This window comes from Sinohyriopsis cumingii, chromosome 9, assembly GCF_028554795.1.
Source record: "Sinohyriopsis cumingii isolate HCF-2022 chromosome 9, ASM2855479v2, whole genome shotgun sequence".
Taxonomy (NCBI): Eukaryota; Metazoa; Mollusca; class Bivalvia; order Unionida; family Unionidae; genus Sinohyriopsis; species Sinohyriopsis cumingii.
In genome coordinates, this window is record NC_142969.1 from 79,372,278 (window position 1) to 79,516,456 (window position 144,179).

The window sequence follows — 144,179 nt, forward strand, 5'->3', positions numbered from 1 at the left end:
TGAACACTTGTGATCTGAAGCAAAGTGTATAGCCTACGCTCTGAACACTTGTGATCTGCACCAAAGTGTATAGCCTAAGATTTGAACACTTGTGATCTGTATCAAAGTGTATTGCCTAAGTTTTGAACACTTGTGATCTGCATCAAAGTGTATAGCCTAAGTTTTGAACACTTGTGATCTGATTCAAAGTGCATAACATAAGTTTTGAACACTTTTGATCTGCATCAAAGTGTATAGCCTAAGTTTTGAACACTTGTGATCTGTATCAAAGTGTATAGCCTAAGTTTTGAACACTTTTGATCGCCATCAGTATGTATTGCCTAAGTTTTGAACACTTGTGATCGGCATCAAAGTGTATAGCCTAAGTTTTGAACACTTGTGATCTGCATGAAAGTGTATAGCCAAAGTTTTGAACACTGGTAATCTGCTTCAAAGTGTATAGCCTATGTTTTGAACACTTGTGATCTGCATCAAAGTGTATAGCCTAAGTTTTGAACACTTGTGATCGGCATCAAAGTGTATAGCGTAAGTTTTGAACACTTGTGATCTGCATCAAAGTGTATAGCCTTAGTTTTGAACACTTGTGATCTGCATCAAAGTTTGTAGCTTAAGTTTTGAATACTTGTGATCAGCTTCAAAGTGTTTAGCTTAATCTATAAGTGCAGGAGATCTGCTACACAATGTATAACCTAAGCTTTGAGCACAGCTGGTCTGTCACTCAGTGTATAGCGGAAGCTTTGAACATATTTGATCTGCTACACCGTGTATATCCTAAGTCTTGAAAACATGTGATCTTCTACGCAGTTTATGTCCTAAGCATAGAACACTGGCGATCTGCTACACTGGCAATAACCTAAGCTTTGAAACGTGTATATTGCTGCTTACATTGATCGAGCACATAAACGTCTGGTTATGTTCATGACAAGCGAATGGAGTATTTTCCAACAGATAAAAAGTCTTGGTATTCGGGAACGACCTGACACAATGCAATCAACCACCACCAACAAAAAACCGTCCAGGTGAAGAAGCATATTTAGGCCTTCCTAAACTAGCTAGTGGAAAGCGTCCCTCGAATAAGGCTGAGATGTGCTGCTCATGGCACGCCCTTGTGCACAATTGTTGTGAGAACTGTAGTACACTATTTTAATTGTCTTATCTTTGGTAGAGCATTTCATAAAAAGATCATATTTTGTAATTGTGTTTTTCACTCACCGAGAAATATAAACACCATTCAGGATGCTTACGATGCGTATAATCATTGAGAAACTGAACTAAACACAAGATAGCCATGACTGAATATTGAGCCTAAAATTAAAATATTGACATCAAAATAAACAAAAATATTTTAGCCAAAACGTATGACTCTGATCTAGTCTCCATGTCAGAGCGATAATCTAGCTTGCTACATAATGAATCGTCACAGCTTCATAATAATGAATTCCAAGTGTGATGAAAATGTAACAAGCAGTTTATGAAATATTAGCAAATTAAGAAACTAATCAAAACCTTAACTCAAATTTTCTGTGACCTTGGCTGAAGCAAACCAATGTTTTACACAAAAGGGTTGAGAGAGAATGTTATATAATAAATTGTCTTCAAGTCATGCCTAGTATAATGAGAAACTATAAATAGGTTTAGGAAATCAATGCAAATTTAAAGCTAATAAAAGCCTTAACTGTGGACAACACGATGCCGCTGTCGTAAAAGTGACGGTGATGTCACTCTTTCTACTAACATAGGCTCGAAAATAATAATAAAAAAAGAGAGAAAAACTGAAGAGAAAAGAAAGACGACGGTGACATACTTTAGTCGATATCTCTGATATTTCGCCTAGGTGGATCTACATACAAACTGCATTACTGCGGGACTGATAATAGGACAGGAAAAGACTTAAACGAAAAACTAAACGCAAGTCATTCTATTTTCTGAAATTCAAGCAGCCTCTCGTTATAATGATTGCATCTGTGAATATTTAAAATAGCATGAACATCGTGTAAGTAATCTAAGACATCTTTTAGGCAGGTGATTTGAATGTACTAGTCATTTTACCCGATCATGGGTCAGATAGACCACGGGTCGGCAACCTACAGCATGCGTGCCATAGGTGACACGTCAAGAGGTTTTGTGTGGCACGCTAAGGGCAGCCAAAAATCTCGATTTTAACAGTGTTACTCTCTTACTGGTGGCACGTGCTCGTTCATTTTTTAATTAATCTGGAAACATCTGGCACATTGTGTGAAATAGGTTGCCGACCCCTGAGATAGATAATCAAAACAGCCTTAGAAAATACATGTAACGTAACCAACATCGCATATAACTAAAAAAGTGCTAGAATAAAGGCAGGAATATAAATAAAACAATGTTTTGCACACACGTGTAATTGTTTGACATAAGAAACGGAAATTTTCACCATCGCTGCGTAAAAAATTCAACTGATAAAATAAAAAACTTTACGTACGATGTTGGACTTAAACGCACACGATTTGATTCAACGTGTACAACTGAAATTCTCAGCATGCAACATTGCAATTTCAACCATCGCTGTGTAATTCGACAGATAAAATTTGAAACTAGAATTAGGAAATGGAACTGTGTCATTCAATATATACAATTACAAATTTTGCCCATGGAAAAGAATTTTCTGCATCAACAATTTCATTCAACATATAAAATGGAAATTCTCGAAATAAAATACTGAATTTTAAGCTGCTAATTTCTCATTGGACCAACTTTTGTCTGCCTCGGCGCTTCGTAATTGCTTAATGGTATGTAAAGCTGTTTAGGGCGATTGCTTTGTTAATTATTTCGTATCATGTTCGCAAAATGTTTTATCTACTTACTTTCCTGTCAGGCAGCTGTTGATAATTTTGTTCAAGTATATATCGTTAATACTATTAATGATGCATATTTCCTGGATATAACTTTTGAAGTCATTATATAAATAAATAAATCTAAGTAGTTACTTGGTTCATTATAAGTTGTAATGTGCAACATGTTTTAAAAAGAATAACTCGCACAAACATATGTCTGAGTAGCACTGGATTGCTACTCTCAGTACGCGCAGTCAAAATGGACGGCGGATGGTCCACGACAACGACAAGTTCTTTTTTACACTCAGGTTCCAATACGCAATATCTTAGGCAAATATCAGTATCTAATTTGCATGCGTGTACATGGTTTGGTGCGCATCGTCCGTTTTTGTTGTTGTTTTTTTCCCCCGAAAATTTCGGTTTCAGAGGATGAATAGAATCAACAGTAGGTATGTGTTATGTTGTAGAAAAGGAATAAATTACATTATATTGAATATGGTTCAACGAAATGTATTGCTGCTGTTCGTCACTGTTCCATCTCAAGAGAGAAGCATGGCAGTTTGGGATAATTAGCAATAATGTACACGTCAGTGCTGCTAAAATATGCTACCTTTTCATTTCTTTTCTTCACAATACCAGTTATGTGAGTGTCCGTAGACTTAAGGTCAAGGTTATTGTAGCTAAATTATAAATCAGAGTTTGCATTTTGTTGACACATAAACACATTTGTAGTTCCGGAAGACATATTTCAATCAATTTTTGATGTGGTGTTATCCCTTTGCCAGCGGAAGAAGCCGATCGCTTACATTAACAGCATGAAGATAAAACACGGTAAAATTACGAGCAATTGACTGGTATTTTTATTTAATTTCTGCATAATGACTCACGTTTTGAAGGCTAATTTTCAACAAACGTTTGTTTAAAATAAAAAATCCAGTTAATTGTGGGTCAGAAAGTTGAACGTCGGGTTCATTTTAAACTGAAATAGCTTTTGCCTTTTCATTTAAATTTTGCATTATAATTGAAATTCTGGTGGACAGTCTTAAAACAAATTTTAGTTTTGGCGTTTAATTTGTCGAAGGTAGAAAAAAGATCTGATTGAGGATGAGTAGCGTGAAGGACAATGTCCATATAACTAAAAGTGGTTTTTGCAATTCTACTTCCTTTCTGCACGGCAATTTCGGCTCTAATGTATATATGTTAGGACAGGTGAGCTTTCATACCTAAGGACTAAATATGTTCGACTGGAAAGAAATTTACAAAACATAGACAAGAAAAACAAATAAAACAGAAAAAAACAGTTATGTTTGCGAAACTTTACATGGCTAATTCTACAGGAATTATACCTTTAACTCTGTTATGTGTCACTTTATTTCAGCTTGTTGCTGATACTGGAAAATATTTGTATTGAAATAAAAATTGATGAGCCATAAGGACATCTGTTATTTTATGTAAATTTATGTAAGCACAGATTACATCCCTGATATTTCATCGTTATCGTAATCGTAAGCTATTAAGCATATTTAGAGAATTATTTAAATGGAAATGTGTCGGCTGCAAAAGATAATTTTATTTGTGCATGGTTTTCTTTATCTAGTCTTCTTGGTTTAAACCGCTTGTTCTAAGGCGGCGTGTCCAATAAGATTCCTTTTCTTTCCTGGTTTGGGGACCCCAGTTGGGGTTGTAAGCAAATGCACTAAGTGTTATATCACTGAAAGTGTGGCCAGAAGAGAAGTGTTCATGACCGGCCGCAAGCTTCGTTTCCATTTCATGATTGTTTTTTTACATCACGTGGTATATCATTGATATAGCGTACATACTATACATACATTATATACTTATACAACATACATTAAAAATAGCATGGCTTCTAAAGTGTTGGTATAAAGCAAATTTGATATACCAACACCATTGGTTTATCAAATTGTGATCCGCCCATGGCGCAATAATGCGCATATATAAACATTCTTGTAAATGTGTGCTTCTTTTTCTAGATTATTGATGAATTTACATTTCCACTCATTAGTCAATAGTTACATGTGAAAATAACGATAAAAAGTATTAATAATCCCTGTTTTCTAAATGATTTAGTATGGTACACAATTTCATTGCAATCCCTTCTGCTTTCTGTCCTCCTTCCCCTATGATCAATAAGGGACAAAATATGCAGAAATATGGAGAGAGAAAAAGAATTCGGACTGGATGAAAATAGTCTGGATTTACACCAAGTAACCGACAAGAATATAGTTCATCGTAACGGTATGTGTATACTTTTCTCGGTTATTTATCTACAGTGCTATATAATTAATGAGATAATGTTTCAATAGCCTGTCGACACTATACGGTACGTTTTTGGTTATGGGACCCACATACTGTAATTTAATGTTGTTATTGTTTCTTAAACCTTTTGCAATTTTCTAAAATTAGTTATTATTAATTAACTAAGAAAATGTCCAAAGACAGCCCGCGCTCTGTCTCTTTGTCTCTCTGTATGTCTGTCTCTCTCTTGACCATTGTAACAAGATACGGGCAAAAATCCACTGGAAAACGAGAGTAGAGGTCTTTTGTTTGTGTCATACGACGATGTCTCTGGACCTACGAATGATGGTAACAGACGAGAGAGAGAGAGAGAGAGAGATTTTTATAGTCGGTAGTTAAAGCAAAATAATGACTTAGATAATGACTTAGATCAACTGAAAATATAGTAAAATAGTTTAATTACCTCTTTTTGGTTCGTCATATCGCTGTGGTACAATTTTAGTTACGAGACCCACATACTGTAATTTAATGAGTTGTTCTTATTGTTTCTTAAACCTTTTATAATTTTCTAAAATTGGTTATTATTAATTAACTACGAAAATGTCCAAAGACCGCCGCCCTTTCTCTGTCTCTGTCTCTCTCTTGACCACTGCAACAAGATACAGGCGAAAATCCACTGGAATACGAGCGTAGAGGTGTTTTGTTTGTGTCGTACGACGTTGTCTCTGAGCCTACGAATGATGGTAACAGACCAGAGAGAGAGAGAGAGAGAGAGAGAGAGAGAGAGAAACAGTTCTATAGTCGGTAGTAATGGTAATTAAAGCAAAATAATGACTTAGATCAACTGTAAATATAGTAAAATAGTTTAATTAACATCTTTTTGGTTCGCCTTATTGCTTAGTTTATATTCCACACTAATTTCCATGATCCGGTACATGAATGGCCGAGCGTTCAGTATTCAAGAAGCTAGCCATGTCATTGTAGTGTTCACCATTTTTTAATAATTAAAATCATCTTTCATGTTTAAATCATACGTGTGTCTTATATTGATTCAATCAATGTGAATATCCACAGAATCTCTAAAACAAAACAGTTGACTTATCGATATGCAAGGGTGATTTTGAATAGATAAAAAGGCACATAATTACATTTCGTTCTGGTCACAATCGGAAACGATGTGAGAAGTTCATTCACTCGGTCAATACAAGTAACATGTTGTCAATCTTAAGTCCGTTCAAAGGGCAAATATGTGATATAAATAAATTATATGTATAGTATGTACGTTTAATCAATGATAAACCACGTTATGTATACATTTTCATTACCACGTTATGTACACATTTTAATGAAAATATTTATTCATAACCTGGTATATATATATATATATATATATATATATATATATATATATATTGTAACCTCATGGGTCTGGAAAATTACTCAGGGATTTTAGCTTTCTTTTTCAGACCTTGAAGTTACAAGGGTTCGTCTGACTTTAGCAATAGAGATAAAACAACAATAAAGAAAGATTAAAAGTCCAGGACAGATTTATTCCAACATTCTCATCTGTAAAACAGAACTACACCCTTTTTACCAGTTTACAGATTCAACTTTTACTTTCAGAATTATACCAGTAGATACAACTGTAATGGATATATTTCGATTAGCTAAAACCAATCTAATTTACTAAAAACTAAGCTTGAGTGTTAAACATGTGGGCAATAAGGTTTTGAATTTCGTAATCTGAATTTGGGTTTCCAAATTCGTCTGCTTTTGGGAACTTGTAGTTTAAAGTCTAAGTTCCAAATTGTTCTTCAAAATTACATACATTAAATTTTCCTTCTGCAAGAATTACCTCTCTCATTTTTCTTGACTTAATCTTAGTTCTAGATCTTAACCAGCCCTTTTCTTCTATCCGTCTACTACCTTATCTTTCTACCCCTATCTGTCGCCGACTTGGGACAAGGACGCTGTTTATATACAAGTTTGGCACGTGTAAGCATTCTGGTAAACAAAGCATTGATTGGTGGGTATTGCAATCGATCGGCCAATCCAAATCGACCATGCTGACTGAACATGACCGCACGACAGTAATACACACAACTCGGTGTTTTAATCCTTCGAATTTAACCTAGTATTAGACAATATAATCAGTCATGACAAACCTGCCCGAATATATTATTCTCATCTTCGAATGTTGTGCAGGTAATTTAATTTTAAAATCTTGTATTGTTGTACAAAATACGCGAACGGGTAACGAGCATTGTTATGTACGAGGGGACATCTCAAAATGGCTACGCTCGACTACAAGAACGTGTTCTGGGTAAAATCAGCGGATTCGAAGGTACATGAAGTAGCGGCATAGCACTACCCCCACCTTCTAAGAATTGGTCCCCAATTCAGCGATCACAAGAAAGCAAGTTTTTGGAAATAGGGTGAGTTAAGGCCGAAATACACGTTACCCAAGTTCATTTTGTAAACAATTACAAGATTTCTTTCAGTATCAGTTAATTCTGGTTTTAAGTCTAATGATGTTTAATTTATATATTACATTACACAATATTTTACAGCTTAACATTAAACAAACAAAATACAATAGGTGAAAACACTGTTGAATATTCTGTGCCTTGTGCATGGCAATAATCTCTCTCTCTCTCTCTCTCTCTCTCTCTGACATATCCAAACATTGGTTTCAAATGCTATAAGTTAAAAGAACTTGGAATTTTAGCACAAGTTTCACTAGTTTGGATGACATGCACCTTTATCTTCAGTGTGCATTATAACAAATGGGAAATTAATGTTCATAAAAAAAAATACACAATTATATATTGCATATTGTCACTTACAGTATATTCTACACATGTAAAAAAAAATTTTTTTTTTTTTATGAAATACCTATACCAACAATAGTATGAAATGTATTTATATACATTTTTAGGGACACGTTTTATGCTTATACTGAAATCATTCAATATATGCTTTACATATATTATAGATACAATATTTCATGCTTACCTACATGAAAAATCTCAATAACACATCAATATAATCATTCTGTAATAATTACTGCCAATATTATATCTTAATAAATAACAGTTCTATGTAAAGTTACACTGATTCCAGAAGTTCATAGTTCTTCAATCACTTGTATCCACTTGAAGTTGCACAATCCATGAATCCATTGCTGTCCTTCCGATAAGTTTTGAATGTCACTTTTAGAGGAGAAATTCTTGATGAATGTCCACACTGCACAGTTCAGGAAGAACTTCAAGACAGGAGCCAGTTTTCATGTTTTCAACTGTTGTCATTCATCAGTTTCATAAACAATCTCCCGACTCGAGTATCTGATTCATTTTCATTACAATATCTGTTTTCATGTCATCATTTTCAAAGCAATGTTCTCTTTATGGGAAACATTATACCTCAATCATTAATTCATAAATCAGTTTCAATTAATCTTCTCCAAATCTTTTCTTTTGGAACAATTCAGATAATTTTTTTTTTTTTTTATGTATATAATTTTTATTTTTATTATTATTATTATAATAGTTTGGTAAACCAGTGAGGTAAGTTCACACCTTCATATAGCCTTAATTTGTCATGGTGGACCACTTTCGGTTTTTGTTTGGGCCCTCCTTTTATTCTATACAATACATCATTAATTTTATTCAGGATTTGATAAGGACCTTTCCAGGGTCTTGGTAATTTTTGGCTTAACCCGATTTTTCTGATTGGATTGTAATACCAAACAGCATCACCTTCTTTATACTTATTAAAATTTATCTTTGTGTCATAGTTTCTTTTCATACATTTGCTAGACAAATTCATTCTTTTTCTTGCAAACTCGTGTACTTTCTTAATTTTAGATTCAAGATTATTTGCATACTCTGTTTTGTATTTTTGTTCATTATCATTCTCATTTATTTCAGGTTTTCCGATTACCATGTCAATGGGAAGAACTATTTCTCTACCAAATGTCATCATGCTGGGAGTTATTCCAGTTGATTCATGAACTGCTGACTGTACGCCATCATGACCAAAGGTAAGATTTCATCCCAGTTATCTTGATGTGAGGACACAAATGCTGAAAGCATGTTATAAATGGTTCTGTTAGCTCTCTCTATCATGCCATCACTTTGGGGTCTGGCAATAGAAGTTCGTGTTTTCTCAATTCCTAATATTGTACAGATCTCTTTGAAAAGTTCTGACTCAAAATATGTTCCTTGATCTGTGTGAATAAGAAGAGGTATTCCAAATCTTGTGATAAAATTATCAATCAGTTCTTTTGCTGTAGTTTTAGCATCAACCTTTTCTACTGGGTATGCCTCTGTCCATTTGGTAAAATAGTCACCTATGACCATTATGTATTTATTTCCCTGTTTGGTCCTAGGAAGTGGACCTATAAAGTCAATAGCCACTCTTTCCATAGGAGCACGTACATTGTAGGTTTTCATGGGTGCTTTTGGTTTCCTAAGAGAAGATTTTCTACTGGCACACACATCACATTTCTTGCACCAATTTTCAACATCTTTATTCAGCCCATACCAAAAGAATCTCTGTCGCACTTTTTGTAGAGTCTTTGCAACTCCTAAATGTGCAGCTGTGATACTGTTATGTAACTGTGTAAGTATACATCCTTTTAAACATTCAGGAACAACAATTTGCATGGTGACTGTCATTCCATCATCACTTTCCCATTTCCTATACAAGATATCATTTTCTACTACAAAGGAATCAACCTGTTTCCAGTAGTATTTTATTTCAGGACAGTAATGTGAAATATCTGACCATTCATATTTCTTTTTGCTTGTCACCATCCCCTTCACCACTTTCAGAACTGTATCATCATTTTGTAAATGGGGTAATTTGGACATATCAAAGTTGTCCATATTATCTTTTGACTGATAAGTAATATTTCTCTCTGTACTTATACTACTGTCAGGAGATGGGAGTTTCTTCCTAACCTCTTTTGTAACATAACAGAGTTTATCACATATACACTTCAAGTGATTACAGTTTTCACTCAACACTCGTGGTTTTTCACCATGTGGAATCTCTGACAGATTTCTCACTAGGGTATTGTCATTATAAGAGTATCCAATGGCCACAGAACACACAGTTAGAATGAAGCAAATAATAGATATTGTTTCTACATAGACTATGCATAGTAAAAATATTGTGATTAGTGATATGAAAATATCACTTTTATATGACTCTTCATTTATCTCTTTGTTCTTTGAGTTTACCTGGTATGGAATAGACATGGAACCTATTTGACTTGGGAGCTTAGAAATACAAGCTACCAATTCTTTCTCTGATTCACTTTCAGCATAATTTTCAACTCTTTCACAATAGGTACAGTTCATTTTGACACATGGACGTCTTGATAATGCATCCGCATTGGAGTGCAATCTGCCAGCTCTGTGTATAATCTCAAAATCGTAGGTAACCAGAAAAGTCAACCACCTAGCTAATTGACCTTCTACCATTTTAAAATTTATCAGCCATTTCAGACTACCATGATCAGTCCTCACTGTGAACTTCTTTCCATAAAAATAGTGATGAAAATGTTTGACCGCATTTACCACTGCAAGAAGTTCTCGCCTTGTGACACAATATTTTCTTTCAGTTTTTGAGAATACGTTTACTAAAATAGCTAATTACTTTTTCTTTTCCATTTTGGATTTGGGAGAGTACTGCTCCTTGAGCCACATTTGAGGCATCACAATCTAAAATAAATATATCATTTTCAGTAGGGAATGCCAAGATAGGTGCATTTATCAGTGCATGTTTTATATCCTTGAAGGACTGCTCACATTTCTCAGTCCATACAAATTTTCTACCCTTTTCAGACAATTCATGAATAGGTTTGGCCAAAGTAGCAAACTGATACACATATGATCTGTAGTAACTTGCCAAAGAAATGAAGCTTCTAGCTTCTTTTACATTTTTAGGGGTTGGCCAGTCTCTTACTGCTGTGATTTTATCTGTACTTGTGCCCACACCAGCTTCACTTATAGTATGACCTAAAAATGTGACCTCTTTTTGAAACAAGTTACATTTCTTTGGATTCAGTTTCAAGTTAGCGTTTTTCAGTCTTTGAAAAACTACCTCCAAATTGGTGAAGTGTTCTTCGAAGGTTTTTGAATAGCAGATTATATCATCAAGGTACAAAATGACCATTTTCCACAAGAGACCTGAAAATGCCATCTGGACAAGACGAGTGAAAGTCGCAGGTGCATTGCAGAGTCCAAATGCTAATCTGCGCCATTGCCATTGTTCCCCTCCTGGTATGGAGAAGGCAGTTTTATGTCTATCTTTTTCATCAATTTCTACTTGCCAATAGCCTGATTTCATATCCAGACAAGACCACCATTTTGATCCTGCTAAAGCATCTAAACTATCATCTATTCTAGGCAATGGTTGAGAATCTTTGACAGTAACATCATTCAATCCTCGAAAATCACAACAGAACCTTACAGAACCATCAAATTTAGTCACCATTACAATGGGAGCATTCCAAGGGCTTTGTGGACATTTTTCTATAATTCCATCTTCCGCCATCTTTTTAATTTCGTTCTCTGCAACTTGTCTTTTAGCAAGTGGTATTCTGTAAGGATACTTTTTAACAGGTTTTTCATCTCTTGTATCAATTTGATGTTTTATCAAGGTTGAATGACCTACATCACTTGAGGATGCAGAAAAGATACTCTGATGTTTCATCAAAAATTGTTTTAACTGTTCCGTTTGTTCTTTATCCAGATTTTTAGAAGACCTTACAAACATATCAGCTAAATGGTCTGGTAATTGTTGAACACTACCCCCTTTTTGGTTTATTGCACCAGCAGGTGTACTGTGTACAACTTGAACTGGTTGTAATTCTGCAGTAACAGTATTTTTGTACAGTTCAACTGGTTTTTCTCCAAAATTTGCTATTCTGAGAGGAATGTATCCATTTTTAGGATGTACTAAAACTTTTGCTACTAGTAGACCAGTTTTCTCCACAAATTTTGAGAATGGTTCAGTTAAGCCCATGGCATCCTTATCATACAGATCAATTGGTCTGCCATTTACAATTACTTCAGATTCAGGTAATATCACATTTTCAGTTAAAACAATTCTACAGCACACAGTTTTCTTTTCATCTGATTTCATATAGCATGGTACTTTTTCTCCTTTTACATTTAAATAACCTTTACTAATAATAGGGTCACACTGGTGTTTCTTTAAAAAGTCAATACCAAGTATGCCATCTTGTTGTATGTCTGCTAACAATACTTCATGTGTGAAAGTAAGCAGCAGGGGGGGCGAATCCGACATTTTGTCCAAACGTCATTTGGCTTAATTAGTACTTTCTGCACTCAGCGGATCCGGTGTCGTCAGCGCCTGGTAAAAAAAAAACGACGTCGTCGTCGAGGGGATCGTCCGGACGTCATTTGGTTTAATTAACACCTTCTGCGCGCCGATCCCCAGCGTCGTCAGCGTCCGGTAAGCACATCGACGACCGCGTCGATGTCATCGCCCCCCCTGCTGCTATGATCTTACAAACAGAGTGATCACTAACTCCTCCTCTTGTAAATCAATTAGGTTATTTGACTGATCGGTAATTCTAAAATTAATTCTCGTTAAAAACCGATCATGGCATCGCATATAGACCGGATTAATCGGACTCTCAACGATTAAAAATCCCGGAGGGGCTGTTGGTGAAAATGAATAAAGGATATACCCCTGTTGAGCTTGATTTGATTGCTTGGTATCCACCTGGTAACTCCCTTCGATAACATCACACACCAGATTGATTGCTATCACCGATGCAATATTTACGTTATATGGAGCAATATGCCTACCACCATCTCCGTTATCGTATCTGAGGATAGTTGATGGGGGGGCGTCCGCGGGTGGATTCTTAGGCCATCCTAGTATGGTTCTTATTGAACTGTTATAAATATCAACCATATACCCCGGTGTGCTTATTTCAATCGTCGACGATAACGTCGGTTCATGAACCGTAATAGCGATTTTTGATTCCTTTCCTGTGATCGATTTTATCCTGCGTTGAAATTCCTTATTGATTTGTTCTATTTGGTATGACCCAGTTGGTATTGTAACCTCATTCCAGTCTGGGGTCCCATCGGGCTTATTTGTCCATGCAAAAACCAGCGAGTTATTAGGTTGTTGTCCGTTAAATGCGTCCGCTCGGATATTAGGCCAACTGTGATATACTCGCAATTTTGCCAGCGCTATTTCCTTCACTGGAACCGGCGACGGGAAGTTCACACTGAATTCTGGCTTCGTTGACGTTATCGATATCATATTTGTTTGTACCGGAGTGGTGTTCTCCGCGATCCGCTGAAGTAATTGAAACCCTTCGGGGTTCAGCGACATTATTATTATTCGTTGTTTTTAGTGTCTAATTTCAACAACCAGGTGGTTCCGGCTTCCAGTTGAAAATCCTCGATTTTTGACATCGCGGAGCTATACAACTGAACCATCGTGGAGAATTCAACATCGGATATAAACAAATTATCAATCGATAACGAGATCAACCCGGATAATTTCGAGTACGCGTCGGATACTATTTGATGTTTTACTGTATACTCGTCGAGTTTTTTCTGAAAACACGATGATATCTTCCTAGTGATTGCGTTGGCAACTCCAGCAATTGTTGTCATCGCGGAGATAGCGATTGGAACAGCGATCGGGGCTATCGTGGTTACCGTGGATAAAATAACACCGGTACCGGCTACTATACCCGACACCGAGTACACGACCGCGTCGATGGTGGTTATTTTTCTGCGGTATTTTTTTATTTTTGCGCGGTATTGTTCGGAAAGCGTTTTCAAATTCGCGGAGAATTCTTTTGCGGTATCGAATCGATATTGATGTGACGTCGGTGATACCTCTGATTCAATTACCCTGGTGGTCATTTTTATTTTAAAAGAGCTAGTGTTTTTAATTAATTAGATTCGCTACAAATTCCACATACCATGTGATGTTTGTCCTAAATAGACTGCTATCAACAGCCTTAATTATAAACCGTTCAATTGTATCCTTGTCAATGATTGTTGACACTGTATTGTTAAACCCAGATGAACTCGACGATGATATACTAAACTGCATCGCCGAAATCAATGTCAATCGATAAATGCCCTTAACAGTTGCGGTGATATTTACTGTATTCTGTGTAGGAGTCCAATCGAATGATCCATGCCGAATTGTGTATACTGTGTTGATGATGTTCTCATGAGGGATTTTTATTTTTTCGAATTGCTCTGCTACTCTCGGTAGTCCGTCTTTAATCGCTTCAACATCAGTTCTGATTGTTCCTATTTCCTGTGTATGCCCGTCTATACTTTTTTTGTTCGCTGCAACCCTAGTAACGAGTATATCTATTTCCTGTATATGCGCGTCCACATCTTTTTTGTTCGCTGCAACCTTAGTAATGACTGTATCTATTTCCTGTGTATGCGCGTCTATATTCCTTTTGTTCGCTGCAACCTTAGTAATGATCGTTCCCATTTCCCCTGTATGCGCGTCTATATTCCTTTTGTTCGCTGCAACATCAGTTTTGACTGTTTCTATTTCCCCTGTATGCGCGTCTATATTCCTTTTGTTCGCTGCAACATCAGTTTTGATTGTTTCTATTTCCCCTGTATGCGCGTCTATATTCCTTTTGTTCGCTGCAACATCAGTTTTGACTGTTTCTATTTCCCCTGTATGCGCGTCTATATTCCTTTTGTTCGCTGCAACATCAGTTTTGATTGTTTCTATTTCCCCTGTATGCGCGTCTATATTTCTTTTGTTCGCTGCAACATCAGTTTTGACTGTTTCTATTCTCCATCCATGCGCGTCTATATTATTCTTGTTCGCCACAATATCAGTTTTGATCGTTCCTATTCTCTGTTCATGCACGTCTATACTTTTTTTGTTCGCTACAATATCAGTTTTGATCGTTCCTATTTCCCCTCCATACGCGTCTATATTCCTCTTGTTCGCTACAATATCAGTTTTGATCGTTCCTATTTCCCCTCCATACGCGTCTATATTCCTCTTGTTCGCTGCAACATCAGTTTTGATCGTTCCTATTTCCCCTGTATGCGCGTCTATATTTCTTTTGTTCGCTGCAACATCAGTTTTGATCGTTCCTATTTCCCCTCCATACGCGTCTATATTCCTCTTGTTCGTTGCAACATCATCTTTGACTGTTTTTATTTCCTGTCCATTCGCGTCTATATTCCTCTTGTTCGCTGCAACATCATCTTTGACTGTTTTTATTTCCTGTCCATACGCAGTGATATCATTTATAGTTGTTGTAATCTCATCCAGCTTGGTATTTTTTTTACCAAAGAATTTATCAAAGTTGTTATCGATCCTGTTAACATTTTTTCGTAACGTGTAAAATTGGCCCGACAGCGTTGTAAACTCCGAAATAGTAGTTTTTATCCCCGCAAGATTCGGTTCGGTTACCGTCGGGGTCCCGAAAAAACTAGCGGTAGTGAGCTGTATATCGGTGATAGATTTTTTCACCTGCGCGTCAAGTTCGGTCACCGATTTATCCAACCTTGTAAAACCGTCTCGGATTAATGTTATCGTCGATAGATGTTCACCCGGTTTGAGTCGTCCGTCGCCGGTATACAACGCGATGGCGTCCTCGGCGGCATCACGCTGTCGTGTTAAAACGTCATCCAGCGACACATTACTGGATTTCAATTTACCCTGGCGGTCTTGAAATACAACTATTTCACCTGGGTCAACACTGGTTAAATTCAACGTATCAGCGATTTCATCCTCGATTAGTTTTTTTATGTCATCGGTGGCGGGCGTTTCCGTGGGCTTTTTCAGCGCCGAAACCGGTCGTCCCCAAATATCAATCATCGTTATTGTAAAAAAAACGGCGTTTCTAATTAACCCGCCGGGCCTCTACGACCCCACTAGTGTATTCGTTTACAACCACATGAGGTGGTTTTCGCGATGATGAAATCGCCGCGAGTACGTTCAATACCTCACGGCCGCATATCGGCGGGTCGCTTAACTGCTGTGTTGGCAGCGTGGAATAAAAAACCCGGGCTGAACACGTCCGGATATACCGCATGAACTCGTTCGGCGGGGCTAACCCGTATGAATCAAAATAGACGATCGCACGCGGATCAATCGCGTATGCAACCCAATGAGTTCCCGCTCCGGAGGACCCATCGAGGTTAATTATGCCGGTTTCAATATTCCTTGGTGCCGCCGGTAATTGATCCCTCATAAAAACACCCCTGAAGTTTTTTATCGCTAGCGCGTTTGCGGCGTCTATTAAATCAAAATTAGACATGGGAGTCATTGACTCCTGAGTCAATAAACGGTTCCCGGTAGTCTTAGACCCTTTCCCGAGTACCATGAATACGGAGTTCCCGGTAGTCTTAGACCCTTTCCGGCCACGGATCGTTTTTTTTTATAGCCTTTCCCGGTTGCCTTCTTCAGTGCCATCCCCGCCGCGGTACCAACGGCCCCTAACGCCGCCGCCTTAGCCACTGCTGGTGCGGCCGCGGCAATCAACGCTGGAATCGCAGCTAACAGCGGAAATATCCCACCGGTCTTTTCCATGTTTTTAATCGCTGCGGCCGAGAAATCTATCTGAACACCCTTTTTATTCTTCATCGCATTATTGAAATGTTTTATTTGACGCGTCGTCAACGATATCTTATGATTACCACCCGCCATCTGCGACGGCTTCAGCGTTATTGTGGTCCCGCATTGCTTAGCCGACTTTGATCGTAATTTCTTGACTTGACCATCAGTCAACTCTACACTGACGACACTATACGACATTTTATTGTAAACGTGTTTGTGCTTTCAATTACATGTTTTCCACTGGCGCATCAACAATTCTCATTCGTCCACCAACGCCTTCTAGCAGCATTGATTTATCGCTGAGAATGACAGCAACCGCTCTGTAATTAACACCACCCGGGGCTATACGAGCTCGGAAGTGTATATCAACGACGGATTGTCTCGTTAAATCAAGATGTTCCAACGAAAAATAATAAATCGGATACAGCTTTTTAAAATCAAGTTGTGATATTTGCAAACCAGTGTCGACGTTTTGATCACGACCCATATATGACAGCAATCGATGGTACACACGTGCGACATGGTTGTCGTCGTAATTAAGCTGTATATCCTCGGATGGTTCCTGTTGTCCGTTTATTCTCAGCGAAACATCCCTGACTCCTAATTGATCAAATATCATATGGCTGCGTTCTTGACTGCCCAATCGTTCCCTATTCTGTAGCGCTATGAATATATGACGCGGGGCTGAAACACCCTGTTTTGACGCCAAGTGCCATGTAAACGTATCGGTGACGTTATCCTCTTTAGCATCAGTTGTTACCGCTAGCCAACTCAACAACGATTTCCCTCCCTGTTCCATAAATGATAACAATCGTGCTTCCGTGGTAACTGATGGAGTCAGCACCGGCATCCACAATGCCATTTTAGTTAAAACGACTTTACCGGCAGCGACGCCAGCAGCATGCCATATTGCATTGTTATCATCGCCCCTTCGCGTTAGCGCGATTGTGTGCTTAGCCCCATAGATAACTTTTCTGACATTTCTGCAGAATCCAAATATGTGATGGAGTGGAATCGCGCATGAAAACTGTCGGCGTGGTTTTTTTAGCATCGACATTCGTGCTGCGAATCCCATATTGTAATTATCGTTAAGACATTTTATAACAGTGAAATCAACGTCCGGTTTTACTCTGCGGTCTGGATTGGCTGCTTCAGCCTGATCACCTGCGATATCTTTTTTCGTCAGCACGTTAACGTACTGAAAATGATCAGCGTTATTAGTGGTGTCCTTCGCAAACATCATAGATGGGCCCGCCGATCTCGTATAATCGTCCGAGTATCTCGCTAACCCAATTATCGTCGTTGCAACATCAACCTCGCGTTCTATTGATTCAATTTCTCGCCCGTCAATAAGATATCTGGCACTCTCAAATAACGCCATGATACCGTTGTTAACGAAGCCAACTCGAACATGATCGTCATCTGCGTATGGTGCATTATCGGCAGCATTTGTCACGAGTTCTCCCTCAATTTCGATAAACGCTTCACATGGCAGAAAGTATCTACTGGTATCTTGGACTTGAAGTTCAATTCGCGATCGTAGGTCAGGTTGCGCTGCATAATAAGAATAATATTGATAATCACGGACAGAATCATCCCTGCGCACTGGGGCATCCATATCAAACGCGGGATCAGCGGTTCGCGCAAACATTTTATTATTTATCATGTTGATGTTTTCAATTGCGATTTTTTCGTCGTAAATTCTTTGAATTCTGTTTAAGACCACTCCCCCGCTATTGCGTTTATGGGCGCGTTGGTGGACGACTGAGCCGCCAACGACTCTAGTTTTTCTTCCACGGCGTTATTTATTACTTTACTGACATTTGCAGGCATCACCGTCGTTGATGGCATCACCGGTGGTTTCTGTTTTTTTCTCCTCACCAACAACATTAGTTTGTTCCGCGCGGCTGAAAGCGCCTTTCCGGCAACGTCTCCAATAGCGCTGATTCCCTTATCACGAATAACATCAATAGCCTTCATTCCTAATTGTTTGGCTAACGGCGCTACTTTTGGAGCCATTCTTGTAAATAACCCCGCAATGGTGCTACCGAGACCATCTCCATAGTACGCGCGGTAAACAGGCAATCGCGCGTTTACCACGTAGACGAGTACTGGTTTATCGTGGTTGTAGTGTATAATCATCTTTATTATAAAAACACCGGTTTTTCAATTAGTGATTGTGATCATCACCCCCTCCCCACCGCCGTGTGGAAAACCGGAATAAATTCTATCAAAATTTCCTGGGGTTTTTGCCCTCGATAAAAATGCGGTTTTTTTCCGTTTTTTTCTTGATTTTTAGTCATTTTTGGTCATTTTTTGTTGCCTATAGTCGTTTTTTTTCGATTTTTCAGCAAAAACATCGATTTTCTCTAAATGATTTCCTGGGTTTTTGCCCTCAAAAAATGGCCAAAAACAGTCAAAAAATGGCCAAAAACGGTCAAAATTGACGCGGATTTACAGTATTATATAATTTTTTTAATCATCCACGAGTTCGTCTATGAGCGTTCGATACGCACTAACGTCCATGATACCGCCCGTAAATAACCGCTTGCAAATATCAGCGGCCTCATTGATTATTTCCGGAGAGTTATTTCCGGCTCGTTTTCCTCCGATTAGTACCTCTAGCCGTGATATATCACTGAGAACACTGTTAGGACAGGTAACGCCGTAGGATTCTTTACCAACAGAGTATCCTTTTCCTTTTTTTGGTATTCTACTTTTTACTTTATTGTGGAATGCGTCGTAATCGGGGCCATCACCACGTAGTAATGCATTCTTGTGTTTACTCGCTAAATACACTATTCTTGTCCAATCCCTTAACGACTTTATATTTTTCTCGTAGCCGCTATTGATATGCCTATCTCGTAAATTCTTAGCAAAATTGTTGGCGGCAAAATTAATTAATTCTTCATCGCTGAAGGCCCTGATTTGATCTATTGTGCCCTTCTTGAGTATATTACTGGGTATATTCCCCCCTCTCTCTTTTTCTTCCGGTGTTTCTTCCGATGTTTCTTCCGGTATTTCTTCTTCTGGTTCTCTTGCGGTAGCACCTAGTTCTTCCTCGTCGGCCATTGTAACATAGGGTTCTTGTGGGTCCATTATAGCGAGTGGTGGTGGCCTCCGTGTTGTAGCAGCCGCTAGTGTTTCTAAAGACCCTTTTGTTTGTTTTGTCTCTGCCGCTATCTTTTCAAGCGCATCGAGGACGGGTACAGTTGCCGCCGTAACATCTTTGGTCGCTTTAGTTACCGGGGCAAAGAGTTGTTCGCTTCCAACAGTAAAATCGGTTTGTAGTTGTTGCCGCGTTTGAAGTTGCTCTCGGACCCTGTCTCGTAACGGTATGAACTTTTTAAGCGCCGCTAGCCGCTCTCTGGCTAGCCGAGTAGTAAGTGATTCGCCTACCATTATTGCAATTGCGAAGCAATTTCTAATTTCCCGCCGGAGTTTTCGTCTATAATCCTTCTAATGTTTTTGATCTTGCTAGAAATCTCCCGGCGTCGTTCATAAACACGTCCGAGTTTTTTTCGTATTATTTCAACGGCAGTGAATAGTCCAATGAATGCATTTGCGTCATTGTGGTACAAGTTTTCATTGATCGTATGTTGTAATCGTTTTATAAAAAAGTACTCGCGGGCCAGGGTAAAACGCCCCCGTTTCGATTGCTCGTTAATAATTTCATAATCAGATAATATTTTTTCACTGTCGAGACCATCAGATAATTCAATTCCTTGATTTTTTAATTTTGAAATCTCGGCTAATATATTATTGATGTCTTCGATATTCATTATTCCTATAAAACATCTTGTTTTTAAATAATAAAAAAATGAAACCCCGCGTATCAATTCCGAAGGTGTTTAATAATACTGAATACTTTGTTTTCTTCCGGAATGGACAATTTATTGTCAGCGCCATGGGCGCCGGTGACTTCGTCACTCGCTGATATTTACATATGAAAATCGAATTTTGCGTCCGGTCTTTTTTGAGATTGCTGTTTGATATACTCGTTCTGCAACAAATCGCACTGCGGGCATACAAATATCAAAATATTTTCCTGCCGCATTCATGGAGTGAAATGTTTTTTCCTCGTGCGTTGTTGTATCAAACGATTTGACACTCTTTGCTTTTTTTGCGTGCTTCCCTGTTTTACCTTTTTTGGTGTTTTCACTCTGAGAGATGGCTTGCAGGTTTGTAAGAGAATTATCAGTCTTATTACTATTAATATGATCAATAACGAGACCGTCGTTGATCAGTCCGTTAAATGCTTCAAATACCACCCTGTGAACAAGATAAATTTTCCCCCCGGCACCAAATATCAAATACCCGTGATTATTTACGGTACCAACCGGCTTCTTCAGTCTACGATTTCTAACAATGCCGTCGCGAGACGCCTCGTAATTGACGAGCACAGGATGCGGCTGAAATTCTTGGTCCATTTGTATAATAATACTACTTGTCTAATTTATTATTTGGTTTAATTATGAATCTTTCAACGTAGTCTTGGGGGGTTTTGATGACGAAGTCGGCGGTGGGGTCAATGACGGCGTTTTTAATTCGCTTGTCATAATAGCGTTTTAGTTCCCTGTATCGCTTTCCGCCACAATTGATACACAACTGCGATTTTCCTCTTACACCGACGTGGCAAACCAAGCACGGGAGGGGGCCAAGAGAACCATTACGAACGCTTTGTAAATGGTACCCGCAGAATTCACCTCTACATGATTTATTGCACGGGGTTGTCGACCCAATCATCAACCATTTGCAGTGATTCATTATACTATATTCTTTCATTTAAATACTTGTTTTAATTATATGGATGAGTTCGAGAGATTAGCAGCAATTAAGCCCCGGAAAAATATTAAGTTCAATCTCGATAGAGTCCTCAAGGACGCACCAAAAGCATTAATAAACGATAGAACCCTGTTGAGTAAAATACGCGATTGTATCAATGAATTCAAGCGTGATGGCGCATCTCATAGTTGGTCAACATTTCGAATTGATGGCGTTGTTGATGCTACCATGAACGACAACCGCGCAGCAACGATAATATCACAACTTGACGGTAAAAAGTATTTCTTCAGAGTAAAATTCATTGTCCGGGTGGAATCAGGTGATTGGATCATACGTGATAAATTTGAACCAGTTCTCCACGACAAGAAAACAGTCATTGTTAGCCGCGACTCCAAGCCGGGGCTGTTAACCGGAATTGACAGACCATACTATGAACGAGCGTATCCTGAAACAGCAGTTGTTTATGGAATATATCCGTTAAATAAGAAACCTGATATCGGAAAACTGAAACCAATGAAACAGTCAACCGGGATAAATTGTGTAGCAGAACGAGTAATAGAGCATTTTACAAATGCGTGTCGAGGAAACAAATTGACTGATTTACGACGTAGCAAAATCAACCAGTGGGAACTAACCGTAAAAGAGCTTGGAGCAACCATCGGCGACATAGCGAGATTAGAAACGTCGTTGAGATTTCCAATAACCGTTACAACGATAACCGGTGAAGTATTATACGAATCAAAGTACAAATCAAATGGGGCCCCAATCAAAATTATTGATCATAACGAACACGCATGGACGCCCGCGATCACAATATTTCCACGGGATAGAACGGTAAAGTATATACCCGAAGAATTCTCCCGGGATGGTTTTCTCGCGGAGAGGAAACTATTTGATGCTATCGCTTATTTGTGTAAAAACGACCCTGTATCAGTGTGGTTACTTCGCAGCGCTGATACCTTTGATCAGTTTGTAAGACCAAACGGTGAATTATATCGCACTGAAGCATTTCACAACAGGATGAAAAAAACCGCCATAGAATTTGAAGAGCATGATGAACAACTGCTAACAAATTGTTTTACGATTCCATCGGTTGCGGCTCATGTTGCAGCGAGGAAAAATGCGTGGGGTCCAACACGCAAGGAATTTCTACCGGATGTACAATCCAGTTGTTTGGAATACTATCACGGTGGACTATGGAACACTGAATGCAACCGCGACGCTATGATTTCCGTTGATATGGTTGCCTGTTATCCAGCGAGTTTTCTCGGGTATGGATCCGCCGCTGAGTACTTTAGACGATTTGGACACCCCAGACATGAAATGACTCGTGTTGCTATTAATGTACCACTGCCTGATTTTGATTTAACCGGATTCGCTCGCGTAGTATCATTTGAGTTCGCGGCAGGACTTCATCGCTGTTGCTATATTTGGATCGGTAGACACATGGCTGAAAAGAAGTGGCTGCCAATAGCGCTGCTATGGTACATGATTGATTGTAGCATGCTTGTATCGTTGATTGTCAGTGACGCGATTATATCATACCGAGCGCAGACTGAAGTCTGGTTACCAGAACCGGAGCGTCTAGATAGCATAATTGACGAGTCCAGAAAACACATCGATGCCGACGAGGAATATATCGTCGAATGGTCCAGGAGGATATTCAACCAACGAAACCACGAGGCAAAAGATCTCGGTAGAAGAATAATCGGTAAGTTCACACAAGGTGGAAAAAACTGCGATTACAAACGATATTGCTCACGGCTGATTATAGATGACGCAGAATATGATTTCGTAATCAAGGACGCAGTGGCGAAAAATAGATACGTGAACTGCGAAACAGCTTTCTTGTCCAATGGAACAAGGTTGGGTACAGTTGTTACCTACAGCGATGGAGACAGCCCAGCATACCCGCATTTGAGGGCGTCTATGCTGGGTTACGCCGCTATCAATTTATTCTCGATGATAAATAGATTCCCCGACACCGCGGTTAGAGTAGCCGTTGATTCGTTTTATGTTGACGTAAAGTACAAGGAAAACGTAGCCGGGTTTACTAGTCCGGACGAGAGTTGGGGTACATGGAGAATTAAAAATGAAATACGACGCGATTATTCCCCGTCAGCAGATGTCACCGTTGAAAACAATTACCTACGCGGTGATAAATTGTCAGAATGGTCTAATGCACCACCGTGTTCTGATCCAATTTGTAGACACAAGACGGTTTATTTAAGCGGCTGTGGCGGGTCAGGAAAGACGACTCGGGCAATTGAATTATTTCGAACGCGGGCAAGTATAATCGTGCTTACACCGACCCATAGACTAGCGCGAGAGATAAAACAACGAAATGTTGACGCCGTTACTTATCACAGCTTTTTTCGATACAGCGGCGGCGAGTGGACTCCTGATCGAATGGGTGAAAAATTTATTCCTGGGGTTATCATTTGGGATGAGATATGTACTGTTTCGTTAGATGTTTTACAAATGTTTCTTGATTGGTTGTTGCTCGCGAATACAGCGGTGATCATGTGTGGCGACCATGGTCAACCACCACCATTTGTCGGCGAGGGTCCGCATGATTGGTTGAGCGGGTTTGTGGACTATTATGAAGAAACCGATACTGATTACCGAGCACTTGATGAACAACTGCGCGAGGTTAAGAAATTAATCAGATTACAGCCGGATAGAGTTCAATGTGAAATAGTCCGCGAGGTGATTCCGGAAACGCCGTTAAATGAATTCTGGGAAACATGGAGACCAAACGATTTGATTGTAGCGAGTAGAAAGATAGTCAGAGACACACTTCAGCGGAAGTTGTTTACGTTGCATAAGGAAAAGTTTCCAACGCGCCCAGTGCCGTTATGTTATAGACCCGCGGACACACGGCGGCAAAACATTGAAGTTGAGATTCCAGGCCGGACAGAAAAACAAATTCTCGTGCTGAATGATATTGTGCTCGTTGATATCAGCGTCGTCGAGGACGCGCTACGTGCTGATAAATCCCCGTGGACGCTAGGATACGCAACAACAATTCATTCCTCGCAGGGACTGACTATCACGGACACAATTGTTTGGATGGTTGATAATCGCATCGAATGGTCAAATCTAGTCTATCTTGCAGTGTCCAGAGTACGGAGGATAAATCAGCTTCGAAGAATTGTTGTTGACGAAGTCAGTGACTTTGTCACCGACGGAGTCACTGACGGAGTCGCCATCGATGCAAGCGTCATTGATAGAAAACTCTCGGGTTACCGCCAACAGGATAAAAAAAAACAGCGGCGTTTTGATATTGATGCCGAATTAATAATTGCGTTACGACAACAACAGAATAATCACTGCGCGAGTTGTAATTGTGTAATGCGCTGGCGCTATTCGGATAAAGACGCTCGCCAATTTACCGTGGACAGGATCGATAACAGTCTCGGTCATGTCAAAACCAATGTGAGGTTGACTTGTCTTGAGTGCAATAGACGCAACGGCGCTAGTTAAGACCACGCGGGGGTAATTGAGTATCGTCAGGTATCACTTGTAGTTGCTCGCGTGTAAACCCCCGCTGTGGGGCAGTTGAATCCAGTCTATAGATCGGTGGTCTATTAGTTGATCGTGTTATCGTTGATATGTTATGTGTGGTAACACTCCAGATAGGATCAGTAGCTCTTTTTTTACCGCCTTCAAGCTCTCCTGGTTCATATAGATATCTCACGGTAACATCGCCGAGAATCGGCTTGGAAACGCTATCTATTTTTGATCTTCCGGGTATATACTCGTATTTAATCGCGTCGCTGGGCTTCATGTTGATTGCTCGGGTAATCTCGTTATTTAACGCTGCAATTACGCCTGGCAACCTTTTGACCCATTCACGAGATCGTTTTTCTTGGATGAATTCCTTCGCGTATTGATATCCAAATAACCGTTCAGCAAGAGTCCGATTGAATCGTTCAACAATTGCCTGATCACGATGTAGCGCAGTATGACCTCGTCGTACCGCGACGCTATGATGTTTCAGCGTTGATAAAACAGCGCCGCGAAATTCACTACCAGGATCAACTTGTAATAGATTTGGCCAGCGCAGAGGACCTCTTTGATAAATTCTTTCAAACGCAGCGGCTACTTCAGTTGCTGACTTTGTTTTTAACGGCTCCGCTTGTTTGTATCGACTCGCAACATCAACTACGGTTAGCGCGTATTTGTAACCGTTGTCATGCGGCAAAAATAGTATATCAGCCTGATGAACTTCATTAGGTACGCTGACATCAAAGCGCGAGAAGTTGATTTGTTTAGGCGGTGGTAGATAAATTTGCCATATAGCCTGTTTGGATAACCAATTAGCCGCAGTGGCCTTTGTTACTTTTGCAGCGCTTGCAAGCTTACCAATTGCGGCCTTCCCCTTCCAGTATCCTCTCGGAGAATAATAGATGGATTCCATGTTGTTATTAATTACCAGCGCCCACCATTAATTTACCTTTCTTAGCCGATTTTACTAACCATGAGGCCAATTTTTCTTTGAAGGATTTATCAGGAATAGCATTTAACGCGTGAATTAATTTTACGTCCGCGATATGACGCTGTTGCAGATCGCTACTTTTGTAGTAAGCAACATCATGAGCATGACACGCCTTATCGATAGCGTTTATTGGATACTCACCGGGTTTGGGCTGATTTTGATCATCGAGTCTGATATCTAATCGTGTTCCGGGGCCACAGTAGTTATGTCCTGGAAGGTGCTTTTCTCCTGGATACTTTGCCCACGGGGTTCCGGGGAGTTTTGATAACTTGGCTGCAATATCACCTCCTCGCTTTTTTTTAAAACATCTCCGGGTTTAATAGAAATAAATCTAAATTTCTTTGTACCGCATTGTGCACACTTGCCAGTAAGCGCCGATGTGTTATTTCTTGTTGTAACGGTTGTCATATCATTTGTGCCAGTACGCACTCTACACTTTACACAATATAGATCCATAATTTATGTATAGAGACATGAATATAATTGACTTTTCAGCGACTAAAACAAGAGAACCAGTTAAGCATGTTGCAGCGTTACCAAACTCGATCTGGATGATTATCATCGGACCATCTGGATCCGGCAAGACGCAATTGTTACTTAATTTAATAATGAGATGGATGAAGTGGGATAAGTTGTATTTGGTTGCTCCTAGCGTAGATGATCAACGATGCTACGAGGTGTTGAAAGATTTCAACGAGAATGCATCAGCGATCGCTAAAAAAAAATGTCATCGAGTTTATTACAGATATCAATGATGCACCAGGTATCGATGATATTGATGGCGACGTTAACAATCTAGTCGTGTACGATGATGTTATGTTAGACAATCAAAAAAACCCAGCTAGGATATTTTCCAGAGGCAGGCATAAAAACACTGACGTGATATATGTCACTCAACGGTATACTCAGATTCCAAAAGTAATCAGAGACAACTGTAATATTCTTGCTGTATTCAACGGCGTTGATACACACACGCTACGAAATATTTGGCAGACATGGTGCGGCGGTGACATGGACTTTAATGTTTTTCGAAACTTTTTTAGTCATGCTCAGTCGACCCCACATGGATTTGTAACGATAAATTTACATGATCCTCGGACACGATATCGTATCGGACTTGACCAAATATTCGGTTAAATCATAGCAGCAGGGGGGGCGATGACATCGACGCGGTCGTCGATGTGCTTACCGGACGTTGACGACGCTGGGGATCGGCGCGCAGAAGGTGTTAATTAAACCAAATGACGTCCGGACGATCCCCTCGACGACGACGTCGTTTTTTTTTTACCAGGCGCTGACGACACCGGATCCGCTGAGTGCAGAAAGTACTAATTAAGCCAAATGACGTTTGGACAAAATGTCGGATTCGCCCCCCCTGCTGCTAAGTATGAGTCCCTAACATAATTTTTACCTCTGCTTTACCATCAAAAGGTTGGCTTTCTCCCGTTACAGTTAAAAGCATACTTTTGACTGGAGTCACCTCTGGTTGTGAGTTTTCTGACCAAGATTTTACTACTTTACTACTTAGAATCGTAACATTTGCTCCAGTGTCACACAACAAAGAAATGCAATTTCCATTTATTTTAACATTTACAAAATATCCTGTATCAGTCCCTAGATTGTTTAGTTTGATCAATTTGGACCTTTCTTCCTTTACAGTCGCGCTTCGGTCCCCAAGCTTGACCCATTTCTGTTTCCCTGACCTCTGGTCTGTCTGTCAGTATTATCCCATTTGTTTCTAAAACTATGGTTTGGCTTGTACTTTTGATTTTGATTTCTATCTCTTTGTTCAAGAATTTGTTTTCTGTTAGTACTGTGTGAAAAGTTTTGAAACCATTTTCCATTGTAATCTCTTTGGCCAACATTTCTTCTGACATTGTCATTCCTATCTACTTGTTTTTTGTTCCAGTTTTTGTATTCTTTTTTTCTGTTTCTGACTGCAATTTTTCTACTGTTTCAGACAAATGTTCTAGCCTTTGTACAATTTTATCTAGCTTGCCCTCATTAGGTACAGTTTCTATTTCAGACAGGGAGTTCACATTTTTCTGTCTCTGTTTATCAGCTAGTTTGTGAGCTTCCATTTTAACAGCTATTGTTTCAGCCTCGTTTAGTGTTTTAGGACCACATTCTCTTAGTCTTAATCTGGTTTCAGAGTCCAGCAAGGCATCAATAAAGTAGTCCAGGGCTAAAATTTCAATGATTTCACCAGTTGCATCAGGATATGCCTGTCTGGTCAGTTTCTTGATGTTTTGCGCTAATTCAGAAATTGACTCTCCCTTTTCTCGAACTCTAGATTTAAGTTGATTCCTGTATATTTCAGCTTTATTTAGAGTTCCAAATCTGGATTTTAATACTTTTACCAGATTGTAGTAATCTTTCCTTTGTTCTGGTTCAATTTCATTAAGCATAGAGCGAGCAGTACCAGTGAGACTGCTAGCTAAATACAATGACTTTGAATGATAATCCCAGTCATTAAGTTCTGCAATAATATTGAACTGAGTTAAGTATTCATCTATGTCAGTCTGACCGTCATATAGCTGAGGTTTAATCCTAGCCTGTTTATTGTTTCCCATTATCTCATGAGTAGGTGTGTGTTCTCTACTACTTTTGATTCCACTGTTTCTTTGTAGGCTGGGGTTTTCTATTTCTCTAGTTCTGGAATTTTCATTTCTATTTTCAATCAAATGTAACTTTTGATGTAGATGATGCAATTTTGACTCGAAATCTTCAAATGTAGATTTCATGTGGTCTGCTAGGGTGAGTACTGTATCTTTAACTTCTGTTGCTAAACTTGTCATTTGTTTTTCTAAATTACTCTCCAGTTTACCATAGGGACTTGAATCCCTTGATCTTATTTCATCACTGTTATCATCAATCTCAGTTGTCACACTTTCAATTTCATTTCCTGCTTCAGATTTCATATACATGTCTTCCAAACGTAATAAATGTGCATTTTGCTCCATTTCCAAATCTGATCAATCACTTTTAAAAAAAATAAATTGTTTATATAAATTTTATCTACTATTGCTGGAGTCAGATTTTTATTTCATTGTTTCTTTTCTTTTTCCAGAATGATCATCTCTACCAGATTTTCAAGAGAGAAGATAAAATTTTATTAATAAAATTTAAGAATTGTGTTAAGGTGTTATTCTCTTTTCTTTGATTAGATCATTATGATCCCACTTCTGACAACCAAATCTGTAACCTCATGGGTCTGGAAAATTACTCAGGGATTTTAGCTTTCTTTTTCAGACCTTGAAGTTACAAGGGTTCGTCTGACTTTAGCAATAGAGATAAAACAACAATAAAGAAAGATTAAAAGTCCAGGACAGATTTATTCCAACATTCTCATCTGTAAAACAGAACTACGCCCTTTTTACCAGTTTACAGATTCAACTTTTACTTTCAGAATTATACCAGTAGATACAACTGTAATGGATATATTTCGATTAGCTAAAAAACAATCTAATTTACTAAAAACTAAGCTTCAGTGTTAAACATGTGGGCAATAAGGTTTTGAATTTCGTAATCTGAATTTGGGTTTCCAAATTCGTCTGCTTTTGGGAACTTGTAGTTTAAAGTCTAAGTTCCAAATTGTTCTTCAAAATTACATACATTAAATTTTCCTTCTGCAAGAATTACCTCTCTCATTTTTCTTGACTTAATCTTAGTTCTAGATCTTAACCAGCCCTTTTCTTCTATCCGTCTACTACCTTATCTTTCTACCCGTATCTGTCACCGACTTGGGACAAGGACGCTGTTTATATACAAGTTTGGCACGTGTAAGCATTCTGGTAAACAAAGCATTGATTGGTGGGTATTGCAATCGATCGGCCAATCCAAATCGACCATGCTGACGGAACATGACCGCACGACTGTAATACACACAACTCGGTGTTTTAATCCTTCGAATTTAACCTAGTATTAGACAATATAATCAGTCATGACAAACCTGCCCGAATATATTATTCTCATCTTCGAATGTTGTGCAGTTAATTTAATTTTAAAATCTTGTATTGTTGTACAAAATACGCGAACGGGTAACAGCATTGTTATGTACGAGGGGACATCTCAAAATGGCTACGCTCGACTACAAGAACGTGTTCTGGGTAAAATCAGCGGATTCGAAGGTACATGAAGTAGCGGCATAGCAATATATATATATACGTGTGTGTGTCTCTGTATGTGTGTGTTTGAATCATGGTTGGCTTGAAATATTGGTTGATTTATTGAAGTTTTACGGCGCACCAGCACTGTTAGGCTATTTGGCGCTATATAAAAGGTTATACGTAACATTAACAACAGTTGATAAAAGGTTTCTTATCGACCAGCGATAATAAAATCAAGCAGTTAAAAGCAAAACGATGTGATAGTTAGGATAATATAGAAAGCTTCCCGATCAACGGGCAATGTAAATGGCGTGTATCAACGAAGATTTAGATGTAGTGACTGAAGTACTGATAGTGAATCGGATAAGATGATGCAGTTTAAAATACATTTGCTTTCGATATATTGTAGAGCAAAGTCTATTGCTCTGATTTCGGCTAAAAAATTCGATGAACCATATAGTAAGCAAACTTTTGTTGTATGTTTTCCACTAACGAAGGCTGCAGCAGCCTTTTCCTCATCCTTTGATCCAAAATTGTAAATTCTTGTATATGTAGTTATTAAATTCGGCAAGGAGTTCGTGATAAGAGTTATGGAAGACAGAACAGTTAGTCTCAGATTTTTTTCCATCGGGAAGCGTAAAATGTATGTTTGGTTGCTCGAGTAGCCATGAAGGTGTTTCGGACTGCATGTTTTCTGAATTTTAACAAGATCAATTTTTATAATGTCAAGGCTGGCTGATATTCAGATGCCAAAGGTATGCATGGCACTTGGATTTTTATGTGCAATGTTTTCTATTTGGATTGAAAACAGCCAAAAAAGCAGGGTTCAGAGGGTTTGATCTAAACTTGAGGGCATGCTGTTTGACAGGCATTTCTCTACGATGTAATAAAGGTGGCTCGTTCACTTCATCGAGAAGGCTTTCACATGAGTATGTCCTAACTGCTCACAGAGCGAATCCCTTGATGAATCTGGTCAAGCATCTTCAATTATGACCATACACAATGCAATCATAGTCAAATTTTAAACGAATAAACGTTCTATATAAAATGAGGAATATTTTTCTATCAGTACCCAAGTCAGTGTGCTCTACTACTTTAAGTAGATCTAGAGATTTTCAGAATTTAGCTTTCAAGTTCTTTATGTGTTGAATGAAGGTCAGTTTTCTGACAAAGATAATACCTAGAAACTTTGTTTCCTGAACAACTGGTATAGGTGTTCCGTCCAGCATGAGTTTGTCTCGTCACGGTGTCTTTTGAATCTTGTTTATATTTTATTGTACTTGTCTTTCAATTGTATGCATGTGCTCTGATCGATAACATATAAAGAAATCATCAACGTAACAATCCACACCGGGAGCCAAGCACCTGGCGATGCTATTAATCTTGATGTTGAAAAACGTTACAGATAAAATACTGCCCTAGCGCACACCCATCTATCGCTCGTGCAAATCTAACAGGGTAGAGCCCACTCGTACCATGAATTCCCTGTTTGAGAGAAAGTTTGATATAAAAAATGACAGACAACCTTTTTGACCCAGATCGTGCGGGTCATTCATCATCCATGTCGTGTCATATGCCTTTTCTAAATCAAAGAAAACCGCTACTAAATGTTCCTTTTTTAATAAAAGCGTCGCGAATAAATGTTATCAGTCTTACCAGGAGATTATTGGAACTACAGCCATATGGAAACCCACTTTGAAAAGGAGATATTAAATTGTTTGTTTCCAAGTACCATACAAGCCAAGAACTGATCATTCGTCCATTTGTTTTGTACACACAGCTTGTCAGTACAAGGAGCCGATAATTGGTAGGATCTGTACTATCTTTACCTGGTTTAGGAATTAGTAATACTGTTGCTTCTTTCCAAACGTTTGGTACATTACCAGAAATCCATAAATCATTGAAGATTTCCAGAAGAGCTGCTAGTGATGATTCTGGTAGGTGTTTCACAAACTGTTAATGCATTTCGTCAGGCCCAGCGGATGTATCATGGGTCTTGTTCAAAGCTTCTGGTAGTTTCAATCATAAAAACGGTTGACTGTAACGTTCTGAGTAATTAGATGTGAATTTCAACCGCGCCTCTTCTTTTTGACTTTTTAATCTTCGTAAGGTTTCTGAATAATTAGACGATGAGGACTTTTTAGAGAAACTATAAATATATTTGCTATATCATGCTTGGAGTTGACATTTTTATTGTTTAACTTGAAATGTCGGCAAGAATTGGTTCCTCGTTTCATTTATTTTGCGGATTATGTCAGATACCTTATTAATAGAGGAACAAAAGTTTGAAGAGGAAACGTATTTTTCCATGACACTCTGTTTTTTTTTTTTTTTCTTTCTATGCTGGTGCGGCGAGCTTTAGCCCGGATAATACGGTACTTATTTAAATTTTCGGGCGTCGGACGATTATTAAATTTTCCCAGTGCTTCTCGGCGTTGTCTAATGGCCTCTTTACATTCTTTACTTAACCAACATTGTTGGGTTGTTTTAGAGTTAGGTGAGGACTTGGAGATGTATTCTTCTGCAATCTCGATTAAAATAGAAGTAAACTGCTGAATAGGGTCATTAACGTTTAAAACTGTATCCTTATTAAGCCTAGTTTGACAAGGGTTTCAAACAAGGCACAGACGGCCTTTTTTAAATTCCATTGTGGAATTGCTTTATCATTTGTACAGTAAACATTCTTAAGGGAGACTGGAAAGCGATCAATACGGTGAAGGTCATTTGTGACCTTCCAATCATAGTTTAAAAGCAACGAAGGAGAAAAATTGTCAAATCGATGTACGTGTATGTACCCGTTCCTGGGTGTAAATACGTCGGAGATCTGGTGTTATATAGACACAAATCATGTCTAGAAATGAAGTCTTCTACTTTTAGGCCTCCGTCACGTGTGTTATCTGATCCCCATAAAATGTTATGGGCATTAAAATCCTCGAGTAGAACAAAGGAGCGGGCAGTTGCTGAACAAGATCGTCTAATTCGTTCGGTAGTAGTTTGGTGTTTTGTGATATATAAATGGAACAAAAGGTGATCACTTGATGTAGTGTGACGCTTACAACAATGACTTGTAAATTTGTGTCTAAAGGGATGACGCTATGAGAGGCCCTATTTGCTCACAACAACAGAAACTCCTCCTGAGGCCTTGTCAACATTTTTAGAGTAGGTGTTAAAAAGGGAGTAATTTTAAATGTGATGTCGTCTGTATCTTTCATGAATGTTTCTTTCAAGCATAATATTGCAAGATCATGTTCATTTAAAAGCAAAATAATATAATTGTAGTTGGTTTTAAGTCCTCGACAGTTCCATTGTATGATATTGTTCTTCATTGTGAATGTAAAGTAAGGTTAGAGTAATTAGGTTAGACCTTTCGCCAGGGGGCTACTTGAAAGAAATTTTACCAATATATAGATGAGAAATAATTACTAGGTCGCAATGCGAGTGTCTGCTACGCACGAGTGCATATAAGACCAACTCATTAGCAGTACTTTTTGATCATGTGTGCTTAGTCGGGATGGAATATGATCTGGTGCGTGCAGGCAAGGCCATGGGTGCAGTTTACCTGCGGACCTGGCTTCGGATCTCCGTAGAGTAAGAATTAAAAATTCTCTAACCAGTATGATATTATTATTTGTATTAAATATTAATTCTGCCTAGAGTTATCAATCATTCTCCTTTAGACTCTAGGTATAGTACTGTCTGTTTTGTTCGGTGTATATGTGTAATTCTCTCTCTTTCTCTCTCTCTCTCTCTCTGTTTTGGCTCATGGAACATCATCTCATTTAGCTGAGATTTGCTCAGCCAAAGCGTATAAACACGACATAATTCAATAAAATGTGTCCCAACTAATATTGATAAAGTCCATTTTCGTAGCCACGCGGCTTGTAGGGTTAACGTACATACAGGCGAACTGCCTGTTAAAAAATAGATCACTCAAGAAGTAGTGGAAATTACAAGTAACAATATCGATCTGTGTAAGTATTTCTTTTAACAATGCATACAAATTGTGAAGAAAATCTTACTATGAATAGAATTCTTTACCGATAAGATGTAGATGTAACTATTAATCTATCCGTTCTAATCTCTTCGAATCACTTCTAATCCGTTCTAATCCGTTATATCAGATGCGCATTAGAGGTTAATTTATGAAAATAAAATCATTTTGGCTTTTCCAATCTATATTCATTCGACTGTTTGTGCAAACTTATTTCGAAATAAGATTCAATTTGACACAGAGAGACTTTCTAATACATTATCTCTTCTTAGACGAGATGTGAAATCAACTTTTTTTTAAAGGATCCTAGGGTGATGCTAATGGTAAAACTAAATATATTCTTTTAAAAATGTTAAAAGTCAAATTAACGTAAACGATTCTATGGAATGTTAATACCAACAATTTAATGTATCTACTATAAATGTATATAATATAACAAACAAAATTTAACAAAATCATATAATTTGGTTTGAGCATAAGCAGCGGATTTCTTTTGCTAATCATTATTGAAAAACCTAGATTCTGTATCAACAACAACATCAATAGCTAGAACAACATCTGGTTTCCAAAGATCTTCGTCGTCTCTTGACCAAATAAAATTGAACATAGGTGAAATAATGCGTATTAATTGCCCCACGTATTAACATAGTTTCACAGTCTATAAACTGAGTATATTCTAATTAGAGTCTAATTTCAGTTTTTATGTTTCAACAGTATCGTGACTACGCAATATAATCATTCCTTTTAACAAGGTGCAATTAGGAAACACTGCTTTAACAACACTTGTGGTTAAAAATTACTTTTCGGAAATGTTTTGATTTGGTTCGCAATTCTTGTATACAGCATAATTTGAATGATTATTTTTTCTTTTTCACTCTATTGTACTTTTCCATCACATATCTGTATTACATCTGCTAATCAACAACAACAACAATAATAATAATAATAATGATAATAAAAAAAAATATTAATGATTATGATGATAACAATTGTCACAATAATACAAATACTTTCTCCTGTTTAATATTACTATTATTGTTATTATTATTATAATTATTATTATTAGTAGTAGTAGTAGTAGTAATAGTAGTAGTAGTAGTAGTAGTTTTTGTTATAGCATGCATTGTACTTGTCGTTGTCTTCATTTTCCCCACCAATTATTCATGAAGTATGATTTGAGAATGAGAGTAAATTCTTAGCAAATGGACTCCCGACTGAGACGGTAAATGCTAATGAACTCCTGAACGAGATCGTGAACTGCTGATGGACTAATGGCTGAGACCATACGTTGCTAATGGACTCCTGACTGAGACAGTAAACTGCAAACAGACTTGAATGAGACGGTAAACTGCTAATAGACTCCTGAAAGAGATGGTAAACAGCAAACGGACTTATGACTGAGACTGTAATCTACTAATGGGCTCATGACTGTGACGGTAAACTTCTAATATACTCAGAAGAGATGATACACTGCGGATGGACTCCTGAGTGAGACGGTAATCTATAAATAAACTCCTAAATAAGACGTTAAACTGCTAATGGACTCCTGAAAGAGATATTAAACTGCAAATGGACTACTGATTCAGGAAAGTGCTAATGAACTCATGAATGATACAAAAAACAAACATCGGACCCCTGAAAGAGATGTTAAACAGTTAATGGTCCTCTGAACGAGACTGTCAGCTGCTAATGGACTCCTGATTGATACGGTGCTAATGGGCTCATGACTGAGACAGTAAATTGCTAATGGACTCCTGATTCAGACGGTAAACTGCAAATGGACTCCTGACTGAGAAGTCAAACTATGAACAGGCTTGTGACTGAGACAGTTAAAAGCTCACATGCGACGGACATTTTAATAGTTGTATTTGTATCCTTTCGGCTTTGTAAAAAAAAAGCATACCTATTTTTAACAGACTAAATGAGAATATCACTTTGGGGATTCGCTAAAACATGTTTTTACTCTTATTGGTTTTCTTCTTCTTCTCTTACTGTATAGTGTTAGCACTGTATGGATCATGCCTTCTATTGTGCAATTACATTACTTACAATGTAATCCATAAGCTAAAAACACGCGATAAAAAAGAAACATAACTTTGAAAACGTTACACAAATGTACTAAAATACATATAAACCGCAAATATATTATTATATGTATTGTATGCATGTCAGATGTATTTCTAGTCTTGTGAGAACTTGCAACCGATTTCGCTTGCATTAATGAAAATAAGAATCATTATAAGCCAAAACTACACACAACGTTTGGTTTATAAATATATCATTACTTGTAATGTCTTTGACAATTACATTCAGCGACACACGAGCAGTGAAACCACTTTTTTGTTCAATTGAACATTTCCAAAATTGTGTTATCGTATGAGATTATACAAACGTGTTACTAACTAAAAACGGTTCTTAACTTAAAGAAAGCTGATGTATATGTGTGTTGTGTTCTTTTAAGTCCTTCAGTGCTGATGTATTCTATCTTCCAGGCCAAAGGACACTTGACTGAAGACATTGCCCTGTTCAAAGCGTACGGACTTCAAACATATTAATGATGGATATAGAATTAACGGTTCACGAAGAAAAAGGTCTTTCAACTGAATCAAACTTAAAGACTGAGGCAAAGGAAAAGGACCAACTAACTAAGAAACAAAGTACCACGTTTTGTTGGATAGATAAGAAATATTTTAGGATCGAGCCATCCCTTATCAAATTTAAATGTTTCTTTTTCTTCTTCCTTGGTGCCGTTGGAGCTATGTTTCCTTTCTTTTCTGTTTATTACCAACAACTTGGTTTCAGCCCCAAAGAAATTGGGATCATTTCCGGTGTGCGCCCTCTGGTAAGATTCTTTAGTGGACCCTTAGGGGGTTTCTTAGCTGACCGATTCAGAATAAGTAGGGTTATATTAATAGGTAGTACATTTGTATGGCTAGTTTCATACACGTCCGTGGGATTCGTTCCACCACCATCAAAGACAGACATAAACTGTCCCCTTGTGAACGAGTTGCTAGGCAACAACAGTGTGCGTGCTAATGATTCAGCTCAAATAACCACCCCTTCTCCACCACACTCAGGATCCTATCTTGCGCGTGTACTTCGGCTTCGCCCAGATGTGACGCCAGCTGAGAGTTTACAGCAGGACAGAGGCTGGATGTTTGACCAAGATGACGTGAACCGTGTATATATTACTATTCTTGTGCTGGTCCTTGTTGGGGAATTTCTGCAAGCACCATGTGAACCCCTTGCAGATTCAGCCATCGTTGGAGAATTAGGAGACGAAGGGATTGATAAGTACGGATACCAGCGTGCGTATGGATCATTGTCCCTGGGTTTATTGTAAGTAATAGAATTGACTAAAAATAAAGTATGTGTCTTAGGGCAATCACAAGAGCGTCTGCACCCACCCACCCCCAATAATAAAAAACCCCAAAGTTAACATATAAACATACTTATAGCATACATTAGCAATAATTTACTGTACTTATTTTGGGAGGTTAGAGGAGTTAAAATTACTTTACAAGGAAGCTTGTGTAGCAGACACTCATAAATTCGACAGAAAATCTTTCAAAAATTACGCAATGCGGTTTATTTTTATACAAGAGTGAGGTCTATTACCTTGCAGTTTTCTTAAGTGGTTTACCGATTCATTTAATGATATTTCACCTCAAATGGTAGGTTATTTACTTATATATTTACGTATTTATAAGCTACATATACATATTTCAAAAGTCACATGGAGCTATGGAAACAGACACCTTTCCAAAGGAAACTCTGCCTTATCAAATCTTTGTTCCATATAAATACTTTCTAATCCTTAGACGGAACACTCCATTCCATACCAATTATTGTCACAATTGATTAAACTTGTACAAAGTAGGTTACAAAAGAGAGAAATATGTCTTTGAGTGAGTCAGGAACTTAGTGGTGATAATGTCATTGCAAAATAATGATAATATATTTACAATAACTACTGGGAATGGACCGTAATAAAGTCCAAATATTAAGCTGCCACTGCAGACATTATAGTGATATGACTTAAATTGTTTTAAAGCTATGTTAAAAATCTAAAACACATACTGTAATATACAGGCAAATGTACGTTGATATGGACATGTTATTCGTAAAACTCGAACTGTACTGATTGTTATTGTCACCAGATATGGATATGCACTGACAAAGTTATCATTCAACTTAATGCATCCGCTGAACAGACTTCTGATGTTAATGATCAGCTGACTGTAAAATATCAATATGATTACCATAAAGGTTGTAAAACGTCTGTTTTAGGAGATTTTTGGATGGATTTTGGTACGTATAGGATATGGGAAGATATGGACCAGTATATAGACCCAGCAAAGTCTTTACAACTACTACGGTAACATACATTTGAGTGATGAAGCTGTATAATGTATATTTATCATTTAAGTAGACCAAAAAGGGTCTTAAAACTTGTGTAGTTATGTCACAAAATTTATGAGACTCAGTCAATTCAGTTTTTGATTTAAAATGATTAAAATTCGAATTATTTGTTTCCTTTTGTTTTGATTTTCTGTTGTCTACTATACATGAGTGCTATGATATTTCAGGTCATAAAGTCTGCAATCAGCAAGTAAGTTAATAAAAACAATGACCCTCAAGATATAATTTAAGTCTGTTGTTGTCATTTGTATTAAAATGAATTTATTTTCCACTATAAATCAGATGGCTGTGGGAAACAAACAATAAACAGACGTTATGTAAAGTCCTAGTTGTGAAAGGGGAGTTACTCTGATATTGCAGTAAGACCAGCAACAAAAAATATAATCTGATAATGGCATATACTTGTATTAATGTTGGAAATTTAATGTATCATTGTGTTGCACAAAGTGTAATCAATTTGAAAAATGGATGCTACTTCTATGGTACTCATTATGCCACCTGTGCCCTACAGCAAGAGAAACTTATAAGAAAGAATTAAAGAAATGCATTTGTAAATAACCACCCACAATGACTAGAGTTGCTCTGTGATTGTTGCTGAGAATGAACAATCAATATGAGGATGAAAGTAAATATCAACCTAAGACTGTTTGAACAACAACCGGTGTTCCAATGAAAAGTAATAAATTGTGTATAATGCAACTTTCAAGTCAACACCTGTTAAATGCAAAAGCCACCAAAAAAACGACATTAACATTCTTCACATTTTGATTCTTATTTGCTAACAAAGATTCGATTTCCTAGTCATTGACCATCACAGTAATCATATGATCTAACTCTTCTATAACATTATCAGACAACAAACTGGCTACACATTTTGTTAAAGTGATAGAAATTTTAAGAAGATATTGATTCTATCTGAAAACATAGGTTAAGGATATTATTTTGAAACAGTAGTATTCATGGGTTTATTTATCAAATAGTGTACGTGTCAGCAATCCTGACATTTTCCCAAAATAAACTGGTGATTTAGAACTAGTAACCTATGGTCATGTGGTACATATAAGTACATAATATGTGGTGCAATAGATAAAATAAATACCGAAAAGGTAAAAAATATCGAGATACCACAGAACCAGTATCGTCGGAAGCTAGGCCACAACATATTGGTTTTTCCACAGGGGCTCGTATCGTTACTTACAACTGACCTGTCATACATGTACTTATACGATATTTATGTTGTCGAAATATCTAAAATGGGGAGGCAAGGGTCAGAGGAAACTCGGACTAATGTACTATATAATAACTACAATATAGCACATGCATGACAGGTCCATTGTAAACAACGATACGAGCCCCTGTGGGTTTTTTAAAGATTTTTTTTTTTACCAGTCCTCGAAAATTAATAAGGGTAATAAACTTAGAAGTGTTTTAATCGGAAAGAAATGTAATTGCCAGTACCCAAATAAAATGTAAATTATTTCTTAGTAACGCTGTCAGTATACATACTAATACGAGTACTGCCGTGTAGACAAAATAATGCGATCTTATTACTAAAACACGAAAACTGATAACGGTCATAAATGGGTATGAGGCGTACTGTTTCGTTTAATTTCAGTTCTAATTTAAAAACGTGTCTATTAAAAAATATAAACGTACAAAGAATTCATAGATACGGTTATAATAATAATAATAATAATAATAATAAATCATAATAATAATAAAAATAAAACTACTAGCGAAATAACCTTGCAATTCAACCAATCCACAAAAATTGATAACGCCACCAATGGCGGTCTAATTTCAAATAGAACTTAAAAAATTGTAACAATAAACAAAATAAAATGTAATTACCAGCGCTGAAATGAAACGTACAATGCATTATTAGTAACGGTTCAAGTATATACACAACCGGTCTGATAACATAATACTAAATTTCCAGCAGCACAAGTCTCAACGTCAATGTTATTTTCTATAAACCACAATGTCCAATGAAAACCATCGTTTCAACAAAGTCATTTGCATATTTGCATAAATGAATATTTAATGACGGGTAGGATTTCTAAAGCATTGATTGGTGGGTATTGCAATCGATCGGCCAATCGAAATCGACCATGCTGACGGAACATGACCGCACGACAGTAATACACACAACTCGGTGTTTTAATCCTTCGAATTTAACCTAGTATTAGACAATATAATCAGTCATGACAAACCTGCCCGAATATATTATTCTCATCTTCGAATGTTGTGCAGGTAATTTAATTTTAAAATCTTGTATTGTTGTACAAAATACGCGAACGGGTAACGAGCATTGTTATGTACGAGGGGACATCTCAAAATGGCTACGCTCGACCACAAGAACGTGTTCTGGGTAAAATAGCGGATTCGAAGGTACATGAAGTAGCGGCATAGCACTACCCCCACCTTCTAAGAATTGGTCCCCAATTCAGCGATCACAAGAAAGCAAGTTTTTGGAAATAGAGTGAGTTAAGGCCGAAATACACGTTACCCAAGTTCATTTTGTAAACAATTACAAGATTTCTTTCAGTATCAGTTAATTCTGGTTTTAAGTCTAATGATGTTTAATTTATATATTACATTACACAATATTTTACAGCTTAACATTAAACAAACAAAATACAATAGGTGAAAACACTGTTGAATATTCTGTGCCTTGTGCATGTCAATAATCTCTCTCTCTCTCTCTCTCTCTCTCTCTGACATATCCAAACATTGGTTTCAAATGCTATAAGTTAAAAGAACTTGGAATTTTAGCACAAGTTTCACTAGTTTGGATGACATGCACCTTTATCTTCAGTGTGCATTATAACAAATGGGAAATTAATGTTCATAAAACAAAATACACAATTATATATTGCATATTGTCACTTACAGTATATTCTACACATGTAAAAAAATTTTTTTTTTTTTTTATGAAATACCTATACCAACAATAGTATGAAATGTATTTATATACATTTTTAGGGACACGTTTTATGCTTATACTGAAATCATTCAATATATGCTTTACATATATTATAGATACAATATTTCATGCTTACCTACATGAAAAATCTCAATAACACATCAATATAATCATTCTGTAATAATTACTGCCAATATTATATCTTAATAAATAACAATTCTATGTAAAGTTACACTGATTCCAGAAGTTCATAGTTCTTCAATCACTTGTATCCACTTGAAGTTACACAATCCATGAATCCATTGCTGTCCTTCCGATAAGTTTTGAATGTCACTTTTAGAGGAGAAATTCTTGATGAATGTCCACACTGCACAGTTCAGGAAGAACTTCAAGACAGGAACCAGTTTTCATGTTTTCAACTGTTGCCATTCATCAGTTTCTCCCGACTCAAGTATCTGATTCATTTTCATTACAATATCTGTTTTCATGTCATCATTTTCAAAGCAATGTTCTCTTTATGGGAAACATTATACCTCAATCATTAATTCATAAATCAGTTTCAATTAATCTTCTCCAAATCATTTTTTTTGAAACAATTCAGATAATTTTTTTTTTTTTTTTTTTTTTATATATATATAATTTTTTTTTTTTATTATTATTATTATAATAGTTTGGTAAACCAGTGAGGTAAGTTCACACCTTCATATAGCCTTAATTTGTCATGGTGGACCACTTTCGGTTTTTGTTTGGGCCCTCCTTTTATTCTATACAATACATCATTAATTTTATTCAGGATTTGATAAGGACCTTTCCAGGGTCTTGGTAATTTTTGGCTTAACCCGATTTTTCTGATTGGATTGTAATACCAAACAGCATCACCTTCTTTATACTTATTAAAATTTATCTTTGTGTCATAGTTTCTTTTCATACATTTGCTAGACAAATTCATTCTTTTTCTTGCAAACTCGTGTACTTTCTTAATTTTAGATTCAAGATTATTTGCATACTCTGTTTTGTATTTTTGTTCATTATCATTCTCATTTATTTCAGGTTTTCCGATTACCATGTCAATGGGAAGAACTATTTCTCTACCAAATGTCATCATGCTGGGAGTTATTCCAGTTGATTCATGAACTGCTGACTGTACGCCATCATGACCAAAGGTAAGATTTCATCCCAGTTATCTTGATGTGAGGACACAAATGCTGAAAGCATGTTATAAATGGTTCTGTTAGCTCTCTCTATCATGCCATCACTTTGGGGTCTGGCAATAGAAGTTCGTGTTTTCTCAATTCCTAATATTGTACAGATCTCTTTGAAAAGTTCTGACTCAAAATATGTTCCTTGATCTGTGTGAATAAGAAGAGGTATTCCAAATCTTGTGATAAAATTATCAATCAGTTCTTTTGCTGTAGTTTTAGCATCAGCCTTTTCTACTGGGTATGCCTCTGTCCATTTGGTAAAATAGTCACCTATGACCATTATGTATTTATTTCCCTGTTTGGTCCTAGGAAGTGGACCTATAAAGTCAATAGCCACTCTTTCCATAGGAGCACGTACATTGTAGGTTTTCATGGGTGCTTTTGGTTTCCTAAGAGAAGATTTTCTACTGGCACACACATCACATTTCTTGCACCAATTTTCAACATCTTTATTCAGCCCATACCAAAAGAATCTCTGTCGCACTTTTTGTAGAGTCTTTGCAACTCCTAAATGTGCAGCTGTGATACTGTTATGTAACTGTGTAAGTATACATCCTTTTAAACATTCAGGAACAACAATTTGCATGGTGACTGTCATTCCATCATCACTTTCCCATTTCCTATACAAGATATCATTTTCTACTACAAAGGAATCAACCTGTTTCCAGTAGTATTTTATTTCAGGACAGTAATGTGAAATATCTGACCATTCATATTTCTTTTTGCTTGTCACCATCCCCTTCACCACTTTCAGAACTGTATCATCATTTTGTAAATGGGGTAATTTGGACATATCAAAGTTGTCCATATTATCTTTTGACTGATAAGTAATATTTCTCTCTGTACTTATACTACTGTCAGGAGATGGGAGTTTCTTCCTAACCTCTTTTGTAACATAACAGAGTTTATCACATATACACTTCAAGTGATTACAGTTTTCACTCAACACTCGTGGTTTTTCACCATGTGGAATCTCTGACAGATTTCTCACTAGGGTATTGTCATTATAAGAGTATCCAATGACCACAGAACACACAGTTAGAATGAAGCAAATAATAGATATTGTTTCTACAGGGACTATGCATAGTAAAAATATTGTGATTAGTGATATGAAAATATCACTTTTATATGACTCTTTATTTATCTCTTTGTTCTTTGAGTTTACCTGGTATGGAATAGACATGGAACCTATTTGACTTGGGAGCTTAGAAATACAAGCTACCAATTCTTTCTCTGATTCACTTTCAGCATAATTTTCAACTCTTTCACAATAGGTACAGTTCATTTTGACACATGGACGTCTTGATAATGCATCCGCATTGGAGTGCAATCTGCCAGCTCTGTGTATAATCTCAAAATCGTAGGTAGCCAGAAAAGTCAACCACCTAGCTAATTGACCTTCTACCATTTTAAAATTTATCAGCCATTTCAGACTACCATGATCAGTCCTCACTGTGAACTTCTTTCCATAAAAATAGTGATGAAAATGTTTGACCGCATTTACCACTGCAAGAAGTTCTCGCCTTGTGACACAATATTTTCTTTCAGTTTTTGAGAAATATTTACTAAAATAGCTAATTACTTTTTCTTTTCCATTTTGGATTTGGGAGAGTACTGCTCCTTGAGCCACATTTGAGGCATCACAATCTAAAATAAATATATCATTTTCAGTAGGGAATGCCAAGATAGGTGCATTTATCAGTGCATATTTTATATCCTTGAAGGACTGCTCACATTTCTCAGTCCATACAAATTTTCTACCCTTTTCAGACAATTCATGAATAGGTTTGGCCAAAGTAGCAAACTGATACACATATGATCTGTAGTAACTTGCCAAAGAAATGAAGCTTCTAGCTTCTTTTACATTTTTAGGGGTTGGCCAGTCTCTTACTGCTGTGATTTTATCTGTACTTGTGCCCACACCAGCTTCACTTATAGTATGACCTAAAAATGTGACCTCTTTTTGAAACAAGTTACATTTCTTTGGATTCAGTTTCAAGTTAGCGTTTTTCAGTCTTTGAAAAACTACCTCCAAATTGGTGAAGCGTTCTTCGAAGGTTTTTGAATAGCAGATTATATCATCAAGGTACAAAATGACCATTTTCCACAAGAGACCTGAAAATGCCATCTGGACAAGACGAGTGAAAGTCGCAGGTGCATTGCAGAGTCCAAATGCTAATCTGCGCCATTGCCATTGTTCCCCTCCTGGTATGGAGAAGGCAGTTTTATGTCTATCTTTTTCATCAATTTCTACTTGCCAATAGCCTGATTTCATATCCAGACAAGACCACCATTTTGATCCTGCTAAAGCATCTAAACTATCATCTATTCTAGGCAATGGTTGAGAATCTTTGACAGTAACATCATTCAATCCTCGAAAATCACAACAGAACCTTACAGAACCATCAGATTTAGTCACCATTACAATGGGAGTATTCCAAGGGCTTTGTGGACATTTTTCTATAATTCCATCTTCCGCCATCTTTTTAATTTCGTTCTCTGCAACTTGTCTTTTAGCAAGTGGTATTCTGTAAGGATACTTTTTAACAGGTTTTTCATCTCTTGTATCAATTTGATGTTTTATCAAGGTTGAATGACCTACATCACTTGAGGATGCAGAAAAGATACTCTGATGTTTCATCAAAAATTGTTTTAACTGTTCCGTTTGTTCTTTATCCAGATTTTTAGAAGACCTTACAAACATATCAGCTAAATGGTCTGGTAATTGTTGAACACTACCCCCTTTTTGGTTTATTGCACCAGCAGGTGTACTGTGTACAACTTGAACTGGTTGTAATTCTGCAGTAACAGTATTTTTGTACAGTTCAACTGGTTTTTCTCCAAAATTTGCTATTCTGAGAGGAATGTATCCATTTTTAAGATGTACTAAAACTTTTGCTACTAGTAGACCAGTTTTCTCCACAAATTTTGAGAATGGTTCAGTTAAGCCCATGGCATCCTTATCATACAGGTCAATTGGTCTGCCATTTACAATTACTTCAGATTCAGGTAATATCACATTTTCAGTTAAAACAATTCTACAGCACACAGTTTTCTTTTCATCTGATTTCATATAGCATGGTACTTTTTCTCCTTTTACATTTAAATAACCTTTACTAATAATAAGGTCACACTGGTGTTTCTTTAAAAAGTCAATACCAAGTATGCCATCTTGTTGTATGTCTGCTAACAATACTTCATGTGTGAAAGTATGAGTCCCTAACATAATTTTTACCTCTGCTTTACCATCAAAAGGTTGGCTTTCTCCCGTTACAGTTAAAAGCATACTTTTGACTGGAGTCACCTCCGGTTGTGAGTTTTCTGACCAAGATTTTACTACTTTACTACTTAGAATCGTAACATTTGCTCCAGTGTCACACAACAAAGAAATGCAATTTCCATTTATTTTAACATTTACAAAATATCCTGTATCAGTCCCTAGATTGTTTAGTTTGATCAATTTGGACCTTTCTTCCTTTACAGTCGCGCTTCGGTCCCCAAGCTTGACCCATTTCTGTTTCCCTGACCTCTGGTCTGTCTGTCAGTATTATCCCATTTGTTTCTAAAACTATGGTTTGGCTTGTACTTTTGATTTTGATTTCTATCTCTTTGTTCAAGAATTTGTTTTCTGTTAGTACTGTGTGAAAAGTTTTGAAACCATTTTCCATTGTAATCTCTTTGGCCAACATTTCTTCTGACATTGTCATTCCTATCTACTTGTTTTTTGTTCCAGTTTTTGTATTCTTTTTTTCTGTTTCTGACTGCAATTTTTCTACTGTTTCAGACAAATGTTCTAGCCTTTGTACAATTTTATCTAGCTTGCCCTCATTAGGTACAGTTTCTATTTCAGACAGGGAGTTCACATTTTTCTGTCTCTGTTTATCAGCTAGTTTGTGAGCTTCCATTTTAACAGCTATTGTTTCAGCCTCGTTTAGTGTTTTAGGACCACATTCTCTTAGTCTTAATCTGGTTTCAGAGTCCAGCAAGGCATCAATAAAGTAGTCCAGGGCTAAAATTTCAATGATTTCACCAGTTGCATCAGGATATGCCTGTCTGGTCAGTTTCTTGATGTTTTGCGCTAATTCAGAAATTGACTCTCCCTTTTCTCGAACTCTAGATTTAAGTTGAGTCCTGTATATTTCAGCTTTATTTAGAGTTCCAAATCTGGATTTTAATACTTTTACCAGATTGTAGTAATCTTTCCTTTGTTCTGGTTCAATTTCATTAAGCATAGAGCGAGCAGTACCAGTGAGACTGCTAGCTAAATACAATGACTTTGAATGATAATCCCAGTCATTAAGTTCTGCAATAATATTGAACTGAGTTAAGTATTCATCTATGTCAGTCTGACCGTCATATAGCTGAGGTTTAATCCTAGCCTGTTTATTGTTTCCCATTATCTCATGAGTAGGTGTGTGTTCTCTACTACTTTTGATTTCACTGTTTCTTTGTAGGCTGGGGTTTTCTATTTCTCTAGTTCTGGAATTTTCATTTCTATTTTCAAATCTTCAAATGTAGATTTCATGTGGTCTGCTAGGGTGAGTACTGTATCTTTAACTTCTGTTGCTAAACTTGTCATTTGTTTTTCTAAATTACTCTCCAGTTTACCATAGGGACTTGAATCCCTTGATCTTATTTCATCATTGTTATCATCAATCTCAGTTGTCACACTTTCAATTTCATTTCCTGCTTCAGATTTCATATACATGTCTTCCAAACGTAATAAATGTGCATTTTGCTCCATTTCCGAATCTGATCAATCACTTTAACAAAAAAATAAATTGTTTATATAAATTTTATCTACTATTGCTGGAGTCAGATTTTTATTTCATTGTTTCTTTTCTTTTTCCAGAATGATCATCTCTACCAGATTTTCAAGAGAGAAGATAAAATTTTATTAATAAAATTTAAGAATTGTGTTAAGGTGTTATTCTCTTTTCTTTGATTAGATCATTATGATCCCACTTCTGACAACCAAATCTGTAACCTCATGGGTCTGGAAAATTACTCAGGGATTTTAGCTTTCTTTTTCAGACCTTGAAGTTACAAGGGTTCGTCTGACTTTAGCAATAGAGATAAAACAACAATAAAGAAAGATTAAAAGTCCAGGACAGATTTATTCCAACATTCTCATCTGTAAAACAGAACTACACCCTTTTTACCAGTTTACAGATTCAACTTTTACTTTCAGAATTATACCAGTAGATACAACTGTAATGGATATATTTCGATTAGCTAAAAACCAATCTAATTTACTAAAAACTAAGCTTGAGTGTTAAACATGTGGGCAATAAGGTTTTGAATTTCGTAATCTGAATTTGGGTTTCCAAATTCGTCTGCTTTTGGGAACTTGTAGTTTAAAGTCCAAGTTCCAAATTGTTCTTCAAAATTACATACATTAAATTTTCCTTCTGCAAGAATTACCTCTCTCATTTTTCTTGACTTAATCTTAGTTCTAGATCTTAACCAGCCCTTTTCTTCTATCCGTCTACTACCTTATCTTTCTACCCCTATCTGTCACCGACTTGGGACAAGGACGCTGTTTATATACAAGTTTGGCACGTGTAAGCATTCTGGTAAACAAAGCATTGATTGGTGGGTATTGCAATCGATCGGCCAATCCAAATCGACCATGCTGACGAAACATGACCGCACGACAGTAATACACACAACTCGGTGTTTTAATCCTTCGAATTTACCTAGTATTAGACAATATAATCAGTCATGACAAACCTGCCCGAATATATTATTCTCATCTTCGAATGTTGTGCAGGTAATTTAATTTTAAAATCTTGTATTGTTGTACAAAATACGCGAACGGGTAACGAGCATTGTTATGTACGAGGGGACATCTCAAAATGGGTACGCTCGACTACAAGAACGTGTTCTGGGTAAAATCAGCGGATTCGAAGGTACATGAAGTAGCGGCATAGCAATATATATATATATATACGATATATATATACGTGTGTGTGTCTCTGTATGTGTGTGTTTGAAAGCAGGAGGGAAGTTCTACAGACCAGACGGTTCCGCCAAAATAAAGCCTCCTACGAGAACTTTCTCCGTAGAAGCCTCAGATTTCAAAAATAAACCTTCCTACGAAAATTAATTTGCGTAAATTCGTCCCAGAGTGCAATTTTTGTGTGCAAATTCAATGATTCTGGACAAGGAAAAAACATAACTTTTCGGGGGGGGGGGGAAATTTATTCTGGTGTTTTTTTCGCACAAAGGATTTGGCTGCAAGTCTCATGAATAAATTTGATCGAGACCGATTCGATACCTACTACGCGGATCATGAAGATTAATTGTGATAAAACCATGCGGTGTTGCCTGAGCGCGGCTGAAGAAATTTTTAAATTTGTTTATGTCCATATCGCCGTTACACCAGGTCTGATGAATATTTCTCAGCGTGTGAGTATCGACGCCGTTGAATACCGATAAGATATTGCAATTGTCCCTAATTACCTTTGGAATCTGCGTATATCGCTGCGTCACGTAAATCACATCGGTGTTCTTGTGTCGGCCACGCGAGAATATCCTAGCCGGGTTGGTCTGCTTGTCCAGCATGACATCATCGAATACGACAAGATTATTAACATCGCCATCTAAATTTTCCACGGTTGGAGCTTCATTGATGTCTGTGATGAATTCGATCGTGCCCTCATCGGTATTGTCGCTAAATTCTTTTAGCACCTGATAACAACGCTGATCATCAACAGACGGCGCAACCAAATACAACTTATCCCATTTTAGCCATCGCATAATCAAATTTAGCAACAACTGTGTCTTTCCAGAACCGGACGGGCCAATAATTATCATTCTTATCGAATTTGGTAATACCGCGTTATGTTTTATTTGCTCGCGTCGCTTCGTGGCGGAAAAATCAATTACATTCATGTTACTAGAATACATGGATCTATATTGTGTTAAGTGTCGCACTCACACAGCTACGATAAATCCAACCGAAATCGTCACACGCAACAACAGAAATGCAATCGCAGGAGAATGCGAAGTTTGCAAGACACGCAAGTTTAAATTTGTAAAAAAAAAAATAGAACCGGAGGAGACATTGCCTCCTCCTTGTCAAATCTACCCGGAACTCCCTGGGCGAAATATCCCGGAGAAAAGCATCTACCAGGGTACAATTATTGCGGACCCGGAACGAGGCTCGATATAAGACTCGACGATAATAACCAACCAAAGCAAGGTGAAGATCCAGTAAACGCCATCGATAATGCGTGTTACTACCACGATCTTGCGTATCGCAGCGGAGATTTACAACAAAGGCATCTCGCTGATATCAGGCTAATTCACGCAATAGACGCGATTCCTGACAAAAGTTTCAAAGAAAAATTGGCAACTTGGTTGATAAAAGGCGCAATGAAAGGTAAATTAGTACTCGGTGCTGGTAAATAATAATGGAGCAGATATATTATTCTCCGCGAGGATTTTGGCGAGGAAAAATCAGCAATTGCCAAACTCGCTAAAGCCGCTAAAGTAAAACAATCCACCGCTGAATCGTGGTTATCGAAACAGGCAATTTGGCAAATATATCTTCCTCCGCCTAAGAAAATACCATATGCAAGTTTCACCGTCAGTGTCCCTAATGAAGTCCATCAGGCTGATCTTATGTTTCTTCCTTACGATACCGTCGACGGAGTCACATACAAATATGTTCTGACAGTCGTTGATATCGCTAGCAGGTATAAAGAAGCCGAGCCGTTATCGAATAAAACAGCAACGGAGATCGCTAAGGCGTTTAGCAAAATTTATTCACGATCCCCGTTGACATGGCCAAATCTTCTTCAGGTTGATCCAGGTCGAGAATTTCTTGGCGCGGTTACTTCACTGATGAAAAAGAATAATGTTAAAATCCGTCGCGGTATTGTAGGTGTTCATCACAATCAAGCTATCGTCGAAAGATTCAATAAAACGCTTGCAGAACGATTATTCGGATACCAGTACGCGCGTGAATTTATTCAAGATAATCGATCTCACGATTGGGTATCAAGATTGCCTCACGTGATTAACGCGCTGAATAACGAAACAACGAGAACAATAGCAATGAAACCCGCAATTGCAATTACAAAACCGAATATACCCCTAAATCGAGATTCTACTATTCCACCTGTGCTAGGTAGCGTCACGGTCAGGTATTTATATAAGGAAGGTGAGGCCGAAGGAGGAAGAAAAAGAGCAACCGATCCAAACTGGAGCGTTACAACACATAAAATATCAGCCGTAACAAGATCGTCAGGGAGACCAGCAATTTATTTCCTAGATTCACTAGCGCCACAACGCGGATTTACCAAGGAAGAATTACAAATAATACCGAAAGATACTCAACTACCGCCAGCGTCATTAATGTGATTTAGTCGAATTCTACCTAACTGAGATAATTTTCTTACTCTCGACACGGCCAGATACACTAAATTTGACCAGGAAATTCTATCATCGACGATCCAAACTTGGCCGTGCACTGTCAATCCCTGCGACGAATGTATCGTTGTTGCATATCCAAGTTTCCATGGCGATCTTTCTGCGTTTATCGCGTCATTGACAAGATTAATATCAACGAGGATAATATCATTCAAGACCAAGATCTTTTCCTCTCCGCAGGGTAAAGTAACACTGATATTTTGTTTCCTGGTATCAGCGGGCCTGTAACATAACGGCACCTGCAACGTTGGAAATTTCTCGCAATGCAGCTTGAATAACATTTCCTGGATAACATCACGAACAACTTTCCTACTAGCAACAATCAGATGATCGGGACGCCACAAATTTAGAAAAATATCCATCGGAGTTTCATCGATTATTCTTCTCATCACATCACATTGAATCTTATTCGGTTGTAATCGAATTATTTTTTTAAATTCGGTCAGTAAAATATCATCGGATCTATAATCGGCGTCAATTTCCTCGTAATAATCAACGAAGTTCCTGAGCCACTCATGAGGAGATTCACCATCAATAGGATCAGGCTGGCCATGATCTCCGCACATTATCACGGCGGTATTTTTCCCCTCTAGCCAGGTCAAGATCGATTTTAACGTGATTAAATTTACTGTGCAAATTTCATCAAATATTATGATCTTGTTGATGTATTTGTTTCCCATGCGAGCCGAATCCCACAATCCACCGCTGTATTTGAAATAGCTGTGATACGTGCAAGAATTAACGCCGCGTTGTTTTATTTCTCGCGCTAATCTGTGAGTCGGAGTCAGCACGATCATATCGGAATTTGCAAATAAATTTATCGCTCGCGTTGTTTTACCGCTACCACCAGGACCATTCATGTAGACGAATTTGTTACGCGAAATCGGGTCAAATGCAGATGCAGCCGTCGAAGATTCTTCACATTTATCTCGATGAAATTTATCGCAATCTTCGACATAGGCGTCTTCACAATAATCTAGAATATCCTCGTTTTTTATCCTCCAAGTTCCCCAAGAACCATCGGTGATTAAATTTTCTAGCCTACACTGGTATTGTTTATCGATATAAAACGAATCCGTTGCGACCCTTACCGCGATATCAGAAAATTTATTTATCATCGACAGTAAATTTATACTAACATAAGCGAGCATCGATGACCGCAAATGCGTATACTGCGCTGATTCTCCATCGAGGTAGCTGATTACCGTACCTAACTTTGTTCCATCAATGATAATATTCTCTCTGTTGCAGAATATTCCTCGCGACACTGTATCGGCGATAATAAAGTCCATCTCGGCATCATTGATAAACAACCTAGCGTGTCGATGCTTGTGATCAACGGATCCTCCTTGAGTAAATTTGCCAATTATTTTTCTTCCGATATCTTTCGCGTTGTCACAATCTGTCGGCAACCACACTTCAGTTTGTTTCCTATATGATATAATCGCCTCACTTACCGTCAACGATATTAACATCGACGAATCCAGCATATATCTCAACAACACCGTGGGAACCCATCTTCGCTGCGATAAATGCCGACCGAACCAAATATAACAAATTTTATGCAAATTTTCAGCAAACTCGAACGAAGTAACACAAGCGAATCCGGTCATGACAAAATCAGGCAACGGTCCGTTAATTGCTGCTCTCGTCATCTCGCTGGTAGGATGGCCAAATTTAGCAAAATAATCCGCACAATCGCCATATCCGAGGAAACTTCCAGGATAACACGCGCTCATATCAACGGAGATCATGTCTTCGAAATAATACTTGGTATTCCACAATCCGCCATGGCCGTATTCGATACAGCTAAGTTGAATATCAGCGAGATATTCGTTCCTCGTAGGTTTCCACGAATTTTTCTCTCTGGCAGCGTGAGCGGCAACAGACGGAACCGTAAAACAATTTGTCAGTAGCTGATCTGGATTTGACGAATATTTCACCGCGATATTTTTCATCGATTCATGTAATTTTTCATCACGGTAAATATCTCCGCGTGGCAAGATAAACTGATCATATTTTTCTTCGCTCGAGAATAACCAAACCGATATTGGATCAGACGCGGCTAATATTTTGATATATCTGAACATGGCATCGGAATTGTCCTTCGCAGCATCAACGGGATAAAATTTAACAACACGATCCCGCGGAAATATCATCACCGATTGCGACCACGCATGTGAATTGTGATCAACAATCTCGATTGGTGCTCCTCGAGATCTATACGGCGACGAATATAATATTTCTCCCGATAGTGTTTTCACCGTGATTGGAAATTTAAGTTTCTTGCTCAACACAGCTACATCGTCAACAGATGCACCATCAGCAACGGTCCTCGCCCACGCGTTAATTTTATCCAACCTCAACTGGGTCAAACCGGATCCACGTCGAGCGTTTTTCATATGCTCGATAACGCGCTCGGCAACGCAATTTATCATCGGCGATTCTTTCATCGCAGGTAGATTTTTCATGTCAGGATTATTATTCAGCCGATAAATTCCATAAACAACAGCGCTGGATGGATACGCCCTAGCATAATAAGGACCATCGATTCCTAATAACAATCCTGGCTTGGAATTTTTATCAAGAACGACATTGTTCTTACCGCCACGCACGGGATCTCGTTTATCGCGAATAATCCAAGTATCGTCAGGCATTTGTGCGATAAATTTTATTCCAAAGATAAATCGCTCTTCTTTATGTTCGTTTTTTATGTGCTCGATTATTTTCTTGGCTCGCTCCAGATTCATCGTAGCATCAACAGAGTTAGTTTTCCATGTCGACCAAACATGAACAGCTCCATCATCGAAAAATTCTTTTTTGGCCCGATCAACCTCAGGAATGATATATTCTGCCTCATCAAGATCAAATGCATCCATGATTATATTTTAGACAAATGTTTAAATTATAATATGCATTGCAAATGGATAACAATCGGATCAACAAAATCATGTGATAAGTCCTGCAGAGGTGATTATTGTGGCGCTCACATATATGCAATTCGACGTGGTAGCAAAGGACCACAGCGATGTTTAGTTTGCCAAGTTGGCACTCGAGGAAAGACACGGTTGTGTTTGTCCTGTGGAGGGAAAAATTATCGGGAATTACGAAGATATTACGAAAAGAGATCCTCGTCGGTAATAACCTGCGAAGAAGACTATATTAATCGATTCAAGGCAAATAACAATTTAGACAAATAGAATATCATATATGGATCTGAAATCAACGATTCCTGCAACGACAATCACACACGAGTTTAAATCACACCCAACCATCGAGGGGTACGAAGCATCATCGGATGGTATTGTCAGACATATCAAAACAAGAAATCAAGTTGGTATAATTGGTAAACACGGATATCTCAGATTTACCATCAACAAAACCAAAAAACAAAGAGGCATGAGTTATTCATGTCACAAATTTATATTCGAATGTTTTCGCGGACCAGTAGAAATTGGACTTGTTATCGATCACATCGATGGAAATAAAACAAATAATAAACTTTCCAATCTCCGAGCAGTGACTCCGAGTGAAAATTCAAGATTTGGTAATACCGGTGGCGGACGGCGACCACCTAAGGCGGTTAAATCGGTAAATCGAAAAACAGGCATGGAGCTTGTATTTGAGTCGATGGGCGCCGCTGCAAAATATTTTAGTATTAGTCCAGCATCGGTGCAGCGTGCGACAGAAAGAATAATCAACGCGACGTTTTCATATGATCTCGATGCGTGGATCGAATTTTATTATATTCCGATAATATTTGATTCGGAAAGTGAGGACGAAGAATAATTGAATATTACAGGATTTATATATGGACGAACAGAATATAAATAACATCATCGAAGCTATCGATGACCTGAGAAAAAAAAATATAAATCTTCCCTCGGAGTTGGACGCGAATAAAATCCGATCCGAATTCGAGACGATTGTTCAGGGAAAACTCGAATATAAATACACGCTGCCGTCAGAATACAAATTAATAAAAAAGATCCAGATTGCGATGTACCAATCACTTGCGACAGTCAGCGATGATCAAATCGAGGATTTTGTTAAATTATCGACGTTGGTTGAGAAAGCTAGGTTGATTTTATCGGATGCATATGAATCAAGAAAAATTACAAGCTCGCGCGTCAGACAGCTGAAAAAGCTTGTCGATGAGAGCAAAATTAGGGAATCTTGAAGATTTCCACAAAAAAAAAAAAAAATTAAAAAAATATATTAATTTTGAAATTTTTCCTGGTTTTTATTTATTTTTTTGGCCCATTTTTCCCTGGCAGACAGATTCAGGAATCGAGGATTCCCTAATTAAGAATCTGTGATTTTTACGATTTTACCAGCAGATTGATACTTATCGTTTCTCCGCGTATATCAAGCAAATTTCCGTTCTGATCTGTTAGTTTGAAATTTATCCTCGACAACAACCGATTATGACATCGCAGGTAAAACGGATTCACTGGTTCTTTTATTATCAAATAACCAGGAGAAGCGCTAGGTGAAAACGAATACAAGATAAATCCCTGCTGCGCTTGATTTGACTCTGACGAATCAACATTGTAGCTACCCTCGACAACATCCGCGTGAAGATAAATCGCGATAACTTCCGTTATATTAACGATACCCGGCGATATATGCCGTCCACCTTTGGTCGGGTCATTATTGTGTTTGAGAATCGATTCTGATTGTACTTTTTTAGTCCACGCGGCATGTAATTTCGGAAATAACTCATCGATGGTATCAGTGACGGATTTTCTCATTTCATCAACATCATAATTGGGAAATTTGAAATTTGGTAGCGTTTCCTCGGTTAATCCAAATACTCTCATGAATTTTTGTTTTTCTCCTGAATTTTTGATCAACTCGAATTTGCTAATAGGAAGAACATAATCGGCAATTGATATATCGTCGATTATCGCCTGAATGAACATACCGTGATAATATTCAATATCATTCGCAAGTTGATTTAAAATCTTCACGCGTTCGATAATTTCGCTACATGAGCCTGATTTATTTAAGATGCATTCATGAAATGATTCCCGCAATAAATTTAATTGTATTTTATGTTCTTGAATAAATTCGTCGAGGGTTCTTCTTACCAAGATACCGTCTATGGGGGCTATTATCCTGTTAATGTTGGTAGCGTCGAAGATTTTCACACCGGGGGGAATTTTAGGAAGAGGCAACCACGAGAGAATTCTTTCGTTAATAAAAGTAAAAGCGAACATTACCAGGTTAAATTTGTGGTTATTTATGAGGTTGATGGCACTGCTGATTAGAGGCTTGTGTTTGTTATCTCCGTACCATCCTTCGTCGGTGGTAAAATCTGATTTTTTTGGTTCCGGTAGTTCTGGAGGAGCTTCCTCGTGCCAACCTGGAATAATAAAATCTGGTTTTTCTGGTTTTGCCAGAGGTGCGATTTTGGGCCAACCTAGCACGGTCCTAATCGATGATTGGTAAATATCTACCATGTACGGCGATTTCACTTCTATCATCGACGATAGAGTTGGATCATGCGAGGATATCTTTATTCCCGGAGTAGCATCGCCGGTTATATTTGATATTCTGGTGGTAAACTCCTTATCCAGCTGATCAATTTCGTAACTGCCTGTTGGTATGCCAACGACGATCCAATCGGGCGTTCCATCAGGGCGGTTTTTATTGGCAAAAACAAGCGAATTATTTGACATCACTTTACCAAAAGATTTCGATCTAACATTGGGCCAGCTGTTGTAGACACGCAGTTGTGTTAACGCAATTTCATTGACGCTGATTGGTGTTGGAAAATTGATGCTAAATTCTGGACTGGTTGAACTTAACGATATTAGTGTTGTTGTCGGCGGTGTCGTGTTGGTCACGATTTGGGCTAGTTCGGACATTATTGATATTCATTTGTTCAATCTCAGAATAGATATTTACCATCACGGAAAATTCGAGATCGGATATAACTCCGTCGTTGAGACTCTCAGAAAGCATCGATGATAATTTCGAATACGCGCTGTTGACCTTGGATAGTTTACTCGTGTATAGAGACAATTTCTCATTCGTGCATGATGATATTTTTTTTGCGATGATATTGAGAACACCAGCGATTGTCGTTGTCGATGAGATTATTATCGTTGCTACGATCGGCGCGATTGTTGTCACCGCGGATAAGATTATTCCAGCACCGGCGACTATTGCACTTACCGCGTACACAGCAACATCGATGGCAATTAATCTACGCTGGTATTTCTTTATTTTTACCTGATACTCGTCGAGGAGTTTTTTTAGCGAATCCTGCCATGAACGCGCCTGATTGTAACGGTAATCCGATGCAGTCATTTATTAGTTAATTTACCTGACTAATTGGATTCAATGTGATAAATATTCGAATATTGCATGATAAGGCGTTGGTTCTGTCGTGGTTCTATCTGGTGGTTCTATTGTAAATATTTCCCTGGCATTTTTCTTCATGGAAATAATAAAAAATCCAGGATAATATTCATGAATTTCATGAAATCTGGTTGTTACCTTAAATTTTATCTTGGAAATATATTGTACTCGATATACGCCATCAAACGGCGCGACAAAAGTATCAAGATTTCCAAGGGGCGTCCATGTGACTCCCTTTATTTGTACCACAAGTGGCATAAAATAACTAGTATCTTCTGTCATTAATTCCACTGGTGTATAAATACGCGCAAATCTTTCAAGATTCATTGACGATATTTTTGTGTTAATATCGCTAATTTTTGTAGTTGCGTCGAGAAGATCCGAGCTCAATTTTGGTATATCAGTGGCGTAAACGAATCTATCGATCTTTTGGTCAATAGCTCTGTCGTACACTGATGTATCGACCTTTTGACGCGCTAATTCACGTACCATGTTAATTTCATCGTTGATTTTTTTTATTTTCTCATCTGTCGATTCACGCATCGCGTTAAACCCCTTGGTAAATTCGGGAACAACAAGATCGCTGAGTTTATTAATTTCCTCGCTGATTTTTTTGTTGAGATCGTCGATTGATGTTTTCTGACCCATCGAGATATTTACTTTGTTAATTTCGGCAAGAATATTAGTAATTTCCTCGTTGATTTTTTTTTATTTTCTCGCTGAGATCGTCGATTGATGTTTTATCGCTTTTCTGACCCATCGCGGTATTTATTTTGGTAATATCGGCGAGAATTTCAGTGATATCCTCGTTGATTTTTCTTATTCTCTCGCTGAGATCGTCATGCGATGATTGATCGGCTTTTTTCTTTGCTAGTTCGTTTGCGGCGGAGGAAGTATCGCTGGATGTTTTTATGTCCTCGTCAAATTTTTTGCTAAATTTAGCTAAGGCATCGTCGAGTTTTTTAAGGTCGTTATTTAGCCTGTTAAGTCTTTTTGTCATTCTGTCCTGAAGATCGTCGTGTAATGCTTTATCGGCCTTTAGAAGCAACGTTGCTGATAGCTCTTTGTCGGATTTTTCCACATCCGCGATATTGGCCTTCAGGGGTAACTTCGCTATAATATCGGCGATATCAGCAATAGATTTTAATACCATCTCCGATTGGCGAGTAAACTGACTAATGTGATCGCGGTATTCGTCTCGCTTGATTATATCAGTTATTTTGACGTTGCTGGTTTGTAATCTTCCTTCGGTATTTTGAAAAACAGCAACTTCGCCAGGGTCCACCTCTGACAGCGATAGAAGATTGTTAATATCGCTCTTGGTTGCGAACTTTGATAGATCGACGTCAGTCACTTCTGCTTTTTCCTTCTTGTAGATAAATCTACCGTAAATATCAACCATGATATTTATCTATGGCATATTCAAATACAATTTTATGATACGGACCGGATGATTTTGAAATTGCATCGAGGACGTTAATTGATTCAGGGCCGCATATCGGTGGATCCGTTAATGTCTGCGTAGGAAGCGTCGAATACCAAACCGGGAGATTCAGTTTTGACACGTAACTGATAAATTCGTTTGGTGGCGCTAATCCATACGAGTCGAAATAAACGACTTCGCGTGGATTAATCGCGTAGGCGACCCAGTGTGTGCCAGGGCCGGTATTTGAATCAAGATTTATTATTCCTGTCTCGGTAGGGTTCGGTTTTTCTGGTAGTTGATAAATACGCCTCTGAAAAATTTTATTTTTTTTTTCTTTACTTCGCTGAGTAGATCTAAATTTGAGGCTGGTAGGCTCGACTTAGGCCGGATCCGTACGGGGGTCGTCTTAGATAAAGGCCGGATCCGTACGGGGGTCGTCTTAGATAAAGGCCGGATCCGTACGGGGGTCGTCTTAGATAAAGGCCGGATCCCTTTTTTTTACCGTATCTTCCTCCCATCACTTTTTGTGCTATTTTGGAACCTACACCTCCAAGCGCGCCTAATCCTACCGCTTTTGCAATTGCCGGAATAGCCCCAGCTAGCAGCCCTGGAAGAGCGGCAAATAGAGGGAAAATGCCGCCTGTTTTGACCATGTCTCTGATTGCGCCTATGGAAAGACTCACATGAACGCCGGAATTTGCTGATTTGGCTTTGGAGAAACGTTCACGTTGACTTTTGCTCAGCGATAGGTTGTTAGGCCCACCTTGAATTTGATCGTTTTTCAAGGTTAATTTCAAACCGCATCGCTTTGCTGTTGCTGTTTGGAGCTTTTTCATCTGACCCGGGGTCAGAGTTACACTAACGTGTTCGTATGGCATATTAATAACCGCTTAATCTAAATTTGGAATTTGTCACATTTTCTCTACAGGAGCGTCTATGATTCTCATTCTACCACTGATGCCTTCCAAGATCATTGTTCTATCACTGAGAATAACCGCGATTACTTTATACATATTACCCCCCGTGAGAATTCTAGCTTTGAAATGAATATCAACGACAGATTGCTTTATCAGGTCGAGATGCTCCATGGAAAAGTAATAGATAGGATAGCGAGTATTAAAATCCAACTGTGATATTTGCAATCCGGTATCAATATTTTGATCGCGACCCATGAAACTTAACAATCGATGATATGCGCGGGCCGTCGAATAATCGACAAAATTAATTGATATTTCCTCGGATGGTTCTTGTTGTCCATTTACTCTCAATGATACGTTTGTTGTGTTGATATTATCAAATAACATGTGACTGCGCGCTTGATCATATCTATTGTTACGCAAAAACGCGATAAATATATGCCTAGGAGCAGAGGTACCTTGCTGCGATGCAATACGCCAGGTAAAATCACCATCAATATTCGTAGGTGTGGTATCTGTTGTTGTTGTTAGCCATGATATGATAGATTTACCGCCTTGATTCATGAATGATAATAATTTTTCTTCTTCGATTATTGATGGAGTTATCGCTGGCATCCACAAAGTAAATTTGAGTAACTTTACCTGGCCGTTATTATTTGCGACATCATTGGCATGTCGCAATTGAGTAGCGGGATCAATTTGATATTCTCGCCAGATAGCATCGTCGTCATTCGCTTTTCTAATAAACGCTACGGTGTGTTTTGCTCCGTAGATAATTTTCCTGAAATGCCTGCAAAATCCAAATATGTGGGATAGCGGAATAGCACAAGAGAATCTTCTGCGATCTGTTATTAGCATAGATTTTCGCGTGGCAAATCCGAGATTATAATTAGGGTAGGTTGCAACGATCATATCTTGGAGATTTGGAAAAGGGGCTGGATTAGCGGCACGATCATTGGGTTGTCCGATTTCGAATTGTCTGCTTTCAGGATAATCAGAATTATCTTTGGCAAACATCATACTGGGACCAGCTGATCTAGTAAAATCATCCGAGTATCTAGCTAGGCCTATTATCGTTGTTGCTAAGTCAACATCATTGGTAATTGACTCAATTTCTCTTCCGTCGATCATATAAGTGGCGCTCTTGAATAATGCCATAATACCGTTATTGACGAATCCGACTCTAAAATTTGGTCCATAGAGGGTATTACCCATTTTAATAATTTCCCCGGTAACTTCAATATATGCCTCAGATGGAAGAAAATATCTTGTTGTGTCGTGGACTTGAATTTCCAGACGATTTCTCGAATTTGGTTCAACTGCGTCGTACGAGAAATACTGGAAATCACGCACTGATGTGTCCCTGCCTACAGGCTCGTCCATGTCGAATACTTCATTTGACACTTGTGCGAACATTATTATTAAGAATATCATCTAAAACGAAGACCACCGCCTGAAATGAAGCTTGTATTAGCAACCTCATTTGCGAGATTTGTCTTAGCAACTTCCTGCGCTATATTTGTCTTAGCAACTTCCTGCGCTAGATCATTTATTTTTTTATTTGCTGCGTCGTTTATGGCTTTACTGATCTCGGGTGGCATTTCTCTGGTGCTAGGTAATTTGACGGGTTGTTTTTTACGCGTTAAATTTAATATTTTACCTTTGACAGCATTGAAGCCTTTGCTGGCCAAATTACCGATACCAGAGAGGACAGTCTCGCCAATCTTTCCTATTGCTTTTGACGCGAATTGTTTGACCGTTGGTCCGATTTTAGGTATTACTCGCGTAACGAGACTTCCAATGATATCGCCGAATCCATTGCCGTGAATATATTTGTATACGGGCAATCGAGAATTAACTACGCGGACTTGTTTGGGTCTGCGTTGATGTTTGTGAACAATCATGTTATTTCAATTGTGTTGTTTTAATCGATGAGTTCATCGACAAGTTCTTTGTAAATATAAGAATCGATGACACCACCGCGAAATAATCGTTGACAAATATCTGATGCTTCGTTGATTATTTCACGGGAGTTATTTCCTGCTCGTTTTCCTCCGATTAATACCTCAAGGCGAGATACATCATTGACAACGCTGTCAGGGCAAATGGTATATCCGCTCCCTGTCTTTGGTTCTGGAGATTTCGGTGGCAATGGAGGAGGGGAGGAGCGAAACATCCTACCTTCGTCACCTTGAAAATAACGAGGTCCCAGATTCCAACGACGCCGCATACCTTCGCGAAGCATTTCCTCAGTACCATAAGTACTTAGTACCGGGGGGGGGGGGGGAGAATATTCCGTTCCTACATCTGATACCGTTCTTTTTGCCTCTGATACCGGGCTTATTGTCTCTGATTTTTCTTCTTTTTGTATTATTTTTCTAATAAAATCTTGGTAACCCGGGTCATTTAAATTGACAATTTTTTTCTTTGAGGCAAAATATACCGCAATGGGCCATTCCTCCTTAGTATATTTATCGGCAAATCCTTCATCAATCAAAAATTCGGCTCTATCATCGAAACCAAATTTGGCAGCGTTGATCAAATTATCTTCCGATTTATTTAAATAACTAACCGCATCACCTGTAAAAAGAGCAAAAGGATAGGATCCCTCTATTGATATTTCCCTTGGTTTCTCTATTGATACTTCTTTTGGTTCCTCTGGTGTTATCACAATTCTGGATCTTTTCTTTAATCCAGGTGTGCTCATTTTACTCAAATATCTATCCCGTGAGGCTTGCCAATATATAGGGAAAAACGGATTAGTTGGTTGTATCCGTTCCAAATCAAATTTAGCTCGAAATAATAACCTAATCCAAGAATTTCGCGTTTTAATTTTTCCTAATCCGTATTTTGTTAAAAAACTCGACCTACTATCGAAAGAATCTTCCGCGTACGCGCCAAACGCGTTTAGATTATTACCAAATTTATCAAATTGTTTTAACATCGAAGCCCAACCACTATCATTAAATAAAACTTTTATTTTTTCTTGAGGTTTTTTCTTATCTTTTCCTTCCTTCTTTTCTTCTTCTTCTTCTACTTCTTCTGCTTCTTCTGCTTCTTCTTCTATTTGCAGTTGTTCTTGTTGCTCTTCTGCCTCTCTTTGTTCCCGTGCACGCCGTAATTCTTCTTGAAATTTTTCCTGCCGCTCCCTTGCTCTTGCCCGTGCATCTGCTTGTTCTTTACGAATTTGACCCAGCTGTTCTGGTACTAACCGAGTGTGTTCCTCAATATCTTTTGTCATAGGAATAAGCCCGAGCTTCTTAAGTTCCTCTTTTTTCTTTGTTTCACCGTATGCGACTTGCTCGATTGTTCCAGTGACCGGCTTCAGCCATTTCGACGATATCTCGGTAATTCCATATTGCGCGTCTTCGTAATCACGAACTTTTTTCTTAAATAATTGTTTTGTCGGGATAAGTTTCTTCACTGCCGCTAATTCTTCTCGCGCTAATCTGGCAGAATGAGGTTCTCCAACTGTACTAGCTTTCGGACTCATATTATTTTCAAGTATATTGTTTTAATGCGAGGTAAAATTAAGATCCGCAGCCCAACTTTGACAAACCCCACGACACCAGAATAAATTCCCCCCCCCCCGAAAAGTTATGTTTTTTCCTTGTCCAGAATCATTGAATTTGCTCACAAAAATTGCACTCGGGGACGAATTTACGCAAATTAATTTTCGTAGGAAGGTTTATTTTTGAAATCTGAGGCTTCTACGGAGAAAGTTCTCGTAGGAGGCTTTATTTTGGCGGAACCGTCTGGTCTGTAGAACTTCCCTGCTGCTGTTTGAATCATGGTTGGCTTGAAATATTGATTGATTTATTGAAGTTTTACGGCGCACCAGCACTGTTAGGCTATTTGGCGCTATATAAAAGGTTATACGTAACATTAACAACAGTTGATAAAAGGTTTCTTATCGACCAGCGATAATAAAATCAAGCAGTTAAAAGCAAAACGATGTGATAGTTAGGATAATATAGAAAGCTTCCCGATCAAAGGGCAATGTAAATGGCGTGTATCAACGAAGATTTAGATGTAGTGACTGAAGTACTGATAGTGAATCGGATAAAATGATGCAGTTTAAAATACATTTGCTTTCGATATATTGTAGAGCAAAGTCTATTGCTCTGATTTCGGCTAAAAAATTCGATGAACCATATAGTAAGCAAACTTTTGTTGTGTGTTTTCCACTAACGAAGGCTGCAGCAGCCTTTTCCTCATCCTTTGATCCAAAATTGTAAATTCTTGTATATGTAGTTATTAAATTCGGCAAGGAGTTCGTGATAAGAGTTATGGAAGACAGAACAGTTAGTCTCAGACTTTTTTCCATCGGGTAGCGTAAAATGTATGTTTGGTTGCTCGAGTAGCCATGAAGGTGTTTCGAACTGCATGTTTTCTGAATTTTAACAAGATCAATTTTTATAATGTCAAGGCTGGCTGATATTCTGATGCCAAAGGTATGCATGGCACTTGGATTTTTATGTGCAATGTTTTCTATTTGGATTGAAAACAGCCAAAAAAGCAGGGTTCAGAGGGTTTGATCTAAACTTGAGGGCATGCTGTTTGACAGGCATTTCTCTACGATGTAATAAAGGTGGCTCGTTCACTTCATCGAGAAGGCTTTCACATGAATATGTCCTAACTGCTCACAGAGCGAATCCCTTGATGAATCTGGTCAAGCATCTTCAATTATGACCATACACAATGCAATCATAGTCAAATTTTAAACGAATAAACGTTCTATATAAAATGAGGAATATTTTTCTATCAGTACCCAAGTCAGTGTGCTCTACTACTTTAAGTAGATCTAGAGATTTTCAGAATTTAGCTTTCAAGTTCTTTATGTGTTTAATGAAGGTCAGTTTCCTGACAAAGATAATACCTAGAAACTTTGTTTCCTGAACAACTGGTATAGGTGTTCCGTCCAGCATGAGTTTGTCTCGTCACGGTGTCTTTTGAATCTTGTTTATATTTTATTGTACTTGTCTTTCAATTGTATGCATGTGCTCTGATCGATAACATATAAAGAAATCATCAACGTAACAATCCACACCGGGAGCCAAGCACCTGGCGATGCTATTAATCTTGAATGATGTTGAAAACGTTACAGATAAAATACTGCCCTAGCGCACACCCATCTATCGCTCGTGCAAATCTAACAGGGTAGAGCCCACTCGTACCATGAATTCCCTGTTTGAGAGAAAGTTTGATATAAAAAATGACAGACAGCCTTTTTGACCCAGATCGTGCAGGTCATTCATCATCCATGTCGTGTCATATGCCTTTTCTAAATCAAAGAAAACCGCTACTAAATGTTCCTTTTTTAATAAAAGCGTCGCGAATAAATGTTATCAGTCTTACCAGGAGATTATTGGAACTACAGCCATATGGAAACCCACTTTGAAAAGGCGATATTAAATTGTTTGTTTCCAAGTACCATACAAGCCAAGAACTGATCATTCGTCCATTTGTTTTGTACACACAGCTTGTCAGTACAAGGAGCCGATAATTGGTAGGATCTGTACTATCTTTACCTGGTTTAGGAATTAGTAATACTGTTGCTTCTTTCCAAACGTTTGGTACATTACCAGAAATCCATAAATCATTGAAGATTTCCAGAAGAGCTGCTAGTGATGATTCTGGTAGGTGTTTCACAAACTGTTAATGCATTTCGTCAGGCCCAGCGGATGTATCATGGGTCTTGTTCAAAGCTTCCGGTAGTTCCAATCATAAAAACGGTTGACTGTAACGTTCTGAGTAATTAGATGTGAATTTCAACCGCGCCTCTTCTTTTTGACTTTTTAATCTTCGTAAGGTTTCTGAATAATTAGACGATGAGGACTTTTTAGAGAAACTATAAGTATATTTGCTATATCATGCTTGGAGTTGACATTTTTATTGTTTAACTTAAAATGTCGGCAAGAATTGGTTCCTCGTTTCATTTATTTTGCGGATTATGTCAGATACCTTATTAATAGAGGAACAAAAGTTTGAAGAGGAAACGTATTTTTCCATGACACTCTGTTTTTTTTTTTTTTTCTTTCTATGCTGGTGCGGCGAGCTTTAGCCCGGATAATACGGTACTTATTTAAATTTTCGGGCGTCGGACGATTATTAAATTTTCCCAGTGCTTCTCGGCGTTGTCTAATGGCCTCTTTACATTCTTTACTTAACCAACATTGTTGGGTTGTTTTAGAGTTAGGTGAAATGTATTCTTCTGCAATCTCGATTAAAATAGAAGTAAACTGCTGAATAGGGTCATTAACGTTTAAAACTGTATCCTTGTTAAGCCTAGTTTGACAAGGGTTTCAAACAAGGCACAGTCGGCCTTTTTTAAATTCCATTGTGGAATTGCTTTATCATTTGTACAGTAAACATTCTTAAGGGAGACTGGAAAGCGATCAATACGGTGAAGGTCATTTGTGACCTTCCAATCATAGTTTAAAAGCAACGAAGGAGAAAAATTGTCAAATCGATGTACGTGTATGTACCCGTTCCTGGGTGTAAATACGTCGGAGATCTGGTGTTATATAGACACAAATCATGTCTAGAAATGAAGTCTTCTACTTTTAGGCCTCCGTCACGTGTGTTATCTGATCCCCATAAAATGTTATGGGCATTAAAATCCTCGAGTAGAACAAAGGAGCGGGCAGTTGCTGAACAAGATCGTCTAATTCGTTCGGTAGTAGTTTGGTGTTTTGTGATATATAAATGGAACAAAAGGTGATCACTTGATGTAGTGTGACGCTTACAACAATGACTTGTAAATTTGTGTCTAAAGGGATGACGCTATGAGAGGCCCTATTTGCTCACAACAACAGAAACTCCTCCTGAGGCCTTGTCAACATTTTTAGAGTAGGTGTTAAAAAGGGAGTAATTTTAAATGTGATGTCGTCTGTATCTTTCATGAATGTTTCTTTCAAGCATAATATTGCAAGATCATGTTCATTTAAAAGCAAAATAATATAATTGTAGTTGGTTTTAAGTCCTCGACAGTTCCATTGTATGATATTGTTCTTCATTGTGAATGTAAAGTAAGGTTAGAGTAATTAGGTTAGACCTTTCGCCAGGGGGCTACTTGAAAGAAATTTTACCAATATATAGATGAGAAATAATTACTAGGTCGCAATGCGAGTGTCTGCTACGCACGAGTGCATATAAGACCAACTCATTAGCAGTACTTTTTGATCATGTGTGCTTAGTCGGGATGGAATATGATCTGGTGCGTGCAGGCAAGGCCATGGGTGCAGTTTACCTGCGGACCTGGCTTCGGATCTTCGTAGAGTAAGAATTAAAAATTCTCTAACCAGTATGATATTATTATTTGTATTAAATATTAATCCTGCCTAGAGTTATCAATCATTCTCCTTTAGACTCTAGGTATAGTACTGTCTGTTTTGTTCGGTGTATATGTGTAATTCTCTCTCTTTCTCTCTCTCTCTCTCTGTTTTGGCTCATGGAACATCATCTCATTTAGCTGAGATTTGCTCAGCCAAAGCGTATAAACACGACATAATTCAATAAAATGTGTCCCAACTAATATTGATAAAGTCCATTTTCGTAGCCACGCGGCTTGTAGGGTTAACGTACATACAGGCGAACTGCCTGTTAAAAAATAGATCACTCAAGAAGTAGTGGAAATTACAAGTAACAATATCGATCTGTGTAAGTATTTCTTTTAACAATGCATACAAATTGTGAAGAAAATCTTACTATGAATAGAATTCTTTACCGATAAGATGTAGATGTAACTATTAATCTATCCGTTCTAATCTCTTCGAATCACTTCTAATCCGTTCTAATCCGTTATATCAGATGCGCATTAGAGGTTAATTTATGAAAATAAAATCATTTTGGCTTTTCCAATCTATATTCATTCGACTGTTTGTGCAAACTTATTTCGAAATAAGATTCAATTTGACACAGAGAGACTTTCTAATACATTATCTCTTCTTAGACGAGATGTGAAATCAGCTTTTTTTAAAGGATCCTAGGGTGATGCTAATGGTAAAACTAAATATATTCTTTTAAAAATGTTAAAAGTCAAATTAACGTAAACGATTCTATGGAATGTTAATACCAACAATTTAATGTATCTACTATAAATGTATATAATATAACAAACAAAATTTAACAAAATCATATAATTTGGTTTGAGCATAAGCAGCGGATTTCTTTTGCTAATCATTATTGAAAAACCTAGATTCTGTATCAACAACAACATCAATAGCTAGAACAACATCTGGTTTCCAAAGATCTTCGTCGTCTCTTGACCAAATAAAATTGAACATAGGTGAAATAATGCGTATTAATTGCCCCACGTATTAACATAGTTTCACAGTCTATAAACTGAGTATATTCTAATTAGAGTCTAATTTCAGTTTTTATGTTTCAACAGTATCGTGACTACGCAATATAATCATTCCTTTTAACAAGGTGCAAATAGGAAACACTGCTTTAACAACACTTGTGGTTAAAAATTACTTTTCGGAAATGTTTTGATTTGGTTCGCAATTCTTGTATACAGCATAATTTGAATGATTATTTTTTTCTTTTTCACTCTATTGTACTTTTCCATCACATATCTGTATTACATCTGCTAATCAACAACAACAACAATAATGATAATAATAATAATGATAATAATAAAATATTAATGATTATGATGATAACAATTGTCACAATAATACAAATACTTTCTCCTGTTTAATCTTACTATTATTGTTATTATTATTATTAGTAGTAGTAGTAGTAGTAGTAATAGTAGTAGTAGCAGTAGTAGTAGTAGTAGTAGTAGTAGTAGTTTTTGTTATAGCATGCATTGTACTTGTCGTTGTCTTCATTTTCCCCACCAATTATTCATGAAGTATGATTTGAGAATGAGAGTAAATTCTTAGCAAATGGACTCCCGACTGAGACGGTAAATGCTAATGAACTCCTGAACGAGATCGTGAACTGCTGATGGACTAATGGCTGAGACCATACGTTGCTAATGGACTCCTGACTGAGACAGTAAACTGCAAACAGACTTGAATGAGACGGTAAACTGCTAATAGACTCCTGAAAGAGATGGTAAACAGCAAACGGACTTATGACTGAGACTGTAATCTACTAATGGGCTCATGACTGTGACGGTAAACTTCTAATATACTCAGAAGAGATGATACACTGCGGATGGACTCCTGAGTGAGACGGTAATCTATAAATAAACTCCTAAATAAGACGTTAAACTGCTAATGGACTCCTGAAAGAGATATTAAACTGCAAATGGACTACTGATTCAGGAAAGTGCTAATGAACTCGTGAATCATACAAAAAACAAACATCGGACCCCTGAAAGAGATGTTAAACAGTTAATGGTCCTCTGAACGAGACTGTCAGCTGCTAATGGACTCCTGATTGATACGGTGCTAATGGGCTCATGACTGAGACAGTAAATTGCTAATGGACTCCTGATTCAGACGGTAAACTGCAAATGGACTCCTGACTGAGAAGTCAAACTATGAACAGGCTTGTGACTGAGACAGTTAAAAGCTCACATGCGACGGACATTTTAATAGTTGTATTTGTATCCTTTCGGCTTTGTAAAAAAAAGCATACCTATTTTTAACAGACTAAATGAGAATATCACTTTGGGGATTCGCTAAAACATGCTTTTACTCTTATTGGTTTTCTTCTTCTTCTCTTACTGTATAGTGTTAGCACTGTATGGATCATGCCTTCTATTGTGCAATTACATTACTTACAATGTAATCCATAAGCTAAAAACACACGATAAAAAAGAAACATAACTTTGAAAACGTTACACAAATGTACTAAAATACATATAAACCGCAAATATATTATTATATGTATTGTATGCATGTCAGATGTATTTCTAGTCTTGTGAGAACTTGCAACCGATTTCGCTTGCATTAATGAAAATAAGAATCATTATAAGCCAAAACTACACACAACGTTTGGTTTATAAATATATCATTACTTGTAATGTCTTTGACAATTACATTCAGCGACACACGAGCAGTGAAACCACTTTTTTGTTCAATTGAACATTTCCAAAATTGTGTTATCGTATGAGATTATACAAACGTGTTACTAACTAAAAACGGTTCTTAACTTAAAGAAAGCTGATGTATATGTGTGTTGTGTTCTTTTAAGTCCTTCAGTGCTGATGTATTCTATCTTCCAGGCCAAAGGACACTTGACTGAAGACATTGCCCTGTTCAAAGCGTACGGACTTCAAACATATTAATGATGGATATAGAATTAACGGTTCACGAAGAAAAAGGTCTTTCAACTGAATCAAACTTAAAGACTAAGGCAAAGGAAAAGGACCAACTAACTAAGAAACAAAGTACCACGTTTTGTTGGATAGATAAGAAATATTTTAGGATCGAGCCATCCCTTATCAAATTTAAATGTTTCTTTTTCTTCTTCCTTGGTGCCGTTGGAGCTATGTTTCCTTTCTTTTCTGTTTATTACCAACAACTTGGTTTCAGCCCCAAAGAAATTGGGATCATTTCCGGTGTGCGCCCTCTGGTAAGATTCTTTAGTGGACCCTTAGGGGGTTTCTTAGCTGACCGATTCAGAATAAGTAGGGTTATATTAATAGGTAGTACATTTGTATGGCTAGTTTCATACACGTCCGTGGGATTCGTTCCACCACCATCAAAGACAGACATAAACTGTCCCCTTGTGAACGAGTTGCTAGGCAACAACAGTGTGCGTGCTAATGATTCAGCTCAAATAACCACCCCTTCTCCACCACACTCAGGATCCTATCTTGCGCGTGTACTTCGGCTTCGCCCAGATGTGACGCCAGCTGAGAGTTTACAGCAGGACAGAGGCTGGATGTTTGACCAAGATGACGTGAACCGTGTATATATTACTATTCTTGTGCTGGTCCTTGTTGGGGAATTTCTGCAAGCACCATGTGAACCCCTTGCAGATTCAGCCATCGTTGGAGAATTAGGAGACGAAGGGATTGATAAGTACGGATACCAGCGTGCGTATGGATCATTGTCCCTGGGTTTATTGTAAGTAATAGAATTGACTAAAAATAAAGTATGTGTCTTAGGGCAATCACAAGAGCGTCTGCACCCACCCACCCCCAATAATAAAAAACCCCAAAGTTAACATATAAACATACTTATAGCATACATTAGCAATAATTTACTGTACTTATTTTGGGAGGTTAGAGGAGTTAAAATTACTTTACAAGGAAGCTTGTGTAGCAGACACTCATAAATTCGACAGAAAATCTTTCAAAAATTACGCAATGCGGTTTATTTTTATACAAGAGTGAGGTCTATTACCTTGCAGTTTTCTTAAGTGGTTTACCGATTCATTTAATGATATTTCACCTCAAATGGTAGGTTATTTACTTATATATTTACGTATTTATAAGCTACATATACATATTTCAAAAGTCACATGGAGCTATGGAAACAGACACCTTTCCAAAGGAAACTCTGCCTTATCAAATCTTTGTTCCATATAAATACTTTCTAATCCTTAGACGGAACACTCCATTCCATACCAATTATTGTCACAATTGATTAAACTTGTACAAAGTAGGTTACAAAAGAGAGAAATATGTCTTTGAGTGAGTCAGGAACTTAGTGGTGATAATGTCATTGCAAAATAATGATAATATATTTACAATAACTACTGGGAATGGACCGTAATAAAGTCCAAATATTAAGCTGCCACTGCAGACATTATAGTGATATGACTTAAATTGTTTTAAAGCTATGTTAAAAATCTAAAACACATACTGTAATATACAGGCAAATGTACGTTGATATGGACATGTTATTCGTAAAACTCGAACTGTACTGATTGTTATTGTCACCAGATATGGATATGCACTGACAAAGTTATCATTCAACTTAATGCATCCGCTGAACAGACTTCTGATGTTAATGATCAGCTGACTGTAAAATATCAATATGATTACCATAAAGGTTGTAAAACGTCTGTTTTAGGAGATTTTTGGATGGATTTTGGTACGTATAGGATATGGGAAGATATGGACCAGTATATAGACCCAGCAAAGTCTTTACAACTACTACGGTAACATACATTTGAGTGATGAAGCTGTATAATGTATATTTATCATTTAAGTAGACCAAAAAGGGTCTTAAAACTTGTGTAGTTATGTCACAAAATTTATGAGACTCAGTCAATTCAGTTTTTGATTTAAAATGATTAAAATTCGAATTATTTGTTTCCTTTTGTTTTGATTTTCTGTTGTCTACTATACATGAGTGCTATGATATTTCAGGTCATAAAGTCTGCAATCAGCAAGTAAGTTAATAAAAACAATGACCCTCAAGATATAATTTAAGTCTGTTGTTGTCATTTGTATTAAAATGAATTTATTTTCCACTATAAATCAGATGGCTGTGGGAAACAAACAATAAACAGACGTTATGTAAAGTCCTAGTTGTGAAAGGGGAGTTACTCTGATATTGCAGTAAGACCAGCAACAAAAAATATAATCTGATAATGGCATATACTTGTATTAATGTTGGAAATTTAATGTATCATTGTGTTGCACAAAGTGTAATCAATTTGAAAAATGGATGCTACTTCTATGGTACTCATTATGCCACCTGTGCCCTACAGCAAGAGAAACTTATAAGAAAGAATTAAAGAAATGCATTTGTAAATAACCACCCACAATGACTAGAGTTGCTCTGTGATTGTTGCTGAGAATGAACAATCAATATGAGGATGAAAGTAAATATCAACCTAAGACTGTTTGAACAACAACCGGTGTTCCAATGAAAAGTAATAAATTGTGTATAATGCAACTTTCAAGTCAACACCTGTTAAATGCAAAAGCCACCAAAAAAACGACATTAACATTCTTCACATTTTGATTCTTATTTGCTAACAAAGATTCGATTTCCTAGTCATTGACCATCACAGTAATCATATGATCTAACTCTTCTATAACATTATCAGACAACAAACTGGCTACACATTTTGTTAAAGTGATAGAAATTTTAAGAAGATATTGATTCTATCTGAAAACATAGGTTAAGGATATTATTTTGAAACAGTAGTATTCATGGGTTTATTTATCAAATAGTGTACGTGTCAGCAATCCTGACATTTTCCCAAAATAAACTGGTGATTTAGAACTAGTAACCTATGGTCATGTGGTACATATAAGTACATAATATGTGGTGCAATAGATAAAATAAATACCGAAAAGGTAAAAAATATCGAGATACCACAGAACCAGTATCGTCGGAAGCTAGGCCACAACATATTGGTTTTTCCACAGGGGCTCGTATCGTTACTTACAACTGACCTGTCATACATGTACTTATACGATATTTATGTTGTCGAAATATCTAAAATGGGGAGGCAAGGGTCAGAGGAAACTCGGACTAATGTACTATATAATAACTACAATATAGCACATGCATGACAGGTCCATTGTAAACAACGATACGAGCCCCTGTGGGTTTTTTAAAGATTTTTTTTTTTACCAGTCCTCGAAAATTAATAAGGGTAATAAACTTAGAAGTGTTTTAATCGGAAAGAAATGTAATTGCCAGTACCCAAATAAAATGTAAATTATTTCTTAGTAACGCTGTCAGTATACATACTAATACGAGTACTGCCGTGTAGACAAAATAATGCGATCTTATTACTAAAACACGAAAACTGATAACGGTCATAAATGGGTATGAGGCGTACTGTTTCGTTTAATTTCAGTTCTAATTTAAAAACGTGTCTATTAAAAAATATAAACGTACAAAGAATTCATAGATACGGTTATAATAACAACAATAATAATAATAATAATAATAATAATAAATCATAATAATAATAAAAATAAAACTACTAGCGAAATAACCTTGCAATTCAACCAATCCACAAAAATTGATAACGCCACCAATGGCGGTCTAATTTCAAATAGAACTTAAAAAATTGTAACAATAAACAAAATAAAATGTAATTACCAGCGCTGAAATGAAACGTACAATGCATTATTAGTAACGGTTCAAGTATATACACAACCGGTCTGATAACATAATACTAAATTTCCAGCAGCACAAGTCTCAACGTCAATGTTATTTTCTATAAACCACAATGTCCAATGAAAACCATCGTTTCAACAAAGTCATTTGCATATTTGCATAAATGAATATTTAATGACGGGTAGGATTTCTAAAGCATTGATTGGTGGGTATTGCAATCGATCGGCCAATCCAAATCGACCATGCTGACGGAACATGACCGCACGACAGTAATACACACAACTCGGTGTTTTAATCCTTCGAATTTAACCTAGTATTAGACAATATAATCAGTCATGACAAACCTGTCCGAATATATTATTCTCATCTTCGAATGTTGTGCAGGTAATTTAATTTTAAAATCTTGTATTGTTGTACAAAATACGCGAACGGGTAACGAGCATTGTTATGTACGAGAGGACATCTCAAAATGGGTACGCTCGACTACAAGAACGTGTTCTGGGTAAAATCGGCGGATTCGAAGGTACATGAAGTAGCGGCATAGCACTACCCCCACCTTCTAAGAATTGGTCCCCAATTCAGCGATCACAAGAAAGCAAGTTTTTGGAAATAGGGTGAGTTAAGGCCGAAATACACGTTACCCAAGTTCATTTTGTAAACAATTACAAGATTTCTTTCAGTATCAGTTAATTCTGGTTTTAAGTCTAATGATGTTTAATTTATATATTACATTACACAATATTTTACAGCTTAACATTAAACAAACAAAATACAATAGGTGAAAACACTGTTGAATATTCTGTGCCTTGTGCATGGCAATAATCTCTCTCTCTCTCTCTCTCTCTCTCTCTGACATATCCAAACATTGGTTTCAAATGTTATAAGTTAAAAGAACTTGGAATTTTAGCACAAGTTTCACTAGTTTGGATGACATGCACCTTTATCTTCAGTGTGCATTATAACAAATGGGAAATTAATGTTCATAAAAAAAATACACAATTATATATTGCATATTGTCACTTACAGTATATTCTACACATGTAAAAAAAATTTCTTTTTTTTTTAATGAAATACCTATACCAACAATAGTGTGAAATGTATTTATATACATTTTTAGGGACACGTTTTATGCTTATACTGAAATCATTCAATATATGCTTTACATATATTATAGATACAATATTTCATGCTTACCTACATGAAAAATCTCAATAACACATCAATATAATCATTCTGTAATAATTACTGCCAATATTATATCTTAATAAATAACAGTTCTATGTAAAGTTACACTGATTCCAGAAGTTCATAGTTCTTCAATCACTTGTATCCACTTGAAGTTACACAATCCATGAATCCATTGCTGTCCTTCCGATAAGTTTTGAATGTCACTTTTAGAGGAGAAATTCTTGATGAATGTCCACACTGCACAGTTCAGGAAGAACTTCAAGACAGGAACCAGTTTTCATGTTTTCAACTGTTGTCATTCATCAGTTTCATAAACAATCTCCCGACTCGAGTATCTGATTCATTTTCATTACAATATCTGTTTTCATGTCATCATTTTCAAAGCAATGTTCTCTTTATGGGAAACATTATACCTCAATCATTAATTCATAAATCAGTTTCAATTAATCTTCTCCAAATCTTCTCTTTTGGAACAATTCAGATAATTTTTTTTTTTTTTTTTTTATATATATAATTTTTTATTTTTATTATTATTATTATAATAGTTTGGTAAACCAGTGAGGTAAGTTCACACCTTCATATAGCCTTAATTTGTCATGGTGGACCACTTTCGGTTTTTGTTTGGGCCCTCCTTTTATTCTATACAATACATCATTAATTTTATTCAGGATTTGATAAGGACCTTTCCAGGGTCTTTGTAATTTTTGGCTTAACCCGATTTTTCTGATTGGATTGTAATACCAAACAGCATCACCTTCTTTATACTTATTAAAATTTATCTTTGTGTCATAGTTTCTTTTCATACATTTGCTAGACAAATTCATTCTTTTTCTTGCAAACTCGTGTACTTTCTTAATTTTAGATTCAAGATTATTTGCATACTCTGTTTTGTATTTTTGTTCATTATCATTCTCATTTATTTCAGGTTTTCCGATTACCATGTCAATGGGAAGAACTATTTCTCTACCAAATGTCATCATGCTGGGAGTTATTCCAGTTGATTCATGAACTGCTGACTGTACGCCATCATGACCAAAGGTAAGATTTCATCCCAGTTATCTTGATGTGAGGACACAAATGCTGAAAGCATGTTATAAATGGTTCTGTTAGCTCTCTCTATCATGCCATCACTTTGGGGTCTGGCAATAGAAGTTCGTGTTTTCTCAATTCCTAATATTGTACAGATCTCTTTGAAAAGTTCTGACTCAAAATATGTTCCTTGATCTGTGTGAATAAGAAGAGGTATTCCAAATCTTGTGATAAAATTATCAATCAGTTCTTTTGCTGTAGTTTTAGCATCAACCTTTTCTACTGGGTATGCCTCTGTCCATTTGGTAAAATAGTCACCTATGACCATTATGTATTTATTTCCCTGTTTGGTCCTAGGAAGTGGACCTATAAAGTCAATAGCCACTCTTTCCATAGGAGCACGTACATTGTAGGTTTTCATGGGTGCTTTTGGTTTCCTAAGAGAAGATTTTCTACTGGCACACACATCACATTTCTTGCACCAATTTTCAACATCTTTATTCAGCCCATACCAAAAGAATCTCTGTCGCACTTTTTGTAGAGTCTTTGCAACTCCTAAATGTGCAGCTGTGATACTGTTATGTAACTGTGTAAGTATACATCCTTTTAAACATTCAGGAACAACAATTTGCATGGTGACTGTCATTCCATCATCACTTTCCCATTTCCTATACAAGATATCATTTTCTACTACAAAGGAATCAACCTGTTTCCAGTAGTATTTTATTTCAGGACAGTAATGTGAAATATCTGACCATTCATATTTCTTTTTGCTTGTCACCATCCCCTTCACCACTTTCAGAACTGTATCATCATTTTGTAAATGGGGTAATTTGGACATATCAAAGTTGTCCATATTATCTTTTGACTGATAAGTAATATTTCTCTCTGTACTTATACTACTGTCAGGAGATGGGAGTTTCTTCCTAACCTCTTTTGTAACATAACAGAGTTTATCACATATACACTTCAAGTGATTACAGTTTTCACTCAACACTCGTGGTTTTTCACCATGTGGAATCTCTGACAGATTTCTCACTAGGGTATTGTCATTATAAGAGTATCCAATGACCACAGAACACACAGTTAGAATGAAGCAAATAATAGATATTGTTTCTACAGGGACTATGCATAGTAAAAATATTGTGATTAGTGATATGAAAATATCACTTTTATATGACTCTTTATTTATCTCTTTGTTCTTTGAGTTTACCTGGTATGGAATAGACATGGAACCTATTTGACTTGGGAGCTTAGAAATACAAGCTACCAATTCTTTCTCTGATTCACTTTCAGCATAATTTTCAACTCTTTCACAATAGGTACAGTTCATTTTGACATATGAACGTCTTGATAATGCATCCGCATTGGAGTGCAATCTGCCAGCTCTGTGTATAATCTCAAAATCGTAGGTAGCCAGAAAAGTCAACCACCTAGCTAATTGACCTTCTACCATTTTAAAATTTATCAGCCATTTCAGACTACCATGATCAGTCCTCACTGTGAACTTCTTTCCATAAAGATAGTGATGAAAATGTTTGACCGCATTTACCACTGCAAGAAGTTCTCGCCTTGTGACACAATATTTTCTTTCAGTTTTTGAGAATACGTTTACTAAAATAGCTAATTACTTTTTCTTTTCCATTTTGGATTTGGGAGAGTACTGCTCCTTGAGCCACATTTGAGGCATCACAATCTAAAATAAATATATCATTTTCAGTAGGGAATGCCAAGATAGGTGCATTTATCAGTGCATGTTTTATATCCTTGAAGGACTGCTCACATTTCTCAGTCCATACAAATTTTCTACCCTTTTCAGACAATTCATGATTAGGTTTGGCCAAAGTAGCAAACTGATACACATATGATCTGTAGTAACTTGCCAAAGAAATGAAGCTTCTAGCTTCTTTTACATTTTTAGGGGTTGGCCAGTCTCTTACTGCTGTGATTTTATCTGTACTTGTGCCCACACCAGCTTCACTTATAGTATGACCTAAAAATGTGACCTCTTTTTGAAACAAGTTACATTTCTTTGGATTCAGTTTCAAGTTAGCGTTTTTCAGTCTTTGAAAAACTACCTCCAAATTGGTGAAGCGTTCTTCGAAGGTTTTTGAATAGCAGATTATATCATCAAGGTACAAAATGACCATTTTCCACAAGAGACCTGAAAATGCCATCTGGACAAGACGAGTGAAAGTCGCAGGTGCATTGCAGAGTCCAAATGCTAATCTGCGCCATTGCCATTGTTCCCCTCCTGGTATGGAGAAGGCAGTTTTATGTCTATCTTTTTCATCAATTTCTACTTGCCAATAGCCTGATTTCATATCCAGACAAGACCACCATTTTGATCCTGCTAAAGCATCTAAACTATCATCTATTCTAGGCAATGGTTGAGAATCTTTGACAGTAACATCATTCAATCCTCGAAAATCACAACAGAACCTTACAGAACCATCAGATTTAGTCACCATTACAATGGGAGTATTCCAAGGGCTTTGTGGACATTTTTCTATAATTCCATCTTCCGCCATCTTTTTAATTTCGTTCTCTGCAACTTGTCTTTTAGCAAGTGGTATTCTGTAAGGATACTTTTTAACAGGTTTTTCATCTCTTGTATCAATTTGATGTTTTATCAAGGTTGAATGACCTACATCACTTGAGGATGCAGAAAAGATACTCTGATGTTTCATCAAAAATTGTTTTAACTGTTCCGTTTGTTCTTTATCCAGATTTTTAGAAGACCTTACAAACATATCAGCTAAATGGTCTGGTAATTGTTGAACACTACCCCCTTTTTGGTTTATTGCACCAGCAGGTGTACTGTGTACAACTTGAACTGGTTGTAATTCTGCAGTAACAGTATTTTTGTACAGTTCAACTGGTTTTTCTCCAAAATTTGCTATTCTGAGAGGAATGTATCCATTTTTAGGATGTACTAAAACTTTTGCTACTAGTAGACCAGTTTTCTCCACAAATTTTGAGAATGGTTCAGTTAAGCCCATGGCATCCTTATCATACAGGTCAATTGGTCTGCCATTTACAATTACTTCAGATTCAGGCAATATCACAACATTTTCAGTTAAAGCAATTCTACAGCACACAGTTTTCTTTTCATCTGATTTCATATAGCATGGTACTTTTTCTCCTTTTACATTTAAATAACCTTTACTAATAATAAGGTCACACTGGTGTTTCTTTAAAAAGTCAATACCAAGTATGCCATCTTGTTGTATGTCTGCTAACAATACTTCATGTGTGAAAGTATGAGTCCCTAACATAATTTTTACCTCTGCTTTACCATCAAAAGGTTGGCTTTCTCCCGTTACAGTTAAAAGCATACTTTTGACTGGAGTCACCTCCGGTTGTGAGTTTTCTGACCAAGATTTTACTACTTTACTACTTAGAATCGTAACATTTGCTCCAGTGTCACACAACAAAGAAATGCAATTTCCATTTATTTTAACATTTACAAAATATTCTGTATCAGTCCCTAGATTGTTTAGTTTGATCAATTTGGACCTTTCTTCCTTTACAGTCGCGCTTCGGTCCCCAAGCTTGACCCATTTCTGTTTCCCTGACCTCTGGTCTGTCTGTCAGTATTATCCCATTTGTTTCTAAAACTATGGTTTGGCTTGTACTTTTGATTTTGATTTCTATCTCTTTGTTCAAGAATTTGTTTTCTGTTAGTACTGTGTGAAAAGTTTTGAAACCATTTTCCATTGTAATCTCTTTGGCCAACATTTCTTCTGACATTGTCATTCCTATCTACTTGTTTTTTGTTCCAGTTTTTGTATTCTTTTTTTTCTGTTTCTGACTACAATTTTTCTACTGTTTCAGACAAATGTTCTAGCCTTTGTACAATTTTATCTAGCTTGCCCTCATTAGGTACAGTTTCTATTTCAGACAGGGAGTTCACATTTTTCTGTCTCTGTTTATCAGCTAGTTTGTGAGCTTCCATTTTAACAGCTATTGTTTCAGCCTCGTTTAGTGTTTTAGGACCACATTCTCTTAGTCTTAATCTGGTTTCAGAGTCCAGCAAGGCATCAATAAAGTAGTCCAGGGCTAAAATTTCAATGATTTCACCAGTTGCATCAGGATATGCCTGTCTGGTCAGTTTCTTGATGTTTTGCGCTAATTCAGAAATTGACTCTCCCTTTTCTCGAACTCTAGATTTAAGTTGATTCCTGTATATTTCAGCTTTATTTAGAGTTCCAAATCTGGATTTTAATACTTTTACCAGATTGTAGTAATCTTTCCTTTGTTCTGGTTCAATTTCATTAAGCATAGAGCGAGCAGTACCAGTGAGACTGCTAGCTAAATACAATGACTTTGAATGATAATCCCAGTCATTAAGTTCTGCAATAATATTGAACTGAGTTAAGTATTCATCTATGTCAGTCTGACCGTCATATAGCTGAGGTTTAATCCTAGCCTGTTTATTGTTTCCCATTATCTCATGAGTAGGTGTGTGTTCTCTACTACTTTTGATTCCACTGTTTCTTTGTAGGCTGGGGTTTTCTATTTCTCTAGTTCTGGAATTTTCATTTCTATTTTCAATCAAATGTAACTTTTGATGTAGATGATGCAATTTTGACTCGAAATCTTCAAATGTAGATTTCATGTGGTCTGCTAGGGTGAGTACTGTATCTTTAACTTCTGTTGCTAAACTTGTCATTTGTTTTTCTAAATTACTCTCCAGTTTACCATAGGGACTTGAATCCCTTGATCTTATTTCATCATTGTTATCATCAATCTCAGTTGTCACACTTTCAATTTCATTTCCTGCTTCAGATTTCATATACATGTCTTCCAAACGTAATAAATGTGCATTTTGCTCCATTTCCAAATCTGATCAATCACTTTAAAAAAAAATAAATTGTTTATATAAATTTTATCTACTATTGCTGGAGTCAGATTTTTATTTCATTGTTTCTTTTCTTTTTCCAGAATGATCATCTCTACCAGATTTTCAAGAGAGAAGATAAAATTTTATTAATAAAATTTAAGAATTGTGTTAAGGTGTTATTCTCTTTTCTTTGATTAGATCATTATGATCCCACTTCTGACAACCAAATCTGTAACCTCATGGGTCTGGAAAATTACTCAGGGATTTTAGCTTTCTTTTTCAGACCTTGAAGTTACAAGGGTTCGTCTGACTTTAGCAATAGAGATAAAACAACAATAAAGAAAGATTAAAAGTCCAGGACAGATTTATTCCAACATTCTCATCTGTAAAACAGAACTACACCCTTTTTACCAGTTTACAGATTCAACTTTTACTTTCAGAATTATACCAGTAGATACAACTGTAATGGATATATTTCGATTAGCTAAAAACCAATCTAATTTACTAAAAGCTAATCTTGAGTGTTAAACATGTGGGCAATAAGGTTTTGAATTTCGTAATCTGAATTTGGGTTTCCAAATTCGTCTGCTTTTGGGAACTTGTAGTTTAAAGTCTAAGTTCCAAATTGTTCTTCAAAATTACATACATTAAATTTTCCTTCTGCAAGAATTACCTCTCTCATTTTTCTTGACTTAATCTTAGTTCTAGATCTTAACCAGCCCTTTTCTTCTATCCGTCTACTACCTTATCTTTCTACCCGTATCTGTCACCGACTTGGGACAAGGACGCTGTTTATATACAAGTTTGGCACGTGTAAGCATTCTGGTAAACAAAGCATTGATTGGTGGGTATTGCAATCGATCGGCCAATCCAAATCGACCATGCTGACGGAACATGACCGCACGACAGTAATACACACAACTCGGTGTTTTAATCCTTCGAATTTAACCTAGTATTAGACAATATAATCAGTCATGACAAACCTGCCCGAATATATTATTCTCATCTTCGAATGTTGTGCAGGTAATTTAATTTTAAAATCTTGTATTGTTGTACAAAATACGCGAACGGGTAACGAGCATTGTTATGTACGAGGGGACATCTCAAAATGGGTACGCTCGACTACAAGAACGTGTTCTGGGTAAAATCAGCGGATTCGAAGGTACATAAAGTAGCGGCATAGCAATATATATATATACGTGTGTGTGTCTCTGTATGTGTGTGTTTGAATCATGGTTGGCTTGAAATATTGATTGATTTATTGAAGTTTTACGGCGCACCAGCACTGTTAGGCTATTTGGCGCTATATAAAAGGTTATACGTAACATTAACAACAGTTGATAAAAGGTTTCTTATCGACCAGCGATAATAAAATCAAGCAGTTAAAAGCAAAACGATGTGATAGTTAGGATAATATAGAAAGCTTCCCGATCAACGGGCAATGTAAATGGCGTGTATCAACGAAGATTTAGATGTAGTGACTGAAGTACTGATAGTGAATCGGATAAGATGATGCAGTTTAAAATACATTTGCTTTCGATATATTGTAGAGCAAAGTCTATTGCTCTGATTTCGGCTAAAAAATTCGATGAACCATATAGTAAGCAAACTTTTGTTGTGTGTTTTTCACTAACGAAGGCTGCAGCAGCCTTTTCCTCATCCTTTGATCCAAAATTGTAAATTCTTGTATATGTAGTTATTAAATTCGGCAAGGAGTTCGTGATAAGAGTTATGGAAGATAGAACAGTTAGTCTCAGATTTTTTTCCATCGGGAAGCGTAAAATGTATGTTTGGTTGCTCGAGTAGCCATGAAGGTGTTTCGGACTGCATGTTTTCTGAATTTTAACAAGATCAATTTTTATAATGTCAAGGCTGGCTGATATTCAGATGCCAAAGGTATGCATGGCACTTGGATTTTTATGTGCAATGTTTTCTATTTGGATTGAAAACAGCCAAAAAAGCAGGGTTCAGAGGGTTTGATCTAAACTTGAGGGCATGCTGTTTGACAGGCATTTCTCTACGATGTAATAAAGGTGGCTCGTTCACTTCATCGAGAAGGCTTTCACATGAGTATGTCCTAACTGCTCACAGAGCGAATCCCTTGATGAATCTGGTCAAGCATCTTCAATTATGACCATACACAATGCAATCATAGTCAAATTTTAAACGAATAAACGTTCTATATAAAATGAGGAATATTTTTCTATCAGTACCCAAGTCAGTGTGCTCTACTACTTTAAGTAGATCTAGAGATTTTCAGAATTTAGCTTTCAAGTTCTTTATGTGTTGAATGAAGGTCAGTTTTCTGACACAGATAATACCTAGAAACTTTGTTTCCTGAACAACTGGTATAGGTGTTCCGTCCAGCATGAGTTTGTCTCGTCACGGTGTCTTTTGAATCTTGTTTATATTTTATTGTACTTGTCTTTCAATTGTATGCATGTGCTCTGATCGATAACATATAAAGAAATCATCAACGTAACAATCCACACCGGGAGCCAAGCACCTGGCGATGCTATTAATCTTGATGTTGAAAAACGTTACAGATAAAATACTGCCCTAGCGCACACCCATCTATCGCTCGTGCAAATCTAACAGGGTAGAGCCCACTCGTACCATGAATTCCCTGTTTGAGAGAAAGTTTGATATAAAAAATGACAGACAGCCTTTTTGACCCAGATCGTGCGGGTCATTCATCATCCATGTCGTGTCATATGCCTTTTCTAAATCAAAGAAAACCGCTACTAAATGTTCCTTTTTTAATAAAAGCGTCGCGAATAAATGTTATCAGTCTTACCAGGAGATTATTGGAACTACAGCCATATGGAAACCCACTTTGAAAAGGAGATATTAAATTGTTTGTTTCCAAGTACCATACAAGCCAAGAACTGATCATTCGTCCATTTGTTTTGTACACACAGCTTGTCAGTACAAGGAGCCGATAATTGGTAGGATCTGTACTATCTTTACCTGGTTTAGGAATTAGTAATACTGTTGCTTCTTTCCAAACGTTTGGTACATTACCAGAAATCCATAAATCATTGAAGATTTCCAGAAGAGCTGCTAGTGATGATTCTGGTAGGTGTTTCACAAACTGTTAATGCATTTCGTCAGGCCCAGCGGATGTATCATGGGTCTTGTTCAAAGCTTCCGGTAGTTCCAATCATAAAAACGGTTGACTGTAACGTTCTGAGTAATTAGATGTGAATTTCAACCGCGCCTCTTCTTTTTGACTTTTTAATCTTCGTAAGGTTTCTGAATAATTAGACGATGAGGACTTTTTAGAGAAACTATAAGTATATTTGCTATATCATGCTTGGAGTTGACATTTTTATTGTTTAACTTAAAATGTCGGCAAGAATTGGTTCCTCGTTTCATTTATTTTGCGGATTATGTCAGATACCTTATTAATAGAGGAACAAAAGTTTGAAGAGGAAACGTATTTTTCCATGACACTCTGTTGTTTTTTTTTTTTTTTTTTTTCTTTCTATGCTGGTGCGGCGAGCTTTAGCCCGGATAATACGGTACTTATTTAAATTTTCGGGCGTCGGACGATTATTAAATTTTCCCAGTGCTTCTCGGCGTTGTCTAATGGCCTCTTTACATTCTTTACTTAACCAACATTGTTGGGTTGTTTTAGAGTTAGGTGAGGACTTGGAGATGTATTCTTCTGCAATCTCGATTAAAATAGAAGTAAACTGCTGAATAGGGTCATTAACGTTTAAAACTGTATCCTTATTAAGCCTAGTTTGACAAGGGTTTCAAACAAGGCACAGACGGCCTTTTTTAAATTCCATTGTGGAATTGCTTTATCATTTGTACAGTAAACATTCTTAAGGGAGACTGGAAAGCGATCAATACGGTGAAGGTCATTTGTGACCTTTTAATCATAGTTTAAAAGCAACGAAGGAGAAAAATTGTCAAATCGATGTACGTGTATGTACCCGTTCCTGGGTGTAAATACGTCGGAGATCTGGTGTTATATAGACACAAATCATGTCTAGAAATGAAGTCTTCTACTTTTAGGCCTCCGTCACGTGTGTTATCTGATCCCCATAAAATGTTATGGGCATTAAAATCCTCGAGTAGAACAAAGGAGCGGGCAGTTGCTGAACAAGATCGTCTAATTCGTTCGGTAGTAGTTTGGTGTTTTGTGATATATAAATGGAACAAAAGGTGATCACTTGATGTAGTGTGACGCTTACAACAATGACTTGTAAATTTGTGTCTAAAGGGATGACGCTATGAGAGGCCCTATTTGCTCACAACAACAGAAACTCCTCCTGAGGCCTTGTCAACATTTTTAGAGTAGGTGTTAAAAAGGGAGTAATTTTAAATGTGATGTCGTCTGTATCTTTCATGAATGTTTCTTTCAAGCATAATATTGCAAGATCATGTTCATTTAAAAGCAAAATAATATAATTGTAGTTGGTTTTAAGTCCTCGACAGTTCCATTGTATGATATTGTTCTTCATTGTGAATGTAAAGTAAGGTTAGAGTAATTAGGTTAGACCTTTCGCCAGGGGGCTACTTGAAAGAAATTTTACCAATATATAGATGAGAAATAATTACTAGGTCGCAATGCGAGTGTCTGCTACGCACGAGTGCATATAAGACCAACTCATTAGCAGTACTTTTTGATCATGTGTGCTTAGTCGGGATGGAATATGATCTGGTGCGTGCAGGCAAGGCCATGGGTGCAGTTTACCTGCGGACCTGGCTTCGGATCTCCGTAGAGTAAGAATTAAAAATTCTCTAACCAGTATGATATTATTATTTGTATTAAATATTAATTCTGCCTAGAGTTATCAATCATTCTCCTTTAGACTCTAGGTATAGTACTGTCTGTTTTGTTCGGTGTATATGTGTAATTCTCTCTCTTTCTCTCTCTCTCTCTCTGTTTTGGCTCATGGAACATCATCTCATTTAGCTGAGATTTGCTCAGTCAAAGCGTATAAACACGACATAATTCAATAAAATGTGTCCCAACTAATATTGATAAAGTCCATTTTCGTAGCCACGCGGCTTGTAGGGTTAACGTACATACAGGCGAACTGCCTGTTAAAAAATAGATCACTCAAGAAGTAGTGGAAATTACAAGTAACAATATCGATCTGTGTAAGTATTTCTTTTAACAATGCATACAAATTGTGAAGAAAATCTTACTATAAATATAATTCTTTACCGATAAGATGTAGATGTAACTATTAATCTATCCGTTCTAATCTCTTCGAATCACTTCTAATCCGTTCTAATCCGTTATATCAGATGCGCATTAGAGGTTAATTTATGAAAATAAAATCATTTTGGCTTTTCCAATCTATATTCATTCGACTGTTTGTGCAAACTTATTTCGAAATAAGATTCAATTTGACACAGAGAGACTTTCTAATACATTATCTCTTCTTAGACGAGATGTGAAATCAGCTTTTTTTAAAGGATCCTAGGGTGATGCTAATGGTAAAACTAAATATATTCTTTTAAAAATGTTAAAAGTCAAATTAACGTAAACGATTCTATGGAATGTTAATACCAACAATTTAATGTATCTACTATAAATGTATATAATATAACAAACAAAATTTAACAAAATCATATAATTTGGTTTGAGCATAAGCAGCGGATTTCTTTTGCTAATCATTATTGAAAAACCTAGATTCTGTATCAACAACAACATCAATAGCTAGAACAACATCTGGTTTCCAAAGATCTTCGTCGTCTCTTGACCAAATAAAATTGAACATAGGTGAAATAATGCGTATTAATTGCCCCACGTATTAACATAGTTTCACAGTCTATAAACTGAGTATATTCTAATTAGAGTCTAATTTCAGTTTTTATGTTTCAACAGTATCGTGACTACGCAATATAATCATTCCTTTTAACAAGGTGCAAATAGGAAACACTGCTTTAACAACACTTGTGGTTAAAAATTACTTTTCGGAAATGTTTTGATTTGGCTCGCAATTCTTGTATACAGCATGATTTGAATGATTATTTTTTTCTTTTTCACTCTATTGTACTTTTCCATCACATATCTGTATTACATCTGCTAATCAACAACAACAACAATAATAATAATAATAATAATGATAATAATAAAATATTAATGATTATGATGATAACAATTGTCACAATAATACAAATACTTTCTCCTGTTTAATATTACTATTATTATTATTATTATTAGTAGTAGTAGTAGTAGTAGTAATAGTAGTAGTAGTAGTAGTAGTAGTAGTTTTTGTTATAGCATGCATTGTACTTGTCGTTGTCTTCATTTTCCCCACCAATTATTCATGAAGTATGATTTGAGAATGAGAGTAAATTCTTAGCAAATGGACTCCCGACTGAGACGGTAAATGCTAATGAACTCCTGAACGAGATCGTGAACTGCTGATGGACTAATGGCTGAGACCATACGTTGCTAATGGACTCCTGATTGAGACAGTAAACTGCAAACAGACTTGAATGAGACGGTAAACTGCTAATAGACTCCTGAAAGAGATGGTAAACAGCAAACGGACTTATGACTGAGACTGTAATCTACTAATGGGCTCATGACTGTGACGGTAAACTTCTAATATACTCAGAAGAGATGATACACTGCGGATGGACTCCTGAGTGAGACGGTAATCTATAAATAAACTCCTAAATAAGACGTTAAACTGCTAATGGACTCCTGAAAGAGATATTAAACTGCAAATGGACTACTGATTCAGGAAAGTGCTAATGAACTCGTGAATGATACAAAAAAAACAAACATCGGACCCCTGAAAGAGATGTTAAACAGTTAATGGTCCTCTGAACGAGACTGTCAGCTGCTAATGGACTCCTGATTGATACGGTGCTAATGGGCTCATGACTGAGACAGTAAATTGCTAATGGACTCCTGATTCAGACGGTAAACTGCAAATGGACTCCTGACTGAGAAGTCAAACTATGAACAGGCTTGTGACTGAGACAGTTAAAAGCTCACATGCGACGGACATTTTAATAGTTGTATTTGTATCCTTTCGGCTTTGTAAAAAAAGGCATACCTATTTTTAACAGATTAAATGAGAATATCACTTTGGGGATTCGCTAAAACATGTTTTTACTCTTATTGGTTTTCTTCTTCTTCTCTTACTGTATAGTGTTAGCACTGTATGGATCATGCCTTCTATTGTGCAATTACATTACTTACAATGTAATCCATAAGCTAAAAACACACGATAAAAAAGAAACATAACTTTTGAAAACGTTGCACAAATGTACTAAAATACATATAAACCGCAAATATATTATTATATGTATTGTATGCATGTCAGATGTATTTCTAGTCTTGTGAGAACTTGCAACCGATTTCGCTTGCATTAATGAAAATAAGAATCATTATAAGCCAAAACTACACACAACGTTTGGTTTATAAATATATCATTACTTGTAATGTCTTTGACAATTACATTCAGCGACACACGAGCAGTGAAACCACTTTTTTGTTCAATTGAACATTTCCAAAACTGTGTTACCGTATGAGATTATACAAACGTATTACTAACTAAAAACGGTTCTTAACTTAAAGAAAGCTGATGTATATGTGTGTTGTGTTCTTTTAAGTCCTTCAGTGCTGATGTATTCTATCTTCCAGGCCAAAGGACACTTGACTGAAGACATTGCCCTGTTCAAAGCGTACGGACTTCAAACATATTAATGATGGATATAGAATTAACGGTTCACGAAGAAAAAGGTCTTTCAACTGAATCAAACTTAAAGACTGAGGCAAAGGAAAAGGACCAACTAACTAAGAAACAAAGTACCACGTTTTGTTGGATAGATAAGAAATATTTTAGGATCGAGCCATCCCTTATCAAATTTAAATGTTTCTTTTTCTTCTTCCTTGGTGCCGTTGGAGCTATGTTTCCTTTCTTTTCTATTTATTACCAACAACTTGGTTTCAGCCCCAAAGAAATTGGGATCATTTCCGGTGTGCGCCCTCTGGTAAGATTCTTTAGTGGACCCTTAGGGGGTTTCTTAGCTGACCGATTCAGAATAAGTAGGGTTATATTAATAGGTAGTACATTTGTATGGCTAGTTTCATACACGTCCGTGGGATTCGTTCCACCACCATCAAAGACAGACATAAACTGTCCCCTTGTGAACGAGTTGCTAGGCAACAACAGTGTGCGTGCTAATGATTCAGCTCAAATAACCACCCCTTCTCCACCACACTCAGGATCCTATCTTGCGCGTGTACTTCGGCTTCGCCCAGATGTGACGCCAGCTGAGAGTTTACAGCAGGACAGAGGCTGGATGTTTGACCAAGATGACGTGAACCGTGTATATATTACTATTCTTGTGCTGGTCCTTGTTGGGGAATTTCTGCAAGCACCATGTGAACCCCTTGCAGATTCAGCCATCGTTGGAGAATTAGGAGACGAAGGGATTGATAAGTACGGATACCAGCGTGCGTATGGATCATTGTCCCTGGGTTTATTGTAAGTAATAGAATTGACTAAAAATAAAGTATGTGTCTTAGGGCAATCACAAGAGCGTCTGCACCCACCCACCCCCAATAATAAAAAACCCCAAAGTTAACATATAAACATACTTATAGCATACATTAGCAATAATTTACTGTACTTATTTTGGGAGGTTAGAGGAGTTAAAATTACTTTACAAGGAAGCTTGTGTAGCAGACACTCATAAATTCGACAGAAAATCTTTCAAAAATTACGCAATGCGGTTTATTTTTATACAAGAGTGAGGTCTATTACCTTGCAGTTTTCTTAAGTGGTTTACCGATTCATTTAATGATATTTCACCTCAAATGGTAGGCTATTTACTTATATATTTACGTATTTATAAGCTACATATACATATTTCAAAAGTCACATGGAGCTATGGAAACAGACACCTTTCCAAAGGAAACTCTGCCTTATCAAATCTTTGTTCCATATAAATACTTTCTAATCCTTAGACGGAACACTCCATTCCATACCAATTATTGTCACAATTGATTAAACTTGTACAAAGTAGGTTACAAAAGAGAGAAATATGTCTTTGAGTGAGTCAGGAACTTAGTGGTGATAATATCATTGCAAAATAATGATAATATATTTACAATAACTACTGGGAATGGACCGTAATAAAGTCCAAATATTAACAAAAAAGTTCTGCTTCCCTTTTCTAATTAAAATTTACAATGTGAAATCGTCGTTGAAACAGTTTATTGTTGCACCCTAGCAGCGCTGACCTTTTAGTAAGTCGCTGTTCAAATGGGAAGGAAGTATGCATGCTTTGAATGAATATGTTCTCAGTATCCATTGCTCAGAAAGAAGGCATTATTATATGCTCATTTTATTCTCCGTTAACTTTACATTGTCGGAATCGTTCGATATTTTACGATATTGCACACCTTCATATTATATTCACGTGCATAAAGGTACTACTTTATATTGTAAACAAACAATAGACGCAGACGCCAGCACTTTCGATTTGTAAACAAATCATGAACACTCGCGTAGTAGGCGCTTTACATTTTGGTTGATTCAGTTTGTTTCTGAATGAAGTAAAGCAGATGTTTCGTGGACTGCCACATTCCAGCTGCTTTGGCACATTCCGCGTTAACATTTTTGATACAATGGTTCGGATTTAGGTTAGATATACAGTTGACTCCAGAAAGGGTCCTTACAAATAACATACAAGTGACAAGGGATAAACTGTCTTCTTTAGCTGGTAAAATGAATGGCAAAAAATATACTAACAGTTTTACATCCTGAATTTCCTCAAAATGTGCTGTCTTAGTTCTGCAAATCCGAATTACATGAATCATGTCATAGGTTCTCAATCTTGATTACACATATCGAAATTGTACTGCAATTTCGAAAATAAGTGCAATTACATCCTCCTTACTGCGCTCAAAATGAAATAAGCATTAAGTTCCAGAGCGTCTTTTTGATACTTGCAATTTGAAGACTTCATATTTTTTCTACATCATGATTTCAAACTTTCAATGACAGAAACAATCACATTTGCAGATGTCAACACGCTTCTCCCTCGCTTCTTCAACCTGATGTATTTTATGTGGAATTGTCACTATAAATCCAGTCCATAATCACGAAATTTCGTAGAATCGAAAAGTAAATACCAAAATCTATTCATTCCAGATCAACTGGAAACGTTGTCGCAATGCTCATTCATTCGCAATATGACTGCAAATTTCAATTTTAACTAGACACGCCATTTTTTTTCTTTCGAAAGTTATGTCGAGCGCGCGACTAAATTCTAATTTATCTTGGCAGAGTTATGTGCGGAGCAATAATGTTTTTGTTGTGTAATGATGAATCTGCGCTTGTGTATTTAGTTTGGAATACGGCATACATTCAGTTACTTTGTTTCTTGTAGTGCATTTTGTTAGTATAATAAAGCATTAGGTAGGATAAGAAAATGAGCATATAATAAAAAGGTTACTGCATTTGTATGGGAAAATATGAACTCGTTTTGTCGGATGGATATACTGCACTCCCAAGGTCGTGCAGTATTTACATCCGAAAAACTCGTTCATATTTTCCCATTCAAATGCTGTAACCTATAATTATCTTCCATAAAAGTTGATCCTGTTTGATTCTGAGTTTTGTATGGATTCTGTATAAAACTTCATAATTATGATATAAACCGACGATTTTATGCTGTAACGTTAAGTCCTTTGGACACTTGTTCCTATCCACAAACCGAATGACACTTGGATGAGAAATCTCCAGCTCATTTACATACAAGTGATTGATTATGTTTTTTATTTTTTATTTTTCATGATTATTTATTCATAAATATGAATGATAAAAGGTACAAAAGATGACATGTATCATATTATACAATAAATAAATACAATGTAAATGTTGGACAAACACTTACTCATTACACACATACATACACGGGGACACACTTCCCGGCGCACTCATATACTTGTCAAAACAGAAAAATGATTACACATATTAGAAAAGAGGATGCAATAGAGATATTGAAACTGAAGTGCAACCATATTTTCCGTACAAATTAACACTTATACCCGTTTCAAGTATGATACAATTATACATATTTGAGGAATGTAGAAATTATAAGTATGTGACATACTGATAGATTTACATATCTGAAGAGTGTAAGTGTTAAAATGATTCAGATTATTTATATATGGTTATCAAGAGGAGGTAAATATTGAACGAACATGCAAAGACACGTGGAACCAGGAAGAAGAATAGTGGTTGACGCTCATCACAGACTTAAATCAATAACTAGTTCAAAATTGTAAAGCGAACAGAAAAGGCCAGCCAGACACCATCTGTCACGAAATTCGGTCCGTATTCTACACTTTAGGCGGCTTGGGAAGAAGTTGATAAGGTAGATGGTTGTGACAATTTATTTATAAAAATAGGTACGAACACGTTTGCTCCAGATGACATATTTGTATTCGGCTGATAAAGGGAGGCAGAGATTCTCGAATTCCAGCTCCGGGAACGAAACCTCCTTAGGGAGAATACCGAATTTTAAGAATGAGTAGAATGTATTGAATGGGTTTCGTGAGAGCTATTTAATCCATTTAATTACAAGGCTTTGTTGGGTGAACACTAAATCACATTTTAAAAAAAATGATCTGTTGTTTCAATGTCGCTACAAAACGTACACAATTTGCACTTGAAAATGTTTCTGAGGAACATTAGTTCACTATTAGAATATCATGGATAGTTTTAAAACACGCATCTCTGGTGATTGGATCGAGGAATTTGTGTAAATTTTTCCACACCATAGTGAAATGATAGTGTGAAGTTTGTGAATTTTTGGTTCTAATACGAAATTTGTCATGTCTAATTGATTAAAGGTTTTGATGGAGGCAGTGCCACAAGTAAAACAAGGGTTATTTTCTGTAAAGTCTTTAAAAATATTTAAACAATTTTTATAAAATCGGGGAACATAGAATGTTGGTATATTTTGGGTTATACAACTTTCATTGATTCAATATCTCGATTATGACCTTTGACATTTTTCTAGCTGAAGTTTCTTCTTTAATGTACGACGACATGCATTCTTTATATAAAAGTATTAGAAGACAAATTTAGAACTTTGTGTACATTATCATATGGGGAGGGTAATAGTATAAAAATATCATTAAAAGTCCTTGTCATTATTAAAATGTCTTGCAAATGACTTGTTTATCCAAACATATTTAATAAAATGGCTACAAGACACCTAATTGCAGGAATTCACACTGAAAAGTCGGATTTGTTTTATATCTGTTTACGTATCTGAACAAGTGTTACTATAAATAGCTGTTCTTGAACAATACTAGATACCCATCATTATTACACTAAATCTCGGCTTAAAAGGGCAGCAATCTTCATTGAAGGAATAGCACGTCAAAATCCGTCAATCACGAAGGATTTATCATTCAAAAGCTGCTGATAGGTGTTTCTCCATCTCTTAGACGAAACCTAAGCAAAAGTTTATTTACCAAATAAATTATAATATAATATAAATCTGTTGTGCTTAACGTGTGTGTGATTCTTTAAAGCTTTGTCATTTTTTAACTGATTTAATAACTCTTCAATGTGATTCTTTTGCCACAGTAAATATGTAATATATTAATATAACACTCGTCTAACTAATAATTGTTCGCTGTAGCTCTATGATTATTGGAGGCGCCATCGTTACAACAAGAACATTGACTGTGGTATGTGGGGTGGAGATAGTGGACAGTGATTATCGCATCGCTTTCTATGTATTTGCTGGAAAGATGGCTTGCTGTTTCATCACTGTGTGGTTCTTCAAGTTTAAGGTAACTGCTATTTTGTATGCATCGCTACGAATGTGACAGGCCATATTTAAGTCAGTCTCACTTAAATATTCGATTTGTCATCCTAAGTATTTCAAGATTTTCATATCAACTTTTTTCTTAGTAATAGTTATATATATATAATTTATATTATCTGGGAGAACGTCGGCCACATACCTCTATCCAATCCTGTGCAAATAGTATTTGAAATTATATGCAACTTGTATCTCTTATTTTATAAACTTTTATTCCGTTAGATATATTTACATTATGAAAAAGATGCATTGGCACCTCTGCGAATACACACGTGATCAAACACCACCAAACGATCATAACTGTCTTCAGAATAAAATAGAAACCAATAAATTGTTTTCAAATAGGAAATAACAAGAAAGCAACAAAAACGAAAAGATAAAATATATATGAGGAATATTCACGTGCTCAAACATTACTATGCACATGAAAACGGTGTAAAATAAGAAAGCAAAATCATATATACGGCACAACGACGAGCTGTTGGGGAAAGTACTGTTTAGCACATGATTCTGCATTTCATTCTGTGTAGAAGGAAAGATAACGGGGTGTTACTTGCTACTGCTTCTTGGTGGCAATATGGAAGAATACGTTCAGCCGATATTTGTATTGAGCGTAAGTCCTCGAATTATGGTTCTGATAACGAAACCTCTTTTGGAAAAAAACGAATTTAAGTAAAGTTTATAGGGTTTTTAAAAACTGCAATTCACTTTATATAAAATTGGGGTACAATAATGTAGAATATATTTCTTAACTACAAACCAATCCAATAATTTGCAAATATTTTCCATTTGGGTGAATACTCAAAAGAATAGTTTCTGTATATTTTGAATACGTAAAGCTTGTATTTTGCATTCCAAACAGAGTCCAGTTTAGACCGCAACCTTCAAGAGAGCTAACTCATGTGTCATAATAAAGGGTTCAACTTTTGAAATTCATAGAAATGTAATGATACTTTTGTCAAGATAATGTTTAGGTTTTTTTGTTGTTGAGTTTAATTATAGTGGCGTGCGCACAATTGTGCATGTGCCACTTTTTTCTGACTGCACCGCAGTCTGCTAGTTGTTCCTGGGGAAGGGGATGGTGCCATCTCCCCCAGGCTTTTATGGATTCAAGGAACCCTGATAGTTTGGCCTCAATCTGTGGGTCCATAAAGGCCCCTACAGTTGAATGGTTGGCTGTCATTAGTGGGAAGGAGAGCTCGGGAACGGTCCTGCTTGCTTTACATCGCTGGTTTCTTGTTGCATTTGCCTGGTGTTTCTTGCGATTTCTTTTTGTTATTTTTTTTTTTTCTTCTTCAAAATCTTCTAAAAGGAGGGGGGATGTTCTATGCTTTTTATAGAGGTTCTTAGTAGAAATCATGTATGAAGAGAGATTGTCAAGGTTATTATGGTATTACTAGTCGAGGTGTTTAGGGTGTGTTTCCTACGTTATGTTATTTATAAGTTTTTAGATATTACCTCTTTAAGTTATTTATTAATTAATGTTTTTAGAGATTGAATGTTATTTATACTTTATTTAGCAAGAGACCGGAGTCCTAGCCGATTACACGGTTCGTTAAGGACATCTAGGACCGGAATCCTAGCTGATTACTCGGTTCGTTAAGGACATCTAGGACATCCGATTTTGCGGTTTCCTTAGGTTTTTTTTTTATAGGTGCTTCGTAAGTGAATTATTTATTAATACTTTTATAAAATTGAATGATATGTTATGGGGTTTTATGTGGTGGCTTCTAAATTTATTTAGCTAGTTACTGGGTCTTTTGGTTTTGTGGGGATAGTAATTATATTTTGTTCCAAAGTCCTGCTGAGTCTATGAATTGATTTATATTTTTATATGCTGATTGTTTATTTTTATTAAAGTCCATAAGTAACTCTGGGTATGTGTGTGGTGATCCAATCTCTTTTTCGTTCTTGATAAATATTTTCCGAGCGGGTTGATATTTTGGGATATATTGAATACGTGGTGTAGATCTTCGGTGGTGTGGCAGTTAAAGCAGTTAATGGTTGCTGGTTTGGGTCCTATAAACCTTGCAAAACTGCTTGCTAGTTTAGTTTTTCCAGTTATTATCCTGTTTATGGTTTTCTGTTCTAAATAGGTACCCTTAGGTAGCTGTATGTTCCTATCTACGTTTTTTGGAGTTTCATGGTGCTTTTTACCTTTTGTGGAGGAGTTCCAAAAATCTTGCCATGTTTGGTCTATATATGTTTGTGCGAAGCTTATTGCTTCTGTAGAACTATAGTTAAGCTTGATAGAGTTTTGATCTCCTAGTTTGGTTTTTGCAACTTTGTCTGCTGTTTCGTTGCCAGAGATTCCAGTGTGCGACGGTATCCACATGAGCTCGACTAATTGATGTGCTGTGGTGATATTGTCGATTAATTGGCATGCTCTGTCGAGGAATTGTTCCCTAGAGTGTGTATTGCGATTTTGGATCGATTTGATAACGCTTAGGGAATCGCTTATAATGACTGCTTTAGGTATTTGGTTGTCTTTGATCCATTGTAGTGATTCAAGTATAGCCCAGAATTCACTGGTGTAACTGGAGCAATAGTCAGGTAATCTGGATCCCGTTTGTATATTGAGTTCAGGGATGACTATTGCTGCTGCTGTTCTTGGTGGGTCGTTTGTTTTTGTTCCATCGGTATATATTTTAACATAGTCCGGGTATTTTTGGTTGATTTCGTTTACCAGTACAGGTTTTAGTAAGTTTTCTTTTCCTTCTTTATTGCCCAGTTTGGTAGCGTCAATGTTAATCCTTGGTGGTTTTTGTAACCATGGTGATTTGTTCTGGTCTGTATTGTTTGTTACCTGTTTTTTTTTTAGTAGAGGTATCTTTTCTCTTAGTTCAAGGATTACTTTGCCGCTTGGTGTGATGGGTATGACTTTGGGTTTGAAGACAACTTTACACTTATTTATAGCTATTTTGGTGGGATGGTTGTCTGGGTGGGTATCTAATCGAACGGAGTATCGGAGGAGCAGTTCTTGCCTACGTAATTTTAAGGGTAGTTCTCCTGTTAGTGTTTGTAGTTCTTCTAATGATGTTGAGGGGAGTGTTCCTGTGCATAATAGTAAGGTTTTTCTTGGGATAGTGCCAAGTGTTTGTAGTACAGATTGTTTAGCCGAGTTATATGCTTGGCAACCGTAATCCAGTTTTGATCTAATTAAGCTTTTATATATCGTGAGGAGGGTTTCCTGGTTGGATCCCCAGTCAGTCCCTGTGATGTTCCTGAGTAAATTGAGATCTTTGTTACAATTCTAGGTGAATTGTTCAATGTGCTGTTTCCATGTGAGGTGGTTGTCAAAGAACATTCCTAGGAATTTTACTACTGTTACGTATTTGATTAATTGATTTTGTATATAGAAGTTTGGATAGACTAGGTTGTTATTTCGTTTGGGGGTGAATATGATTGCCACAATTTTTTCATGAGATATTTTGAAACCCCATTTGTCCGCCAATCTCCGTGTTGTCTAGGCTCTGCTGGATTTCTTTAACTACTGTGTTATTGGCAGGATTTCCATTTCTCCATATGCCACTATCATCTGCAAATTGTGACAAGTTTATTTTTGTGGAGGCTGCATTGAGGTCAAGGTCGTTTCCCATTAGGTTAAATAGTAAGGGACTTATTACACTGCCTTGCGGTGTTCCATTTTCAAGTGAAAATTCTTCCGAATGGGTGTTGCCTATTCTTGTGGTAATTTTCCGGCCTGTGAGGAAATCGCCAATCCAGTTGAACAAGCGTCCAGTTATTCCAAATTGGTTTAGTTTGGTCATTAGTCCATTGATCCATACTAGGTCGAACGCTTTTTGCAGGTCTAAAAAAAACCGCTATGAGGTTGCGATCGGTTTTCCAATGTGCGTTAAAAGCGAGTTTGATGTCTGTTTCCAATCTGAGAAGTTGGTCAGTGGTGGACCGTTTGTTCCGAAAGCCACATTGATTTATGGAGAGTAGGTTATTGGTTTCTAGGTGGTGTTTTAACCTATTTGCGATTATTGTCTCCATTATTTTGCAAATATTGTTTGAAAGGGAGATGGGTCGGTACGAATTTATGTTGTTGGGATCTTTACCTAGCTTGGGGATTGTTATTACTATGGCCTGTTTCCATTTGGTGGGTAGTTGGCCTTTATCCCATATCCTATTAAAAGAGTTTGATTATGGCTATTGTTATATTGATAGGTAGTTTTTTGTAGATAATGTAACCTAACTGATCCTTACCAGGGGATGTTTCGTTTTTGGATCGTAGGGCTATCTTCCATTCATGTACTGTGATGTCGCTATTTAGGTGAGATTCTTTTGTTCCTTGGTCTTGAAACATTTGAGGTTGGGTTCCCTCCATTAGTTTTTTGTGTCCTTGAAAGTTTCTGGTGTGATTATTGTTGCTACTCATGTTCGAAAAATGCTTCGCTAGGACGTCTGCCTTATCTTTATTTGTTATGGCATTTTTAATTTTTGGGGCAGAGGTAGTTGCTTTCCCTTTGATGGCTTTTATCTTGTCCCATATTTGTTTTGAGTTTGATTTTAAACTCAGTTTAGAGCAAAAGGTTTGCCATAGATTAATTTTAGCAGTTTTTATAGTTTGTTTTAGTGCTTTTTCTTTATCTTTATATTGCTGGAAGTAGATAGAATTTTTGGTGCGTTTATATTTATTTAAGGCCCTTTTTTGTCTTTATGTGCTATAGTGCACTGTTTAGTCCACCATGGTACAGGGTTTTTATTTTGGATATTAGTTGTCTTTGGTATGCATCGGTTAGCTGCTTCTATAATTGTGTCTGTTATGTTATCATAATACATGTCAATACTTAGGCTTTCTAAGTTATCTGGATTTACTCTAGCTAGTAATAATTGGAATTGGTCCCAGTCTGCCTGTTGGTACCTCCATTTAGGTGGGGTTTCGTTTGGAATGTGTTGAGGTTTTGTTTGAATATTGATTGTGATGGGAAAATGGTCACTTCCTAACGTATCTTCCTGATCTACCCACCAATTTGTGATTTGAGCCAATTTTGGGGTAGTGATGGTTAGGTATATGGCTGAGAGAGTGCCATCCTCAGGGTTTAATCTAGTGTTCGACCCGTCATTTAAGATGACCAGATTGTTCTCATTTATCCATTTTTCAACCATTTTCCCTCTTTGATCTTTCTTTTTACCTCCCCATAATTCACTGTGTGCGTTGAAGTCGCCACAGATCATTAGATTGTTGTTGTTGTTATTAGTGATTGCCTTTAGTGAGATTAGGTTGGTAGGGCAGAAAGTACCCCCTGGGTCGTATGCATTTATTATTTGAATGTTTGTGGTTCCTATATTTATCATTACTGACATTATTTCGATGTTATTATTGATGTTTAGCTTAGGGGGTACTTCTATTACTTCATAGTAGATTAGTGTATCTATTTAAAAAAAATTGCTAGTCCACACCCTTTCTGCCCCATGGGTCTGTTTTTAAAGATTCCCTGGGTATAGCCTTGTAGTTTGGGCAGGCGTTTGTGTTCTTGTGTTATGAGGGTTTCCTGTAGGCAGATTACGTCTGGTTTTACGGCCGTATTATTCAGTTTGTTCTGCAGTTCTGATAGGTTTTTAAAGACTCCTCTGCAGTTCCATTGCCAGATGGTGATTTTATTATTTTTTGTACTATTCATTTTTGACGTTGTCTTTATCTGTTAGTCTTGTGGTCCAATCAGCTAGTATTGTGAAAATGGTTTTGAGGGGTCTCATTATGCTACTGAGATCTTGCATTAGGGTTCCTGTTGTTAGGTTCATTACTTCCTGTATTAATTCTGTGTTGGGGTGTGTGTTAGGTTTGGGGAAGTTTGGGGTGACAGTTTTGTTTGTATCTGGAGTGTTATCAGGGTGGTCATGGTTTGTTACAATGTGGGTTGTAGTTTTTGGTTCTTTTGTTTCCTGATTCGAGGGAATGTTTTGCGGTGCAACGTTTTCCCTTCTGATTCTGCGTGGAGAGTTTTGGTGCTCATTGATTGTTTCAGAGGTAGATTTTGGTGTGTTGGGGTTGTTTTTACAAATAATGTTTTTTGCAGAATGGTAGGTGAGGTGTTTTTCGTTCATTAAGTCCACTATTTGTTTCTCTTTTATTGCAAATCTGCATTCTGCCGATCTAGGATAATGGTTTTCTTTACAGTTAGCACATTTTTGTTTAATTGTGTGGCATTCTCCTTTGTGTTGACCTCCGCAGTACTTACATCTTGGTTTGAATCTACGTCTGAGGGCATAGTGTCCCCAGTGCAGGAATTTGGTGCAAAATCTTGGCCTATTTATGTAGTTTTCCAGCTTATGGCACACTCCTGACTGTCCTAGTTTTATTATTGAGGGTATTGGCTCAGTAGCCTCTATAACTGCTTTGTTTGTTCCTTGTCCCTTGTGATTTTTAAGACGATATACTTTGGTGGTCTGTGTTCCATTTGCTGTGAGTTTATGAAGTAGGAGTTCATTGCTTATGTCCTTGTTGTATCCGTTTAGTGCTATTACTTTTTTAAAGATAGTGGTTTTAGTGGGTTCAGCCAGATTAGTTTTGGTTTCACTGTGTTTGGAGTTCGAAGTGACTCGTGTTTTCCTCTGAGTGCTATGGTGTCTCTCTACTTTGATCTTTATTGGGCCTATAGTTTCAATTTGGATGAATTTTTCCACCTGTTGAATTGTGCTGCATGGGACAATCAGGTAGTTTCGCCTTGGTCTTATCATTTTTAATTGTCCAGTGTGAATTTTGGCCAGTGCTGTCATAATACTATTGGTACTTAGACTAGTAATTCTATTGCACCTGCTGCTTATGTATATGGTGTGTTCGATGGAATGATAATTGTAAATTTTGTTTTGGGGGTTATGTTGTTGTTTTATTTCCTGTTTTGAGTTAACCTTACTTGTGGGTTTTTTTTTTTGTTGTTGTTTTGGGGTTATAGAGGGCCCTTGCCATTACCTAGGTATGTGTTTTGGGTTGTTTGGGGTCTTTGGGTTGCCATATTAGTGACGCTCCTGGGTAGTTTTGTAGTGTCTAATTCATTGGATTTGTTCCCATAGGTTTGTGGTTCCCTTGCTGTTATTATCCCAGATGGTCCAGGAGTTTGGCTTGAGTGTATAGTTTCTTTCTTAATGTTTTGATTTATTGTTGTTTGCTTGATTTCCTGTTGTTGGTTTGTTTGCATGTTTCTAGAATTGGTTATTTCATTTTTGGTGAATTTTGGGGTGCTGGTTATGGTTATGTGGTCTAATTGTGGGGAGTTTAAGGTATGTCGGTTACTGTCAAATTCATTTGTTAGGTTTGGAATAGTGGTGTCTATATCTTGTGTTTGGTTTTTCCGCTTCCTTGAAGAGGATTGGCGATAGTATTGGCATTGTATTTATATTGTTCCCTGGAGTGTAGTTTTTGTATTTTTAGTAGTTTCTGTTGGTAGGGTGGGGGTGTGTCAGTTATGTCTGCTGGTTTGTGGTTTGTTTGGTCTGTGTTTGTGACCAGAATTTGGGGTCCCAGTGTGATGTTGGTTGAATTCGAGTTTGCTGTGGTTGGTACGACTTGCGTTAATCTTGCTTGTTTTACATGCTTTATTGGTGCTGTTTGGAGTTGTGATACATCCAATATTTTTACTGATTTATTGAGAGGGTTGTTTGGTGGTTTGTGTGTTTGCGTGTTTGGATTGAATAGAGCCATTTGTTTGGACCTAGTTTGCATTCGTCTACTTAAATTGCGTATAGCATTGAATGATGACTTATCTTTTGTTTTTGTCCTAACCCAGTCTGCTCCTCCGCTAGAAGTCTCTCCTTTGTTCCTTTGTTTTCTGTTACGTGTTCCTATCGTTCCTTTGTTTGAGAGTTCCTTGTTCTGTGCAATTCCTTTGTTCACGACTTGGCGGTTTGCTAATCGTTTCCTCTTCTTGGTATTATTTCTTTGCTCTTGTTTTCCTGTTCCTTTATTCTATTTTAATTGGTGATGGTGGTGGCCGCACTCAGTAGAACTTTTAAAATTATACACCATGCCGGTTTTACACAGTAAACAAATCAAGCAAATTGAGAGATAGTTTTCAAACTTGACGTTACGGGAATGACGTCACTAAAATAAACAACGTTAATTTACATATGACAGTTTGTCATTCTATGTAATTCTGAATATATTTAAAGGATATTGAAACAATCGTCACAAAAACCTTACACAATTAATAATATAGGATTTGGAAACAAGAGACAAATTTCGGCTTTTCCATAGTAGTAGCATTTGTGTAAGTTTATTAAAATTTTTATTCCAGTGATCATCATTGCTTAATTTATGTTCAAAAAGGAACCCTACTATTTTCGGTTTGTCTATCCAAAAAATACCAAAAGGGTGAGCACCGTGGATTCGCCATTTTTCCATAAACATACTGTTAGGTTTCCTATACTTTATGTTCTCACCGGAGGCTCTCTCATACAAGCGGGACCAAAATAAATACCGTTTAATCGATTAATCCATGTAACACAACCTTGTACTATCATTCGCGTAAAGGTTGATCTTACAGGCCTGGAACTTGAATTTCAATAGTTTCTGAATAAATTCGAATTTGAACTGCAAAGGTTCATACACTATCGCGTAGGGGTAGAGGAAGAGAGCAACCTTGTCCTACTCCTATTGAAATTAAAAAGGACTTGGAAAGAAAAATATTGAGTAAGACTGAGGCACTTGTATTATAAAAAATAAATACCTATTTAATAAAATCAGAGCGAAAACCGAAAGATTCTACAAATGTTTTTGGGTATAAATTTAAAGTTAACTGTAAAAGGTTTTTGTTCTTGATCTAAACATATAAAATGCGCAAGATATGCCTTTTTGCTTATATGATCACTAATATTTCTAATTAGATGACCATTAAAAAAACCTAAAAGCGATCTTTAGCTCCACATGTTTGATCCATGTCAGTAATTTTGGATATAACATTACCTCAACGTTTAGTGACAATTTTCGATTAGTGTGTATAATTCAAATATAAAATGGAGACGGGTTTCCAATTTTTCATTTTGTTTGAATTGTGTGGTCCTTACATCGTAGCGTAATATAATTTTTGTGAATCAAAATGTTTGATTAAAAAATCGAAATGTATAATTTAACCAGCGTGTCACCTAAAATGTAAAAAAACGTGGCATAAAACTCTTAAGTCAATTCATCGGGTCCATGGGATTTATTGTCATCGATCATAGTTGTTGATTTTCGAATTTCATCCCTAAATATAGGTCCAATGATAAAGTGGTTACCCTCTGCAGTTAACTGAGGTACACCACTTAAAATATTTATCGAGCAAATTCTCATCTGTTTCCTTGGTTGCAAACCAGTCCGAAATAGAATGTTTGAAAACAGCGTAAAACATCAGGGCTAGAGTTTTATGTCACGGTATTTTGTTCAATCTCGTTAATAATATTCTTATTAGCTTGAGCGTTCATTGTTGTTTAATATACATATCATATTGTAATTCTTGAATGGGCAACATAATTCTTGTAAATGGAGGAGTCGTTCCTCATTATTAGTGGTGTCGTACGTCGGTCGTAGCAGATGATAGTCTTATCTCAATAATCTGATTTCAGAAAACTTGAATTTTGAATGCTGCCTAAAGTAGTTGATAATTTCATCTTTAATTTAAGTTTTTTAAATATCCCAAATTTACAAGGAAAAGTCGTGGTACTTTAATTCTCTATTTCAAAGTTCCGTGTTCAGTGTGTTTAATATGGTATAGCTTAAATGTGAACTATTACATTTCCAGTAATCTTTACCTTATGGCAGTGAAGAGTTGCCTATTATAGATAAAATGACTGCATCGTGTTCTGATTGGGTAAAACGAACGATCTGGCTAAACATTAGAAAGTTTATGTTGTTTTGTTTAAAAATATAAAATCTATCTGATCTCCTGGCATGTATCGGTAAGAAAGGGTTGCGTATATTCCGATACAATGTGAATATACGAAAAGAGTCAGTCGAATTGAAATTAGATATTAATGATTTTAATTTTGGAATAAAATATTAATATAATTATTTTAACCAGCTATTACATGCATATCTATTTTCTGGTTTGAAACACAGTTAAATCACCTGCTAAAATAATACGATATTGTCCTGTTAAGTTCAACCAGTTGGGTTGGGGGAATAAACATTAATTGCATGGTAGGGCGTATTGTTATAAGTAAACTCGACGTATACTAACCGTCCATCAAAGTCAGTGTCAATGTCAGAAACAATTTTTTTTTTAAATTTATCGTTGCAAAACCAAGAAAACAACTCAAGCCAAAGCTCTGTACTACATTACAATTTTCTTGAATTTTGAAGCAATTGTTTTATTTTCTTATTGAGTTTCTTGGGGAAATAAAACACCGATGTTTTGAAAAGATACCTAGGTTTTGATCTAGTAAAGATTTTGATTGGTACTGGCGGAAGACCATTGCTATTTAATGTAAAGATGCTAATTTTACTCATGTATTTTCTATTATAAGTATGACTCACCAGGTGTAGATAACCTTTGTGTAATCCTTCTGAAAATCTGCTTCGGCAACATTGACAATCAACACCGTGGATTAGCTTTGCTTTGCTAAAGAAAACCAATAACGTTCTAGATGTCTCCTTGTTCACGGAAATTAATTTCTAAGGAGAATTATCTCTTTATGGTTGCTACCTCGATGACAGAAGGTGAAATTTGTTTTAGGAAAACCAAACTTTCTTGCTATTAGTTATATGAATTAATAATTTGAAATCTGTTTATTATGTACCTTTTTATAAATAAAGAAAGGGCATATGATTGTGTCTGTATATATGCGTGTGCGTGTGTGTGTGTGTGTGTGTGTAATCGGTAATGAGTATACCTAGGAAAATATAATTCAGTTGCTCGGGCACGTCGCTAGGTTGACGGTTTGATGTAGTACATTCTAGTATATTATAGTATATAATTAATGTCCTGACTGGTAATGTGTAATTAGAAAGTTGTTACATTAATAATGAGTGATTCTGCGCTAACTACCGAATCTCGTATAGCTAAACCAGCTCGAAAACGACTAGAGGCCATTAGTAAATATCTTACCGTCTGTCTAACAGCAGCTACAACAGTGTTAGGAAGCTCAAGTGGAATTTACATAAGGTACAGAGCTGTTATTTAAAGCAACTGTCGAGCCAACCAAAGAAAATTGTTACACAAACTGAGGCAACACAAAAAGCTCTTTAGACATCACGTGCTGATAGTGCTGGTCGTCTTCATCCCACTCAACCACCACACCAGTAACCTCTTTAACCTAAGTCAGAAGTTCAACCACCGCCACCACAAGAAGGAAAATCTAATATGATAGATAAAATTACTGAGGAAGGTATTGCAGCTATCAAGGATTCAAACAAAGTAATTGATAATGCTGCAATTGGATACGATCGTAGAGATCAATATGCAAACCCTGAATATGCTCTCACTTTAAAACATGTCATTGAGGTCCGAGATGTATATCGCGTTGCTGGCAATTTTCAGCAAATCAAATGAGTAAAAAATCTTAAAATATCAAACACAACAGTAGAGGAATATGCTGCAAATGTACAAGAAGAGAGGAAAGAAGAACAGGAAGTAATGAAGCGTCGACTTGAAAAAGCAGCCAAATAAAAGAGAAAATCAAGCGTACAAACTTGATCTAATACAAGGGAGGAAAGAGGAAAAGCTGCTTAAGGCCCCCTAGCAGCGCGCTTTGGAACCAACACCAGGCTTGCATCATGAATCGTCACCTAAAAACATCAGAAAGGGGCTAACCCGTCATGTGTTTGCACATCGTTGTCGTAAAAAGCAAGGTGGCGATGTAACCCCTTAATCGGCGGTGATTCATGATAAACTTTGTCCCAATAATGTCCTCGCTGATGATGATCGACTAGAAATCCTGATTGGTGGAAGACGAGCCAGTAATAATTCCTCCGAAATCATCAGTGAAACAGCTGCGATTTGTCAGCGTTTATTCACAGGTGGTGTCATGAACAGACACGTCTATCGAGCACTTATCGACGAGATTATTGCTGATCACAACAGTGATTGAGGACGACACAATTAGACTGGTAATACCAAAATAACATAATCATATACAATGTTCAACGTGGACCAATAATGGCCAGGGTTATAAATTCACTATTAGCAGCATATAAAGTTATTTAACGAGATGAAATTGGTAATGTCGTCGAAGGTCTATTCAGAACAGTGGCCCCAAAATTGCAAACCAAATTGCAAAACAATTAGGAGTGAAAGCCATCGATGTTGTTCGTGGAAAGGCCGTTAACGCAGCTGGTGATGTTGCAGGTAAAGGATTACCAGTTGTTAGAGACGGACTCTAACGATTAATACGACGAAAACAGCAACCGTAGTCAGTTATGTTTTGTGGTGCATTGAGTAAAGTATCCATATTTGGCTTGATATGCTTACTAATGAGTCATACAAAAGTGAAACAAGAAACATGGTGTGTGAAATTAGTTTCATAATGCATTGTCATTTGGCAATGAGGGAACATTATTGTAGTATTTGCATGTTTAATAACAATTCAGAAAACAATTACTGTTGTCTTACAGTACCTGTAAATAGGGTAAGAAGTGAACTTCAAGCCTGACTCACGCCGATGTTTTATTTGCTTGGTAGTATTACACAATCTGTTAATTAAAAAGTAATAACATACCCTTAGGAAATATGCTGGTAATGGTCCCCTAGATAATATTCAAAACATTTATGAGATTTCATTGCCGTACGTACTTACCTTTATAATATCATTAAAGTCATCATGCATCGTTACAGCTGGACATATGACACTTTGTTCATTAATAGCTCTTTCAGCAAAGCTTGTACTAATATTTTGGATGCTTCATCTCGCCACTGTGGGAGGGTTAGGGGGTGCGCATGTTGTATTTTAGTTATGTCTTACGCTCTGTATATGCCACCTAAGTGTCTACAAATGTGAGATTTGGACTTGTGATTGGTACCAAGGAACCTTTTCCTATCCAAGACTTAACACCTGCGGTATAGCATATATACCATTGAGTGCCCAACCCTATAACCATGGTATATATAAGTTACATTGACGCATTGGTACATCTCTACCATTTAGTCCATTGGACATAACTTGGAATCTATTGAGATTCCCACGCTATGAACAGACATGACAAAGTACATTTTACGTGCAATTGACTTTGATCTTCGGGTCAATCCCTAATACTAGGAATCTAGGCTCTGGGTCATATCTTGGAATCTACTGAGATCGCCGCTCTTTAACCATAATTACACTTTCTAGGCATGAAAAGACAAGTTTATACATGCAAGTGATATTGGCTCTGAGATTAGGGCCTGAACCATGGATATTCAGATGTGCCTAGGCCTACATTATTCTTAGACATTTATATATGCGTCGAATATTCGTGCAGTTATCATAAACCCATAAAATGAGGTTTACATTCAAAGCTCGCACATCTCGACACAGCTGTTTCTTGTTTTAGGAGAAGCTTAACTCAAACTCGTACAAACTTTTCTTATTTCATAACTTCGTTGTGCCTTGGCACTAACTTTTCTTTGTATTCTCTAAATAGGTAATTCTGATTATTAGATTAATTTGAAAACCAATCAAAGCCTATTCAGAATTATATATTGTACATTTTAAAAACACGCTGTTGTATAATTTTAGGTATCGTCTGTTATTAATTTTATTATTGCAATAATAGAAATTATATTTTTCATTATTTTTACGGCAGATGTGATCGAGAATGGTGGTGCTTGTGTTTAACATAAACACTGATTATTGTCTAAGGATAGTGAAATCAACTTCCCCTAGGAAACCAAAATATTGAATTTTTACAGATTTAACGTCACTTAAAAAGTGTTGGAATACTGGTGATGTCAGTTGCAGATTTAAAATGTTTGCACTTGTAGGAGCAACAACATCAGGAAGAGAAAACACCGAAACCGAATCCTCTAAAGGTGTTGAAAATGTTCCTGACCGTCCATTATGGATCTTGGTTGTTTTGCATGTTCTTCACAGGAGTGTGTAACGGTGTCATCTGGGGTTTTCTTCTCTGGCACATAGAAAATATTGGTAAGCATTCTTAATTTTGATTAGCTATCTTTTCTAGATTGATTAATTTTATGAATGCTGTTTATCTCTGTATGAGAACATTCGATATGTATAAGAGATGTTAAGTTTCACTAACATGTTCAGGATATTGTTCCGTCATCTAACTATTTGAGTTTGGAATACAGTAAATATTAATATTGATTTACCATCATTGTATATAGGATATTAACCTTCGCATCATTTGATTCCTCTTTTGTTTGAAACATTTCTGAGAATAAGATACATAATTTTACTTTTTGGATGTTGAAGATAAGAATTTTTTGAAATCAAAATAATTGAGTCACATGACGTAATTACTCCTGGCATTGACGTGTATTTTTTTGGTAACAAATAATAAGTAAATAAATAATTGGTATATGTTTTCCCCTGTCATGCATAATTAAATAGTCATCACAACGATATGAAAACTCATGAAAATTAGAAAAAAACAACAGTTAGAACTTATCGTCCTTGTCTATCAACATAATAAGTGATTTTCGAAACATGCTCTCAGGAACCCTTTGTAGCATTACTTTCTTGGTGGATTGGGTAGCAATTTCGTAAATGTGTTGGAAAATTGTATATATATATATATATATATATATAGAGAGAGAGAGAGAGAGAGAGAGAGAGAGAGAGAGATCCGAATTATACGAGTATCGATTAAACTGATATCTCAGTTGCATTATATATATATATATATATATATATATATATATATATATATATATATATATATATATATATATATATATATATATATGTGTGTGTGTGTGTGTGTGTGTGTGTGTGTGTGTGTGTTCCGATTGCAGGGGTATCGATTAGTCTGATTAATAAATTGTATTATATATAGGAGTAAGTATTGGTCCGATTATAAATTGTATGATATATATATTCTCCATGTATAAAGGTATGAGTCGAAACGAAGAGAGAGAGAGAGAGAGAAGGAGGGAGAGGGTCATTTGTAACAATGGAAAAACATGCCAGTTAAAGATGAGAGAGTCTGTGCATTATATATATTCTGAGATAAGCTTTTCACTTTCTTTCAACCATCAGGTGGAACGCAGTTATTGATTGGCCTGGCGATCACTGTCTGTCACTTGTCAGAAGTCGTCATGTTCTTTCTCGTTTTCCTCATTCTCAAGTTTCTCAGCCCACTGACTTTCATGATTCTGGGGTTGCTGGGTTTCTGCGTTCGTTTCTCCATATTTGCCACCATGACCAATCCGTGGCTAATTCTACCGACAGAGGTACTTCAGGGTAGGTTTCATGCAATCTTAATAATCGATTTATCGATCAGTTTATCCAATTAGTTGTTATTTCTTCATCCTGATATATTATTTTATCACACAACTTAATAATATCGAAAACAATGGTTTAAAATGACCATGTATATTTCCATTTTTCATTTTTACGTCTTTCACATGGATAGTAATTATGAGTTGCTTCCCTTCATTTACTCTCTAGTTGTAAACGAAATAAATACTCAAGACCATTTGGCGGAGAAATCCATGTAAATGCAGAGAAACGTGCTTAGCCAGAATAGAGAGGATATGCTTAAGCTCTTATTCAAACAGGCACATTTTAATGTAAATATTCAATGCATAATTTTTACGTCGTTTCATATATGTACGAAACACTATTAAGACAGTTCTCTTTCAAGAAATACATTAATTTGTTTATCAGCAACCTGAAGTTGTTGCAGTTTTTAACTATAACTAATCATTTTGCAATTAACTTATAAAGATAACCTCTTACCGTAAATAGTAACTATACTTTTTTCATAATGGCCATTTTATGACGCAGTGAATATATAGTTTCTTTTCACTGTGTCCTCCTTTACGTTAAAGGTGTAGTGCTGGTATATAAACAAATCTGGCAAAGTGTGTTTGCATAACGCTTCATGATCAGTATCCATTGTATAGAAATGCCCATTCCATATTATGTTTGTATTAAACTTTACAGTCTGATATTGACTTTACTGACTGTGGAGATGATAATGACGACGTTTGCGCCGCAACCCAAAGAAGGATTGACAGACGATATAGTCTCAAGGAAGAAATTCGATTTTTAGAATCAATTATACCTTTATTTAGATACCAGTATTAAGGCTTATAATACTGGGGTTTAGGTATGACATATTACATGGTGTATACTGGGGTTTAGGTATGACATTACATGGTGTATACTGGGGTTTAGGTATGACATATTACAGGGTGTATACTGGGGTTTAGGTATGACATATTACATGGTGTATACTGGGGTTTAGGTATGACATATTACATGGTGTATACTAGGGTTTAGGTATGACATATTACATGGTGTATACTGGGGTTTAGGTATGACATATTACATGGTGTATACTGGGGTTTAGGTATGACATATTACATGGTGTATACTGGGGTTTAGGTATGACATATTACTTGGTGTATACTGGGGTTTAGGTATGACATATTACATTTTAACAATATTTGAATCCCTTCCATCGCCATACTTTACTGTTTACTCCTTCAAAAAGAGAGACAGGATGTATCGTTTTTTTAATGAAAGATATTGTTGTCCATAACTCACAATTAAAAATTGAATTGAGACGGGCAGATAATTCGTCAGGTACAGTCACTGTATATGTACATCTTCGCATTTCAGAATGTTGTTTCAAACATTCGAAAGGTTACCAAAAGTATTTGGATGGTGTTGCAAATCTATCCTCTTAAAGTAAGTAACCGAAAATAGGGAAATGCAACAAGCTTTGTAAAATTCAGTACGCAAAAAATTTCCCCTAGTATCCAAAGTGAAACTGACAAGAAAGAACTTACGGTAATGCGAATAAAATTCCAAAATAATTCTAGAACTACAGACACAAATGTTAATAATAAATGTTCTGAATAAATTTGTATAGAAATCCAAATTAAATTCAACGCCGAAAGTGCTGATGTGTCTGTGGTGCACTGTAACGTGGTGTTGTACCAGCAGTCTTTCGTCGAAACACAACAACATAATTCCAGGTTTTTAATCCCAGTGAATGTCTCTGTCAAAGAATATGTTTTAAGAGCACTCTGTATTTGCAGATAAAAATAACTTTGATTAATTTTACTAAATAAACTCCAGCCCAAATGAACTTCTGGGCACTACAATAAAGCAGGAGTGACAAACTTTCAGAAGAAGAAAATAAACCTCAGTCATATGCAAACATAGAGGCTAATGGAAATCATGTAGTCAAGTATAGCTATATAAAAAAATCTAATGTCCTTGGCTCAGCTTACGATAATGATCCTCACGCTGAGAAAAAGAGAAGAAAAAAAAAGTTGTTTACCAAAACTGTCACTGATTTTGGACATGGTCGTCTACTTGAAACAATGTTTCATTACCCACAGCTAAATTAAAAACTAAAATTCTAACTTACAAACAATGCACATTTTAGATATACATAACGATGGGAGCACAGTGAACTCAGCACAAGTTTTGAAACAATATAACGTGTCTACTGTTACTGCCTTACCGTTACTGTATTATGCACGAAAATAACTGATTCACGTATAACCCGATGTTCTCTGAAGAGTTGTCTCCCATACCCTAACTTACAGGATTATTTGTACACATTTTAAAGCGCTTCTACTCAAGAGAAAACATATATTAAAAAATGGAAATTAACATATGTCCTCCCGTTAAAATTAACAATGCAAGACATTATTCCAACTTTAATATTTCCTTTGCGATAAGGACGATGCCGAACGAAATGCGCATTTAGGCTTTAAAAAAGAGGCTAGCTTTGGAACTCCTCAAATTTATATTTATAACCTTTGGAGACGGGTTTCTTGTATCAGAATTTTCTATATATGCCAAGAGAGCGAGATTGCAGCTATAAATTATCAAAGAAGTCTTCAAGTATAATGTTAGCGTTATATTTAATTATTTTCTATCATAACACAATATTTATCACAGAGCCAAAATGAGAACCTCCACAAAATTTAGAAATAATAATCTTCTTAAAATATATTATAAACATAGGCGCCCGTACATAGGGTCGGGTGGGGGGCGCGTCTGCTTATAAATGGTAACTTGTAGAGGTACACAAGTGATCTGATTAGTTCAGTGATAGAGCGAACAAATCATATGTCAGAGGTATCAAATTTCAATCTTTTCTTTTCTCGCTATAGGACTCACGGTACTAATGGTATGGAAAAATGGGAACCAGGCTGGAAATGGGTGAACCTAAAGTAGAGTATATATCGGTTAGGCTGACCAGGATTGCTTAATAACGCAAGTTATGTTGTAGGAAAAATAATCTTTTGAGAGCTTATCCTAGTTGTAAGTGGAAAAAAAATTAGAGACATTGTTTTATTGAATTTCAGTCCTTCAACAGTCTTGAGTTTGGAACACTCATTACTAAATTTAGCACCTGACTCTTTGGTGTGGAATTGAAAGCACTTGTTTCAAACACATGCAGGTTCAGAAAATGCCGCGGCTCATATCCTTTCTTCTACACAGGAGTTGACATCCAGGTTTCATCTATACTGATAAATATAGGTTTGATCATGAGCACTCAAAACTTTTAAGTTACTGACTTTTTAATATTATGGTGTTTGCATAGGTTTACTCTGGGAACTGAATTAGTACCGTGAGTCCTTTATTCACTTTTAGCATATCACAATTACACCCTTTTCATGACCAGAAAACCAAATCACCACTCGTATTTCTCTTGCTTGCCACTTGGTATTTGCACAAATTGTTTGCAGAGGTTTTAATCTAGGATACACGCGAAATATTTGGATTGCTCATGCAACTAGTTATGCAAAAATCTGTATTAGAGATGCTTCTTTATTAAACCCGGCCTTTGCATTTACTGTAAAGATTTTTTTTTTTTTGGGGGGGGATGTGTGTTTCACAATACATAAATGTTACACTTAATTCTGCGATCATACATTGTGAAACAGTATTTAATCTGAGCAAATTAAATCACCATTGTTAACATGGTGTGTTTAATTTAGGGTCGCACAGTACCACGTTTTCGCCTTAAAATAATATAACATAATTTATCTGTTAATTGATACTATACGATTACGCGATGACAGTTTGTACGATTAACCATCATTAATCATAGGCATCATATGATACCATTTCTTTCACTGTGGTTTCTGGCTGTAGAATGAACCCGATTCGCCCTGATGTGTGGCTTATGTGGCGACTAAGATAATCATACATACTGCCCTAGGGTCAGTCCCATAATGTTCCGGCTGAAAAGGGCCTTAGTCTGTTTTTAAAAGAATGCTTTCTTGACAATGTATAGCCAGGATTATGTTGATCACCCATTAAACCAAATACATACATACGCATGCGTTAGTCTCAGTAGCATGATGTTATTGTCATTTACTCAAAACCCACCTGACTTTCACGAAGCTTAATGATTTTCGTTTACGTTTTTATTTCTTATTTATTGTTTTTGTTACTTGGTTGGTTTATTAATCGGTTGATTTATATATTTACGTATCTTCAACGTAGGCGCCGGGTCAGGGTTTCTAATTGGAGGCGTGCTCGTGCAAAACTACGGCGCTAGAGTCACCTTTTGGATTTTTGCAATTGGATCTTTCATCAACTTAATTATATTTGCGATAGCTCAAAAGGTAAAACGAGTGATTTTTTCCCAGTTATTCTCATTTAAGCAAAAATATTTCGTTTCCGAAAAATAAGTGATTTTCTCTCTCTCTCTCTCTGTCTCTCTCTCTGTTACATGTCTGTTTTATCCTCTATAATATTCTCTCTTCGTTGTGTATAACTTGATAGTACAATATTCATGGACAAACTGGCCTCGTGCACGTTTAGTTCGGAAGAAACCTATCAATATGAAATTCATGTGCATGCAATTTATTCATGTGCCCGAATTAAAAGCAATACACGACAAAATGTATATCACCAACTGTAATTTAGAAAGCACAAAACACTTATTGGTTCTGAAGGTATCGTTTTAACTGTTTGCAAGCTCTGTTATCATTCACAGATTTTCGTACCCTCTAATTAAGTGAGAGAAGAAAATAGTGAAGAAGAAATAATTAAGAAAACGAGAAAACATGTTTAATAGCTGACATATTGCCACATATTTATATTTGTTCCTTATTTGCTATGTATACATTGTACAAAGTATTAGAAGATAATGGTGATATTTTAGAATACTAGTTTTTTAATACTTGAATGATGCTGCCAGTCTCATATGTATTTTTCCATCACATGGAAACAATGTTTATTAAGCTACATGTTTGCTTTATATGCGTATTTTGCAGGTTTCCAAAAGACCAAACATGTTTGAAACATACGAAGAATTGAAAAACTAAGTTCACTCGGCAAAGGGCATTTCTGTCGTACTTTAATTCCCGTTTTGTTCGATATATATGCAGTTTTGAATAAATTGTATTTAAGTCTACTGAAGTTAATCGTCTATGACATGTAGTGGATATAATAAATGTATGTTTAGAATGACCTCATTCAAAAGGACATTAAAAGCATCCTACATGTATGAAGTACAAGCACATATCGGTGGTGTTTATAACAGTCCCCGTTGACTGGAGCTTGAATTACAGGACACGTATGACAACACTGGTCCAAGGTATGTAAATTGTGAGCTGCCACTTTAAGAAATATGTCGCTGTGAATAAGTCCATGATATACACCTTGCATACAATTAATAAAGCCTCGTGTTGCATGTCATTCCATATATAAACATCACCATGGCAATGGCATTATTTGGGACGTGAGTTATAGTTTTGCTGAAAATACTTGATTTACCAATCTGCGCCCTTGATGAATTTTATGAAAAATGACACTGTCTGCACTTCCTGTGTGACACAGAAATCAGCCTCGTTTTGATACGAAAAGATTACTGTTAATTGCAAGACTCGTCCAACCTGCCTTGCAGATAAGCCGTTAACTCCGACAGCGACCATGGGCATTTGAAGTTGAGGAGTGCAATGGACAAGGAGAATAGCTTCGATTATTTTAAGCTTTATTTTTCCATATTTTGTCGGCGTCATACGAGCGAACCAAATCATGAATAAGGTCTTTACATATTTAATGGTTCTACTGTAAATAAAAGTGTTGGAATGTGTAGTACTCGAGTAGACGTCTATGAGTCCGGCATGTGTCAGTCTCGAATCTAAACATTGGTACTTGAGTACTCGTCAATAAAGGGAAACAATTAACATTAACAATCTGGGAGACACGTTACTTGTGTCTTAATTTTCATGTAAGTTAATTTACATTACGCCAACCAGAGGGTATAGTTCTCGTACGTAGACGTCATGCACATTTGAGGTCTATATTCAATACTATTCCAGAAATACAAGGAACAACGCCTCCAGACCGCCAATTTGTTTAAAATTCACACCAATTTATCAAGCTATAATAAGCGTAGGCTGATCAAATCTGTACGGACGCTTAACGTACGGACTTTCCATGCCTAAAGCACAGGGTGGTTATATTTATGCCACCAAGTAATGCTAGCGTATCTTTTTGTACGTTTCACAAAACACATTACATTGTCGAGCCGACTAGAAAAATGTCATCCATTTGCAATATTGGCATTGTGAGCTTTCTGACACATGACGAGATTGTGTTTATTCGAAATTGAGCAAATATTATATAGCTTTACATATACGAGATTGAAAAAGTCATTCACAAATGATGCAACTTAATTTTTAAATGGAAAATTGAATAAAAAAATAAAAGAATGTGAAAGTGCAAATTTCATGCGAAAACAAATCTGTGCTGAAAGTGATGCTTCGAGAAAAGCAAATGTCAGCTGCGTACCAGTTTATCATCATAAGATGGACCCCTACCTTAAAATAAATAATTGTTGATATCAATTACTTTCTCAAAATCGTTTCGAAATTCACGATTGAATTTATGCAGGGTTTCATGGTCTTGAATAATTATTGTAACATAAAGATAATATATTGTATATCACTGATTTATAGAAGCCCCATATTATCTAAATAAAAATTTAAGATATTTGATTTTGATATTTAAAAATTATATTTGATACTATCTGACGAGCTTTCCTCACAGTTTAGTTCTTGATTAATTTAATTTCATTTAAATGTTCCAGCTACAATTCTGTAAGAAAATTGTATGTTAAGTCATATCCGATTATGTTGATAATATGTCGAGAGTGTCACTAAATCATTTAGTGAATTTTCGTACTTTTTGAATTCGCTAAAAATGTCAGGTGCCTCTAAATTAAGAATACATCGGTAGGTTTTATCTGTGGAGACATTTGCTTGCTTGCTATGGGGATTCCACCTAGATATGTCATCAACTTGTGTTGGAGTATCCACAGTAATAACGGATACGTATCCTGGGCCACATAATTTGTATAAACTTTGACCTTGAATTCTACTTAAGACCTGGGACATTGTGTTTACACAATTTGCTACAGAGAAAACTTGGATAACTTGCCTTCAAAATTAAAAGAAAATTACCTGGGCCGCCTGTGCTACAGGCCTGTAAGGGATAGACAGACCCTGGGTCACTTGACCTTTGATCTTCACGTTAGGCCATTCCTCTTTACATTTCTTCTTAAAGGTCTGGGTGAGTCAGTGGCCTTCAAAATAGTTGTAATAACAACAAACCTGGGCCACTGGTCTTTATAAAAGTTGTTCTAGCAACAAAATATCATGGGCCTCCTAGGTCATTGATTTACAGAAAGTGTAATGATTCTAGGCCACCTTACATTTGACCTTGCATTTTAATGAAACACCTTGGCCACTGGTCTAAATGTTAGTAACCAAACCTTTATACTTGTTATTTTAGTAACAAAATACAAGAGCCACCTAGGCCACTGGCCTTCACATTGTTATGAACACAAACCTGGGCTAGTGGTATTCAAACTTTTGTGATTTAAAAGCTGAATTTAGTCTTTAGGGTTTTACAACAATAAACCATGGGGCAGTGATCCTTAAATGGTTGTCATAACAACAAATCACCACTGACATTCAAAGAATTTAAATCGATGTATTTGCATGTGTGAAAATCCAATTCAGTGTCACTATATAAATCAATTATTCAGCCATATACCTTATTTATAAATTTCATACAGTTATCATACCATGTTGTTAGGTCTATATGTCAACCATAATTGTTAAAAATTCTGTATAATACTCGTATACGTTAATTTCCCTTGCATAAAATAATCAATGATAATCTATTAGATGTTACGCTAGACATATTTATCCTTGATTACATGGTATAGTGTTCCGATTCACGAAGTGTGCAAAGAAATGTATGCTAAAGATTGAACATAGATAAGTTAGATCAGTGGCAATGAATAAATTGTAACGAGCACGAGGCTGAAAAAAGCACTTCGAGAATGAGAGACGAGTGGTTGATCAGTTTATCTAACTTATTTTCGATATTATTAATTATTTTAGTCCAATTGGCTAACACATACTTTACAATAAAAATGACTAATTACGTTTGGGGTTTTAAAAAGTATATGAATCCAGTAACTGTGTTAGGAATATGTTGAGATGGAATGCATAACAAAGTAAGTCTGGAAAATACGTGAGAAATTCTTAGCGCCTGTCTTAGAGAGAAAAAAGAAAAGACAAAAAAATTAACAGCAGACGAAAATGCAAAGATAAAAGACGAGAATGAAAGAAAAGAAAAAGGCACGATAAAACATTTATGTCTGAAACATTTTTATGACAAGTATCAGATCGATAAAATAATGTATCACATCCCCAATATTATTTTCCAAGTGTGTGTGTGTGATTTTGATCTTTAACGTATTTTTAACAGTTTTTCAGTCATATTGTTACGATGTCTGCAGTGCAGTGTGACAGTTTATAGTGATGTCTAGCACTGGGGCATCATGCTGCAGACATGTAGCATGATGTCCCACCCAGTCACATCATCCTTACACCAGGCCCACCAGTCCTAGCACTAACCTCTTAATGTTGAGGGCCAAGCTAGGCAGCTGTTAATATCATTTTTATAAGTCTTTGTTATAACTTGAACGGCGTTTGAACCTGCGACCTCCCGCATCCAAGGCCGACGCTCAAACCACTAGGACACCGGAGCAGTCTTTATTGTCCAAGAAAAGAAAAACATTGCACAGTTTATCTGAATCCTTGATACGAATCCCTCTTTATGATGCATTATCATACTATATTTAGAATATAATTCCAACTTTGCTAGTTCTCTACTAGCACTTACCAACCACACAAGATTTATAACTGTTTTCCTGACAGTAATATACAAATATTTACTGCGTTGCACATTTATCTTTTCTTAACTTTTTATTTGCATGCATTGTTCAGTAATACGTTGGAATATATTATCATCATTGTCATTCGTCTCTTCATACCATTATCGTTTTTATTACTTAAGACCCAACAATAATTTGAAAGTTTTCATCTCTGGGAGTGTCAGGAACAAAAACGATAATCTATATATTTATAAAAGAATAATATTTTTCATAGCTTTTGACGAAACATATCTTGTGCATTTCAGTCAATTCTCATCCTAACCTATATATAAATGTACAACTTTAGTTAATATGCAAATACATAAATATTTTGAAGTGTAATTGAGATTTAGTAAGTTACAATACAGATCTCCTACCCCTCTCACATATAAAGGTGTTAATGATTATTACGTTTCCATCCCATTGTCACCCTGGAATGTAATGCATATTTCATTTGTTATTTCATTTTCCATACGATACCATCTTAGTTTGCGTTTCTTTACGGTGGTGAGCAGATCTTCATATCGTCCAGCTGAGCCTTGGATTCTAATGTGCACCTCCTCTTTAGTATGAGATTGTCGGGAATCTTCGATAATATCTCATCTCTAATGCATGAATTCTTCTCTCTAATTCTGATTTTAGGGTCAATGGCTCACATGCATACAGGAATATAAGGACATGACGGTGGAGCGCCGATGTTTGATCAGGGATCCAAGCGTAATGTAGATGCCTTCAAAATAGGCTTCAGCCTGGCCAGAGCAGATGCTGTCTGCGTAAACCTGAATACATCCTTAGGTTTTAAACCTTCGCCAGAGGCGATAGCACCAATGTTGTTGAAGCGTGTCACTGTACCCAGCTTCTGTCAATTCACTCGTATTTCCTTTTGGGTGCTACTCGAGTTGTTTGTCATTATCTTGATAATTGCAGCACTGATCTACATCCCATACCTTAGTGATGCTTGGTTGATACGGTTCACTAAGGTTTCAAGTTCTTGTCCATCTCCTGCGAAGCCATCGATATCATCAACAAAGCGCAGGTTGGTGATTGTTCTTCCTCCAACTATGATAATGTCCTCAAGATCTTCCAGGGCAACGAACATGATCATTTCCAGATAGATGTTGAAAAGAGTGGGTGAGATAAGGCACCCATGTCTGACCCCGACTATGGTTCTGAGCCGATTTCCAGTGTTGTCATTGACGAGAACTGTGCCAGTGGCCTTGTCATACGAGAATCCTTTTGTGTTGATTAGTTCTGCACTTATGTTTTATATCCGCATAGTGGCCCACAATATTGAATGTCATACCTTGTCGAAAGACTTCTTGAAGTTAATGAAGTCACAATAGAGGTCCTGTTGATGCTGCATATATTTTTCACAAACTATTTTAAGATTGAAAATCTGTTCTATAGTGATATGTCCTGTTCTGAAACCAGCCTGTTCTTGAGCAATTATGTGCTCTGCTAGATGGTTCAGTTTGTTGAGGATGATCATAGGATTAACTTTGTTTTGAGTGAATGATGAAGTTGATTGTTTGATAGTTATAGCACAGCTGCATTTTCCCTTTCTTAAGAAGTGTGATGTTCAGTGTCTGAGTCCATGGTGTGGACCATTCTCCTGTTTATCAGATTTTATTGCAGATTGTTGTAGGGACATCTATCATGAAGATTCCTCCTGCTCGAAAACGTTCTGCTGGTATATTATCTATCCCAGCTGACTTCCCTTTCTTTAGTGCCTTTACTAAAACCTCCATTTCATCCCTGAGGATCGGGTGGTCAACCTCTGTGGTCGTCAGTGGGAAGTTTATTATCCCTTGGTCTCTGGAAGCCTCGAGGTTGTAAAACTCTGTACAGTATTCCGTCCTTCTGTTAAAAATCTCTTGATCTTCTTTGAAACGCTTACCAGCCTTGTCCTGGATATTTCTCTGCTGTCAGGTGTTTCAACAACTGGTATAACATTTACTGTTATTCTTGTTCAGACTTTTCGCAACTTCCTTACATTGGTCCTCTAACCAATTTCCTTCGCTTTCTTTAAGTTCTTCTTAATCCTGTTGTTAATCTCCCTGTATTTTCTGCTCCTTAGAGGTCTCATCGCTTCCTAATCACAACAAAGAGTTTGAAGATATCAGCCGAGGCCAATGGCTTTTTGATCTTACGATGCTTAGCAAGGATCCCGCTAGCTGTGCCTATTACTGCCGTGTTGAAGAAGGTGATCAAGGAGTCTAAGCTGATTTCTTCTGCACGATTCTGGGCCATTGGTATTTGCCTATTTCATAGGTTAGTTCCTCGAGTTTCCCTACAGGTCTTAATGCACCGACATTCCACGTTCCAATGGTGATGTTATATATCTTGCCAGTACTTCCATTGTATTTGCACCAGTAGCATTCGTATAATCTCCATCCTGGTGACCAGCAATGGTGTGGCCAATGGTAACCATATTTGCGACCGATCCAGTATAAGAACACTATCAATGGTAATTTCGTTATCCCTGTATCATTATTGGCAGTTGCATTCTGGCGGAGCCCATCCTAGCCAAGCTGTAGAAAATTGAAAATTTCTTAAACATAAAAAGTAGACATGATTTAAAAAATTTTAAGAACATCTACCGAATCTTTGCAACAAATATCACATTTTAGGTTCAGAATAATATCTTTTTTCATTATATAAATACTATAAAAATGATTGAATACTTGGTTTTGTTAAATTTGGAAATTGAAATATTTTTCAAACTCTTTATGACTGGCATAAATACGTTTTGCTGCACATACTTTGTAGTTGCTGGTATACTGGATCCTTGTGGTGGCAAAGGTAAATTTGTTCACCTGAGCATAATTTTTTTTTAAGTTTATCAAAGTGGAGGAATGTATGTATGTATGTATGTATGTATGTATGTATGTATGTATGTATCGCTGTATGTGTGTGTGTATGCATGTATCGTTGTATGTATCGTTGTATGCATCGATGCTTGTATGCCCCATAGTTGATGTTGTCAAAGGATAGTGCATAATCATTGAAACAGCCAACATTTGCTCACAATTACAAACACATCTCATTTGCCTGAAAGCATACTACTGGGTAAATATAAAGAATTTGCTTGCCGTATATGACAAATAGAAATTATTTCTCGTCAAGAACCTAAATCAAGCTCATATATGCGATTGTTAGATTGCATTGAATTGTATTGTTCGTTATTATATATATATATATATATATATATATATATATATATATATATATATATATATATATATATATATATATATATATATTGACCGTCATTCAAGAGCATAACCATTGATTCAGCTATATCAGCTATATAACAAAAACTAAGGTCATTGACACAAGCACTGCTTTCAGATCCAAAGGTAAGACTGCCAACAGCTGCAGCCTTTTTTGTAATAGCATAGAACCAAAGTATTAGTGACCTTCAGAAAGCTCTCCGGGCACACTGGTATAGTGTTCACCCATCTCCATGCCTACACGAGCACTTGAAGAACCGTCTTTGGTAGCTAACTTATATACCACCCTGTGAGTGCCAGATTACCAGCTTGTGAGTGCCATATTAATCTTGAACCCTGGCGCGGAAGCAGGAACGTACAGACGTAAAATTAGCTGCTGTCTGATGTTTAAGTGAATCTCAGAGATAAATGCGTTCAATAGTTTTATCACCAGAAATTATTTACAAGAACAGTCAAGGGTGAGGATGAGCCAGGAAAGACATTATTTATGTCCTAATGTGCAAGATTTTTGCTGCACAACATATTGGACTCGATTTTAGGAAAAGAAGGAAGAATAACACAATCCATATGAAAAATGAAACCACATATGACTCGCCAGCCATTTCAACTCAGACGGATGTATGTCCATTCTTTCACGATACTGCCCATTTAGTCATACCATAGATGGGCTGGTAACGAACCATCCTTTAAATACTAGAAACAGTCTTAAGCAAAGTCGTGATTTCTCCCAGTTTGTATCCATCTTTGGGTACATTTACAAAAGGGAAATAGATTACTGCATGCTACATTTGCAGGTATAAAGACAGAAAAACGGGTAGACATATACAAATACAAAAAAATGGACATGAAGTAAAGAACAGTCTATGTCAACTGTATTGATTTTGTGTGAATTTCGAGTAGAGCAGAGTCATGAGCATATAAATGTATATTCACTATGGCAACATGAATATGCACGGTTTCTTACAAAGGAAATAAAAATCTATATCTGACGTATTGGACATACATGTTGCTTTTCATCGCAAACAGTTACATAGTGTTTCTCTCGTACCGAACGAATGTGCCAGTTAGTTATTTCAGCGACAAAAATAAATATATAAAAAAAACACATTTGGCACTGGCGACATGTAAACTCACAAATCATTCTACTTCTACGTAATTTCTATTCAAGTTCATCTCGATCAAAACTAAAACAAATAATTTTCTTTCTTCAGTAAGATATAATTAGAATCGGTTTCTTTACAACAACAACAAAAAAATCTTTTTACCTCCTTTCTGTGATTTGCTTAAATTAATTCCTGAAAGTCTGTGCCAATTATTTCCTGAATACTAATTACATTATAGACGCATTTAAAAACTGAGCACGTATTTACGAATATAAAGGTTGCATTGCGTCCAAGTGGAAATCGACAAATAATAAAATTAGTATTAATTCAGTAAGACTTAAAATAAGCTAAGCTAATGTGCGAGGCATATTTGAACATTATTTTCATAACAAACTTAAGCCCCCTTCTCATGGAACCAAACTAAATTCATCCTGAATGCAAAACGATGTTTGACTATTGATTTGTTTAAAGTTAAGGGCTTCCTTTAAAACCATGACAATTACGAACAAATATGAAACATAGCTGCTCAAAAAATAACACATTATAACCCACATTCTTTTAGAGGAAAATAATCATTTAATGTGGCATTTGTCCTTCAGTGTAAATCCACTGCTTCGTGCAGTGTCTTTACCTGATTGAAAGATACTTACAACCATTTCATTCATCTACTTTAAAAGGTATACCGACATTAATCGTGTTCATATGCAGTGAAGCCTAACAGTTAATACTATGGGTGGGACTGTTATGAAGAAAACAAGTCTTAACTGATGTGATTTCTATTTAATAATGGTCCAATTTTGAGGTTATTTTAGTGTTCATGATTATAGTTATTATTTTATGTATATATCTTGCATTTTTGAACAAACATTCACAGGGTTTTGAATATAATCGAGTGAAAAATATATCCGATTGCCTAGAGTTCACGTCAAGTGAACCTCGATTTACTACCATCGATTTCATTCTACCCATTTATAGGGATGAGGACACAGCCGTGTTGATGACAGCATTGGTGCATGAGAGCTTGTGGTGCAAGTTCGATTCCCGCTTGGAACTCATTATAATTATACATATACATATATATATATATATATATATATATATATATATATATATATATATATATATATATATATATGTGTGTGTGTGTGTGTGTGTGTGTGTGTACAGAAAAAAAAGAGAGCATGTGTACTATTCATTTTAACGTCAGTCACATCAATTAAGTTCTGTTGACTTATGTGACCTAAAATATATTGCTAACTAAATTACTTTGTAACCATATCCAACAACATGTGCAGTAACTCGAACTTCTAGATGACAATATCCACCACAATGTGTTAATAACTAGAATTATTATATGCTCATTTTTTTTCCCCCGTTAACTTTACATTGTCAGAATCGTTCAAAATTACCCGATGCTGAACTCGTGCAACAATTCACATAGCATTCACGTGCATAAAGGAACTACTTTCTATTGTAAACAAACAATGGACGCAGACGCCAGCACTTTTGATTTGTACACAAATCATGTACACTCGCGTAAGAGGCTCTTTACGTTGTGGTTGTTTAAATTTGTTTCTGAATAAACTAAAACATGTTTCGTGGACTGCAAAAAAACCCAGCCGTTTTGGCACATTCCGCGTTGATACAATGTTACGGATTTAGGCTAGCTACATTATATAACAGACAGAAGATAAGGTCCTTACAAATAACATACAAGTGACAAGTCATATACTCTCTTCTTTAGCTGGTGATAAGAATGGCAAAATAAAATATACTTTCAGTTTTACATCCTGAATTTCCTCAAAATGTATTTTCTTAATTCTGCAAATCCGAATTACATGTGCCATGTCATAGGTTTTCAATATGGATTACACATTTCGAAATTGTGCTGTAATTTCGATAAGTGCAACTGCATTCTCCTTACTGCACTCAAAATTAAATAAGCATTAAATTCCATAGCGTCTTTTTGATAACTGCAATTGAAAGACTTCATATTTTTCCCACCTTCTGATTTAAAACATTCAATGACAGAAACAGAAACACATTTGAAGATGTAAACACGCTTCTCCCACGCTTCAATCCGATGTATTTCATGTATAATTTGCACAGATGAATCCAATCCAAAATCACAAACTTTCGTCGAATCGAAACAAAATACCAAAATATATTCATTCCAGATCAAATGGAAAGGTTGTTGCAATGCGCATTCAATCACAATATGACTGCAAATTTCAATTTTAACTAGACACGCCATTTTCTTTCGAAAATTATGTCGAGCGCGCGACTAAGTTCAAATTTATCTGGGCTGAATTATGTGCGCATTAATAATGATGTCATTGTGTAATGACAAATCTGTGCTTGTGTATTTAGTTTGGAATACGGCATTCATTCATTTACGTTGTTTCTTGTAGTGTATTTTGTTTATATAATTAAACCTTAGGTAGAATTCAAAAAATGAGCATATAATAAAAAGGTTACTGCATTTGTATGGGAAAATATGAACTCGTTTTGTCGGAAGGATATACTGCACTCCAAAGGTCGTGCAGTATTCCATCCCAAAACTCGTTCATATTTTCCCATACAAATGCAGTAACCTATATCTTCTGGATGACAATATCCACCAGAATGTGTTAATAACTAGAACTTCTAGATGACAATATCCACCAGAATGTGTTAATAACTCGAACTTCTAGATGACAATATCCACCAGAACGTGTTAATAACTAGAACTTCTGGATGACAATATCCACCAGAATGTGTTAATAACTAGAACTTCTAGATGACAATATCCACCAGAATGTGTTAATAACTACAACTTCTAGATGACAATATCCACGAGAATGTGTTAATAACTAGAACTTCTAGATGACAATATCCACCAGAATGTGTTAATAACTAGAACTTCTAGATTACAATATCCACCAGAATGTGTTAATAACTAAAAATTACAGATGAGAATATCCACCAGAATGTGTTAATAACTCGAACTTCTAGATGACAATATCCACCAGAATGTGTTAATAACTAGAACTTCTGGATGACAATATCCACCAGAATGTGTTAATAATTAGAACTTCTAGATGACAATATCCACCAGAATGTGTTAATAACTCGAACTTCTAGATGACAATATCCACCAGAATGTGTTAATAACTAGAACTTCTAGATGACAGTGTCCACCAGAATGTGATAATAATTCGAATTTCTGGATGACAATATCCACCAGAATGTGTTAATAACTAGAACTTCTAGATGACAATGTCCACCAGAATGTGTTAATAACTCGAACTTCTGGATGACAATATCCACCAGAATGTGTTAATAACTAGAACTTCTAGAGGACAATATCCACCAGAATGTGTTAATAACTAGAACTTCTAGATTACAATATCCACCAGAATGTGTTAATAACTGGAACTTCTGGATGACAATATCCACCAGAATGTGTTAATAACTAGAACTTCTAGAGGTCAATATCCACCAGAATGTGTTAATAACTAGAACTTCTAGATTACAATATCCACCAGAATGTGTTAATAATTAGAACTTCTGGATGACAATATCCACCAGAATGTGTTAATAACTCGAACTTCTAGATGACAATATCCACCAGAAAGTGTTAATAACTCGAACTTCTGGATGACAATATCCACCAGAATGTGTTACTAACTCGAACTTCTAGATGACAATATCCACCAGAATGTGTTACTAACTCGAACTTCTAGATGACAATATCCACCAGAATGTGTTAATAACTGGAACTTCTGGATGACAATATCCACCAGAATGTGTTAATAACTCGAACTTCTGGATGACAATATCCACCAGAATGTGTTAATAACTAGAACTTCTGGGTAATAGTATCCAACAGCATGTTCTAATACTCGGACATCTGGGTAACATCATCCATGGATGCTATGACCATTTATACTTTATCAACCTATCAGAAGTGTTATTTCGTTTTTATTTAAGCATATGATAAGTGTTATGGTTTTCTAGTAAAAGTTAATACTTCTTTCTCATAAACGATTTTGCAACAAATAGTTGTTTGAAAATATAGTTAGAGTAAAGAAGAACCACATCACCAATATTACTTTACGAGAGAAAGGAAATCGTTCTTATCTGTCCCTTCTTACAAATCCCTCTTGAAAGTTCTTTTTTGGCATTTCGGACGGCATTAAACGCTTTCAGCTGTTTTTATGTTAATTTGTAAATGTTCTATATTTTGCACAAATTAATTTTTTGACAAACAAATGTAATTTTATGTAATTTTCCGTTTTGAATGACATAAGTGTAAATTTTATTAAGTGCTCACAAATTTCCCACAGATATCGACATTAGAATGTTGAAACCTTGGATGAAAATGATCTGCATTTCCGCTGAATATTGGCGTGTGCTTTAAATGAAAAAAGATTTTCATAAAATTGGTTGTTAATAGGTCTTCCTTTCTGTGGTCATCAACAGCTTTGAGACAGGGCATGTAATCTCATATGTACCTAGAAGAATTCATCTCATATGTACCTAGAAGAATTCATTTTGACGGAGAGATCACTTCTTCTGAGATAATATTATCCGTTTCGTGTAGGAACAGGTAGCAGATAAACGTGGTGTCGACTTTGTAAGTATCAACAAGTGTTTGCTTAAGGCTGCATGGACTAGCTTTTATTCACGTTAAATACCGTATCCACCTGCCTAATATAAAATTCATACGTACACAAGTGAGGTCGAATGGTTCATATTTTTGGATAGCTATAATAAATCAAAGCATAGAAATCATTCACTCGACCTGGCAAGTCAATGGAAGTTATTTACCTAGACCGCAATTTAATACTTGCATTGTTTCACATAGGAAAGTAATTTTTGAAACAAAGTAATTTTAACAATGTAAACGCAAGCTCTTACACAAAGAAATAATTTTAAATTTTGAATTTGTCCCTTTCACCCTTATTATGAGAAGAATCAGAACGTGAATATGACGAATGTAACAAAATATACCACTATTACAGGAATACTTCCTAAATAATCGAGATACCACTGTATTCGCACTGCTACATAAAAAATCGAGATACTACTGTGCCCGCACTGCCACATAAATAATCGAGATGCCACTGTACCCGCATTGCTACATAAATAATAGTGATACTACTGTACCCGCACTGCTACATAAATAATAGTGATACTACTGTACCCGCACTGCTACATAAATAATAGTGATACTACTGTACCCGCACTGCTACATAAATAATAGAGATACCACTGTACCCGCACTGCTACATAAATAATAGTGATACTACTGTACCCGCACTGCTACATAAATAATAGTGATACTACTGTACCCGCACTGCTACATAAAAAATCGAGATACTACTGTGCCCGCACTGCCACATAAATAATCGAGATGCCACTGTACCCGCATTGCTACATAAATAATAGTGATACTACTGTACCCGCACTGCGACATAAATAATAGTGATACTACTGTACCCGCACTGCTACATAAATAATAGTGATACTACTGTACCCGCACTGCTACATAAATAATAGAGATACCACTGTACCCGCACTGCTACATAAATAATAGAGATGCCACTGTACCCGCACTGCTACATAAATAATAGTGATACTACTGTACCCGCACTGCTACATAAAAAATCGAGATACTACTGTGCCCGCACTGCCACATAAATAATCGAGATGCCACTGTACCCGCACTGCTACATAAATAATAGTGATACTACTGTACCCGCACTGCTACATAAAAAATCGAGATACTACTGTGCCCGCACTGCCACATAAATAATCGAGATGCCACTGTACCCGCACTGCTACATAAATAATAGTGATACTACTGTACCCGCACTGCTACATAAATAATAGTGATACTACTGTACCCGCACTGCTACATAAATAATAGTGATACTACTGTACCCGCACTGCTACATAAATAATAGAGATACCACTGTACCCGCACTGCTACATAAATAATAGTGACACTACTGTACCCGCACTGCTACATAAATAATCGAGATGCCACTGTACCCGCACTGCTACATAAATAATAGTGATACTACTGTACCCGCACTGCTACATAAATAATAGAGATACCACTGTACCCGCACTGCTACATAAATAATAGTGATACTACTGTACCCGCACTGCTACATAAATAATAGTGATACTACTGTACCCGCACTGCTACATAAATAATAGTGACACTACTGTACCCGCACTGCTACATAAATAATCGAGATGCCACTGTACCCGCACTGCTACATAAATAATAGTGATACTACTGTACCCGCACTGCTACATAAATAATAGAGATACCACTGTACCCGCACTGCTACATAAATAATAGTGATACTACTGTACCCACACTGCTACATAAATAATAGTGATACTACTGTACCCTCACTGCTACATAAATAATAGTGATACTACTGTACCCGCACTGCTACATAAAAAATCGAGATACTACTGTGCCCGCACTGCCACATAAATAATCGAGATGCCACTGTACCCGCACTGCTACATAAATAATAGTGATACTACTGTACCCGCACTGCTACATAAACAATAGAGATACCACTGTACCCGCACTGCTGCATAAATAATCGAGATACCACTGTACCCGCACTGCTACATAAATAATAGTGATACCACTGTATCCGCACTGCTACATAAATAATAGTGATACCCTTGTACCCGCACTTCTACACAAATACTCGAGATACCACTGTACCCTCACTGCTACATAAATAATCGAGATCGAGATACCACTGTACCCGCACTGCTACATAAATAATCGAGATCGAGATACCACTGTACCCGCACTACTATATAACAAATCGAGATACACTGTACCCGCACTGCTACATAAAAAATCGAGATACCACTGTACCCACACTGCTGCATAAATAATCGAGATACTACTGTACCCGCACTGCTACATAAATAATAGTGATACCCTTGTACCCGCACTTCAACACAAATAATCGAGATACCACTGTACCCTCACTGCTACATAAATAATAGTGATACCCTTGTACCCGCACTTCTACACAAATAATCGAGATACCACTGTACCCTCACTGCTACATAAATAATCCAGATACCACTGTACCCGCACTGCTACATAAATAATCGAGATACCACTGTACCCGTACTGTAATAAATAATTGAGATTCCACTTTACCCGCACTGCTACATAAATAATAGTGATACCCTTGTACCCGCACTTCAACACAAATAATCGAGATACCACTGTACCCTCACTACTACATAAAAAATAGTGATACCCTTGTACCCGCACTTCTACACAAATAATCGAGATACCACTGTACCCTCACTGCTACATAAATAATCGAGATACCACTGTACCCGCACTGCTACATGAATAATCGAGATACCACTGTACCCGCACTGCTACATAAATAATCGAGATACTACTGTATCCGCACTGCTGCTTAAATAATCGAGATACCACTGTACCCGCACTGCTACATAAATAATCGAGATACCACTGTACCCGCACTGTAATAAATAATCGAGATTCCACTTTACCCGCACTGCTACATAAATAATTGAGATACCACTGTACCCACACTGCTATATAAATAATAGTGATACCACTCTACCCGCACTGCTACATACATAATAGTGATGCCACTGTACCCGCACTGCTACATAACGCTCACACCGTTACATAAATTTAAAATTAATGAAAACAATTAAATCTTAGTAGTAGTATATGGGGATCTTATAGGGTCAATGGGACTTATCATTACAAATACCCTTGGGAACATATAGGGTCTATGTAAATTTAACATGGAGAAAAATCGTGGGAACATATAGGGTCTATGGGAATTAACATGGCCAAAAACCTATGGGACTGTATAGGGTCTATGTATATTTAACATGGCCAAAAAACCCTTGGGACTGTATAGGGTCTATGTAAAATTGAAACAGGGAGGGTCTCTATTTTTTTTTTAAAAAATAAAAAAATAAAATAAAAAAAGGGGTAGGCAATTCAAAGACTATCTCTTTTCGAGAAATATGGCTGGCCCTGAAAAGGGCCTTTGGTTTATGTTAATATGCCCTTAACATAAAGGGCATTTGCGACATCTTCTTGTCCTCAAACTTCGTCTTACAGCAGGGCCATACATCAGAGTCCTCTTGAGGCAACCTTGTCTCTCTATATAGACTCTTCTTATCCACAGGCTACTGCTGGTCCTGTGGACAACGGTCCACTTGGATCGGACATACATGAGCATGTCCGTCCTGAACATCATTGTTGACACAAGGGTTGAAGATTCAACGTCGGTCCACATGTTGAGGCTCCTACAATAGGTGAATCAATGCAGTGAACTGCGCTTATTTATAGGGACAGAAAGGATTGAAACGGATTGAGTTCATTCACCAATCCGAACACGCGTTACAGAATTCAGTCAGCCCGCATCCAATCCGAAGAGAGCAGTCTGTGACGTCACGTAGTCTATATAGATTCGCTAGCGCTTGTGTGCAGTCAATCTATGCGACAGTGATTCAACATGACGGAAACTCAGAAAACGATCCAATGGGGTGCACCAGCAGGGGAGACCGCCCAAGGGAACCCGGACTTACTTTCAGAAGAGGTGAATTGGGATTTTGTGGATTTTCTCTCCTCGCAAGAATTTGTTCCGGAACCTTCGTTACCTTCTTCATTACCGCAAGTGGAGAATTTTAGACAGAGACAGAAAGAAGAATTGGAGAAATTTATAGAACGACAAAAGGAAGCGGAACAGGCTTTTCTCTTACAGCAACAGCAACAAGAAGAAGAGGTAAGAAAAAAACAACAGCAAGAAGAAGTAGCAGCAAAGAAACAAGAGGGTGAAAATCAAACGGTCACGGTACTGTTGGACATTTTAGCGGAGTTAAGAAGTCTGAAACAAATGTATCAGACTTCGTTATCACGACCGAAGAGAATACGACCTTCCCGAGCTAAACACGTCAACCCTGTGACTAAGCCTACCGTACCACCCTTAGTGATTTCAACCCAATCATTATCATCATTACGCAGTCCAGAAGTAGGCCTTGGCCGTGGCAAAGGCTTAAGGCAGTTAAAATTGATTGCTTAAACTCACCCTGCACCATAAAGAAAAAAGGCCCTTTTCAGGGCCACCCACATTTCTCGAAAAGAAATACAATTTCAATTTGCCAATAACTCAAAAATAAACCCCACACATTTTTACCCTTATAGTACGTGTCTGTGTATGAGTGCGTGAGTGTAGCTTCTTATTTTAAAATCAAAACTCAAAGACTCTTACCTTATATCATTCATTTATTCTTTTCTCCATTTTTTACAATCCAATTCACAATTCACAACACAACACTTTAATAAAAAGTTCATTGATTTCTTCTTTTCTCCTTGTTTAGTCTCTCTGTTTTTTGAATTTCTTCACCGTCACACTCTTTTCCTCTTCTTCCTCCTCGCTTTCTTCCCTTCTTCTTTTTTTCTCCTGTTTCTTTTTCTTCACCTGTCTTCTTTCTTCCTCAGAAGAATCCCTCTCTTCCTCTGAAGAATTCCTCTCTTCTTCTGAAGAATCCTTCTTTTCTTCTTACTCCTCTTGTTTCTTTTTTGGGCAATCTGGAGACCAATGTCCTTTTTCTTTACAATAATAACAGGTATCTTTACTTTTGTCTTTTTTAGCTCCTGTTTTTTGACGGTCTGGACACTCTGAAGACCAATGCCCTTTCTTCTGACAGATATAGCAAGTATCTTGACTTTTATCTCGAAAGGAAGGAGAGTAGTCCGTAGACTGGTCTGAAGAGAATTTTCTAATGACCCCTCGCAAAGCTCTGACGAAACGTTCCATCTGGTTAGTCTCTTCCATCGTTGTGCTCGGCTTGAGAGTGAAATGAATAGTGAAAGGATAAGACACACACCCTTTTATATACGCTGGTCTGCTATGACTATAAAGTAGCTCATGGTGTTTGAACTTGAGTCATTTGACTTTTTGCTTTCAAGATGAAACGATCCCATTCATTCGAGAAGAAAGAAGAAGAAGAAAGTAAGAGGCAGAAACGTGATATATCGCCTCGAACCAGGGCTGAAATATTGGCACAAATTCATGCCAGTGATTTTGAAGAGGACATGAGTGAACCAGAATTTGAAACCTCTAAACCAAGTTTACCACCCTTAGTTAACCCTGAAAAATACTATTCCATTCGAGAGACGGAAAAGCGCTCCTCTAGAAAATTTAGAACCACGGCTTACAAATACACGGTGAAGTTTAAAGATTTCAAGTCCGAAGTACCGTTAGAGAAAGCAGAAGGGTTCATCACCGGAGTGTGGGATTCTCTGCTCACTGCACTTAAGCGACAATGTCAACCCAAAGAAGACGATCGCTTGAGACTTTCCATACAACACGACGGTTTGAAATCCCCTGTTTGGATCGAGTTTAGCACCCCTGCAGAATTGACCGCTTCCAAAGTCATGGACAAGATTCAACACGTGCAACAATCTAATGACCAGTTTGACATCACCGATGGAAAAGCCACATTGGACATGACCCACGTTTCTCCTCCTCAAGGGACCGGACGCAAAAAGATGTTATTGGTGAACGACCTTCGCAGCATTAAGCGTAGCCTTGTCCAAATTCACAATCCTCATGACCAGATGTGTTTAGCCCGTGCCATCGTGGTGGGACGAACCTATGCCAACAAGAACGACACGGTAGAATGGAAAAGAGACTGGGAGAACATTCGACAATCGGACCGAGCCAAACAACGAAGTGAAGCAGAACTCCTGTTACGACAAGCTGGCATGTCCAAAGACACACCCTGTGGCATTCCTGAGATGCAAAAATTGCAAGATGCCCTAGCTCCACGATACACCTTGAAAGTGTACCCTCAAGAAGTGCGCGGGTCTCTGTTGTTTCGAGGGCAAGATTTTAAGGACGGAAAATACATTCACGTTTATCATCACGATGACCATTTCGATACCATTACCAGTATCACCGGATTCCTGGGATACGGTTATTACTGTGAGAAATGTGACCATGGTTATAATAATCGAGAGCAACACAAGCATTGTGGATCGAAATGCTCAGGATGTTTGGCCTCTTCACCCTGTCTGAGCGAAGAACCAGTGCCTTGTTCAACTTGTCTGCGCACGTTTGTCAGCCCTACCTGTTACCAACAACATCTGAAAACGCAAGGTTCACAGCAGAAATGTGCTTGTCAACTCCTGAGATTGTGCCCTGCGTGTGGACAAGGCATACGTACCAATAGTGCCAAGGCACACGTATGTTCAGGAAAGAAAAAATGTCACATTTGTCACCACATCGTGGACTTGAAACATCAATGTTACATGCAAAAATACCAACCCCCACCAGAGGAAGATGACGGTCACAAGAAGAAGAAGAAGAAAGGCAATTTCATCTTTTTCGATTTCGAATGCATGCAAGAGACTGGCATTCACATTCCTAATTTCTGCGTGGCTCATCGAGCGTGCGAGAAGTGTATTCAAGAACCTATCTTCAGTCATTGCCCTCACTGCAGCAAGATTCCTGGAGGGCGTGAAAAAATCTTTCGAGGACCAAAGACGCTAGACGATTTTGCCAAATGGGTCTTAGACCCCATCGACAAGACGTGGAGCCAAGAGGACATCGAACGTTACGGAGATTGTCATCGTCATGCCACGGTGATGGCTCACAATTTCTCCGGATACGATGGACAGTTTCTTCTCAGATACTGTACGGAACATGGCACCGAACGTCCTAAAGTCACTTTGAACGGAGCCAAAATCATTTTCATGCAAGTGGGACAAGTACAGTTTAAAGATTCGATGAGCTATTTGGCCATGCCTTTGAGTCGAATGCCTAAAACGTTTGGAATGACAGAAATGGCTAAAGGGTACTTTCCACACTTTTTCAATACGGAAGCCAATCAACATGCCGTTCTACCCCATTTGCCTGAGGCTCACTATTACGACCCCGACAACATGCGTACCGAACAACGAGAAGCTTTCTACGCTTGGTACCAGGCTCATGCCTCTGACCCCTTCGACTTTCAGGAAGAAATGCTAAAGTATTGTCGTTCCGACGTGGACATTTTACGGCGTTGCTGTGGAAAATTTCGAGAACTGTTCATGGAACACGGAGGGGTCGATCCTTTGAAAGAAGCTTGCATCATTGCCAAAGCGTGTTCCTTAGTGTACCGCCAACGATTCATGCCTGAAAACACCGTGGCTGTCATCAGTCCTCAAACGACCCACTATGTCAAGCGTCAATACTCGGTCAAAGCCCTACGTTGGTTACATTACTTGTGCGACAAGGAAGACAAGTGGATTCAGCATGCCCGCAACGGAGGGGGCGAAAAGACCATCGGAACGTATTCGGTCGATGGTTGGGACTTAGAAAACCCCAAGATCGTGTACGAGTTTAACGGTTGCTTATTTCACGGATGTCCCGTCTGTTATCCTGACCGTGGCACTAAAAATCAGTTTTTGCAACGAACCATGGAAGACTTGTACCAGGACACTTGTCAGCGACGCCTAAAGTTAGAACAGCAAGGATACCAAGTGGTGGAAATGTGGGAACACGAGTACGATCACCGTATGAAAACCGATCCCGAGTTTAAACGCCTCGTGGAAAGTTACCAGTTCATGGACCCGCTGAACCCGAGGGATAGTTTGTACGGAGGAAGGACCAATGCCACCTGTTTGCTGTACCAAGCCGACGAAGAGAACGGAGAAGAAATCAAATACTTGGACGTGTGTTCGCTGTATCCCTACGTGTGCAAATATTGTCGCTTTCCTGTAGGGCACCCGCAATTGTTCACGGAACACATCGACCTGGTCAACATTCGACAATACGAAGGCTTGATCAAGTGTAAAGTTTTGCCTCCCACGAACCTATACCATCCCGTCTTACCTCACCATTGTCAAGGCAAACTGATGTTTCCCTTGTGCCGTACTTGTGCCGAAACGTGCAACCAAGACCAGCCTTGTCATCACAGCCAGGAAGAACGGGCCTTGACGGGAACCTGGGTCAGCGTAGAATTGTTCAAAGCTATGGACATGGGATACCAACTGTTAGAAGTGTACGAAATTTGCCACTTTCCCAAGACACAACAATACCACAAGGGTGACCCTACTCAGAAAGGCATTTTCGCAAACTACGTGGATGCCTTTTTGAAACTGAAGCAAGAAGCCAGTGGCTATCCTTCCTGGTGTCACACTCCCGAAGACCAAATACAATTCAAAGAGAAATACTACGAACAAGAAGGCATCACTTTAGACCACATCGAGAAAAACGAAGGCAGGCGATCGTTTGCCAAAGTGATGTTAGATTGCTTGTGGGGTAAAATGGCACAACGCCCGTGTTTACCCAAGACGGAATATTTGACAGAACCTTCCCGCTACTTTCAGATGATTCACGACAAAACCAAATTCATGAAACACGTGGACGTCGTTCGCGAGGATTTGATCTTAGTCAATTACGAAGAAGATCTGGACTTTGTACAAGACGACCCCTTTGGAAATGTCATCATTGCGGCTTACGTGACAGCCCATGCTCGCTTAAAATTGTACGAAGCTTTAGAACTGTTAGAAGAACGCGTCCTGTACTTTGACACGGACAGTTGCATTTACATCCATCACCCGATTCAACATCACCCTGACATCGAAGGAGACCGTTTAGGAGCCTGGACAGACGAGCATCCCGACGACAAGATTCTAAGTTTCGTCAGTGGCGGTCCCAAAAATTACGGCTACGAATACCGGGACAAACAAGGAGAAGTGCACACGACGTGCAAAGTGAAAGGACTGACTCTGAATCATCGTACCAGTCGTGTGGTCAACTTTGGGGTATTGAAAGAAGCCTTGCAATCGGAAGAGGATGGAAACTTTAAAGTGACCACTTACCAACCGAACAAGATTGTACGTTTACCCACTCACCACATCGTCAGTCGACCTTTGGAAAAAGTTTATCAAATCGTGTACCAGAAGCGAGTTCGACTTCCCAATCATTTCACCTTACCGTACGGTCACGTCGGTATTGGTCTGTATATAAAAAGGAACCCTAGGCAAGATCGATAGTTCATTGTGACTACCAAGACCGAGCAAACAAGATGAATACTTTGAAAGAGACATCGTTCCAGTTTGGGGATTGTAAAAAAGTTGTATCTTCCTCTAGTGTGACTAATACTGGATGGATAAGACCCAGGCATTGCGACGGAAAATGTCCGGAAGGAAACTGCGATTGTCCATGTGGTTACCACTGTAATTGCGTAACGGAGTTTGCAGACGAGTGCGATTGTGAGCCTTGCGATGGATACGATGCTGTACCTTGTGACCTGAGCGATGCCGTAAAGCATCATGGGAACTTTAGTGCCCCTACCCCTATCATGGAAAGTGATGCTGTGCGTGTCAAACCTGTGGGATGCGAAAGTGATGCCGCTCGTCCTCTTGGACATTTTACTGGGTTTCGTTTTAAAGGGGAATGTTCACCTTCACGTCTACCCCCCTACGGATGTCATCCAGCCTTGAGCAAACTCCTACCCATGTCACTTAACCCTCATCGAAACGAACCTGTGAAAAACGAATATTCGTTTCCTGTGCGTTTGTCGGAATACTGCGACTTTGAAAATCGTCTTCAATCGTTCAAAGGAAAATGGCCAAAGTATCTGGGAGGACCGACCCCCGAAGAATTAGCCAGAGCCGGATTTTTCTACTTGGGCGAAGGAGATAAAGTCAGGTGCTTCAGTTGCGATGTGACACTTCACCACTGGGAACCGCAAGATTCGGCCTACGTAGAACATGCTCGATGGTCACCGAATTGTCATTACTTACCCTTAGTGGGACCGAGACATTGAAGTAACTTCTTACCATAATAATCTGTTCATGGATACTTTACAAGAGAACATTCGTGCTTTGCCTGTGGAGTTGAGAGAACGCATTTACCGAGAGCTGGTCAAAATACAAGTGAAACGTAAAGAACAATTGCATCCGTTACGTCACCGGTGTTTGAACCACTGGTACCTGAAGGCTATACAAGGATTGATTCAATTGAAAGTGTTCCATCGGACAGACATTGATCAACCTACATCATTGTAAACGTACTGCATCGAATTCCAGAGGAAGAGTTAACGAATTACCAACATCTTGAACACAATGTCAACTTGGTGAAAGAGGAAACTTCTGAACGAATTGTCATGTGTAGATTAGTGACTCAACGATTTAAATTTGACACTGAAGTGAAACCATGTTTGTGCAAAGAGTACATTTCTTGTGTCAGACCAAAGAGGATTTAGTATGACCTATTCATGGATACTTTGCTAGAGAACATTCGTGCTTTGCCTGTGGAGTTGAGAGAACGCATTTACCGAGAGCTGGTGAAAATACAAGTCAAACGTAAAGAACAATTGCATCCGTTACGTCACCAGATCTTTAACCACTGGTACCTGAATGGTATAAGAGAACTGATTCGTCAGAAATTGTTTCAGTGGTCAGACCTTGTTCAACACTTTGAGTTAGTGAATGATCGAAATGTTCATTATTTTGGTTACTTCGAGATTCACCTACAGCAATACATTGAGGAAGACAAGTTAAAGGATTATCAACATATTTTACGTGGAATCTACTTAGAGGAAGAGGAAACTTCTAAACGAACTCTGAAGTTTCGGTTACAGTATGCAAGATTTAGATTCCCTACTGGAGAACGAAGATCTCTGGCTAGAAAGTACGTGTATTGTTTCCGAAACAAAGAGACTATAAAAACAGGCTGCCATGCCACGACTTATGTCACATGTCATCCAACAGATTCCGTGGAAGGAACTCAATGACCATATTCAAACCGTGGATCATTACCATCGATTATTACAAGAACTGTATCCATTCAATTTGGGACGACAAGTGGTGTGTGTCTTAGTGACTTGTTTTTGGGGATTTCGTTTACCAGCCGATTCTTTGTGGACTCTTTACGATCAGTACTTACCACCTCCATGGCCTTAAATGGTCACGAAAAACTCCTTTTGCTCAAAGCCTTGCGTTTTCATCTGGATACTTCTCGACCTCTACGGGAAAAAAAGATTCGTCAACTTTTAGCTACCCAAGACGTGTATGACGATGTGTGTGTAGCTTGTGACTTACATCCCCATTGGACAGATGTCCGTGCCTGGAAAGAATGGGATTTTGAGGCTTGGACCCAAGAAGTGGCCCAGTATGCACGAGAGTTGTTCAAGGAAAAAAAGTTACTTTTCAACCCGTGTTAGTGACGGTGCCAGAAGAACCCGTCACCCAGGACAGGACTGTCGTGGACAGACCTGAAAGACCCTTTCGGGAGGACACTTGTGTGACCTTACCCCCTGTTGAACTGGTTAGAACATTACCCAAAAGATGTGATTGTTGTACAGACACTTGTGTTTATTCCACGTTCATCGTTATCATGTGCCTTTTATCCTTGTACTTAAGCCTTTGGCTTTTATGTATTTTTGTCTTTCGTATTCATGTTTGATAAAAAAACATTCAATAAACGTGTTCTGAAAAAGTATATAAACTCTTGTCTTGTTCGTTTTCGTGTCACAAGTGACATTTCTCACACCATGGCTACCTCTACTGTCTCTGCTCCCTCTTCCTCTACTGTCAAAGTCATCGACGAACACTTAGATCGTGCCAGTTGGGAGGCTTTGTATCTTCGCCATCCCTTTAACATGCTCATTGCTGGACCTAGCGGTTCAGGCAAAACCGAATTCGTCAAACGTTTGATCGAACATAAACATCATTTGATCGATCGGCCCCCTCAACGGATCGTGTGGTGTTACAAAGAGTGGCAATCGGCGTACAGCCTCTTGCGAGAAAGTCAAGGTGATTCCATCGTGTTTGTGGAAGGCATTCCTAAAGAAGACGACGGCATCGTCTCTGACTCCCGTCTAACCCATTTGGTCATTTTCGACGACATGTTAGGAGAAGACGAAGAAGAAATTAAATTGTGGTTCACGCGCAAAGGGCATCACCGTAATGCCAGTGTCATTTACATCACCCAAAATTTGTTTCAACAAAGTAAAGCCCATCGCACCATCAGTCTCAATGCGCATTACGTGGTCTTGTTTAAAAGCCCTCGAGATAAATCGCAAGTGCAAGTCTTAGCCAAACAGTTAGGAACGCCTTGGCTGACTCAGGCGTTCGACGATGCCACTCAAACGCCACACGCCTATTTACTCGTCGATTTGAAACCTACGACCCCCGAGGATTTGCGATTTCGTACCCACTTGTTTCACCACTGGTGCCAAGACGGAGGGCCTGTCCTGTACACGTCTCCGTCCTCGACTTCATTTCACTCCCCATCAAAAAATCTATAAAAACCTCAGACCCTTTTTCGTCGGTCTCACACAGTGTGAACATGACGTCCCTTCAGTCGCATCTTCCCGTCAAATTGATTCGTGCCTTGTATGGCATCAGTCGAGAAAAAAATCCACAAACACGAGCTCGTGTCTTAGAAGCTAGTCTCAAAGAAGTCTTACGATGGTTCACGGTGACGGCACGTCAATTACTCCAAGGAATCATTCAGATTCCTCATCAAACCCAACGCTTTTTCGATGGAAACAAAGTCGCTTTGGTCCAACTGGCCGATCCCTGCATCGACACTCAAACCAAAAAACAAATCATTTTGAAACCTGGAGGGAGCGGTACTCTAGGAGGGGTCATCATTCGCTCACTCTTAAGATGGGATCCTAATGCCCCCAAAGTTATCCCCAAGACAAAAGTCCAACGAAGCCCCAAGAAGAAAAAGAAAAAGACCAGGTCCCCAAGAAGAATAACTTCTCCAGTGGCAGGACCCTCCTCTTACCAGACACCACCACCCCGGAAAAAGAAAAGAAGCCCCCAGAAAAAGAAACAGAGAAAAAGTCCTCAGAAAAAGAAAAGTCCACAGAAGAAAACTAGTCGCAAGAGAGGCACTTCGGCCAGGACGGAACCTTACACTCGCAAACCACGACCTGCCACGGCAGTGACTGCGTCTCCGGCATCCTCACGTTCATCCACTTCTCCGTTGATGACACCCAGAACTGAAGAGTACTTGGAGACGTTGATCACACCAAGAACATCTCCGTTGATGACCCCCAAAAGAACTTCCCCAGTGGCAGGACCCTCCAATTTAGTGGCAGTGGCTGCTGCTCACAAAGTACCTTCTCCCAAAATCAAAGTCCAAGAAAGATCGGGCATGTTACAAAGTTTACTGGATTTGTCCAAGCAAGAACTGGCTCGATTTAGTCCGTTGCGTACCCCTGCACGACGTGTCATGCCTGTCCTCAAACTGATAAAACGTAAAGACAATCAGTGGCGACGCGTTCCAGTATAAAAAGAGCCTGTGACCAAGTCGGGGTATCAGTGAACTTGTAAAAAGATGTCACCTCCAAGAAGCCACAAAAGAAAGAGACAAAGGCAGACGCGTCATCCGACAAAGCGCTTAGCCAAGCATCGACATTACCCTAAGAAAAGACACAGTCGTTCCAAGAAGAAGAGGCGTCAACAAAGGGGAGGATTCCTTGGCGATTTTGGGAAAAACATTGTCACCTTTATGACAAAGCGATAGTCCCAAAAAAAAGATAAAAGGGTGTGCGTTAAGTCATCGACGTTAGTGTCTGTTCGGTGAATGTCCCGGAACCCACAAGCAAAAAATGTCACCCTCCAGAAAACCCCAAGGAAAGAAAAGGAAAGGACTGCCACCACGTTTAGCTAAACATGGGGACCTGTTATCTGTCCTGTCCAAAGCTTCTTCACCCCTACGAAAAAAACTCATTCAAACGGCCTCCAAAGAGGTCATCGATACCGTGTGCGAATGTTGTTTGAACGTTTTGAAAGGCACGATCCCTTTGTCCAAACACCAGAAACAATGCTTAGGCAAGCATCGTCACGTTCTTCGCCAAATGGTTCGAAAGAAAATTCCCATTCGTCAAAAAAAGAAGATGTTGGTCCAACGTGGAGGCATTTTACCTCTCTTGTTAGGCCCCATACTGAAAGGAGTCTTGGGAACCATGTTGGGAGGACTGGTGGGAGCAAGATAAAAAGGCCTCGGAAGTTCCAAGATCTCAGAATCGACCCCTGACAACCCCATGGAAGGACGAAAACTAGCTTTAGTGCCTTACAAACGATGGATGGAATACCATCGGTGGCAAGAACAACGCACCCCGCATTTACCTCCCAATCCCCATTTGAGCGAGATGTCCCAGTTACAACACGAATTGCAATCCTTGATGGATCTCCAAGATTTGTCCGAAACAGAAAAATCGCAAAAGTACGGTCAACTCTTGCAAAGACTGCAACTCTTTCACCAGAAAGCTTTAGACGAAACAGCTTTACCCACTCTAAAAGATTTTAAGACCTTGATGAAAAGTCCAGCACCATCATCATCATTACCACCACCACTACCATCCCCATGGGTCACCAGAGATGCTACCCCACAAAGACATGAGGAAGAAGAGATGCGCGAAGTGTTTCAAACACCGTCAGCAGCTCCCATTTCGAGTAAGATTGCAGCATCCTTGTTGACCCCGTCCCCCACACCCCAACGAGAAGAAATGAAAGCTTGGGTTAAAAAGATGATGTCCACGCCTCCTTCGACAGAAGTGAAAAAGAAAGAAGGGAAACCAGAAGCGAAAAAAGAAAAGAAAACCAAAGCCATTCCATTGCCACCTCCACCACCACCACTACCTTCTACTTCTACTCCCGTAGCCCATCGGACACGTAAATCCGTTTCCAAACCACCCTTTCGACCCACCCAAAGTAGCATCACCGAAGAGTGGGTGACTTATTAACACAGCAAAAAAAATGGAAAAAGTCTTAGCTAGCATTTACTACGATCCCTCGCATCCTGCAGGTTACGCAGGAGTTCAAAAATTGTATCGTGCTGCCAAAACGCGACTGAAAAGTCTCCGTTTACCTCAAGTGCAACGATGGTTACAAGAACAAGCTACCTACACTTTGCACAAACCCATTCGACGCAAGTTTGCCAGAAGTCGCACCCGAGTGGAAGGCATCGATCATCAATGGCAAGCCGATTTAGCCGATGTCTCTCATTTGGCCAGCTACAATCGTGGCTACAAATATTTGTTCTGTGTCATCGACGTCTTTTCCAAATTTGCTTGGGTCGTGCCCTTGACTTCCAAATCGATCAGCGAGTTAGTGCGAGCCCTGCAACGGGTGTTGAAACAAAGCGGTCGTCACCCTCTTCGATGGCAAACGGACAAAGGCACCGAATTTCTGAACCAAGCTTTCCAAAAAGAATTAAAGAAACGTGACATTCATTTTTTTACCACCGAGAATCCCGAAACCAAAGCCAGCATCGTGGAACGTTTTCAACGCACTTTGAAAGAACGCATGTGGAAATATTTTACGCATCACCACACTCTGAAGTACATCGACATCTTACCGCATCTGGTGCAAGCGTACAACCAATCTTACCATCGAAGCATCGGACGTGCCCCGCAAGACGTGACTCCCGACAACGAAGTGCTGGTGTTCGAGCGTCTGTTCGGTACGTCCCCGACGAGGGCTGTCCCCAAGAAAAGTGGAGAGTTGACCGTAGGAGATTGGGTGCGCATTGGCAAAACCAAACGCACTTTCGACAAAGGTTACTTACCTAACTGGACGACCGAATTGTTTCGCGTCACTGGACGAGTGCATGGCCGTCATCCTGCCGTCTATAAATTGGAAGACATGAACGGAGAAGTGCTCAAAGGAACGTTTTATTTGCCCGAGTTACAACGTGTCACCAAAAAAGAAGACGACGTGTACGACATCGAAAGCATTCTCGAACGCAGAACCCGTAAAGTGGGCAAACGACGTGTCAAAGAAGTCAAAGTACGTTGGAAAGGATATCCACCCAGTTTCGATTCTTGGATCGACGCTTCGCAAGTCATCGACTATAAAAAGAAGTGACCATCATGCCCTTTCACACAGCAGACGCAGCTACGTCGACCAATCCTCCTTCACCTAGTTCTTCTGTGCAAGATTTACAAAAACAACCCTTGTGGGTGTGGTGTGGAGAACGTGTGCCTAAAACGCAAATCGTCTTTTTCTGCCAAATCTTCGTGGTGTATTGTGTCATCGGGGCAGCCATCGCCAATTTGAGTTTGCAACAAGGAGACAAACAATTGTGGACCATTTTATTGAGCAGTTGCATCGGTTACCTGCTTCCCAATCCCTCCCTGAAATTCTCCTCGAACGGGAACGTTGTGTCCAGTGCCAGTGCCAGTCACCACTCCAACAACCACAACCAGAACCCCATTTTGGGCGGAGACACACCTCTGACGTCCAGTAATATCCCCTCGGACAGCCACAGAACTCTGGAATTATGAGTCACCAAAACCAATTTTACTTAACTTTACCCAGTGACAGTTCCATGGAGGTGTTTCCCCACAACACGTTGTGCTGTTACACGGCCAAATTACCTCAAGCCATCCCCTTAGATCACGAAGCCCATTGGGAAATGGCTTTAGTAGAAATGATTCACCCTACACAAATCCAAAACATCACCGAAAAACAAAACTTTTTTGAGGTGGAAATCCTGAACCAACAATTACAAGAAGCCATGACTGACATCGGGTTTTCAGGGATCACAAGACCAGCCAGCAAACCAGCCTTCAGTATCTACACCGTGAAAATTCCAGCAGGGTTTTATTTTAGTGGTCAACATTTGGTGGACACTATTGCGGACAGGTTCGAGTTCGCCTTTGGCAAAGCCCTGAACAGAGCCAAAAAAAGTGTCACCCTGGAGTACCATAAAGTGGCTCGTCGCTTACTGATGAAATTTCCAGATACGGACACATTGTCCTTCAGGTTCAATGGTAGTTTGTTTGAAATTTTGGGTGGACATTCAACAATGGTCACAAACAATTGGAGCC

The 144,179-nt window shown here is 37.5% G+C and overlaps 4 protein-coding genes across 11 annotated transcripts; 3 read left to right on the forward strand and 1 right to left on the reverse strand.

Moving 5' to 3' along the window:
- Positions 1 to 6,972: 6,972 nt before the first annotated feature.
- Positions 6,973 to 47,540, forward strand: LOC149792085 (major facilitator superfamily domain-containing protein 6-like). Of its 5 annotated transcripts, none has more exons than XM_089970594.1 (4): positions 6,974 to 7,274; positions 36,564 to 37,410; positions 42,470 to 42,582; positions 47,474 to 47,540. In XM_089970594.1, the coding sequence occupies exons 2-3, from the start codon at positions 36,626 to 36,628 to the stop codon at positions 42,543 to 42,545; spliced, it is 861 nt and encodes a 286-aa protein (XP_089826720.1). In that variant the 5' UTR covers positions 6,974 to 7,274; positions 36,564 to 36,625; the 3' UTR covers positions 42,546 to 42,582; positions 47,474 to 47,540. The 5 variants fall into 5 exon arrangements, 2 of the variants coding, with proteins under 2 accessions (XP_089826720.1, XP_089826721.1); XM_089970595.1 differs by lacking the exon at positions 6,974 to 7,274 and adding an exon at positions 29,980 to 30,101; XR_016423476.1 differs by lacking the exons at positions 36,564 to 37,410; positions 42,470 to 42,582; positions 47,474 to 47,540 and adding exons at positions 8,999 to 9,111; positions 29,042 to 29,439 and having other exon boundaries at positions 6,973 to 7,504.
- Positions 46,327 to 47,033, reverse strand: LOC149792086 (uncharacterized). The gene has a single exon (XM_089969329.1). The coding sequence runs from the start codon at positions 47,016 to 47,018 to the stop codon at positions 46,335 to 46,337; it is 684 nt and encodes a 227-aa protein (XP_089825455.1). The 5' UTR covers positions 47,019 to 47,033; the 3' UTR covers positions 46,327 to 46,334.
- A 519-nt stretch (positions 47,541 to 48,059) lies between the features above and the next one.
- Positions 48,060 to 81,000, forward strand: LOC149792087 (major facilitator superfamily domain-containing protein 6-like). The gene is made up of 4 exons (XM_089970601.1): positions 48,060 to 48,394; positions 69,959 to 70,805; positions 75,883 to 75,995; positions 80,934 to 81,000. Exons 2-3 carry the CDS (start codon positions 70,021 to 70,023, stop codon positions 75,956 to 75,958), a joined length of 861 nt encoding a protein of 286 aa, XP_089826727.1. The 5' UTR covers positions 48,060 to 48,394; positions 69,959 to 70,020; the 3' UTR covers positions 75,959 to 75,995; positions 80,934 to 81,000.
- Positions 70,827 to 114,518, forward strand: LOC149792088 (major facilitator superfamily domain-containing protein 6-like). 4 transcript variants are annotated; one of them, XM_089970599.1, is made up of 7 exons: positions 70,827 to 74,153; positions 88,460 to 89,306; positions 93,484 to 93,637; positions 107,547 to 107,709; positions 108,784 to 108,987; positions 113,227 to 113,348; positions 114,003 to 114,516. In XM_089970599.1, exons 2-7 carry the CDS (start codon positions 88,522 to 88,524, stop codon positions 114,051 to 114,053), a joined length of 1,479 nt encoding a protein of 492 aa, XP_089826725.1. In that variant the 5' UTR covers positions 70,827 to 74,153; positions 88,460 to 88,521; the 3' UTR covers positions 114,054 to 114,516. The 4 variants fall into 4 exon arrangements, with proteins under 4 accessions (XP_089826725.1, XP_089826723.1, XP_089826722.1 ...); XM_089970597.1 differs by lacking the exon at positions 70,827 to 74,153 and adding an exon at positions 81,489 to 81,994; XM_089970596.1 differs by lacking the exon at positions 70,827 to 74,153 and adding an exon at positions 81,490 to 81,855 and having other exon boundaries at positions 114,003 to 114,515.
- Positions 114,519 to 144,179: the final 29,661 nt, after the last annotated feature.

Excerpts from the sequence above, each read along its gene's own strand:
- LOC149792085 (XM_089970594.1), top strand. The coding sequence starts at position 36,626 with ATGATGGATATAGAATTAACGGTTCACGAAGAAAAAGGTCTTTCAACT. Across the intron at positions 37,411-42,469 it reads TCATTGTCCCTGGGTTTATT|GTTTTCCGATTACCATGTCA; the intron begins GTAAGTAATAGA and ends CATTTATTTCAG.
- LOC149792086 (XM_089969329.1), bottom strand. The coding sequence starts at position 47,018 with ATGGGAAACAATAAACAGGCTAGGATTAAACCTCAGCTATATGACGGT.
- LOC149792087 (XM_089970601.1), top strand. The coding sequence starts at position 70,021 with ATGATGGATATAGAATTAACGGTTCACGAAGAAAAAGGTCTTTCAACT. Across the intron at positions 70,806-75,882 it reads TCATTGTCCCTGGGTTTATT|GTTTTCCGATTACCATGTCA; the intron begins GTAAGTAATAGA and ends CATTTATTTCAG.
- LOC149792088 (XM_089970599.1), top strand. The coding sequence starts at position 88,522 with ATGATGGATATAGAATTAACGGTTCACGAAGAAAAAGGTCTTTCAACT. Across the intron at positions 93,638-107,546 it reads TGTGGTTCTTCAAGTTTAAG|GAGCAACAACATCAGGAAGA; the intron begins GTAACTGCTATT and ends TTGCACTTGTAG. Across the intron at positions 107,710-108,783 it reads CTGGCACATAGAAAATATTG|GTGGAACGCAGTTATTGATT; the intron begins GTAAGCATTCTT and ends TTCAACCATCAG.